Source organism: Hibiscus syriacus, unplaced genomic scaffold (genome assembly GCF_006381635.1).
Source record: "Hibiscus syriacus cultivar Baekdansim isolate YM2019G1 unplaced genomic scaffold, ASM638163v2 tig00111398_pilon, whole genome shotgun sequence".
In the NCBI taxonomy this organism is placed as follows: domain Eukaryota; kingdom Viridiplantae; phylum Streptophyta; class Magnoliopsida; order Malvales; family Malvaceae; genus Hibiscus; species Hibiscus syriacus.
In genome coordinates, this window is record NW_024063081.1 from 1,592,501 (window position 1) to 1,703,179 (window position 110,679).

General features: G+C 33.6%; 6 protein-coding genes and 5 pseudogenes across 10 annotated transcripts; 8 read left to right on the top strand and 3 right to left on the bottom strand.

Moving 5' to 3' along the window:
- Positions 1–40,527: 40,527 nt before the first annotated feature.
- LOC120161291 (diacylglycerol lipase-beta-like) lies at positions 40,528–44,163 on the bottom strand. 2 transcript variants are annotated; one of them, XM_039171567.1, is made up of 8 exons: positions 44,024–44,163; positions 43,460–43,780; positions 43,058–43,257; positions 42,612–42,962; positions 42,262–42,462; positions 42,037–42,107; positions 41,294–41,433; positions 40,528–40,954 (listed from the first exon to the last, which is right to left on the bottom strand). In XM_039171567.1, the coding sequence occupies exons 1-8, from the start codon at positions 44,061–44,063 to the stop codon at positions 40,614–40,616; spliced, it is 1,665 nt and encodes a 554-aa protein (XP_039027498.1). In that variant the 5' UTR covers positions 44,064–44,163; the 3' UTR covers positions 40,528–40,613. The 2 variants fall into 2 exon arrangements, with proteins under 2 accessions (XP_039027498.1, XP_039027497.1); XM_039171566.1 differs by having other exon boundaries at positions 40,528–40,957.
- Positions 44,164–46,587: 2,424 nt separating this feature from the next.
- LOC120161096 lies at positions 46,588–50,307 on the top strand (annotated as a pseudogene).
- An 8,628-nt stretch (positions 50,308–58,935) lies between these two features.
- On the top strand, positions 58,936–59,641 carry LOC120161296 (ethylene-response factor C3-like). The gene has a single exon (XM_039171574.1). The coding sequence runs from the start codon at positions 58,955–58,957 to the stop codon at positions 59,603–59,605; it is 651 nt and encodes a 216-aa protein (XP_039027505.1). The 5' UTR covers positions 58,936–58,954; the 3' UTR covers positions 59,606–59,641.
- A 1,212-nt stretch (positions 59,642–60,853) lies between these two features.
- LOC120161294 (chromatin modification-related protein MEAF6-like) lies at positions 60,854–63,390 on the top strand. Of its 4 annotated transcripts, none has more exons than XM_039171572.1 (7): positions 60,856–61,078; positions 61,178–61,275; positions 61,348–61,454; positions 61,843–61,912; positions 62,757–62,784; positions 62,865–62,928; positions 63,055–63,255. In XM_039171572.1, the coding sequence occupies exons 1-7, from the start codon at positions 61,066–61,068 to the stop codon at positions 63,152–63,154; spliced, it is 480 nt and encodes a 159-aa protein (XP_039027503.1). In that variant the 5' UTR covers positions 60,856–61,065; the 3' UTR covers positions 63,155–63,255. The 4 variants fall into 4 exon arrangements, with proteins under 4 accessions (XP_039027501.1, XP_039027503.1, XP_039027502.1 ...); XM_039171573.1 differs by having other exon boundaries at positions 60,860–61,078; positions 61,354–61,454; XM_039171570.1 differs by having other exon boundaries at positions 60,854–61,078; positions 62,757–62,928; positions 63,055–63,390.
- A 336-nt stretch (positions 63,391–63,726) lies between these two features.
- Positions 63,727–67,401, bottom strand: LOC120161292 (mitochondrial import inner membrane translocase subunit TIM44-2-like). Its single transcript, XM_039171568.1, has 14 exons — positions 67,179–67,401; positions 66,964–67,070; positions 66,804–66,866; positions 66,599–66,674; positions 66,095–66,139; positions 65,585–66,001; positions 65,410–65,478; positions 65,232–65,296; positions 65,038–65,106; positions 64,875–64,947; positions 64,667–64,771; positions 64,333–64,404; positions 64,166–64,228; positions 63,727–63,909 (listed from the first exon to the last, which is right to left on the bottom strand). Exons 1-14 carry the CDS (start codon positions 67,251–67,253, stop codon positions 63,778–63,780), a joined length of 1,431 nt encoding a protein of 476 aa, XP_039027499.1. The 5' UTR covers positions 67,254–67,401; the 3' UTR covers positions 63,727–63,777.
- Positions 67,402–69,366: 1,965 nt separating this feature from the next.
- Positions 69,367–71,724, top strand: LOC120161293 (rho-N domain-containing protein 1, chloroplastic-like). The gene is made up of 2 exons (XM_039171569.1): positions 69,367–69,506; positions 70,404–71,724. The coding sequence occupies exons 1-2, from the start codon at positions 69,467–69,469 to the stop codon at positions 71,513–71,515; spliced, it is 1,152 nt and encodes a 383-aa protein (XP_039027500.1). The 5' UTR covers positions 69,367–69,466; the 3' UTR covers positions 71,516–71,724.
- Positions 71,725–74,198: 2,474 nt separating this feature from the next.
- Positions 74,199–79,185, top strand: LOC120161297 (annotated as a pseudogene).
- A 2,860-nt stretch (positions 79,186–82,045) lies between these two features.
- On the top strand, positions 82,046–83,413 carry LOC120161097 (annotated as a pseudogene).
- A 1,901-nt stretch (positions 83,414–85,314) lies between these two features.
- On the top strand, positions 85,315–90,212 carry LOC120161044 (annotated as a pseudogene).
- A 1,027-nt stretch (positions 90,213–91,239) lies between these two features.
- LOC120161098 lies at positions 91,240–92,618 on the top strand (annotated as a pseudogene).
- A 3,156-nt stretch (positions 92,619–95,774) lies between these two features.
- Positions 95,775–96,668, bottom strand: LOC120160990. The gene has a single exon (XM_039171301.1). It carries the CDS (start codon positions 96,524–96,526, stop codon positions 96,059–96,061), a length of 468 nt encoding a protein of 155 aa, XP_039027232.1. The 5' UTR covers positions 96,527–96,668; the 3' UTR covers positions 95,775–96,058.
- Between the last annotated feature and the right edge of the window lie 14,011 nt (positions 96,669–110,679).

The following is a 110,679-nucleotide window of genomic DNA, read 5'->3' on the forward strand; positions in this document are numbered from 1 at the left end:
GTTGGTGAAATAAAGGCTAGGGTTAGGAGCTTAACACTTGTAATCTAAGCGACCAAATGTAGTATGCATCACTTTCCACCATATCTCCTGTTTACTAATTTAATGTTAATTTTTATTATAATAACGGCTCTCGCACTTGCTTTTTTGATTTCTTCTGATATTATGATAATGTTAGTTATTAATCTTTCATTTAATCATTGCTGATGCTCAGTGTACTTTACCATTAGTCATTAGGAAACGATTTATTAGTAAATTTAAATAAAATGGTAAAGAAGTTATGCAAACGCCTGTGATCGACAAAGACTTGAGTACTGTTGTTTTTCGTATGTTGCGGAAGACGGCTATCGGATAGAGAAAAATTACAAATGTTAATTTGAGAAAATAAAAATGAAGAAAAAGAAGACACAAAATTTACGTGAAAAACCCTAAATAATATAGAGTAAGAACCACGGGCAACGGTAGAAGAATTTCACTATGAGAAAATAGAAATTACAACTTCTCTCGATCGACCAAGTAGAAAACAATGATAATTCTCTCTTGATAAAAAGGAGAAAACAACTATCAAGAAACTCTATAATATTCTCTCTAGTATTGGAAGAAAGCTAGAATGCTTTCTGAGGGAATTGGAATCTGTGAAGGAATTGAAATCTGTCAGGAATTGGAATCTAATTCCACATTCTGTTTGGTTTGCAGACATGTCAGATGAATTTGATTTTAGTAATGTAAAATGATAGAATTACCCTTCTTATTTTTTTGCTTTATTTTAATTTGTTTTACAACTTACATGTAGTAATATATTATAAAAAATTTAAAAATTTAAAAATATTAAATTTTCATTTTATTGATTGATTATTCATTTCAATAAATTATAAAAATCATGTTAATAAACATCATAAGTTAAAATCATCGCAATCAAAATATGTTAATAAGTTACCAAAAGATAGAGTAATATTTATTTACATTCCAATCGGAGTATGTTAATTAGTTACCAAAAAATATACCAAAAACTATTTTTATTCAATATATGAATTAGAAACCCGACCCGACACGACACGAAATAATAATAAAAATATTTTTATTCAATAAAAATATTGACTTAATTGAAAAAAAATTATATATAGAGGGGTATTATTGTAATTATTCTTAAATATATAAGGTAAAATTATATATTTTTTTCGGGTCGGGTCCCTTTTTTTCACCCTAAAGAGGGTAAAGAACAAAGGGAAAATATTTTAGAAAAATTTATATTACTTTAAGGGGGCGTTTGGATGGGATTCCCCATGGGAATGGAATCCGCATTCCCCCGTTTGGTTAGACCGGGAATCTCATTATTGGTAATGTAAGATTATCAATAGTGGATTTTTTTGGGTATATTACCGAGAATTGTTGGATTACCGGCGTTTTGGATTAAAATGCCCTTAATTTTTTTTCAAAAATACAATTCTTTTGTCATTGAATAATAAAAATTCTATGAATGTTAAATTACAAATTTATCCTTAAACTATTTTAGATTTACAAAAAAAAATTATAATTAAAATTTTATATGAAGTTCAGGGGTTAAAATAAGATTTTACCCTTTCATTAAACATTTTTATATTTTCAAGTTGGTAAAAAAATTATATAAATTTTATGAATTTAATTTTTTTAAAGAAAATATATAAATATTTTCTAACTATTAAAAAATAAATATATAATAAGGACAATTTGGTCAAATATACATTCTAATAAACCTTTATTCCTTTAACCAAACACGATAATCTTACATTTCTGCTAAGCCAACCAAACAAAAAATACAACATTCCTAGTAATCATATTCCCTGGTAATCTTACATTCTCACTGGTAATCTTACATTCCGTGAACCAAACGCACCCTAAAGGTATTTCAATTCAAACTCATAGGAATATATAAATACCTATGTAATATGTAGGAATAACATTCCCGATAAAACACTCTTAAAAATGGGAATGAATTATTACTCCCAATTGGGAATCTTTCCCATCTAAACATAGATATAAATTCTATAAAAAAAAACTCTCTCCAATAATCATCATCTCCTCCATCCAAACACCCCCTTAGTTCATTTTGTATAATATACCATCGAAGAAAGATCCACAAACAGCTACCCAATACAAGAAAGTAAATCGTATTAATTCCAAAACAGATGCACAATGCCTCCATCTTCATTTTCCTTTTTCATTGGCAACTATTAATATTACTTTAGGGTACTAGATTATATAAATGCTCATTATTCTTTTTCATTTATGTTTTCAAAATAAGAATTTGATCAATTTATAGTAAATTGATAATTTATCGTTAACAATCATTATTAAAATAATAGAATATTGATCTGGCGTATTAAATCGGCCACTGCTTCTACTCGAATGCATCATCGTTATCATAAGGAAGGGGCTGGCTGACTCCGCTGTTGTGCAGCCAAGTCGATGAGATTCAAGAAAGTGAAAATTAGGATGTCATCAAATTATCGTGTAACCCGGCAATAAATTAAATATCTGTCGTGCAAGTATATGCAGTTCGTGATGTATATGTTAGTTTAACAACACATAGATGACTCGGTTCAAGGGAGCAGTAAGAGAGTAAATGGAAGGTTTTTTTTCAGGAGGCTGTCTAAATGGATGGATTTTGGGGTGGTCGGGTAGTTAATCTTCTGAAAATTTCAAATTAATATATATTTTAGATATTTTTTTATTAAAATTTTATTTTAGTCCTCTTATAATTTTATAAGTTTATTTTATTTTAAAATTTTAAAAGTCTGTTTCCTAACGTAATATCACGAGTCTATCCTTACTGACGAAGGAGGTGATTTAGAAACAAGAGCAGCTTCAAAACAAGTTCCTGCAATCCATAGAGAGATGCGAACGTGAAAGATTGGTTAGTGAAAAAGAATGGAGAATTCAAAAAATGACGTAAATCAATAGGGAACGCGAGATTTTAGTTCAACGATCAACAACTGTAAAAAATAGAGAAGGGTCAAACGGCCAGTTGAAAGGATTGTCTCACACGACCAAACAGTTCCAAATCAATCGGTTTAACGCACTATTTTAATATTTTGTTATCACAGTAACGACGATCAATGACGAGTAACCAATTGGAGGCGCTACGTAGGATTGTTGCTTTTATAACACCCCACTTGGGAATGGGGAATGATATCTCGTGATGGAAATAGGAAGACAAGCATATGTTTACTACTATATTTGCAAACACAAGCTCTAGTAGGTTTGGACGATGATTCTAGGGAAGTGTGTCCGAGGACCACTTGGAAGTTACAAGTGCCACGTCACATAAGGTTTTTTTTAAATGGCTGGTAAGTTGGGTGTGGTCATTTTGAGGGTCTTTCGTTCTTAGTATTATTGATAACACGGGGGCATGGCTCCATAGAGAGGCGTTTATTCGGCAATCGTATTTTTATTTCAACTATCTTAGGTCATTGGAAGGATCATTCTTCGAGAATCTTCTATGACTGTTAGTTCTGGAGCTATTGGAATCTGGCTTTTGCTGTCTCTGTTCGCGTAGTCGACGAAGCTTCTACGGTTGGAATTGATATGTGCTTTTAGTTGGTTGCAGTGTTCGCTTTGTTTGGTCGGTTGGATTGTTTTTTGAAATTTTTTCTGTTCGCTTTTGTTGTCTTTGTTGGTTTGGCTTTCACTTTTAGTATGTTTGCTTGTTTTGTTCTTTTGCACTCTTTTCCTCCAATAAGTTTAGGGAGGTTTTTAATTAGGCTCATAAGATGTTCTTTGATTTTAATAAATCATCATTCCTATCAAAAAAAAAAAAAGTTGTAACTCAGCAATGATGCTTTGGGGAATGGTGATTAAACTTGAAAAAACTCATTGAATTTGCTTCATTGGATTTAAAGGAGTGGATGGTCGTGAACTTGAAAAATCTCATTGAATTTGGCACTTGTTGTCCCTAATTATATGTTGGAAATTATGGTATAAGACAAATAAAAGGCTCTTTGATGAGAATTTTGTGAAAAGAGAGAGCATTCTTGAGAGCAACTGACGATTTTTAAAAGTGATCCTAATGAAAAATACTTCGACTAAATAGAAAAGATAATAGGTTGGGTGGATTAAATGTGATGAGAATAGAATCATTAGATGTTGCGATTATGTTATCCTAACAAAAAGAGATTTGCGTAAAGATCATGATGACTGGTTATTAAGTTTTTCAAGAATTCCGAGTAATTGTTTTGTTCTAATTGTTGAAACTTAAACGATTCACAAAGGAGTCGTTCCCATATTTCGAATTCAATTTCAGAAATTCTCCCACAACAGTTCCCACGTCAGCTTGATGATGGGATGCCTTAATGTGTTATAAAATTTGGCCTTAGAAGCAGTATTGGATGAAAGAGATTGAGGTTTAGGAGAGTTGTTGAATCATTAAAAAAACCATAATTCAACTTAACAAAATTCCATCAATTTGGATCAGATAGAATTAGATTACCTTTGGTTAATTGTCATGTGAATCAGAAATTGAGCCAAGCTAAATGTTTTTAAAGGACAATCAAAACGAAACAAATCAATTTTAATAAAATAAAAAAGTCGAACCAATTTCTTGTTCTAAAGGGTTTTCCCCCCTCTCAGTACGTTGAGGCTTACCGTTTATGAGGTGCAATAGAAAAATGGGGAAATATCTAGCCCCATGCAAGACTGGTTACGCTTCTTCCTTCTTTTTCATTGTTTCTTCTTCAAAACCTTGTGATTTGGTTTAAAAACAGGGATTAAACGGTCAAGTCACCAAAGTTTTGGGATCAAAGTTATTAATTCAAAATGACCCAACCTTAGTTTCCTTATCACTTTCCATAAATTCACACGTCAAAATAATCACACCACTTTCTCTCTATATAAACCCTCCCTCCTCCAGTTTTCGACCCACTCAACCCTAGCAAACCCAAAATACTAATACCATCATCGTTTTTAATTTGTGTTGCTCCATTCTCTTCTTATCAGCAACACCAATGGCGACCAACCTCTCTGCAATAATCCACTTTATTATCAAAGTGTTTGCTGTGGCTTTGCTATTGATTTTTGCTGGTCAATTAGCTGCTGCGGCTCGTGTTGTTCCTCAAGGTCATTCCCAGAAACCAGTCATTGGTTGTAATTCGAAAGGATACACCCCCGTATTTGGAAAATGCCCACCTCCAAATTAAATCAACTTTTCTGCCTCCGATCTCCAATAAATTTGATGTATGTATGCATGCATGCAAGTATGTATCTCCATGCGTTCATCCGGTAGTGGTGTGGTAATTGTTTATGATATTCTGTCTATCCATCTATATATGGTATAAGTAGGGTTTATCAGCTTGCTTTGAACTAACGTTGAACTTTGTTTTCTGTTTTTCTTACTTTTGCAAAATTGTAACCTCTTCGTTACTTAAAAAAATTTCCAGACGTAGCAAATACATATGTTTATTCACATGTTCGTATACATACATATGTATCACACATATAAAGAAAAACAATTACAGATAAAGGATTTTTCGTAAGTTAAAACTTAAAACCTTAGAAGATGTGTTGAAAGAGAACTATAAATTATAAAAATAATTAATTAATTTTGTTAATGGTTGAAATCATATCGTTGTGATTGTGAACTTTAAAGTCTGCATAAAACAAAATAATAATAACAATATCTGTATCTACGCTGGATTTGCTACTTCATCAGATTTGCTTAACTCATTAATCATCCAAATATCTTAGATTTACCCGCATGATCTTCTTGCACTCTGTGCAATGAAATAATGAAATTACTGTTACTTAATTTATTAATTAATTGATTCGATAGAATATTATAAAAATGTATTATAAAAATAAATTCATGTACCTCATTTGTTCCTTTAGCAATACCACACAACTGAGAGAAGCAGAATCACACAAAGCGAATTTGTGACCAACAAGCGCCGCCTTCAACACACTGACAATGTTTTACTCTTTAATTATTAATAATTTTCTTTCCACGTAACTTTCATATTCCACCTGAGAAAAGCCTTCTCCTTCTGTTCGTCAATAAATTAAACAAGCGAGACTAAGTCCAGGTGCACAATTTAGAGTTCGAAAGCAACTAAAAAACATCATGTTCTTTCTGTATGTTAATATATACGATCTTCATTCCATCAGAGCTTTGCGGCGTATTGATATCTGCATATTAGGGTTCATTGATTAATTGTTTTCCTTTTGCATTAAAAGAGGCTGTTCATGATCACCTCCTTTCCATTTCTTGGTGGGAATTCTAAGAAAATTATTCGAAAACCCTAATCCCAGAAAAGGCCTAAGGTCAATTTTGTGATCTGCGCTTCATTACAACAAAATATGAAAGAAAAAAAAAACAAACTTTATGTTATATACTCGTTTGAATTCCACTAAGAGTGAGTTCCGCATATTTTAATGGAGTGAAGGACTATATGTTTTGCTAATTGCAGTTGGTTTTTAACTCTCTTGAGAACATCAATGCAAATGAAATCACAAGCAGGTGTGTGCATGTAGAAGAATTGAAAAAAAAGATACATGTGGTGTTTTAGATGCTTCGTTCTCGCTTTCCAGTTCGATCATGTTAATGGTTAATATTCATAAAGCAGACGGACTTTCCAGTTTCTTTCAATATTCCAAATTCCAAAGAATTTTTTGCATCAGATTTGCTTACTTTATTCAAATTTCAAAGATCGTTAAGCAGTTTGCTATCGCATCACGGCAAGTCAACAATCTTTGATGGTAGGTAAAGGCACCCAAATGCTTGGAAAACAATGATTTAATAAGAGACAAAAGCCTTAATTACAGCCGGCAGACACCATTGGTGAAATAAAGGCTAAGGGTAGGAGCTTAACACAATTTTAGTCTAACCAACCAAATGTAGTAAGGATCACTGTCCACCGTTAAACACTAATTGTTGTCTGCTAATTTAATATTGATTTTTATTATAATCACGGCGCATGCACTTGCTTTTCCGGTTTCTTCGATATAAGGTCAGTTGCTATCTTTCACTTATTCATTTCTATGCTCAGTGTCTTTTAGCATTAGCCATTCGGGAAAGAAGTTATGCAAACACTTGTCATTGACAAAGACTTAAGTGCTACTTTTGTACATCTTTGAGCTAAACTATCTTCACCTTTTCTTATATGCACAATAGTTTTTTCATACCATGATTATAAAACTTCAAAATTGTTACTCTTTAATTATTAGTAATTTTCTTTTCACGTAACTTTAACAGTTCATGTGAGACACTAATCAAACAATCTTAGTGGTTGAAGGCCGATTGTTATTATCTCTTGAAGTTTCAGGTTTAAACATCGTGTATAACCGTTCGTTGTTAAGTAATTAAGAATCTTTACGCATATATTATCATATTCATCCTAGATTTATAAAAAAAAAAGTATTCCACGTGAGAAAAGCTGGGAGACTAAGTCCAAGTGCATAACTTAGGGTTCAAAAGCAACTAAAAAAATGTTATCATATTTCTTATGTTTGTTAATATATACGATCTTCATTCCATTATAGCTTTGCGGCGTATTGATATCTGCATATTAGAGTTCCTTGATTAATTGTTTTCCTTTTTCATTAAAAGAGGCTGTTTATGATCACCTTCTTTCCGTTTCTTGGTTGGATTTCTAAGAAAACCCTAATCCCAGCAAAGATCAAAGGTCAATTGTTTGATCTCGCTTCCTTATAACAAAATATGAAGAAGAAAACTGATGAGTGTTCAGAATCGTTAATATATGTTCGTTATTTCTTCGATTTTGTGAAGTTATTGCTGCTGATTTGGTTGTGTTATGTCTATTTTCGTGCAGGTCCTTACTTTCCAGAATTGGTGATAAAACGGGCGAATTCTGCATTTTTTTTATTATTTGGTCACGGCTGGAGACATGGGCACGACTCTGGGCACGACGCGGTCTGACATGGCAGTTTCTAGAAGGTCCAGTCAGCGACGGTTTCTAGGAGACTTCGTCTGCACGCCTTCTGGAAGATTGACGAGCAGAGTTGCATTAGGAGACTAGTTTAAGTTTGAATTTAAATTTAAAAACTATTATCTTTTGTATTATTTTATTATTTTCTTTGTTTATCCTTTAGGCTTTGAGAGGCTATAAATACCCACTTAGGGTAAGCCTAAACTAATCATTCATAATACATTCTTCTTTTCTCTCTAGTTTTTATAAAAGTTTTCTCTTTTCCTTTTCAAGTTCTTTTTATTTTTCTTTATTTTCAAGTTTTATTTTTATGCTAAGTATGACTTTTGTCATGCTTAGCTAAACTTTTCATAAGCCGAGAGCTGTCGCGATGATTCAATTCCAACGGGAGAATTGAAACGGTCCCTTAATATCTTCGGAATATCTCTCTCTATCTCTGCGCTTATTTTTCAAAATCAAAACAGTTTTCAAAATCAAAGATTGACTTTGGTCAAGAGGTTGTTGCGATTAAACGTGTGGGAGGAAGATTCGGCTTATAGAAAGCAATTCGACTTCCTGGGAACACACTTGGCGAGATAGCTTCGCCAAGAAGGAATTGAGATCGGAATTGGCGGTTATAGAAACAACAATCCGAGTCGGTCGCCACGAACTTAAACGGTATTTGATCTACGATAATAGATGTTGTTAGAATCAACTACCGAAGCCGGAAACAAAGATTGCCTTGGGTATTCGGTATACAAGATAGAGTCACAAGGATAGCCATTGTAGACAAAGTAACCGACGTGAATCCCGAAGAGAAAATCTTATTCGATGATCTAAAGGAAATTGAATCAAAGCGAAGCTTGAGGCTACTTTTACCGTATTTATTCACAATCTTCATCTTCTTATTTTTACTTTAATTACTTTTATTTAATCACTTTATTATCTTTTTACTAAAATCCCCCCATTTTTACTGTTTCACGCCTGGCATAAATAATTCAGACAGAAATTTATAATTTTCTAAGTCCCTGTGGAATCGACCCTCACTTCTCTTTGCTACGCATTTCCTTAATTTATTGATTGAGAATAAGGAATTATTTTGACATCCGAAACGACAGTTGTCAAATTGGCGCCGTTGCCGGGGACTTCACCAAAGTTACTAATTTTTGTTTGTTTTTGATTTATGACCAGGACTAATCCGGGCACATTAGTGGAGTACAACCCGGAGATCGAAGCTGAAGCTAGGAGACTCCACGCACAGACACTTCGGGAAAGAAGGAGACAACAATTAGATCCAGAAGAAAGATCAAATTCAGGTAATACAAATCCGATGGCCGAACCTACTATTCGGGAGTTAGCCGCGGCACCCACTGAACAAGGACCTATGTGCATTGATCTTCCCCAAGGCGAAACTCCATACCAGTTAAAACTGGCCTTATTCATCTCCTTCCTATATTCTGCGGATTGCCAAACGAGGATCCACACAAACATCTCAAAGAATTTCACATAGTCTGCTCTAGCATGACACAACAGGGAGTAACCGAGGACCAAATAAAACTTAGAGCTTTCCCTTTTTCCTTAGCCGACTCGGCTAAGGAGTGGTTATTTTATCTTCCTCCTAATTCTGTTACTACATGGGCTAATATGACTCGTCTTTTTCTTGACAGGTTTTTTCCTGCAGCAAAAGTAAGTGAACTACGAAGGAGAATACTTGGAATCAAGCAACTTTATGGAGAGTCGCTCTACGACTACTGGGAGCGGTTTAAGAAGTTGTGTTCTAGTTGCCCACAATATGGGCTAACCGAACAAACACTCATTCAATACTTCTATGAATGATTATCTCCCCTGGAAATGAAGATGATCGATGCTGCTAGCGGTGGAGCCTTGGTGAATATGACTCCTACCGAGGCTAGAGACTTAATATCGACAATGGCTGCAAATTCCCAACAGTTCCGCGCAAATAATGAACCTTCTCGAAGGGTTCATGAGATAAGTTCATCTTCATTGGAAAGTAAAATAGATAAGTTAACTGAAGTCGTAAATTCTCTTGTTGCAGGAAAGACATGACAAAACCGATTATGTGGAATATGTGCACTACCTGATCATCCAACAGACGGTTGTCCACTAATTCAAGACGATGCAACAGCTCAAGTCAACGTAGTCGAAAACTTCCCGGGACCTCCCCAAAAAGCTTATAATCCTTACGGTAATACATACAACCCAGCATGGAGGGATCACCCGAACTTCAGTTATACGCAGAACCCGAGACCGAATCAAGGCTATCAAGCGAGACCTTCACCACAACAACAGCCGTAGAAGACATCACTAGAATCGATTGTCGAAAGGTTAGCACTATCCCAGGAGAAATTCCAGACCTGAACTGAAGCCCACTTCCAAGAGATGGACAAGCAATCGAGCCAACTGGCTCAAACCGTGGGGAGATTAGAGTCACAAGGTAAACTTCCGTCTCAAACTGAAGTGAATTCGAGGGAAAACGTTAGCGCCATCACCCTTCGGAGTGGTACAGTAGTAGCGCCACCTATCCCATCGGACCAAGCAGTCCAAAAAGAAAAGAAGACCAATGACGCAGGATCTCAGAATAAGAATGAAGAAGAACAATTGGACGATCCGAAGCCATCTCCCTACGACGTGCCACCACCTTTTCCATCAAGGTTAGTTAAAAAGGATAAAAAAGCTGAGAAAAAGGAAATATTAGACGTACTTCGGAAGGTGGAAGTTAACATACCTCTCCTCGAAGTTATCCGGAAAGTTCCAAGGTATTGCCGGTTTCTGAAAGATCTCTGTATGACTAAAAGGAAGCTTACCGGGGTCGAGAAAGTGGATTTAGGAGCGAACGTCTCATCAGTTTTCCAACGACCGCTTCCACCGAAATATAAAGACCAAGGTATGTTTTCAATACCTTGTAAAATTGGTGAGGTTAAGATCAAACAAGCTATGTGCGATCTAGGTGCCTCTATCAATGTAATGCCCCTCTCCGTCTATAATTTAATTTCCACCAAGCCTTTGAAAGAGATGAGAGTTACACTTCAGCTAGCCGACAAATCAATTATTTATCCTGAAAGACTCATAGAAAATGTTCTAGTGGAGGTAGAAAACTTAATTTTCCCTGTTGATTTTTATGTGATTGATATGAAAAATGATCGTAGCAACATTGGTTCTGAAATCCTCCTCGGTCGTCCTTTTCTGAGCACGGCAAATGCAAAAATTGATGTTCGAAGCGGTATTCTTACTTTGGAGTTTGACGGTGAGATCTTAAAATTTGATGTTTATAAAGCAATGAGATATCCGGATAACATTCATAGTATTAATTTTGTTGGCATTTTTGAACTTGTTGATGATGAATCTAACTTTGTTGATGATTTATGCAAGGAATCAGATGATAAAAAAGACGACATAAGGGAGTTGAAAAATATTTCAGTTGTTGATTCAAATTTGATCCCAACTCCTTTAAAAACTAAAGATTTACATTCCTTTTTGCAGACATCAAAAATTAAGTCGAAATCATCAAGGAGTCGTTTGAAGAAATCATTTTTTTGGTAAAAAAGATGTTTTGACGGCCATTCTTCTGGACAAGATTTTAAAATTGGGAAATATCCGAAGAAATATTTGTGAGAATTTTCAAATTTCTCATAAGGAATTTCTTAGTTGGAAAAAGCGAATGAAGTGGAAGTGTTTGTCACGGAACCTGTAGACTAAATCAGGTCGTCGAGCTAATGACGTTAAACAATAGCGCTTCATGGGAGGCAACTCATTGTTTTCAATTCCGCTATATTTTTACTTTTTATTTTTATTCATTCAAGCATGTTTAATTTAATTTTTATTTTTTTGCAGGAACCGAATATTTTTTCAAACTTAAACGGCGAAAAATTACGGAATTATGATTCGAACAGTGTTAATTTCAGAGTCCATTGAGCAGTACACGATCGAATTGAGCAGAAAAAAAGAGCCTCAAGTCGTGCGCACCGTTTAACTAAACGGCGCACGTTAGCAAAACCCATAGAGGGGTCGACGCACGTTAGCAAACCTCATTTTTTTCTTTCCCCCTTTTTGTTATCTTCTGCCCCCCACCTTATCGTTTTCAATCACCTTTTCAATTTTTAAGTATACCTTTCTCTAAATTACAGAAAAACCAAAAGTCCTCATTTACTCCCAACTCTACAACCCACTGCAAGAACCAATTTTAAACCAAATTAAACCAAAATTCCAACCATCTTCATCTTCTCAAACTCGATCGCTCATTCCCCAAAAAGCACGCGACCATCATCCTTTCTTCCTCTCCTCACCGTCGCCCTTGCTAACGTGTTTTCAACCTCTCCACTCACAATGGTACGCACAATCGGGGGATGTAGATGCTGGTTTTCCACCGACAACATGATGTTTCCAGTACCTCCCACCATGGTCGCGGTCGGAAATTTCATTGATTGTCTTTGTCTTGGTGAAAAGTTTTGGAATGCTATGCTTGTTTGGGAACACATGATTATTTAGGTTATGATATTCTTGATAATGGATAGCATGGATTGTGATAAGTTGGTATTTTTGTGATATTCCATGATTTTTTTGGTTGAAATGTGATTAGCTCAATGCATGAAAACAATTTGGTGAGATTTGAGCCTTTACGAGCATATCATTTTCGCTCTCATTTTGTTTGATTGAGTGTGTCGAATTTGACATTGGCATTCTAGAACCTGCATGTTAAATACTGTCGAGATTACACATGAACATGATGCTTAAAAATGATTTGGGCACCTTAGGATTAACCATTCCGTTTCCCCACTAAATAGCCTACCCATGCATATTTTCCCTTAGTTAACCACTTTTGAGCCTATTTCCATTTCTTTGTTTCCACCATATTCATAAGCCCGAGCCTTTTTATTTTATCCCTCTTTTCTACCTTTTTCAGGGCAAGTGAATAATTTTACCATTGTATTCTCCATCACAAAAAATGTTGAAAAAAAATAGCAGTTCGAAAAAGAAAAAAAACTGTTCGAAAGAAAAAAAAACATGAAAGAAAAAAATGGAAAACAAAACAACAAAAGTGTGAAAAAGAAAAAAATGCATTTCGACGAGAAAATTGTTGTTTGATATGTCATCTTTTTATCTTGTTGTGCTTAATGTTTTGATGGAGTTGATATTATTATTTGTTAGTTCCTTGCCTTAAATTTTAGCCATATATTTAGCCTTTTCCCCACCTTTACCTAAGCCACGTTACAACCAATAAAAGACCCTTTGATTTATGCATCTTGTTCTTATTAGTAGTGGAGATTTGATTTACTTGCAGGCTTATGGTAATATCGTATCGATTCTGACATTGAGCGTTTCTTTACCCCAAACACATTGAGTGATTTGAGTGAATCCCGGTAAGGTATTGAGTTATGAGCATTGAGATTTATGAATGAATGGATATTACAATTGCACTTGACTTGTTTCAATTGGTGATGTTCAGTTGATTGATTTCTTGACTTCAATAGTTATTGTGGTATCTACCTTGCTTCCTTGAATATGAAACTTGACAAAGAACGTTTAATGAAGTTTTTGACTGATTTGGTTAATCATACTTGAGGACAAGCATGAGATAAGTGAGGGAGAATTTGATGAGTGTTCAGAATCGTTAATATATGTTCGTTATTTCTTCGATTTTGTGAAGTTATTGCTGCTGATTTGGTTGTGTTATGTCTATTTTCGTGCAGGTCCTTACTTTCCAGAATTGGTGATAAAACGGGCGAATTCTGCATTTTTTTATTATTTGGTCACGGCTAGAGACATGGGCACGACTCTGGGCACGACGTGGTCTGACATGGCAGTTTCTAGAAGGTCCAGTCAGCGGCGGTTTCTAGGAGACTTCGTCTGCACGCCTTCTGGAAGATTGACGAGCAGAGTTGCATTAGGAGACTAGTTTAAGTTTGAATTTAAATTTAAAAACAATTATCTTTTGTATTATTTTATTATTTTCTTTGTTTATCCTTTAGGCTTTGAGAGGCTATAAATACCCACTTGGGGTAAGCCTAAACTAATCATTCAGAATAGATTCTTCTTTTCTCTCTAGTTTTTATAAAAGTTTTCTCTTTTCCTTTTCAAGTTCTTTTTATTTTTCTTTATTTTCAAGTTTTATTTTTATGCTAAGTATGACTTTTGTCATGCTTAGCTAAACTTTTCATAAGCCGAGAGCTGTCGCGATGATTCAATTCCAACAGGAGAATTGAAACGGTCCCTTAATATCTTCGGAATATCTCTCTCAATCTCTGCGCTTATTTTTCAAAATCAAAACAGTTTTCAAAATCAAAGATTGACTTTGGTCAAGAGGTTGTTGCGATTAAACGTGTGGGAGGAAGATTCGGCTTATAGAAAGCAATTCGACTTCCTGGGAACACACTTGGCGAGATAGCTTCGCCAAGAAGGAATTGAGATCGGAATTGGCGGTTATAGAAACAACAATCCGAGTCGGTCGCCATGAACTTAAACGGTATTTGATCTACGACAATAGATGTTGTTAGAATCAACTACCGAAGCCGGAAACAAAGATTGCCTTGGGTATTCGGTATACAAGATAGAGTCACAATGATAGCCCTTGTAGACAAAGTAATCGACGTGAATCCCGAAGAGAAAATCTTATTCGATGATCTAAAGGAAATTGAATTAAAGCGAAGCTTGAGGCTACTTTTACCGTATTTATTTACAATCTTCATCTTCTTATTTTTACTTTAATTACTTTTATTTAATCACTTTATTATCTTTTTACTAAAATCCTTCCATTTTTACTGTTTCACGCCTGGCATAAATAATTCAGACAAAAATTTATAATTTTCTAAGTCCCTGTGGAATCGACGCTTACTTCTCTTTGCTACGCATTTCCTTAATTTATTGATTGAGAATAAGGAATTATTTTGACATCCGAAACGACAGTTGTCAAAAACAAACTTTATGTTATATACTTGTTTGAATTCCACTTAGAGTGAGTTCTGCATATTTTAATGGATATGGAGTATGGAAAATAACTCTACCAAAAGAGGGTGTGTAGTCAAGGACTATATGTTTTCCTAATTGCAGTTGGTTTCACTTTCTCTTGAGAGCCAACTTTATTTTTCATGAGAACATGTAAAAGAAATGAAAAAAAAGATACAAGTAGTATTTGAAATGCTTCGTTCTTGCTTTCCAGTTTGATCTTCATTAGTAAAACGATGCTTCATCATGTTAATATTCTTAAAGCAGACGGCACTTTCCAGTTTCTTTCATTCCAAATTCCAAAGAGTTTTCTTCCTCAGATTTGCTTACTTTATTCAAATTTCAAAGATTGTTATCCAGTTTGCTATCTCATCACGGCAAGTCAACAATCTTTGATGGTAAAGGCACCCAAATGATTGGAAAACAAAGATTAAATAAGGGGCAAAAGCCTTAATTACAGCCGGCAGACACCATAGGTGAAATAAAGGCTAAAGCTCAACACAATTTTAGTCTAACCAACCAAATGCAGTAAGCATCACTTTACACCATTAAAACCAACTCTTGTCTTTATTATAATCACGGAGCATGCACTTGCTTTCTGCTATTTTTATATTGATTTTTATTATAATCACGTCTTCATCACATTAAAACTATGTTATCGCTCTTTTTAAAGATGGTCAGAACTCTTCATCACGTATGAACTGTGTCATCTCCAACCACACCTCTCATCATATAAGAATCGTGTCACCTCTGATAACCAGCCGTCCTAGGAACACGCACTTGCTTTTTTTATTTATTCGAGATAATGTCAGCTATTGATCTTTCACTTACGCATTGCTGATGCTCAGTGTACTTTATCATTAGTCATTCGAAAATATTTATTAGTAAAATAAAATGGTAATGAAGTTGTGCAAACACTTGTCGTTGACAAAGACTTGAGTGCTACTCTTGTACATCTTTGAGCTAACCTCTCTTTACCTTTTCTTATATGCACCATTTTTTTATATCATGATTCCAAAACTTTCGAATCGAATAATATTACACGCTTTGTCAACAGTCTTTAAAATAAATGATTAAAAGTTCTCAATTAATATTTTTTATCTCCCTTAAATAAGAATTGTTTTAAAAAAATATTATACGTTTTAACTCACATATGTTTAAATATTACATTAATAATTACTATATTAATTAAGATCAATCAACATATATATTATCATTTTGTTACTTTCTTCCTTAACTTTTTCGTATATCTTATCATACAATATAAACAGGAACAAAGTTATGATCAAACATTTGAAGGGATAATAATCTATTAAGTATTTAAAACTAAAATCTAAGAGGATAAAAAGATCTTATTTGATTAATATTCAAATTAATAATGATTTAACATGATGTTCGATCACAATCCGTTTCACCTAATAAATGACTATCTCTGAATATAAACATATACATCATAAAAAATGACAAAAACAAATTGTATTTTAATAATACGAAAGGATGATAAAACAACAAAATCTAAATTTAAAGTTCATCTAAAGTCGGATTGGCCATGCTTTCTTGTGGTTGGTATAATAAATATAGTATATGATGTGTGTGTTTTTCCACAAAAATAAGATACTTAAACCCTCCTTTTCATCCCATTCCCAAGTCACTGAAGAGACAAAAGTAAGATCGAAAGTCGAATGAGTGGGTACATAGTGCATAAGCTTTAAAATGAACATATCAAACCTTTTTGAAAAGGGATGAATCCAGTGGATTTGATTTTTTATTTTGTAGAAAGTAAATATATTTACAGGTATTGATTTTATTTTTAACAATTTCTATCTAGGTGAGGGTAGGAGAATTTTGCTCCTGATAGTTATTGAACACACAACCTAAGAGAGACGACAGGAATTATCTGAGAACTTTAACAATATATTTTGGAGATCGTTGACACATGTATTAGAATTTTTAATTTTGGATTATTAACATATCTGCAGTCAATAACGTTATCTATGTCTATGATACTTGTATAGATAAACAAATACATATGCCTGGCAAAATCAACGAGATAATGTTGTTGGAAAAAAAAATTCACGAGATAATGTGTTCCAACAATTAATTGCTGAGATAGAGTGAAATCTACAGTTCGAACGTATGTCGTCAGGCGCTCTTGGCGACCAAGTAGGTCGCCATGCCGTCCCTGCGAGCTGTGGTGAGCTGCTGCACTTTGCATGCTTGAAGATCGCCATGCACGCCCTGCTGAAATGGAGGTCGTCATGTTTCAGATAAAAGCCTAATTACTGATATATGAAATCATTGTTACTTCGAGAAATTTAGGTGATCGCCATGCGTGAAGGTCGCTATGCACGCCCTGTTGAAATGGAAGTCGCCATATATGTCGGGCGACCTTATAGGTCGCCATGTGATCCCGGTGACCAAACTGACGAGATTGTTAGTTAGTTTAGGGTTTTGGGTAAAATCCTAATTACCGATATAGGTAATTCAACAACTCACCACAACTCGCAGGGACGGCATGCCGACCTCCTTGGTCGCCTGGCGACATACGTTCGAACTGTAGATTTCATCTTATCTCAGCAATTAATTGTTAGAACGCATTATCTCGTGAAATTTTTTTTCCAACAACATTATCTCGTTGATTTTGCCCATATGCCTCAATTACGTTAGGGACTTTCGAAGAATTTTCAAAAAAGTTTATGACCAAAACAACGATTAGGAGGGTGATTTTACCCCACTGACACCGTTTGTTTTTATTTTTACTTTTCTAACACCGTTCGGCCAATATTTCCAAAACTAGCACCCTTTCTGCTGAGTTGGCAAAGGCGCGTCCCCGGGGGCGCGCTTTACCCGGTTTTTCGCTGAGTTGGATGCCACGTATGAAAGGCGCGTCCCCGGGGACGCGCCTTTGCCAACTCAGCAGACACGTATTTTGTTTTATAATAAATAGTTTATTTTTATTATTATAAATTAATAATATATTATGTAAAATGTTTCGATTATATTATGTAAAATGTTTCGATTATAATGTAAAAATTATAACTAATAATATTAAATATTATATTAAATAAATATATTAAATATATTTATGTATTTAAAAGTTAAAAAAAATTATTTAGGTGTACATACATTGACAAATTATAAATGCAATAACATTAAATTATTAGAAATAAAAACATTCATTTAAAAACTTTAATTACATAAGAGTTAACGGTTATATGATGATAACAGAGCTGGACATTTTTTTCTATTGTGCCCGATGTTTCTACAATGCCCACATCGTTTTTGTTCTGTTGACTTCTCCCGAATATCCATATCACAATGTATTCTAGTAGATTTTGGACGACCTGAGTCCCTCAATAGCAATGGATCTGGGACAATTGTAAGCCAAGTTTGAATCTCATTTGGGTCTCTTTCGTTTCCTATGGGCGGAAACTCAAATTCATATACCTTGAAAACTTGTGAAAGTTGGTATACGGGATCAACATAATTTTTGTAGTCCAAATGCGAATGTGAGCAAGCAGCAATGACATGAGAGCATGGATATTTGAGTGCTTGAAAGAAACCACAATCGCACCACCTCTCTTGCAGATTAACTCTGAAAGAGTTAGCTTCAATCCCTTGCAGCGGACGTGGCATTTCGGTTACACGAAACAATTCACGGGTGCGAGAAAAATTTGTAACTAACATCCCATTTGATGTAGCCATTTTTTTCTGTAAATCGGCTACTAGTCTTGGGTGGTAAATATGTCCGTTTTGCATCCAAGTAAGAGCTTGTCCACCGAGTTTTGCAAAGAGTTGACCCAAACGAAAATAAGTCGTTTTGACCAACGCCGTGACTGGTAAATGACGCGCCCCCTTTAAGGTTGAATTTATTGCTTCAGCCAAGTTTGTTGTCATATGACCATAGCGATACCCCCCGTCATATGCATTTGTCCACATTTCTTTGCTGATGTCCATAATGTACTCGCACCCCTTCTTATTTTTGCCAAACAGCTCTTGTAGCATCGACTCAAACCTTTGAGGTAAGAGTTCGTAACCTAAGTCATTAGGAATATGTAATAGTTAATATGAAGTATAAATAAGTAATAAGAAATTGATAGAAAAATTGGGAAAAAGTAACATACCCATCCGCACGACTAACTGACGTTCATCGTTCTTCTTGTATTTTCCGTAATAGTTTGCAGCAATATGACGGACACAATAACGATGTTGAACATGTGGAGGTCTATACATTGTACCCAAAGAGTCCATTGCTGCTTTTATCCCGGCTCCTCGGTCTGAAATAATGCATACTCGTTCCCTGGTGACAACATGTAAACGTAAATTTTTAAGGAAAAAAGCCCAAGACTCAGTGTCTTCTCCTTGAACGAGGGCAAACGCAACAGGAAGAATATTGCGGTTTCCATCTTGGACCACAGCCAATAATAAAACTTGCTTGTATTTCCCATACAAGAAAGTACCATCAATTTGGACAATTGGTTTACAGTACTTGACTGCATTAATACACTGAGGGTAAGTCCAAAAGACTCGGTAAAATTGGCAGCGATCGCGAACCATTCGATCATTCACGTAATGATGTTGAGTTTCGAACTCAACAATTGTCCCGGGATTAAGTCTTTGCACAACATGAAACCAACTGGGCAGCTCGTTGTAAGAGGAATCCCATTCGCCATGAAGTTTGCAAATGGCATTCTGTTTTGCCAACCACGCTTTTTATATGAGACAGTGTACCCATATTGGGACTGTATAGCAGAAATCAACACTGCAACAGCTATATGAGAGCTTTGCTTCACAATGGGCATGATTGCTTGACAAATAATGTTGGAGTCCAAGTTGGGATGATCCTGGTTTATACCTGTTGCACAACATGTATGAGGACCGTTGTATCTGGTTAGTTCCCATAAGTTGTTCTTCCTCTTCCTCTTTGATACACGGACCATCCATTGACATCCGTTGTGACGTTGGATGCAGTAGCAGACATATTTCTCCGTGTTAGATCGATCAACTCGGGACTGAACTGAGTTACGAATATTGTAACTCTTTATTGCCATCATTGCTTCCTCCTTCGATGCGAACTCCATTCCAATATGTAAATTACCGTCATTGACTGATGATTGAAGTCCATAGTTTCCAACATCAGGAAGATCTGGAAATTCAGGCTCATACATTGCATCATAATCAGCCTCATACATATGTGCAGGAAGTTCGGCTGGTGTTGTATTTATCGGAACGTCATCCTCGTCATCATCAGAATGTACGTTAAACTGTGGTGAGTCAGGTTCAACGAATAATCCCGTTTCAGCACCATCTGCACCTGGCTCCCGAAGAGGTTCTTCTGGTGGAGATGAGGGTTCCTCCGATAATCCAATGTTGAGGTCAAATAAGTTCCCGCTTGCGTGTCCTCCCCTTGAACTTGAGGCCATTGTATCATGTGGGATGTGAATAGACTGTCGTCTCGTTGGCATTTCCATATGTAAGTCGAAAACATTGGCAGATGAATGTCTGCCCCTTGAAGTAGAAGAGATGTTGCCATATGGATTATTGGTGAAGCCACGTGGGTTGAGATCATAAGCAGTTGCAGATGAATGCCTTCCTATTGAACTTGATGGCATGGTATATGGCGTTGGATCCGCCATTAATGATGTGAAATCATTACAGATAAGTTGTGTCGGGCTATCAACTTGATCAGTTTGATATGCAATGCCAAAGTGAGAGGAATATGAGAGACCACGAGTTACACGAACCTCAATAAAAGTGGCATACATTTCAATAAGAGATTGTGAACTCCCCATATGAGCATCAACCATCATAGAAACATCATCATCGTTTGAAAGCTGAAATGATGTATACGTGAGCGGAAAAAGTTCAGTAGGAAATCTGTATTGAAGTGAAGATAGTCTTCTCTGGCCTGCTACACGAATCTTTAACGAAATTTTTGTGATTAACTCCTCAATTGTGATGTTTCTCTTCAAGGTTAAGGGGATATAATGATCTGACTCAAAAACAACCCCCTCTTCAGCTTCCTTAATTTCTCCATCATACAAAACAACAGCAGAAAGACGACTCATTTTCAGAGAATTTGAGAATTTAGAGTTTGGGAATTTGAGAATTTGAAAGATTGTGAACTGAAGTTTGTTTTGAAAGTTTATAATACGTTGCATATAATAGTTTCTATAATCGGTTCACTATTCACGTGAAGGCGCGTTCCCGGGGGCGCGCCTTCCATTATTTCGTCAGAGAATATTATCATTGCCCTATTATGTCATTCATGTCCCTCGGGGACACTAGATATATCAATACCTATTATTTCACTATTCACGTGAAGGCGCGTTCCCGGGGGCGCGCCTTCCATTATTTCGTCAGAGAATATTATCATTGCCCTATTATGTCATTCATGTCCCTCGGGGACACTAGATATATCAGTACCTACTATTTCACTATTCACGTGAAGGCGCGTTCCCGGGGGCGCGCCTTCCATTATTTCGTCAGAGAATATTATCATTGCCCTATTATGTCATTCATGTCCCTCGGGGACACTAGATATATCAGTACCTACTATTTCACTATTCACGTGAAGGCGCGTTCCCGGGGGCGCGCCTTCCATTATTTCGTCAGAGAATATTATCATTGCCCTATTATGTCATTCATGTCCCTCGGGGACACTAGATATATCAGTACCTACTATTTCACTATTCACGTGAAGGCGCGTTCCCGGGGCGCGCCTTCCATTATTTCGTCAGAGAATATTATCATTGCCCTATTATGTCATTCATGTCCCTCGGGGACACTAGATATATCAGTACATACTATTTCACTATTCACGTGAAGGCGCGTTCCCGGGGGCGCGCCTTCCATTATTTCGTCAGAGAATATTATCATTGCCCTATTATGTCACTCATGTCCCTCGGGGAATAACTTAAATTTAACTTCTTTTGAATGTTCAACAAGTTAAGAATAACTTAAATTAAAACGTTATGTGAAGTTTGAATAAATTAGATAAAATGTTATTGATAAATTGAATAAATGTGAAGTGATAAGTTGATTGTGACATTGAAATTGTATGGAATGAGCATTGAAATGTGACATTGAATAAATTGCCAATTCACCCCCCTCTTGGTTGATTACGTCGATCGATGAACTCAACATAAGTTGATTTTAATGTATACGTTTTAATATATATGTTAATGATAAAATCATATGTATGAAGTCCTTTAATTTCAATTTAAGTATTGTGAACTATAATTGGAATATAACTTTTAATTTCGAATACAATTGGAATATTAAGTTTAAATTTAATGTTAAATTTCGAATACTATAATTTATATTTTAAATTTAAATTTGAATAATATTATTTTTATTTTTATTTTAAATTTCGAATAATATAATTTGTATTTTAAAAACATTTATCAAACATTTAATGTTAAATGTGAATAAAAAATAACATAAAAAAATATGTATGTAACAACCATGAAACATTTAAATAACATAACCAAATTACATAAAATTCTGAAATTTAATTATTTAAATAACATTAAATATAACTGGATCACCGATGTCGTCGTCTCGAATGAGTTCCACATGGCGGTGGTTGCCTATTTCGTGGAGGATTTCTTCGTGGAACTTGTTCTTCAGTCTCCTCATCTTCACTATCATCATCAGCAGCATTTTCTTCATTTGGTGCAGATGACGCTGAAGGGGCTGAAGGGCCTGTATAAAATAACGACCCTGGAGGAGTGCTAGTAACAATCCCACCGCTCCCCGGGAACTGTGGAAACTGTGGAAACATTGGCATCGATGTATGTGATCCAGATGAAGATTGAGGTGTCTGCGGAGAAGCACCACCAGCCAAATAAGATGCATATGAAGCATATGCTGGATCATTAAACATAGTCGTATATGCACCTCCATATGGTATAAAACCCTGCGGGCTAGGCATGTAACCTGGCGGGCTAGGCATGTAACCTGGCGGGCTAGGAATGTAACCTGGCGGGCTAGGAATGTAACCCTGCGGGCTCGGAATGTAATCCTGCGGAGATGGCATATAAACTGGTGGGCTTGGCATATGAAGTGGAGGGCTGGGCATGTACCCCTGCGGCATCGACGAATAAGGATGTTGTGGTGGGACTGATGCAGAACCGGTAGCGCCTTCTCTCCGTCCACGCGTCGGGGGACGATGATATTGAGACGGTTGACGTCTTTCTCGGCGCCTAGGAATGTTAACCCCTCGTGCTTCCGCCGAAAGTAGAAACGGCTTCCCATTTTCATTAAACCAGTCCATATAGTTATCCGTAACCATATGACCAGTTTCAGCGTAATATTGTCGAGGGGCCAACAGTGTATATCGGTTCTCCCAAAGCGCAATCCAATCTCTGTGTCTCACCACCCAGTTAACATCTTTCTTTCCCGTCTATCTATGTTATGCACGTCGTCTAAATTTCTAGGAGCTCCAGGAATATATTGCGTACAACCATACTGACGGAGCACGCGATCAACTGGATGCCACTCAATAATAGCATAACATATAAGAGGTATAACCGATATCCATACCTCTAATGACCCTCTAAGGTGAGGTGGGATGCAAGCTTTCACTTCATCGCTCGCATAAGGTATCCACTGAAACTGAAATATAAATATACAATTCAAATAAATAAAATTCTAATTATATCTAACATTTTAAATTAAAATATTAATAATTAAACAAATTTAAAAACATACCTCAGACCCAGCTTTCGTATCAATAAGTAAACGAATTTCCTCTAAAACAGTAGGTATACTTTTATGGTCCTTTCTTTTCATCGACCACCTATGAAATATAATATAAACTAAATATCACCCTATTTAATTGAAAATATTTAAATCAAAATTTAGTTCGAAAATTACCTCAACAATAAGGGGAATACGTATGGTTCATTCACGATCGGGCATAAGAAAGGCATGCGGAACCACGCCCATGATTGTAGAAGTAGAAGACATCCACCGATAGCAGTTTTTATAATTCGTCGCCCGACACATTTCTCTAAAGAGAAATGCCAAAACTGCAGCACCCCAACTATATCTTCCAGCTTCATCAAAATCAATCAGATGCCGCAACCACATACAATGCACCTGGTTGCGAGATTTGTCGGGCATCAATATTCCTCCAATTATTCGTAGAATATATGCCCGAGCACATGCCTTTGCTTGATCCTCTGAAGCATTTTCATTTAAAACCTCAAAATTAGCTTTCAACCAAGATAAAGCTATTCTACCTCCATTAAACTCTGGCGGAGCAGCTCCAAGATAATCAATGCACATTGATTGCCAATCACCATCCGCCATACCACACATCATATTTCCGTCGACGGGAAGCCCCAGATGCATAGAGACATCCTCCAACGTAATTGTTGCCTCTCCACATGGAAGGTGAAAAGTGTGTGTCTCGGGCCTCCACCTCTCAATCAGTGCAGAAATTAGGACAGGTTCGAGTTTGCAACCGCCTATAATTGTTGCAATATACCCGAACCCAGCAGAAGCCAAATATGGCAAAATACGTTCCGGTGTCGGTATACGTGGATTTTTAATAAAAGTTTCTAAAATACGATCAGCATCCTAAATAATATATTATAAAAAGTAAAAATTAATATAAATTCATAATAACTTTAAAATAAAAATAAATTTAAATATTAACATTAATTATAAAAAATATTACCATATCGCTAAAATGTCTAGAGATATGATCATTATCCAATCGCAACAGCATTTCGTTTTCCATTATAACTGTAGACAAAACAATATAATTAGCAAAAAAATTAATAATTCTAAATAAATAATAATTATATAAATATTATTTTAATAATAAAATAATATTTACATAAATATATTAATATAAAAAATAATAACTATTTAAAAAATACTAACATAAAAATAAATTTCTTACCACTAATAATAAATTTAAAACTCAAATAGTTGGAGAATTTGAGTTATATAAGAGAGGAGAAGATGATTTTGGTGTGAAGAATGAGTGAGGGTTGAGGGGGTTTATATAGGGGAGGAGGAGGGGTAGTTAGGAAAAACGGATGGGGGCATTAATGACATTTAATGGAAGGCGCGTCCCCGGGGATGCGCCTTCCACACGTGTCTGCTGATATGGCAAAGGCGCGTCCCCGGGGACGCGCCTTTCACACGTGGCATCCAAATCAGCGAAAACACGGGTAAAGCGCGCCCCCGGGGACGTGCCTTTGCCAACTCAGCAGAAAGGGTGCTAGTTTTGGAAATATTGGTCGAACGGTGTTAGAAAAGTAAAAATAAAAATAAACGGTGTCAGTGGGGTAAAAAAGCCCGATTAGGAGTGTATTTGGTTTGATTCAGTTTCAAAAAGTCAGAGTAGCCATGCTTTCAGATGGTTGGTACAAGGAATATAGTAAATGGTGTGTGAGTTTTTCCGCAAAAATAATATACTTAAACCCTACTTTCCATCCCATTCCTAGGTCATTGAAGAGAAAAAAGTAGGATCGAAAGTTGAATGAGTGGGTACAAATGCATAAGATTTAAAATGAATATATCAAATCATGATAACATTTTATTCAATTCGTACGAGAAATATGATAACATTTTCCCTTTCATTTTCATTGTTTTTTTTACCTAAAAAATATTGTTAAACCCATTGAATGGTTTTAACTGTGGTTAAAAGAAATATTGTTCTCCTTTGAGATCATGAGTTTTAAGCAATTGCATTTAACGTGTGCATTTTCATATTAGGATTCCTTGATTAATTGTTTTCCTTATAAACTTTGACCATTTTATATAGGCAGAAAGATATATATATATATATATATATATATATATATATATATTATTTTAAAAATGATATTAACTTTTAAACCATGTATTATAATTATAGCAAATGATGTGTGTGCTTTTCCACAAAAATAATATACTTAAACCCTCCTTTTCATTTCATTTAGCATTGTCTTAGGATGACATAGACTTAAAGTAAAGTTAAGGGCAAAGTTCTAATGAAGAAAAGGTTTACGATGGATACCTAAAGCACCCATAGACGAGGAAGGGCGTAGTAAACGACAAAAAGCTTCCGAGAGTTAAAAATAAGTGTAGATACAGTGAATCCCAAATAGATCAACCTTTGTTGAAAACATTTTGATATTTCGATATAACAAATTAAGTTAAATGAATTTTAAGATTTTCCAAAATGATTTTCTAAGTATATTCGATATAATTATTCGAATATCAAAACATTACTCAAAATATTTCAAAAATCATTTTTAATCCTTACTTAAGTGTAAAATTAAGTTTTAATCTTAAAACAATTTCAAAATAATCTTTCAAAGTATTTCGAATCATTTCAAAGCCAAAATTTCCAGATTGCTCAGAGGGAACCGATTCCCCCCTGAATGGTTTGACTCCGAGATTTCCAGAATGCTCGGAGGGAACCGATTCCCCCATAGGGGGTACCGATTCCCCCTGTTCAACGGTCGAAATATTTGAATTTTACACTTAGGGAACCGATTCCCTATGAGGAGGAACCGATTCCCCCCACGCTCCAAGCTGTTTTATTAATTGTTTTCACACTAAAACGGCTATATTATCTTCATTAATTATCCCCAACGTTCAGAAGTGATTGAAGGTGTATTTAAACAAGTTCTGAAGCCCTTGATCAACAAGAAATTATAGAGAAACAAGAGAGAAAGCATCAAACACAAAGTTTGTGCAATTCAAGCCAATTTTCATTCAATATTCATTTTGCTTTCAAAGAACACTTATTGTGCTCATTTGTAATTTTCTTTGAGTGTTCTTTTCTTGTTCTAGAATTGTGCAAACATCTTACCTTGTGAGGTTTTCTTGTAAGTTTGCAAATTTGTAATCTTCTCTTTGGGAAAAAGAGTGTTCTCAAGAGTTGGGGTATACTCTTGAGGGAATTGTAAGGTTATCTCTTTGGCCTCAAAAGAAAGAAAAAATTAGTGAATTTGTTGGAAAATCCTTAGTGTGGATAGCTAAGGTAGTGGACGTAGACTTTGTTTGAGAAAGTCGAACCACTGTAAATCGTTGTGCAATTACTTTCAATTTTCTGCCAAAGCTTCCACAAAAATTTTAATTACCAATTCACCCCCTCTTGGCCGATTCCGTCAATCGATTAACTCAATAATTGGCATCAGAGCCTAACTCATTTGAAGGTTTAATCGCCTCTTGAGTCGATTCGGGAAGAGTTACATCGATTATTAAAGTCATCAATGGCCTCCGCTTCAAACTTCGACTCCGGTCTCGATTCGATGCCCGTCAACAAGCCTCCTTTCTTCAATGGAGCTAACTATGCCTATTGGAAGAATAGAATGATGTACTTCATTCAAGCAAGTGACATGGGAGCATGGAATGCTGTAGAAGAAGGATACATCAAACCTCTCACTCATCCAAGGTTGTGGAGTGAATGAGAGACAAGAATGTTTCAGCTCAACTCCAAAGCCATCCATATTATTTTTTGTGCTCTTGGACCAAATGAATACGGAAGAGTTTCATCGTGTACAACCGCCAAAGAAATATGGGACAAACTTCAAGTCACACATGAAGGTACAGATGAGGTAAAGAAATCAAAAATTAGTATTCTAACGCATAGCTATGAAAATTTCAGGATGAAACCAAATGAAGACATCAAAGCTATGACGGATAGATTTTCAACGATTGTCAATGGTCTCAAATCATATGGAGAGATCATCTCAAATGAAAAGCTTGTGAGGAAGTTAGTCTACTCCCTCCCAAAATCATGCCAATCAAAGAAGACGGCAATCATCGAGTCTAAGGACCTATCGTCCTTAACTCTTGAAGAACTTATCGGTTCACTCCTCACTCATGAGATGATGCTTGAAGATGAGGTGGACCTTGATAAAGTTGAAGAGACACCAAAGGAAAAGGAGAAGAAGAAAAATATTGGAGTTGCTCTCAAATCCACAAAAGATGAGAGTGATTCTAATAATGATGATGATGATGAGGAAATGGCATTGTTTGCCAAACGGTTCAGAAAAATGATGAGACCTTACCAAGGAAGAAAATTCAAACGAAACGAAGGCCTCAAAAATGAACCAAAAGAGAAGGACCCAATCATTTGCTATGAATGCAAAAAGCCGGGGCATGTCAAATATGATTGCCCACAATTGAAGAAAAAGGGTCAATCAAAGAATAAGCACAAGGCTCATGTGGCTACATGGAGCGATGAAGAAAGTTCCGATGAAGAGGAACAAGAAGTAGCAAACTTGTGCTTGATGGCATTCGGGGAAGATTCTAAGGTAACCTCTAACTCATCCGATTTTGATGATTTATCTTATGATGAGTTATTTGAGGAGTACAATGAGTTGGCTTCGGATTATGAGAAATTGTTTTTAAAAATATAAAAATGATGTTTCAAAATTGAAAAATGAAAACAAACTCATATCCAAAACCAACAACGATCTTGAAAGTAAAATCAAAGATTTGCAAATCAAACTAGAAGAGTTTGAAAAGAAAATTTTAGATTTGCAAAATTTACTTTCAAAGATCAATGATGATCATCAAAAGAAAATTGATGATCTTAAAACTTCTTTTGATAAAGTTGGAACAAAACATTTTGAAAGAGGTCGAAATTCAAAATCCAACTTTGTTAGAAAAAGTTTTAGAAACTACAATCATAGAGGTCCCCAAAGAACCTCTAATGGAAAAATCATTAGAAGTATGTGGGTTCCTAAAGAACTCATTACTACTAAAGATAAAAAATATCCTACACAAATGGATACCTAAGGGGACTAGGATTTTGGAAACTAATGAATATGGACCCAAAAGAATTTGGGTACCAAAAATCAAAAATTAATCTATGTTTGTAGGGAAAGGAGCATTGCTACAAGGCACGAGAAACAAATTCAAACTCATGGTACCTTGATAGTGGATGCTCAAGACATATGACCGGAGACAAAAGCCGGTTCATTGAGCTTAACGCCAAAAATGGAGGAGAAGTGACTTTTGGAGACAATTCAAAAGGTCACATTGAAGGTATTGGTACAATAGGTAATACCTCTTCCATACAAATTAAGAATGTTTTATATGTGAATGGATTAAAGCATAATCTTTTGAGTATTAGTTAATTATGCGATAAAGGATTCAATGTCTTGTTTGAAATTAATGGTTGTAAAGTTATTGACATTGCATCTAATCGGATTATGCTTATTGGTCATAGAATAGGAAACATTTACATTGTGCATTTAGATTCTATTGATATGACTAATTTATGCCTAGTTGCTAAGGATGAGCATGATAGTTGGTTATGGCATAGGAGACTAGGTCATGCTAGTATGAGTGTTTTGCAACGGTTAATTCAAGGAGACTTAGTAAGAGGGTTGCCTAAGCTTAAATTTGATAATGATAAAATATGTGATGCTTGTGCTAAAGGAAAACAAAAACGAGTTTCTTTTAAATCTATTAATGATGTATCAACTAGTAGAGTATTACAATTGATCCATTTAGATCTTTTTGGGCCAACTAGAACTACTAGCTTGGGAGGAAAACAATATGCATTTGTCTTGGTAGATGACTATTCTAGATACACTTGGGTTCTATTCTTAAGTACTAAAGATGAAGCATTAGAAAATTTCATCACATTTTCAAAAATAATCCAAAATGAAAAAGGTTACTCTATCACTAGTGTTAGAAGTGATCATGGAACTGAATTTGAAAATCTTGGATTCATTGAGTTTTGTAATTCTAATGGTATTAGCCATAATTTTTCAGCACCTAGAACCCCTCAACAAAATGGAGTTGTTGAGAGGAAAAATCGAACTTTAGAAGAAATGGCTAGAACCATGCTTTGTGAAAATAATTTGCCAAAATATTTTTGGGCGGAAGCCACAAATACCGCTTGTTATGTTGTAAATCGAGTAATGATTAGGCCAATTTTAAAGAAAACTCCATATGAAATTCTCAAAAATAAAAAGCCTAACATTAGCTATTTTCATCCTTTTGGATGTAAATGTTTTGTTTTAAACAACGGTAAAGAAAATCTTGGAAAATTTGATGCTAAAAGTGATGAAGGAATTTTTCTGGGTTATTCCTTAAATTCTAAAGCTTATCGTGTATTTAATAAAAGAACTTTAGTTGTAAAAGAGTCTATACATGTTGTTTTCGATGATAATCCCCTTCCGAGGAAGGATTCTTCTGTTAATGATGATATAGGTATTGTACAAGCAAATGACGTTAGACATGACGTTGGAGAATCATCATCAAAGGAAGAAACAAAAGATGAGGAAACTCATGATCCCCTCGAGAATCCAACCATTGAAGAAAGGGAAGTATCTTTTCCAAGAGAGTACAACTATGTCAAGGATGGTGAAATTATAGGTGATCCATCAAAAGGGGTAACTACTCGATCTTCTCTTAGAAATATCTGTAATTATGTTGCATTTATTTCATGCATAGAGCCTAAGAACATCAAAGAAGCATTAAAAGATGAACATTGGATTATGGCTATGCAAGAAGAATTAAATCAATTTGAGAGAAGTAAAGTATGCACATTAGTTGAAAGGCCTAGTAATAAATCTACTGTAGGTACTAGATGGGTTTTTAGAAATAAACTTGATGAAAGTGGTAATATAGTGAGGAACAAGGCTAGACTTGTTGCTCAAGGCTATACTCAAGAAGAAGGCATAGACTATGATGAAACATACGCTCCCGTAGCTAGGATGGAAGCAATTAGAATGTTATTAGCATTTGCATGTTTCAATGAATTTAAATTATATCAAATGGATGTTAAAAGTGCATTTTTAAATGGTTTTATAAAAGAAGAAGTGTACGTGGAACAACCTCCAGGTTTTGAAGATTCAAATTTTCGGATCATGTTTTAAAATTGACAAAAGCTCTTTATGGTTTAAAACAAGCTCCTAGAGCTTGGTATGAAAGATTGTCAAATTTTTTAATTGAAAAAGGTTTTTTAAAAGGAAAGGTTGACACTACATTGTTTTTAAAGAGAAAAGGTAAAGATTTATTAGTAGTTCAAATTTATGTTGATGATATAATATTTGGTTCTACTAATGATGTTCTTTGCCAAGAATTTTCTAAGCTAATGCAAAGTGAGTTTGAGATGAGCATGATGGGGGAGCTCTCATTTTTCTTGGGACTCCAAATCAAGCAAAGAAAAGATGGCATCTTCATTAATCAAGCTAAGTACGTCAAAGATATGCTCAAGAAGTTTGGACTGGAAAATGGGAAACCTCATAACACTCCAATGAGCTCTTCAACAAAGCTTGACTTAGATGAAGGAGGTAAATGTGTAGATGTTAAATTATATAGGTCAATGATTGGCTCTTTGCTTTATCTAACCGCAAGTAGACCGGATATTATGTTTAGTGTTTGCTTGTGTGCTAGGTTTCAATCATGTCCTAAAGAATCACATTTACTAGCTGTTAAGAGAATATTTAGATACCTTAAGGACACTCCTAGTTTAGGACTTTGGTATCCTAGAGACTCTAGCTTTAGCTTGCATGCTTTTTCTGATGCGGGTTATGGAGGATGCAAATTAGATAGGAAAAGCACCTCCGGTACTTGCCAATTCCTTGGAAATATGTTGATTTCTTGGTTTTCAAAGAAACAAAATTGTGTTGCATTATCTACCACTGAAGCCGAATACATTTCAGCTGGTAGTTGTTGTGCACAAGTTTTATGGATGAAACAACAACTTTTTGATTATGGAATTGAAGTAGGTACTATTCCTATCAAGTGTGACAATACTAGTGCTATTTGTCTCACTAAAAATCCCATCCAACACTCTAGAACTAAACACATTAAAATAAGACATCACTTCATTAGAGACCATGTCACTAAGGAAGATGTAGTTCTAGAATTTGTTGATACTTTGCACCAATTAGCGGATATCTTTGCAAAACCCTTAGATAAGGAAAGATTTTGGACACTTAGGAGAGAATTAGGTTTAACTGACCTATCTTCACTTAGTGTTTAAAATAATTTTAGCATTTTTAATAAATCTTGAAAAATGCTTATAATAATATTTTTTGATTGCATTCTTGCTATTAGTTAGGGGGAGTTTATGATTCTTAGTGAAAATTAATTTTATGTTCAAAAAACGATTAAAGATTAATTTAATTGTTTGAACATAATTATTTTTCAATATATGAGTTGCCAATACCACTAAAGAAGATTAATTTAGCATTTTGGATGTTTAAAATCGGATTTTAGCATTTTTGTGCAGAGGGAATCGATCCCCCCATGAGGGAACCGATTCCCCCTTTGAAAGGGAACCGATTCCCCCCACAGGGGAATCGATACCCCATGGGGTTCTGTTAAATCGAGCAGAACACCCCCAAAAACCCCAAAACCCTCATTTTTCTTCTTCTTCCACCGTTCTTCACCTCTAAATCTCTCAAATCTCCATTTTTGCCTCAAATCAACGATATTAATTGGAATTCATCTTCTAAACCTGTTGGAATCATTAAAAACGTGCAAACAACATCTAAATCTCCTCAATCTTCATCTTTCAAGGTAAATTTTTCTAAACTCTCTATTTCATTTTTTTGAACATAAGATTAGTTTTAATTAGTTCTAGGTTGAAATAGTGATCGGACATTGATTATTTAGTGATTAGAAACTAGACGTTACAACTAATTTCATCAAAAACATAAGAATTTTTCAAATTTTTAAATTTTCGAAATAAAAAAAATGTGTTAATTTTCAAATTATTGTGTTTTGATTAAATTATGTTGTTGTTATGAAAACTATACATATATTGTTTCTCAAAACCATATTTTTCAAAAGTTTTTCAAAAACTTTGCCCATTAGGATTGATTTAGAGAACCTTGAAATATTGAGGACTCAATTGAGTTTTGGGATTAATTGAATTGCATACATTTGTTTTTAAAATTGCAGGTTATCAATTCTATTCCGATTTCCTAAACCATGTCCAATCCTAAACGTGCTAGGTCTTCATCTAGTCGTTCTAGTCGTCAACCAAATCCTCCTCCTATTCCTCAAAATCCTATTCCAAATCTTGATCCTAACTTGACAATCCAAAATTCTTGTTTCAATCAACCGGGTCCTAAAGATTATCGTTATTGGTTTTACCAATATTTTGACTCGTATAAGATTAGGGAAGAACGTATCCCATCTCTTCAAACTATGGTTGATATTAACTTTAAATATCTCCCTATCTTGCACGAATGGAAATTTGATAAACTTTTCGAACTTGAACCCATTATCTATCATCAACTTGTTCGTATCTTCTACTGTAATGCCGTTTGTATCAAAAATCGTGACAAAACCAAAACCATAGGAGTGCGTTCCTACCTCCTAGGTCAATATTTCCATCTTGATCCGGATTACATAGCCAATGCCTTAGGCTTGGATAATGAAGGTTTATCAAACGAAAAACAAGTTTTAGGCTCACGATATAAACGGAATGATAGTGCAAGTGTTTTAGATCTCCATGAGCGTTTTCTTCATCTTATGATCACTTGGTGGTTTCGACCATCTGGGGGTCGTTATTATACTCTTAGAGCTTTAGACCTTTGGTGGTTGCATTGTTTTGAAAACAATATAAAAATAAACCTTTCCGAAATTATCTTTGCTGAGATCGTTGAAACCGTTAACTTAGTGCCAAATAAGAAACTCTATTCTTCACTAGTTTACAGTTGTATCCTTAGTAATCTCTTTTCTAAAGCCGAGCTTCGAGTTGGTCTAGATGCCGCTTTTCCTCTTAAGAAACAAATCAATCTACTTTCTTTAACAAGAGCGGGATGGGTCAAAAATAAGGAAACCGGTGCATGGGTTCGATCTTCTGCAAATACTCCGGGAGCAAGTTCTTCACAAGCTCCACCCGAAGCTGACGAAGATCCCGAGTTTCAACAATTAATGAGGGATATTGATGAAGCTGAAGAAGAATCTGAACAACCCGAGGAGCACGCACAACAATCGACTCAAATGCCTCCATATTTTCAATCCTTTATGGAGACATTTGATTTCCGTTATGCAACAATGGATTCGCGCTTTTCCTCTATAGAGTCTCATTTATCCACAATGGGAGCTCAACAACTACAGATTCTTCAGGAGATGCGTGCAAACAATGAAGCAACCAATGCTCGTATTAATGAACTAACTCATGAAATGGCTGCTATGCGAGCCCGTTTTCCTCCTACCGATCCGGATGCTTGATTTTGTGTTTAGCTTGAAAACTTTGACCAAAATGAATATTGTTTCAACATTTTGAATTGTTTGATTTTGTGGATTGTTGGATTTTGGATTTATGGATGGTGTGAACTTATATGTTTGGTGTGTTTTATTCGTTATTGCATCATTTACATCATTATTAGCAATATGACCAATTTTGCCATATCACATTATTTATGAATATTGATTACGGAACTAATGGCTAACGTTTCTCTTAATTGTGATCTTAGCAGCTTATGCATACATAAACCTAATCAAATGGCTTAATATTTTTCACGTTTATTTGAATCTTTTTGATTTGACAAAAAAGGGGGAGAAGGTGTTTTTAAGTGTGTGTTTTTAAAATGATAAATATGGGAGAAGTGTTAAAGTAAGGGGGAGTAATTTCAAAACTTGATTTCAAAATCTTAAAATTACTAAAATGTTTTGTTATATCAAAAAGGGGGAGATTGTTGAAAACATTTTGATATTTCGATATAACAAATTAAGTTAAATGAATTTTAAGATTTTTCAAAATGATTTTCTAAGTATATTCGATATAATTATTCGAATATCAAAACATTACTCAAAATATTTCAAAAATCATTTTTAATCATTACTTAAGTGTAAAATTAAGTTTTAATCTTAAAACAATTTCAAAATAATCTTTAAAAGTATTTCGAACCATTTCAAAGCCAAAATTTCCAGATTGCTCAGAGGGAACCGATTCCCCCCCATAGGGGGTACCGATTCCCCCCTGAATGGTTTGACTCCGAGATTTCCAGAATGCTCGGAGGGAACCGATTCCCCCATAGGGGGTACCGATTCCCCCCTGCTCAACGGTCGAAATATTTGAATTTTACACTTAGGGAACCGATTCCCTATGAGGAGGAACCGATTCCCCCCACGCTCTAAGCTGTTTTATTAATTGTTTTCACACTAAAACGGCTATATTATCTTCATTAATTATCCCCAACGTTCAGAAGTGATTGAAGGTGTATTTAAACAAGTTCTGAAGCCCTTGATCAACAAGAAATTATAGAGAAACAAGAGAGAAAGCATCAAACACAAAGTTTGTGCAATTCAAGCCAATTTTCATTCAATATTCATTTTGCTTTCAAAGAACACTTATTGTGCTCATTTGTAATTTTCTTTGAGTGTTCTTTTCTTGTTCTAGAATTGTGCAAACGTCTTACCTTGTGAGGTTTTCTTGTAAGTTTGCAAATTTGTAATCTTCTCTTTGGGAAAAAGAGTGTTCTCAAGAGTTGGGGTATACTCTTGAGGGAATTGTAAGGTTATCTCTTTGGCCTCAAAAGAAAGAACAAATTAGTGAATTTGTTGGAAAATCCTTAGTGTGGATAGCTAAGGTAGTGGACGTAGACTTTGTTTGAGAAAGTCGAACCACTGTAAATCGCTGTGCAATTACTTTCAATTTTCTGCAAAAGCTTCCACAAAAAATTTAATTGCCAATTCACCCCCCTCTTGGCCGATTCCGTCAATCGATTAACTCAACAACCTTTCAAACTACTATTAAATCCATGGCCAAACAATGTTGAATGTGTTGGATTCCTTCAAATTATAATGATGTTACAATCAATATTTATAAATGAGCTAAGAGAGAAGAGTCTTATAGTACAATAGAATCTTAGGATACAAAGAAGTCTATCAATAGTTTGAAGGAATATTAAGATAAATAAGGCTATTTATCTCTAACATTATTTCTTATCTCTACATGTCTCCACAAGATCAGGACCTATTAGAGACGTCAATCTTGGATTGAAAATAGAGAAACATAGCCGGTCCGAGTAGTTTTGTGAGAACAACTATAAGTTGTGCCTTTGATGAGACACGATGAACCAATAAAGACCCAACAACAATAACCATTTTTAATTTGAAGAAGGTTGATCTAAAACCAAAAACTTGAATTTAGAGATTCAAATGATTTAAGGGCACAAAAACCTAAATCGAGCATACCATCATAAAGATTATGGAATTCCCTATTAAATGGTGTGTTTAATTTCATCAATATCCAAAGTATAAGTGAAATCCTAAATTGAATCATAATTAGGGGTTTCTGTCAAATTGAGAGTTATGATAGAATTGATTTAAGATGATGAAATTGTTGGTAAATGTGTGTTTCTCTATTTCTAGAGAAAATTCATTTATTGGAGAATCGGGTTCAAAAAGGAGAGACTAAAATATCGAGGAGTACAAAGTCTGAGACAAAATCATCAATTTCGATTAGGTGAGTGTAGTTACTTGTGTCTTTGTATTGTTTTGATTATGTTGATCATTATTACGTATACAACATTGTGTCCGTTATTATTGGCTCAAATAGAGTGAATGAGTTGTAAGTTGCTGTTAAAGAATGCTTTGGTAAGCTTCTATTATTTACTCCTTGGGATATGCTTTGTGATCATTGTGATTGCATTGGAATCATTGACGTATGTATTATCGTTTTAGGTGAACTATATCGAGCCTTTGTGGTTATACAATGAGAATTGATCCAAGTGCTCAAACATGATATATTGGTAAGCGGTGCAATGCCAAAAAAAAAAAAAAAAATTTGGCAACATGGTATGTTCATTGATCATAGTTATCTTATTGAGTCACGAATATAGTTAACATGTCACAGAGTCAATAGAGCTTGTACGAGTATTAAATGAATTTCGGTTTTGGAAGTGACAAAGGGATGTTGATACTTGGTTGAACTTATTTTATTATTTAGAAGTGAAGAATGAAATCGATTGTTACAAATGAAGTGGAGAATACCTCTATTTATAATTGAACCCCTTTACATCCAACAATTTAAATCACTTACATTGATGACTAAGATTTAGGCATATCTAGACAATCTTACTATCTAAAAAAATTTAGATCAGTCCTACTAATATATTTCATAGATATGCATGAGATTAAAAGAGAATATTATGATCGACATTAAACCTATGATCTTCTTGTCATAACAAACATTGATGGGCTCTTCAGCTTTCTTCAGCTCGAATGAGTTTGAATTTTTTTGGGAGAGTTTTCAATTTGAAATTGAGCTTGGCATTAAGGCCCAAACAAAAATGGACAATTACAAACAATTTAAAATGAAGTTTTATCTGAGGGATGACCCAAGCTATGATGCAACTAACAACTAAGAAACTTGTAGCATGACTTGAGGGAAAGAAGATTGTGCAGCATAATAGACACCATCAACACTATTACCTCGTTTGAGAGAGGTCTTCGTATGTTAGTCCCCGAAAACAAAACAGGAAGCAAGGAATTCAACATAATATACTTTTGAAGTGAAAGGAAACAAATGATGTGGAAATAATGATGTAACCAATACGAGACATATAAGTATTCAAGTAAATTTCATCAGGGTCATCACAGATAAAGAAATTCTTGAGAGATGAAATACTCACAGATAAAAATGCCATTGGCATGTAGATCTTAATTAATTTCATTTACCTTTTAAAAAAAGCTTTGAAAAAAATTAATTAATTTCATTTATATCTTCACTAACAGTCAAATAGGACTTCAATGTCACTAACAAGGCTCGTATTTCTGGACTAGGGCTTCTTTGTCAACATCAGTAATCTTTTTTCCTTTCTTTTTGTACCAAAAAATGGGGGGAAATCCAGGGAGGAGGTTGCAAAAATTGAACCAAAGAAGCAGCAGACGGGAACTATATATAACTTAAGTTGACAAATTTATAGTGGCATGTTGTAATAAGTATGCACGTATATAGCCATTGATGCACTCTTTTTTCAAAAAATATTCTAGGATGGTGTGATGGACCCCCTATGTAGAAAGCAGAAACAAAAACTTAAGTGTTGCAAGTGCAAGTTTTACGCATTCTTTTTACAATAATAAAGACTTGAAATTATCTATGGATAAATAGTTTTTTATGATTCTTTTCTTCTTTTAATTTTCAAAACAAACGGGAACTAACGAGCTAGCAAAAACCTTATTAATTACTTAACAAAGAAGGGAGGTTACCTAATGTCTATGGATAAAAATATTGGTCCTTTGTCAATAACTGTGTAGATATATAAATGTTACTCAAAGTCTCCAGAGCAAGCACTAGTGGTCTAGTGGTACAATAGTACCTTGCCATCCCGGCTGGTGCAGATTTCCCTTGTTGCCTTAAAATCCTGCATTAACACTCCTTATAAGAATATTCCACTGCCCTTAAACCCCATTTCTTTTAGGCAGATCATTTCCCATAGAACTTTTTTTATCCTGTAGTCTCTTCCCATGGCATCATCTTCCAGTACTAACACCGGCACCCCTGGCCCTTGTGGTGCGCGCATGCAAGTTTCTGAGACGAAAATGCACCTTCGACTGCATTTTCGCTCCTTATTTTTGCTCGGAACAAGGCCCTGAAAAGTTTGCAGCTATCCATATTTCCATAAAGTGTTTGGTGTTAACAATGTAATTATGTATCAGATTTTTTTATTATAAATAGAGATGTAATCTAAACCTATGATACATTGAATAAAAACTTCTAGCGCCGCCTAAGTACCGAGAAAGTAAGCACATTGCCGAACCTCGTTAAAATTCTTGTTTTCTTTCGTTATCTTTGCCCTATTTTCCAACACAATGTCTCCAAATTATTGCTGCGTAACCCGGCTCATCATCGTTCCGAATCCGTTATCACCATTACTTACGAAGCACAAGCAAGGTTTCAAGATCCCGTTATGGCTACGTTGCTCCTATTTTCACCTTACAACAACTAGGTCAATTGCAACGCATTTTCTCTTTAACAAAGTATATTGACATATAAAGATTTATTTTCTTGATTTCATATATAGGTGGCATCCCAGCTGCAAGCTCAGTTAGCTCCAAATGCTATGAATTGGAAAATCAATGCCACTTGAAGTACCCATGAATATGCTAGAAAGTGCGTCTGATTTTTTATATTAGGGGATAAACTTTTAAAATTTTAAGGAACGAAAATAGATTATCAATTGAAAATAAAAAAAAATCAAAATTTATATACTAATTTAACATTTTTAGGGGACAATTACCCTACCCGTCCCCTTCGATCCATCCCTGCAAGAAAAGGTCATGTAATATTTTTTATTTTTCCCCTACATTGTGCAAAGAAATGTTCACGAGAGAACTTGTTAATATAACTTTATGACCAGCTTATTTTATGTTGGCATCTTTTTCTCTTTGTATAGTCATTTGTTTTCTCTATTACAATTTGGGATTCAGTTTTGTTTTAAAACTCTTCACTCACATTATTATTGAGGGTAAATTACACCCTAAATCGCTCAATAATTAGTCAGGTTACAAATGAGCACTTCTTTTATAAAAGTTATAATTTAATCACTCAATTAAAATATTATTATAAATATGAAATCTATCGTTAAAGTTAAAATGAAAGTCTATTGTGGTATGGTATAATATCAATTTATTCTTTGTTCTCCTCCCATAAATGTTATATTACTCTCTCGTTACTTAGAATTGCTCTCAATATCTTATATGATGTTGTATTTTGTCAGTGGGTCAATTTATTTATTGTTCTATATGAGACATCAACTAGCAGGACGACATATTTTCTGTGGAATCCTTTTTTTCATTGTACACTCATAGATATCCTCATTCACGTTGTGTTAATGATAGTGTACTCAGGAGGAATTAAGTATTTAAGTGGTTTAGGAGATTGTGACGACGTAAAGCGCAACGTTTGGTCACTAGGTGGACATCGAAGAGTGAGTGACCGTTCAACGATAATAAAGGTAATAAAACGCCAAGCTTGAGCTTCACATCATTTATATTTTTTATTCAGATAATAAAGGTAATGTAACTCACATTATGATGAAAATCTAGATGATTACGTAGTTCATGAAATGACTAAGTTTAAGATTTAGAACTTAATTACAAGAATTAGGGGTTTTGCTGTATCATGAGTTTGATAGTTAAAAGATATAGATAAAAAAAAACACTATTTAAGTATTGAAGATTAAGGTTAGTTTGACAAAATATGATTAAATAACCAATTTAAGGTTTGAGGTCTTTTATTATATAATTTTTAATTTTTGTCCCATTTATAGACTTTGAGTTATGTAAAATCTCATTTTATTATAAATATAAGTATAAAAGATATAGATTTTAATGATTAAAAAATTGTTGTTATCCCTTAAAATCATGGGTTCAAACACCACGTATACAAGTATGTATAAGCGTTAATTTGTCAAATGATTAGAAACGTTTGAACAAACACTACTTTACTTTATATCCACTCATACTAAAAATAGAAAAGACTCGTATGCAAACAAATTAGCCAGCTCATCTATCTTGTATGATTAAAAAAACTTAAAATGAAAATATTGAGGGCCAATTTACTCTAGAAATAAAGATTAAGGACCAAAATTACTACTTGATTTAATGTTAAACTTTTTATCTTAAAATAAAATATTGAAAACAAAATAACTAAAATAATCATTTTAATAAATGTTAAGACCTAATTTTGATATTATTTATACCTATTATATTTAATGCAAAAAAGTAAATAAGAAAAGCCTGGATTATATTACAGCATGCATTTATTTGATGACAATTTATAGGATATAAAAGACGTTTGATATCTAAGGCTGTTCCTTATCTGAAAATTTCTTCTTCATGGGACATAGGCAAACCTTTTAGCACGTCTCGTAAAGCGTACAAATGGCTATCGCATCTGTGATCCGATATTAAGTTGCTCGACAGTACTATCCTCTGGAAATGTTCACCTGGATGTCTCCTCCAAAGAGTGAAGTATTCTTGGCCCCGGTTATCACCGCTTTCGGCCTCACTTTCAATGTTTCTCTTCAGGTAGTAAACGGTCCCCGGAACAAGTAACGGCACTTTATAGCCACCTTCCTCCTTTTGAAGTACAACAACGTTCTTCGTTTCAAGCTTAGAGGCCTGAGGAACAGATGTTGCTTCTGTTTCTATGGCACCTTCTGTGTTCAAATAAAGCATTTGTTCAAGGAAGACACAAATATTCAAAATTAGTAAATGAAGGATAAAAGCAAATTCGATTCAGAAACTTTTCGACCTAAAAGTTGCAAAGATACTGCATGTTAACTTCATTGATGTAAATAACCCGGCACTCGCATCTTCTCCTAAAACCTATTAGAGCTTGCTTTCAAGCGTTATAGTCAAGGTATAGATTAGGTAACATGGGAAAGATAACATAACCAGATAGACAGAAGACATCAAGGAAGGTTTTTCCAAGTAATGTGGTATCCATTTTACTTGGATGCTACAACAACTGGATTATAGTTTGCAACACTTACCAAAAGATTCTTTTCTGCTTTTAAAATGTGCATAATCAGAAAGCTTCCGAGCTACGTCTTGTACAGACGACACAACCAGTTTTGCATTCGTAACAAAATCTACTACAGTTTTCCAGTCTGCCTTTTCCACTACACTCATCCTGTTGGGACAGAAGAATGGAATTAAATTCTCATTGTGACTAAATTGAAGTCTGCATATCAATCTCAGCCCGAAAAACCAGAATACCTTAACCTGACAAACAATCGTCACTTCTATACAAGATATGTAATAAAAATCAAAACAAGAAAGATCAGTTTCCTGCTGTGGGTTATTCTACTCTAGCTACACTGTTACATTCAAACACATTCTTTCCTCCAACAACACTAACGTTACTTAATAGCGCGGTTATTTGTCGGATCACATTACCCGATTGAGTGTTTAGGGATGGGATGTCGATTTTAAAAACTAATACCCTTGAATTGAATTAGCATAAAACTAGAGGAATTTGGTGGGACTAACCCCAAAATGTGAAGAGTTTGCTAATTCCAACAATTTGAATTCAAGCCAATACGTAAATGCAAACACTTATTATGAAAACTTTCCCCTCGACATCAATGCTAAATTGGGTTGGCACCATTTCGGATACTCTAAAAGCTTTTTTCCTCCAAGTATCTTATTCACATGTTTAGTTTGTTCCGAATCTCATTAACGAAGCTTCAAGAAGAAACATTGCATGTTCATCAAAAAACGTTTGCATATTTACCAGTCTGTTTGAAGAATTTCCTTCCTCAGCCGTGCTAGAGATGTTGCACTTAGTCTAGGCACAATGTCATCCTTTACGGAACGAGAAACAAAGGGCATCGGGAAACAGAAGTCGTAAGATATACAGCACGAAAAACTAATGAACTGGGAAACCAAATTAATAGAAGTAAATGTTCCAATGCTAGAGAAGCTTGTTCAATGTACAAGTAGAGGAGTTGGCCGTTACCTGCATTACAATGGTTGTGACAAAATCAGAGCAGGTCTCAGCTAGTTCTTTGGAGACACAAGGAGGAATCGCAAATCCGACAGCAGAGACGATGTCAGGGCTAAACCCAAGCTCCTTTTTTGACTTCTTACGAAGCATAATTGCCAATAAAGAAGCCGTCGCAGCTCCAAGTGAATGCCCCACCAGCCTTAACCTATATCCCTGTAAATGAAGTAGGTTCACTACAAGAACGAAAATAGAACTTGGGTTTAAAATTAGCAAGTATATCGAAAGGGGAAGCAAAGGACAGGAACGCTTAGAGAGGCCTAAAATGGATTAAATCCAAAAAAATGATATAGTAAGTTAATTACCTCATATTTCTCCAAGCACTTCCTAATTGTCCCTATTTCATGGTGAAGAAACCATCGAGCAGCTTCAGCCGTGCCAAAGTGAGTTGAGTAGCCTTCAAATGTAACATCTCCATCACTTGATGTAACAATATCAGTAATAAGGTCGTAGACAGTATGAGTTCCACGGATTCCAAATATTACAAGTTTCTTTCGAGGATCAATTCCTATATAATATCCAGGCCTCATTACGCTAGAGTCCTTAACAAATTTCAAAACATTGCTTTCTCTAAGCATGCTGGTCCTTGCAAGGATGGCAGCATTGCTCTTATAACATCCTCTTGCTAGTTCCATATGGTATATCAGATCTTGGACCTACATCACAAAACCATCTTAATAAGACCCTTTATCATATCTACCAAGATAAAATAAAACCTTTTGCAGATGCATTTAGTGCGTTCAGCAATTACAATGGAATCTGATGTGATCTTCACACCCTTAACATCCTCGAACGGATTCAAAGATGCCTGACGGAGGTAAATAAGATATAGGCCTATAGTAAGATCACTCAAGCTCCAACCTTCAATGACAGTCTTACTCTTCTGAATGCTAGATATGATTTCCGAGACTGATCGAGTGCTGGACGGGGGCTTATCCCCTACTTCATTTCCTGCATAGACAAATTCGATATAATAGACCCTTTTAGCCACTAAACCAAAAACCAATTGCTACTCAAGATGCAATGAAACTTCATAGCTACCTAATATATAGTTCGAGTCTTGATCTTGAGTTTCGAAAAAACTACTAATAACAATGCAGTGACTAACTTTGCTAAAACAAGATTCTGGGACGAGAATTGACATAAAACAGACCTATTGGCAGAGCCCACCTACACAATTGTAGAGCTGGTTCAAGAGCCTTTGTGAGCCAAGCAAGCTCTAACTTCCACTTGGTAGTATCAACATTATCTTCATCACCGGAACTAAACTTGAAAAACCTGGTATCAACATCGGATTCGGCTTTCTTATCAACTTCAGCCTTCAAAGAAACTCGAGCCACGTTTTTTGCCTCTGTCTCCTTATTCAGTTCTTTTATCCCATCTGAGTTTGACCACTGTGACTGACAGCGGTTAAGTATACCATTCACAAATCTACCATAAAGTTTCTGCCTTCTAATCAAAATGTTGGTATTATCTACACCCACAAATACAAAACCAAGAAATACAGTATCAAAATAAGAACAAAAAGATTGAATTTTTCCTTGTAAAGCTTCAAGAAATTTCACTCTGTTTGCATCACAACTGCAGAGAAAGCTAAGCGTTTTACTAAAGGTCTGGTTTTTTAATAAAAAACACAGATAGAAAATGCATTAGACAAAAGTGTGAAAGGTTTAAGTTTTAAATGATTGATAAAGAAGAGCTGAAGCAAAATACTTACAAAGCTGGCGTAAGAAGCGTTTGCAATATTGATTAGCCATTAACGAAGATACAGGTAAAGAGAGAAATGGGTTGTTCTTGGAAATGAATAAAAACGGTGGTTCTGGACGAACTTCAGAGGCGGCGCTTGGCCATGCTCCATGGCGGCGAGTACGTATTTCTGAGACTGGTTTCTGGCCCATTAGTCTTTTTTTAATCAGAGATTTTGGGCCATAAGACAGAGAATGTTTTTGGACCTAAAACTACGTCCAACACTCTTCTGAATTAAACAACAAGTTTCAATATAATAATATTAAATCAACCCCATGTAAGCAGGTTCAGGGCCCAAAAATTACTAGGACTACAAAATTTAAATATTAACCTTTTAACAATAAATGCTCAAACACTTCTATAGACGCTATGCTTGAACATGAGATCTCTAGATATAATAAATATTCTTTCAACTATTGAGATCATTTGATTCGTGTTACATCACTATATTTAAAAGATGGCAAATGATAGGACTGAATGAGCTAGAATCGTACTGCATTCGAATTTAAGTCATTTTGATTCTACATCCGTTTGTGTTCAAATTAATTAGGATTCAAATTTTTTCGAGCTTGGTTTTTTCAGGTACATCATTCCCTTAACTTTGGGCCCTTTCAGATTATTTTTTGAAGATTCGTATTTTAATCAATTCTGATAGAGCAAATTTAGACAATTTTTAAATAATTATCAAGTTTTATAATTTGTAGATATGCTATAAACCTTTTATAGTCCTCTAAAAATCCTAAATTTAAAATTAGTATAATTGAAAATTTACAATTTGATATCCTCTAGAATTTTAGGGCATCTCCAACGCTGCGCTACAATTGAAGAATATCTCCACTTTGGAGAAAAAACAGCCTCCAACCCATCGCCAAAAACATCTCCACTTTGGAGAATTGCTACAGTGCGCACTACATCTGGCGCGGCATTATAGCTGCGCTACAATTCCTTTTCTTTTTTTTAATTTTTTGATTTTTTTAAATTCAAGTAGATTAAATTGCAAGATAGATAAAAAAACATTGAAATTAGATAAATAAACATACTAATTTTTTTATTTTCTGATTTTTGTAATTTTTCTGATTTTTTTTTAAATTCAAGTAGATTAATGCACTAATTGAGCATTTGTGGAATGAATATTTTAATTCCGAGAATTAAAATATATAATTATATAACTTATGTTTTTTTGAATTGTTATTATGAATTGTAATTTTCATATTTATTTGTATTTTCGTAATGTTATTTATGAATGTTTTATTTATGCTTTTTATCTTGATATTTATTAGAAATATATATGTTTTATTTTATATTTGCAAAATTAATATTATAATAGTTAAATATTGTGAATAAAGTAGAGTTGATGGTAATGTAGAGATAGTGCTGGAGATAAATTACTGTTTCATCTTTAGAGTAGAGATAGAGATGCTGTAGAGTAGAGATGAAGACTGGAGATTGCCTTATGCTTTCGTTTTAGCTATTTCTAAGAAAACTTAAATGCATCCCTAATTAAACCTTTTACATTTATCGTAAAAATTGATAATCTCAACCTACTCTATATTTCTGTTATCATTTATATGGATAGAATTTAGTTAACATTTGCTTTTTAAACGGTTTGTTTTTATTTTAGTTGATATTAAAATCTTTGGTTGACTCAAATTGGCCAGGAATTACATTCCTGGATTTGTTAAGTAAATTTGAACAACTTATAGGTATTTTTTTTATTTGAAATTCATGTGTCCTTACCTTAAAAATACATTGTAATATTGACTCTTAACTAACTTTATACCTAACATATGCATTCCATTAACAAAATTTATATAGCAATGAAATCTGGATTCAGAAATTCAAATTCACATTACAACATAGAAGAGTTGAAGAAAGGACACCAATATGAATGTGGAACCGATTGCTGATTTGGACTTGTTTTTCGAGCAGCTCTACTGCTACTATAGCCAGAAAGGTCCTTTGGTGCAAACAGTTCTTGTCAAGCATTAGAATTTTCGGGGAGCAAAAGTTGCAAGGACAAGGAGCTAGACCATGCTTGTTCTCCAAGTAAATTGTGGCTACAGAATATTCCGGGAACCGGCTACAATTTGGGGTCTTCATGGCTAATCCATGTTGTTCAAAAGCGTCACCTGTATCTTCTAGATTGGTATTATACCTGTCCACCTCACCAATATGACAAGTCGCAGTGGAGACACTGCAACGAGAGCATTCGAACCAGTTGAGCAACAGCATGGTGATTATCGGGTGTCGACCAGCGTAGCACATAATGAAACGAGAGATGAAGAATACTGGCTACACCATTATGAGGATCGGCCGCGGTCACATCTTGAAGCTTCAACTTCAGGTCCCTGAGATTCATTTGATCAAATAAGCATTAGTAATTAGTGTTGAAAAGGGCTTCTTTTGCAGGCTACATATCTAAACAAGGGTTTACACCAAATAGGAAGACTAGAAACTAAACGACGACGTGTCAATGCTGTTCCTGTTAAGCAGGTTTTAAGGGGTTTACAAAAAAAAACCATGAAATACGAAACCTTGCCAAAATATACAGAAAGCTTCACAATTTCAAGATGAAGAAGGCGTCAATTTTACTCTTTTCAAATTTCAATCGTCAAAGAATCATGAAGGCTGCTCCTACACTCTTGACAAATCACATTTCTTATCATTCTCCATCATCGTCGTTTTTTTCTTCTTCTTCTTCATCGCTTCACTCAACCGGTCGTCGCCTTCAATCCTGTGGGAAAACCCCTGGCTTAATCTTCGGACTCCACCATTTCCAAACAAACCCATCTCGTAATCTCGATATCCCTGTGCAAAAATCAACCCAATTGTCCTCTAGGCAGAGGAACCTGAGGGAAAAATCCGATCTTGAGGAAGCTTTTGAGTCTGCTAAAACCTCTGAAGAAATTATCAGAGCGTATAAAGATATGGAAGCCTGTTTTGATGAGAGAGAGCTGGGGATAGCTTCTTTGAAAGTTGGACTCAAAATTGACCGAGAAGGTGAAGACCCTGAAAAGGCTCTATCTTTTGCTGACAGAGCACTGAAAGCATTGGACCAAGATGGTAAACCTTCTTTACTTGTTGCAATGTGTTTACAATTGTGGGTTCAATTAATTATAGTTTGAAAAGGTTTAATGATAGTTAGGGATGGCAAAAAAATCTCGAATTCGACGGGGAAAATCGAAAATCAAATTTAACGGGTTGGGTTTGGGATGATAAACGGGGACGGGGACGGAAAAAATCCGTTTATGTTAAACGGGTACGGGGACGGATTTGGTAATCCCCGCCCCGATTACCTGATTACCCGGCCCGATATCCGACCCGATAAATATTAAAAATAATTATTTTTTTATATATAATATTAATAACATATTTTAAATTAACCCTTAAATATTTTTTATTATTTTTTTCACCCCATACTGCCCCACTTTAAAACATCGTCCCCGCTTCAATTTCTAGAATTTACCTCAATTTTCGTTGTCTCATAATATTCTTTTTTTCTTTTAATCGTGAAAATAGTGCTTACACTTCTTGTTTGCAATCACGTGTGAACCTTTAATATCTTTTAATAGACAAACATTGTCTAGTTAAATGGGAAAAGTCTGGTTGGTTTGGTGGTATTGTGCCACTTCCAACGAACGTGTACTTGCTGCAGGGTCCTCGTCCAGTACACCATTACACACCTGAAGCCCACCACTAGCATTGACAAGCTGGAAATTATGTCCAGCATAATTTAAAATCAATGCAACTTGCATATTGTCTTCGTCTCTTCGACAACAACCCTCATTTTCACATCGCATTCCAATAACCTCATACAAGCTGTCTTTATTACCCAAGCTTTAACGTTCCTCTGACAAAACGAAGCATGTGAATTAGCCATATTAAAATCAGCCTCGGGACCTATACCAACATCACGTTCTTCCCTGGTAAATGAAACAACAGCTGCTCTCTAGTATTAAATTCGAAAATTCTAAAAAATTTCGGTTAATTCAAAAATTAACCGAAATTTATTCAGTTCGGTTAATATTTTCGAAAAAAAATTTAGTTCGATTAATGGTTAAAGAATTTTTTTTTTGGTTAATTCGGTTAATGATAGTTCGGTCGGTTCGGCCACCAAATTAACCGAATGAACAACCCTACCGATACCCATTTAAATAAACGTTTATGTTAAACGGAGATACCCGTTTCCCCGCGATTTTTCTCGATTACCCGATGGGGATTCCCGTTTAAATCCCCGTAGTTTTTTAAACGGGGACGGGGACCAATACTCGGCCCGAACCCGGCCCGTTGCCATCCCTAAATTGATAGTCTAGGACTCTAGGCTATCTTAATAAGGCTAATAAGTTGCTTGGTAGATTAGAGGGAGGAGATGTTGTTAGTATTGAGGATATCAGACCGGTGCTGCATGCCGTGCAGCTTGAGTGGGGGAATGTGAAGACAGCTATGGGGAGGAGAGAGGAGGCACTTTTTCATCTTAAGAAGGCTGTGGAAATTAAGGAGGTGACTCTGGAGAAGGATTGTAAGGAATTGGGAGTGGCGTATAGGGATTTGGACGAAGCTTATGTTTCGGTTTTGAACTTTAAGGAGGCCTTACCTTTAGGTTTGAAGGCGTTGGAGATTCATATGGAGGATTTGGGCCATAATTCGGTGGAGGTTGCACATGATAGGAGGATTCTTGGGGTTATTTATACTGGTATGGAGGAGCACGAGAAAGCGTTGGAACTGAACGAATTGTCGCGAAAGGTTTTGAAGAATTGGGGTCTGAGTTCTGTGTTGTTTCGTGCGGAAATTGATGTTGCTAATATGCAGATCGCATTGGGAAAATACAATGAGGCGATTAATACTTTGAAAGGTATAGTTCAGCAGACGGAGAAAGACAGTGAGAATCGAGCTCTGGTGTTTATTTCGATGGGAAAGGCTCTGTCATCAGGAAAAAATTACAGACTCGAAGAAGTATTTGGAGATTGCTTATGGAGTTCTCGACAAGAAAAAGGCAGCTTCTCCGATTGAAGTTGCAGAGGCATACTCTGAGATATCAATGCTATATGAGACTATGAATGAGGTTGAGGCTGCAATTTCATTGTTGAAGAGAACATCGGCTTTACTTGAGAAGCAACCTCAAGAGCAGCATTCTGAGGGAAGTGTTTCCGCTAGGATAGGGTGGTTACTCTTGTTGAAAGGCGAGGTTTCACAGGCAATCCCTTACTTGGAGAGTGCAGCTGAGAGATTAAAGGAGTGCTTTGGCTCCAAGCATTTCGGGGTCGGGTATATTTACAACAATTTAGGGGCAGCATATTTGGAATTAGAGAGGCCTCAGTCAGCAGCACAGATGTTTGCAGTTGCAAAGGACATCATGGACGTCTCTCTTGGTCCTCCCCATGCCGATTCGATTGAAACTTGCCAGAATCTTTCCAAAGCATATAGTGCAATGGGAAGGTAAGGTGTTCGTTTTTTCTCAATGCATCATGCTTTTACTGGTTCAATATTGTTGCAGTTGCATCACAAATATGCTTCTGTTATATTTACCTAAACTTGCAAAAAAAAGGTTTACCTTATCATTAATTGTTTATTTACATTTTAATCATTTTTCTATTGGCATTTGAGTTAAAGAATGGATAAAATGGTTTTCCAAGGTAAATAATTAGAAATGATTGTGAGTCACGTTTAGGGGTACCTGGCCGTGAGATATATCCTAGGGCTGTGCTGAAGCGAAACCTGTTCATGGCCATACAAGAAAAGGGAGAGAAACCGAATTTTCAAGGCGTTGTAGGTGAAAAGTTCGAGTTTCAATAATGGACTTATAACTCGGTTTTAGAAGAATCTAGATTTTAATGTTGCTATAGGAAACTTCCATGCATGTTACACTGATACATGTTCAAAAGTTTCACAATGATGCACGTATAGATGTACAAGCATATGCCTCGCCTTCTTTGGCAACATCAACTGAAATGAATCTGTTCTCTAAATGTATATTGGCTTTTGGATCTGAAAATTCGTTTTCTCGGATGTTGCAGCTATACCCTTGCAGTTGAATTCCAGCTGCAAGTAACCGATGCGTGGGAAGGCCACGGACCAAGTGCAAAAGATGAATTCCGAGCTCAATGTATTCTCGAAGAGTTAAAGATGAAATTTCATGGTACATCCAGTAACCAGGTTCCCGCGAAGCTCTTTCCTTCGCCACAAAATAGTCTTGCATTAAGAAATTCGGAACCATGTGCTCCTGTTACCCAGAATTTAGCCAGCTTTATACTATAGACGTGTGGTATTAGTAGCTTGTGCTCCATTATCACAAAGCGGGATTATGGGACCACGACGTTGATCCAAGGGTATCAAAGATGGAGGTGCTGGCGTGCGTGTGAGGGAATTCGATGAGATTTACGTATCGAATGTTAATAGCGACGATTGTTTTGAGTAAGTGGTAACTTTGAGGTAGTGAGATGGTGAAGGTGGAGTTTCATGGTTAGGTAATTGAGTGAAATGATGGGATATTATATTAACAGTGAGATTGAAGGTAAATTGAGGATTGTGGGTTTACGTGTTTCGTGAATCGGTTTTCTTGATTATTCTTGATATTGATAAAGCTCCGTTAAAAGTCATAGAAATGGTTGCGCAAGACAATGAGGATATGAGAATTGTTGATGCCTTTTGGGTTTAAGATGACAAGTATATAAAAAATAGGATAAATTACTTTAAATACCACTCACCTTTAGATTCGGGCTCGTTTATGACACCAACATTTTAATTTTGTCAATTTTAACACTAACATTTAAGTTTAACTACAATTATGCCACTCCCTCCTTTAATGACTTAATGACACGATGACATGGCACCTCCGCGCCGTGACATTGCTAACGTAGCTCCCTCACCAAAACAACATCATTTTGGCATGATTGTGTTGGTGCTAAAAAACCTCAAAACGAGAGAAAATTTAATAAATAATGCATTTAAAGGGATTTGAACCGATAACCTTTTGAAATAAAGATTAATACTTAACAACTATGCTAACTTAAATTTTTTGATATAATTCTATAAACATAATATATATAATATGACTCAGTATTCTAAAAGTTACTTTCTAAAAAACCCATGAAATTATTAAAATTTAAAAAAAAAAACTTAAATTTCAGAAAATCTCAAAAAACTCCTAAACTCCTAAAAATTCCAAAAGATCATAAACAAGTCTGAGCCTAAATATGGGTGGTATATGAAGTAGTTTACCATAATTTTTACGTATACTCATTATAGTTTATTTTATTATAATATATATTATATTCGAAATATGATAATTTAATCATGATGAAAACTATTAATATCAAATTGTTTACTTTTGAATGCACATAATAAATTTTATTTGACTTATTTCAAATATTTTTAACCACTTAAATATATATAATTTGATTATCAACCCAAAAAATAAACTTTTAAGATATTGATCTTAATTGCACTAATTAGAAAAATGTTCTTAACCACTTAATTATAAAGTTTACATAATAATCTGGAACTTTCAGTAAACTGATATAATTAAATTTAAAAATCATTCTGCAAATTTCCAAAATAAAAGGAGTATAAATTAGACCTCATTTTAAACAATTTTGGTTTATGGACTAAATTACACATTTTGTAAAATTGGGCAGAAAACAGATTCCAAACAGCACACTGTTTTCGACTTAAAACACAAGATTAACCCTCCTAGTGACCGGAAAATTAAACCTAATCACTTATAATATTTTACCAATAATTATAAAACATTAAAATTAAATTAGAATCATTAAAACAACATAAAAATTCAAGATTTTCATGTTATTTACTATACTTTAAACACAAACACTATTGATGTCACTTATGTTATTGACTCCAAATGAGCATTTAGAACATGCTTCATAGGGAATTAAATCAATAACTCAAGTTCAATGTATCAAACTGTTCAAATATATTATGTTATTGACTCCCTAAATGTTTTTGGGATTTTTAGGAATTTAGGAGTTTTTTTAGATTTTTTGGAATTTAAGGTGTTTTTGGGAATTTTAATAATTTCATGGGTTGTTTATAAATTAACTTTTAGAATGCTGAGTCATGTTATGTATATTATGTTTATAGAATTATATCAAAAAATTTAAGTTGGCATAGTAGTTAAGTATTAACCTTTATTTCAAAAGGTTATAGGTTCAAATCCTTCAAAATGATTTGTTTACTAAATTTTCTTAAACAAAATTACGTCATTTTGAGGTTTTTTAGTACAAACACAGACATGCCAAAACGACGTCGTTTTGGTGAGGGAGTCACGTCAGCAACGTCAGGGCGCGGAGGTGCCATGTCATTATGTCGTTAAGCCATTAACGGAGGAGTGGCATAATTGCAGTTAAACTTAAACGTTAGTGTTAAAATTGGTAAAATTTGAAATGTTGGTGTCATAAACGAGCCCGAACCTAAAGGTGAGTGGTATTTGAAGTAGTTTACCCTAAAAAAACATTATGGGTTTGCTTTTAATTTTTGAATCCATATTCATCGTTCAAGTTTAATAGCAATTTTAAGTTTGAGTTTTTAAGAAAATTTTAAGGAAAAGGGGGAAAAAATAGGATAATTAGATATGATTTTTAAATATTAAGAGTTAAATTTATGGAATTGTTTTAAATTAAGATTAAATTAATAGAACCAACTAAGTGACCTTTTTTGGTTCATAAATTGAATTTTTTCTTTGAGGTTCTGGGTTTATACGTCATAAATGTCAAAGTATAAACTTTTAATGTTAAATGATTGCTTGATATTATTTGAACATATATTATCTTATACTAATCGGGATTAATAAAAAACTAAATTAATAGAATATATAAATTTTAAAGATAAAAAATATTATTATATTTTTATAGTTGAGATTTTTAATTTTATAATTAAGATTTTTAATTCTACTTTTACATTAATATTGAGGTCCCTAATGTTTTCAATCTCACTTGCTATTTTTATAGTTGAGATTTTTAATATTTTGTTTAATTCTACTTTTTAATTTATAGTGAGGTTCTTAATTTTTCTAATCCCACTTTCTATTTTTATAATTAAGACCTCTAATTTTTTTCAATTCCGTAGAAATCTCAATTTCCCATCATTTTTTCCATCTCTCACATTAATTCATTTAATTTAGAATTAAATCTAATAGTTTTTTCAAATCTCATTCTTCAATTTATCAAATATTTATTTATTTATTTATTTTCAAAATCAAACTCCAAATCATACGTATATTTTTTTTTATTCTTTTAGTTGTATTTAAGGTATTTTCTTACCGAAACAATGAAAACAATATTTGAAAAAATTCAATCATTTTTTTATTATTTATTAATATAATATTAAATTAATTATTAAAAATAAAATAACATATATTTATTTTATAAAAAAATTGTTTTTAAATTTTCATTCAAATTTCAAAAATGTCTGGAACGAATCTGAACGACGGCTACCCAAGTCGCGAAGAAAACAAAAGATCTCCTATGCTTATCTAATTGAAGACGAAAGAAAAAATGCAAAGAAGTTGGCGGCAACTACGATTAGTTTTATAGGAAGTGTAGAAACAGATAGATAAGATTCATGCACTTACCTCACCACTGTTATAAGTCACGTGGGAAGCAATGGACTATAATTGCTTGCTTTGCCCAAATGCATGCAATATGCCAAATGCCAATGCCACCATCTATGCTACCAAAACTACTTGCATTTTTATATTCAATTTTTCAAACAAATCCCATCCATTCAACTTTCCCGTATGTTCCGTAATTTTGATGTTAGATTATAATTTATCGTCTTTTTTAATAAATCAAACTATTATTATAATTTATCGGCCGTTCCATCACTGAAACCCTAAGTGACACGTAAAAGTGAATGTGAATTTCTTATAGCATATATGTGAATTATAATCTTATTGTGCTTCTAATTGAACTTGATTCAATGCTAATAATTTAAATTTTAAAAATAATCAAAACTAAAAATAATTTGAGAATTTTTAGATCACAGGTTTAATTTTCATGATCTTAAAAATATAAAGTATTAATTTTTTAAACAATAAAGTTAAATGACATATTAGTATAAGGGTTAAATGACCATATATATATAGGTTGAGGGCTAATATAAATATCTTTAAAATATAATTTAAAGACTAATAAAAAATATTTTAAAGTTTAACAATTAATTTAAAATAAGAGTCATAATTTAATAATATTTTATATAATTATTTTTAACTAGTTAAATTAATATTGAATTCACTAATAACATCAACTCGATTAATAATTTAATAAAATATATAAATAATTAGTTTAATTACTAAGAGATTTACTCTAGTTTAATTTCTTCGACAACAATGCAATGAAGACGCCATGGATAAGGGTGAATCTAGGGATTGGCAACCATTTTAATTTATGATGATGCTGTCACATTCTCGACGAGCACCGTTAATAATTAATATCATTAAATTAAATTATAAAATATTAAACGTATAATAATAAATTAGTTAAAAAATTAAATGTAATTTAATTAAAATATAATATTTATAAAACATTAATTTTTAACATAAATTATATCATTGACCACCTAACTATTTACCCCTTTCATTTTAACTGCCGATTTTTTATTTTGTCAACCAGATCATATAACTATTTAAATCTTGTCAATCAAGTCACTTTCCATTAAATGTTAACGAAGGAGATGACATGACAGTTAATAAAATTTGTATGATTGCACATTTAGTCCGCATTACTTACACATTCTATCAATTTGGTCCTAACTTTTATTTAATTCAATAAATTCAATCTTCAATCCGATGGTGGCATGTGTCACTGTGTGATTGGATATTTTTTAAAATATTTTTTATTTAATAAATTTTTCATCTAATCAAATGGTGCAACGTGTCTCCGATTGAATGAATAAAAATTAAATTAAATCAATAACCGTTGCTGGTGGGGTTTGAACCTGAGACACAGCCAAAAAACTAAACACTCTAACCCCTAAATTTATTTAGTATACAGAACATAATCTATATAATTTATAATATAGTTAATGGTAATAAATGACCTTATAAGGACTCAACCATAAAATAATTGAATAATATGAAAAATATTATATATATATATATAACAAATATTATAATTGATTAATAAATGAATATGTTTTATTTATATTTTAAATCACATTTAATCTAAAAATTAAAATAAAAGTGAATTTAAAATGTCATAATTGAAATGTATCATTTTACATATTTTAAATTAATAAATTGTCTTCATTATTCTAATTTTTTTGAATTGAAATGTATCATTTTACATGTTTTAAATTAATAAATTGTCTTCATTATTCTAATTTTATTGAATTGAAATATATCATATCTTATATTTTAAAATATTATAACGTCGATTGGATTTTAATCTTATTTAACAATTTTATACTAAAATAGACTAACTCAGTAAAATTAAGTTTCCCCTAAAATTGTATTCAAATATCTATTGAATGAATAATCAAATATAAAATTCTTACTCTAATTGGGATATAAACAAGTCAATGCATAAATTAAAATGCTTATTATGATAAGCCCTCAACTATCAAGAAAATTCTAAGTCAATGAAGTTCTTCATTATATTTCAATTATAATATATTAAAATTATTTTTATTTTTTCATTAAAATGATTTAAAATATAAATAAAATGCATTCACATATCATTCAGTTATAATATTTGTGTATATATGTCATATTATTGTATTATTCAATTATTCCATGTTGGAGTTCTTATTAGGTCATTTTTTCCTTTTTTTGTTGCCATTAACTATATATATATATATATATATATATATATTATGTCATGATATGTTTGTCATTTAAATGGTGTAGCCCAATGGTTGGGGTGTTTGCTACAATTTATTTTCTATTCAGTCAATTGATGACAAGTGACACCATTTAATTGGATTGAAAATTTATTAAATTAAATAAAAATATTAAGAAAAAATTATAATCACATGGTGACACATGTCACTATCTGATTGAGAATTAAATTTGTTGAATTAATTAGAAGTTAGAACAAAATTAATAGAATGTGTAAGTAATGAGTACTAAATGTGTAGTTATATAAATTTTATTCACTGTTATGACATCTCCTCTGTTAATATTTAAAAGTTGATGGCTTGATTGATAATATTTAAATAGTTATGTGACCTGATTGACAAAATTGAAAAATCGACGATTAAAGTAAAATAGGTAAATAGTTAGATGGTCAATGTTATAATTTACCCTAAAAACTAATGTTTTGTAAATACTGTATTTTAATTAAGTTACATTTATATTTTTATCTAATTTATAATTATACGTTTAATACTTTATAATTTAATGTTTTATAAATTAATTTAATGTGTTCATCGTTAACAGTGCTCATCCACACTCGACGATCGTTGTAGAATTTTTTTTAGTTCATGGTAAATTAATAATGATAAATTTATGTTTTGACTTTTTCATAAAAAAGGTTAAATTTACTCTAGTTTAATTATTTCGACGTTTACAGTTAATATCTAATTAAGCATTTTAATTTTAATATTTTTTTCCTTTTTATGATAAATTTTGTTTTAAGCTCCTTCATGCCCTAATTCGCCACCAAGCATTTGTCTATAAGCAAATGTGGTGGTTCGGGATAAAATTTTATTACATCCCTACCTTTCAATATAAATTTTGAAGATAATCATATGAATTATTTAAATCTCTTCTTCTTCAATCTTCATTATCTATTTAAAATAATTGTATGTAAATAGATCTAGTTAATCATGTGAATATGTAGCTTGAAGGGTTTAGAAACGGTAAAAAAAATTATAATCATTAATATTAATCGATTATTTCATTCGAACACTACATATACATTTGTATGAGAATAATCCTCTTAATTTAATTTTTTTAACACTAAAATTTATTTTTTTATTAGTTTAGGTGAATGCAAGAAAATATTTATTCAAAAACTCTCAACTATTTTGACAATAAAAGTTTATACATCTATGCATACACAATATTCAAACCCGATATCTTAAGACTAACAACAATTTATTAATTACTAAAATAATTTGTTTGAGGGTAGAATTTAAACCTTGAATTGTTGTTTAAAGAATTTAAAATCTCGTACAATTAATTATAAGATTTAATTTAAAATATGATAATGATAGGTGAGTAGGGAGTCTGAATGTAGACAATACTGTTGGCTGAAACAGCGACGTAAAGCACGCCCCTTGTGATAAATAATTATAGTCCTTTCTTGCATGGATGATTTTTGTTCTTTCTTTCTTTGGAAAATTAACTAAACACGACAGATGAATTCAAAGAACATGATGATGGGCACTTATCCTTTTTCAAAAATGTCGTTTAGGTGGATGCTTTCCCATTTTATTCAAACACTTTGATCAATTAATTAATTCCACTTTACATTTATCTATTGATTTTTTCACTTGTTATCAGCTTAATAAAACCATAGGGTACTTCTTTACTTTTAGTAAAAAAAAAATATTGTATTCAATTCCAAAATGATAGATATGAACCATAATTTATAGTTTCACCTTTCACTTTTTGTAACTATTCTGTTCAAGCTTTGCTTCTTGTCAGATTTTTTTTATTTAATCTAATGGAATTACAAAGTAATATATATTATAATTATATTTAATTATTTGATAATGAACCTTCAATCACGCTTGCATTCGTTGGTGCTTGAATATGTGATATCTAGGAATAATAATAATTTCTTTAACCATTGAGGTAAGTTAGTTCGTGCCATAAGAGTTGCTTGTTACTTTTCTTATATTTTTGTTTGGTAAGCGAGTACATCAGTTTTGGTGTTGGCCGCCTATAGTCTATTTTTTATTTATTTTTTCTTTACTTTTTTATGTTATATATTTGCTTCTCATTTGTTTTTTAGTTTTTAATAATTATGTCTTTATGACAAGTATTTTTGTCTTTATGTCACGTTTCGTTTTTCTTTATCGATCGTTTGGTTGTTTTTTTCATTTATTTTCTCTCTCTCAGAGATAGAGATAGAATTGATGTTGCATCGACTAATCAAAATGTCACTTATTTTTTTATCATACTTATTTTTCTTGTTTTTTTACCCTCAAATTGGATTAAATACGCGATTTGCGTTCATGGATAGTATTCTTTCTAATTTGCAGTTATCAGCTGTCTTTCTATAATTTAAGCCCATTTTGTGATTAGTTTGCCGATGCAATCAAATCTTACCTATATTTTGTTAAGATTTTTGGTTGGATTTTTGACTTTTTCTTTAATCTTCATATAATATCAAGTGACTAATTTATTATGTCAATAATTATAAAAAAGTTATAATTATATTTTCAGTTTATACTTATGGTTATAAACTTTCATCGTAATTTTAGCTGTTTAATGTTTTAATTAAATTAGCAGTTTTAATTTTATCAAAAAAAAACTTTCTAAAAATATTATTAATATTTTATATTCCCTAAAATTCATTAAAGTGTTTAATTGATTTAAAAATAATAATAATACTTTGGGAATCGAAATATCTGCCTTGGGCCTGCATTAGAAAAATATTAAGCAATAACAACAATCATTGGAGATTAATTTATCTGTATTCTTCATACCTATAAATTTTACCTTAAAACTTTTCGAAATTTATCTGATGGTCGAAATCTCTTTTTACACTATTGGGACAAATGGTTGCCACGTAGGTACAAAATAAACCAATCATACCTATATATTATGCAATTTCGGGTCCAACCCGGCCGCTCTGCGTCATTTGACTCACGTGCTTAATTCCTTTTCATTCCTACCGTTAAATAGAGAGGGTTAGACAGTTGAAATGTTCTGACACCAAAACATAGTTCGTCAGCAGTTGCCACTGAGACAACAAACCGAACCGGACAACCTCTGCAAATGGCCCACAGATTTAACCCAATTATGGACGAATCTTCTTTCTTTCAATACTCAACAACTACACCGGAAATCTCCCCTGAATCGTCTTTTTGCTCGCCGGAGCCCTACAATGCTGTTTTCTTCAACTTCAATGACGCCGAGGAACTGCTTTGGATGGATTTATTGGCCGGAGGCAGACCCGAACCTGAAGAAATTACTTCGGACCCTAAACTCGAACTCGAACAGGAGCCTGAAAAGAATTACAGAGGGGTAAGGAAGAGGCCATGGGGGAAATTTGCAGCAGAAATAAGGGATTCGACTAGGAACGGTGTGAGGGTGTGGCTAGGAACATTCGACAGCGCGGAAGAAGCGGCTTTAGCTTACGACCAAGCGGCGTTTGCGATGAGAGGGTCATTGGCAACTCTCAATTTCCCAATCCAAGTGGTGAAGGAATCGCTGGAGGAAATGAAGTATGAATGCGAGGAGGGTTGCTCTCCTGTTATGTCTTTGAAGAAGACTCATTACTTGAGGAAGAGGTCCAAGAACAATAAATGTAAACGGAACGAGGTGGGTGGAAAACAGAAACACCAGAACTTGGTGGTGTTTGAGGATTTAGGACCTGATTACTTGGAACAACTTTTAACTTCTTGTGAAAGTTCGGGTCCATGGTGAAAACCCATTGACCACGATGGGTCGGTTTTTCTTTTTGCTAATCTTTCCATTGTATTTCATATTTTTGTTCATTTTCTTTATTTCATTGAATCTTGGAGCTGTCCCATTTTTTTCTTGGGGGTCGATTCTAGGGCTGTTCAATCTTTTCCATGTATTGTCAAGTGTGTATATATATATATACATGATTTGTATCTCACTACTAAAATATAAAATTTTTTAGTTTTATATCTTTTAAAATTATTAAATGAGTGAAAATAAATAATTGAAATTATCTTTTAAAATCATTGAACGAGTGAGAATAAATACTGTAACTAATTATGCAAAATGAGAATATATATAATTTTAATTTAAGTCATAAATTATTAAAACCATTATTGTTAAAGCATCATATTCATATACAAATATTTATATGTAATGAATATAAAAATAATACATATTTAATTTTTCAAACATATATAATTGAATTAAAATAAATTTTTTATGCATACAATTGAATAGGAATTAGAATTTAATTTTAAATGTATAATTACACTAAATCAAATTTTATGTATCAAATTATATATCTCATCAAACTCCATTGTAAACATGTGCTCTATACATTTTTTAAATTGTTCAAAATTACAACATATTTATTGTCGTCACTAAATTATTAAATCTAGCATATATAGTATTTTAGTAATAAAATGTTTAGTATTTGATAATCATATTAAATTCAGATTATATATAAAGTTAAATTAAACTAAAGAAAATAAATATCTTTTCTTGTTCATAAAACTTAGGTCCAAATTTTTATTAAGAGATATTATTTTTTATTACACCTAATAAATACGAATTAATTTAATAAGATATACTAATGCTTCTAGACTTCACATAAATCAGCCTAAGAATTGAAAAGGAAAGGGAGGCAATTGGATTTAAAGGGTTAAAAGATCCAATCTATTATTATTTAATAAATTAATCACTATTATGTATACATAATTCATTAATAAATTATATAAATCATATTTATAAATAATAAGGAATAATTATTAAATTTATTTTAAATAAAAATAAATGAAAAATAATGGAAAGAAACTTGATCGGAATTTAACGCTTGCAATATCCAAAAGATCAAATCTAAGCCATCCACGTACCCATTTTAAAACCCGGCCCAAAATCTGAACCCTGTCCGTTCCTTATGCCCAAATATATTCGGATTTTGGATCCATTATACCCGGCTTATAAATGGCGCAATTCTGTTGGCTGGAAAATCTTGATCGTACTGACAGTTTCGGCAACTTTTAAATGTCGCAGTTCTTTTGAAATCGGACCTTTTTATTTCGATCTTTAAATTAAGAAGAAGAAAAACCCGAAGGGGATCCGATCCGAATCTCCAAAAGGTTTCACGATCAAAAAGATTGGGGCAGCTCTACTCAGGTTTTAGGGTTCTAAATAATCTCAACGGAATTACGCGCGAAAATATGGATTATGATGGTAGCCGTTACGATTACCAATTTCTTATCAATTCATTTTGTAATTATGTTTCCGTTCTTTTTCATTGTTAGAAAATAATTGAAACCTTTGTTTTTTTAGGTCAAAGAGGATCAACAACGACACCGTCGGCGATGCTGGCTTCTCTGCTTAATAGAAGAGCCAAGCTTCAAGAAGAGCTTCGAAACATCGAAAGACAAGTTAATTTCATCCTTTTTTCCAGATCCCGATTTTACTCGGATTAGATTTATGTTTTATATTCCTGTTTCTAAATGCAGGTGTATGATATGGAAACAAGTTATTTACAGGATCCCAGCCAATGCGGCCACGTTTTGAAAGGTTTTGAGGGATTCCTCTCTTCATCCAAGAACACTGCGCTGTATGGATTGCCTTTTTTTATTCTCTGTTCTTCTTCCTATGTAAACGTAATTTATCGTTAGCAGAGCTGAAATTTCGTGTATCCTTCTCAATATTGTGTGTTTTTGTCGCATCTCAGCCGCATGGTATACATAAACACGACACAAATTACAAATACAGCTCGCATGTTAAATGTGTCGTGCTAATTGTATTCAAATGTGTAGTATTGTGTTTATTACATACTTCTTATTTTTATTAAATTGTTGAGTTCTCATATAATTTCAGAATTGCCTTGTTTGTTCAGTTCTTATGTATGGTTAAGGACATTCCTTAAGAGCAATTCAGTTCAGTGAAAACTTATCTTATGATTTTGTATCAAATATGATCCGCCTATCCAACTTGTGTCGCAGCTTAAAGAGGTCCAGGAAGTTCCAGCCTGAAGATAGGCTGTTCTCGTTGTCTTCTGTCACTTCACCTGCGGTGCGTGTTCTTAAATAAGCTTCCCTCTTCTTTTATTGTTCGCTTGCATAACTACTACTTGTCATGTCAAATGATGTGAAAGTTGAAATTGGTTTTATCAAATGCTGGCACGTAACAAACTATCATTTCTAAATGTTTTGTACCATAGGCAATATTTGAACCATCATTCTGTTATGGGGGTTGCATTTGGATTTCGAAAACGTGATCAGTAATCGAATGAGGAATTTAGAATATGGATGAGATGACTTTTGCTTCGTGTCTATCTCTGTTTTCTTAATTTGTCTTTGCTTGTGGGTTGGGTGTTGGGTTCTGTTTCTCTCTTTGCATTGAATTGCATGCTCAGAGGCGGACTGCATGACACAGCCATTCTAGTATCCGCTGAGAAGCTGATAAACTAAACGCAACTTTATGCAAGAATAGTGTTGCTATTGCTGCAAATAAAGGCACCATAATTATTTTCCCTCATAAGCCAAAGCCTTTCTCACACTCTTCAACTATGCGCATCTAAGATAATGTATTGCTTCCCCTTATACTGAATCCTGCTAAATGTTTCCAAAATGGAACTATAAATGACTACCGTCATCAAAATACCGTACCTGTTTCACTTCTAAACATGCCATCACTTGCAGTGATGGATAACATGATTATTATGACTACTACCTAAACGTGGGAATAACTCATCGTGAAAGATGAAATTCTTATTAAAAATAGTGTTTACTGCAGCTAATTTTCCTTAGAACCGGATTGATAAAAAAATGGTGTCTGCAACTTTTTTCCCCCTCAGAACCTATCACTAGCAAGTTTCTCAAACTGATTTTTCCTCTGCTAATGATTGCTTTTTCAGGCTGAAGAGGTTGCTGCTGGCAGAGATGGTGAGCCTGTAGCATGTAGGTGCATCAACAAATATCCTTTCTTGATGTTTCATTGTTTGTTGTTCCTTTGTGTTTGGCAGATGGGAAATCGTACTACGGCAGCGCAGGTCGGCCTAAGGGTGGAGGTTACTTTGCCGGTGGGCAGTAAGTGCATTAATTTGTAAAATCTACCTTGGTCTGAAATGCTTGAAAACAATAACTAAGGACACACTTACAAATGCTTCAAGATATACTAAACCCCCAACAAACTAATGTCCGTGTTCTTCACAGAGGAAAGCCAAAGAAGGGAAGAGCTAGAGAAGCTAAGCGACCGAGACACTCTAGTGAACCAGATTTCGACTATGATGATGATCCCGATGTCATATTTTGAAACGAATTTCGATAGGATGAATTACTTCTCGGCCTCCCCCCAAGCTTTAATGCCTGATTTTAGATTTGTCTCGAAACAATGTGCACCGAAAGATGTTATTTACAGGATTTTGAACATTACTTTTTCTAGATGATCAAACTGAATCAGCGGTACATTATTTACAATGTCGAATAGCAGAGTAAATGAACTTGTAAAGTTCAAAGCTGCTTCTCAGCAAGTTTCAAACAACTAGCTTCCTCTCTTTGATTTTATTAGTATTATTATATATGACACATTCATATATTAATATCATTTCATATTTTCTTTTCATATGTCATTGCTATCAAGTAAATATGTTATACATGATCACAAAATTTGTTGGTGAAGTTTAAACATTCATCGCTCAAACATTTAACAGCAATCAAGAATCTCAGGCAAAGCTGATCCTAGAAATAAATGAAAATGAACATTATTGTTGAAATTTCATTTTTTTGCTGAAAATAATTAAAAAATTATTTATCAACTTAATTTCTCCCTGGAGAAGAAACTAACAAAACCCAGGTGAGCAGTAGAAAAAATGTCGGGGGGGGGGGTCAAATCATACAATATCCATTAATAAGAGATGGTATTGACTGAAGATCAAGCTAGATAAGGGCTTGTACACCAATTTGTTGCATTTCTCTAAGCTTCCATATTGGGTAGAGGGCACCCTCTCCAAGTTCTTCTACATCCACTTGTTGCATGGCCCATGCATAATACACGGTGTGAATTGTATCCTAAAGGCACAATTTTAGAAGATTAGGATCAACATATGATTAATATTATAGAACACGAATCTCTTTAAAGGTACGAACATAAGACATCTTCCACATACAGGGATGGGCCAAAAGCCCTCACTAGCCCCCTGAAAATTTCAAGTTCTCATATATTTTTGATATATTTTTGTATTTTCTACTGATAATATGTTCAAACAGCATACGGGCATATGTCATGGCAAATAAATAACAAAAAGAAAATTAGTTTTTCATTTACCTTTCCGCCTTCCGTAATTTTACCCTCTCTATCTCGTACGCAGTGGATCTGTTGTGTTTGAAACTGTGAACATTGAAAGTACAAAGGCCACCAAGCATCAGTTTCAAAAACCTTAAAAAGGCTTAATTCAAGAAAGAACTTGAATCAAAAGAACAAAAAACTCGTACTGCCACTATGATAATGGGGGATGTCCCCATCATTTTGGTCTCTCTAACTTCTACGTCAGATATATGTAGAATCTGCAGCAAAAGTAGGTGAAATTAGTAACAACATTCCATATCAAGAATATAACTCAACATGACATTTACAACCCAATAATCCCAACTGCAATCCGCAAGCTGACGTATTTAAGGCCGTGATCATCTATAACCACACTTGGTTATTAAAGGTACATGCTTTCTTACCGATTTTTGTTACAATAAACAGCAGAAAACTTGATACATCTTATCATGTACCATATTTCATATGGCATACAACGCTACATAGAATCGTCAGTCTTACCTTGTTATCGAAAAATATACCATGGCTCTGATAAGCAGTATGTTCAGCTTCGCACCTATCGATAACTTCAGGACTACAATACTTCTTCAAAGTTTCAACATCTCCCTGTGCGTATAAAGTTATATATATTATAGAGGCAGCCACTACCTGAGACACTTTTTATTTGAAAATATAGAACACCAAAATATAAGCCAAAGAAACCCCTTACTTTTATATATGCATTAAGGACCGGTCTAATTGCATCTTGAACTTCTGCTACAAATTCTGGCAAAGAGAATGACCTACTCCATGCACCAAAGAATAGCATAGATCAAGAAATGGAACATTTAAGTGCCAAAGCAAAAATAAAGGAGAGGTGAAGGTGACCATACGGATCTCGTAGGCGTATTTCTTTGTACGATGCTGCAGCATCTGTTTCTTGAAAGATACTCTCGTTTATACTGTCAAATCAGGAATAACAAAATCAGCATCCAAAAATCACATAACTTTCTAAATCTTATGTTGAAAAGTTGCTAGCAGAGTAGCATGGAAAAAGAATAAAACACAACAAGAATGTGTCGCATACTCCTGAATTTTGTGAACGATGGGGTTATCACTGGTCTCCCATATTTCACGTACATCCTCTGCGATCTGCCAACACAGCCATGTAATAATTTTCAACCAGTTCAATCTAAAGTATGCATATTTCACAAATTGAGACACTCAAGTAGTGGGGATGAAAAATGCATAGGTTGGAAACTTACCTCTTGGCCCTTTGTCACAACAGGTTCACTCATCCCACTAACACGCTTGAATAATGGATGACCTTGCATCTATGCAGAAGAGAGCAAAATCCATTCAATAAGAAGGGGAACACGAGCAATAGGTGAAACTTTTAAGTGATATTTGAGTAAACCTCAACGCCGACAGTAAACTTACCTTCTCTTTTAATGACTCCCACTTTTTACTCCAACGGGACTGCTTAGATGGCAAAACAACAATATCAGTTCTTGTACTTCTTTCACCTGTTGATGAGGGAGGGGCTGTATACTCCAGATGCTTTCTCTTACTTGGGTTACCACTTAACTCATCTTTAACAATGTCATAACCCTTCTTCGCTAAATCAACAACCTTAGCTTCCTTTAACCTTTGGAAAGCTAAAGAAACCTTAGGAGAAGAAATGCAAGACTTTAATTTTCCAAGTACAGTTTCTGCAGTATCACCCGATCCAGATTGCTGGTAATTCTCTTCCTTGGATGTCGCCTTACCTTCATCATTCAAATTAGCACCACGCTGAGCTGAAGTATCGGTTGACTGCGAAGACTCTTCCTTTTCAACCCCAAAACTCTCCTTAACCTAAACCAACATAACCAAATAACTTGATAAAATAAAAGCAGTCATAGACATAATTTCTAGGTCAACTATCTGAATTTTAAAAAAAAAAATTACCTCCTCTTTAGCAGCTGAAATCTTCTCTTTCATGTTGGCAGAAACCTACTAACAACATAATACCAATCAAATATGAATTAGATATCATTAACATAGAAAGCAGCTCCATCAAAAGCTTCATATTCAAAACAGATAACCTTTTCCACATCTCAGTCTCATGTCCCAAGATTAAAATTACAATAAGACACTAATTTCATGGAGCAACAATAATTCCACCTTATGAACAATATAGAATCTAAATTACCAATATAAAATCCAAGGGAGGTTGCTTTTCAGCAATCATCTTTAGCTTCTTGTACAAAGCAGGTTATCCTAGCTATGGTCAAGTTCTAAAGTATAACTAGTTGATTAAGCTCGATTACATATTTATTCCACAAAATGAATTGGATACATATTATGCAACGCTACATATAACTTAATGGCTATCAAGTAATTCACATAAATATGCATTACAAGGAAAAGCAACTGAAAGAACTACAAGAGAAGATAAATTTGAACCCTAACCTTTTTAGCAGTAGCTTCAGCCTCTGTCCATGCACCATCGACCTGTTTGTAAAGCTGCTCAGTCGTCTGCTTCGCTCTGCATTGGCCATTTCACCATCTCAGGCAATCCCTTGACATACAATGGTATGTCTCAGCCTATTATACCTAACAATGCTAATATTACGACAAAACATACAACCGGTTACCCCAATACGAGAGACAATACCTAATTTTCAGATCTTCTGCTTTACCCTTTAGCTGCTCAACTGATTGCTGAAATTCCGAATTTCTACAATATTTACAAAATACCACATCAAAGGAAAGATAAGAGACTTGTCTTTTTCCCCCCTTTTTCATATTGAAAAGTACTAGTAGCTTCAAAATACCTGCCAGCTTCGCCTTTAATTTTCTTGGAGAACTCTTTGAAGACACTGAACTGTCGATTGCCCGAGTATCCATTTCCAGATAGTAATCTTAGTCTTACATTCGAACCCTGAAACATCAAAATCCCACAACCACCAAAAAATTTAAAAAATGTTTTGAAAAAAAAAACAAGAACATAACTTTACACTATTCGAGAAACAAGCTAGCAGCTTTGTACCTGTTGAGACGAAAGGCGTTGTGTAAGGGGATGTCTTGCAATGAAAAAATCTCGAACCAACTTCCTACTAGCCATAATCAATCAAATCTCTTCAGAAAAGGTCTAGTTTTCTTCTTCTTTTTACATATACATCGAGTGTGGTATTCCCCACAAAACAGTAGTAAATAAGGAGACTTTACTTTATATTATCGTGAATGAAAATTAAGGTTATTTGGTTAGTGGAATTAACCCCAAAAAAATTCTGGAAAAAACGATAGAATTCAGTGGCGCCTGTTTTTTGAGGAGCACTAAAGTTTCGACCTTTGATGTCAAGGTTGAGTCCAGGACTAGGGTTTTCGATACTAATGTTTGTTGTGAAATTACCTGAAAGACCCTCCTAGGTTTAACAAAAAGACTTGCTCGCCAATTAAGGGTCGGAATAGGCCAAGTCGATCTACAGGAGTCTACGACGTGGTCTACATAAAGTCTAGTTTGACTTGACTTATTTAATAAAAAGGTTAGGCTCGAGCTTTTTTTAAAAGCTTATTAAATTAAATAGACCAGACTTAGGCTTATTAAAAAGTCTGATAGATTGGCCTATATATATGTATATATACTTGTCATAACGGTGTTTACTTTGTAAAATGCGTCTAAGTTAGAGTGACTTAATAGGAATTTTACTCTAACTTTAATGACTAAACTGTAAATATTTGGCTAAACTGTAGGGTCTAGAAGATAATTAATCCTAAATCTAATATATAACCCTAAAACTAAACTAACCCCTCTCCCCGATTTATTTCTCTCTTCAATCGCCCCCTCCAATTATTTCTCACGAGCGGACCCCCACCACTGCTTCATTCTTTTTTAGCTATATATCCATTACAAACAAAGAGAAATAACAACAAAAGTGGAGCATGGACACAGTATGGGCGGCAGCAGCATTTGATGGTGTGCTAGTGTAGACATCGGGAACAACAAGATATGGTGTTGACCTTGGGTACTGTGCAGACATGTATTGGGGACAAAAATTGGTGTTTACAATACTTATATTATTTTTTGGGTACCAATATATATGTGTCCAGCTAAATTAACGTTAGATTAAAAATTAAGTCAAATTATATATTAAGGGCTTGTTTAGCCTATTATAGAAGGTGTGCTATTTTTTTGTGAAAACAACTATCAAAGGAATATTAAAGGTTTAATGTGAAACAATATTTTACAAAGGCCAGGCCGAGCCAAAAATAAAAGCTTTTGATAGGCTATAGGCCAGGCTCAGGCTTAAAAAAATTATCGTAGGCCAGACTCAGACCTTTTAAAGCCTGGCCTATTCCAACCCCTATAGCCAATAAAACCAGAATTTACTTTTTGATTAATTTATGAGTATAATACTCAGATTGAAGTCTTATTAATCTAATATTTGTTATTTGGTGATACAACAACCCGCTTATTTAGTAGAACGAGACATTAGAATTTTTAAAAAAAAATCAAAAGTTTAAATTCTGAAGTTTGGGAATATAACAAATTTAGTTGAGAGTTATCTTTAGAACGGACCTTTGTAAAATTTAATATGAATTAAAAGATTAATAAATCAAATACTAATGATTAATTAAAATAAATCTTAAACGATGAATAAAACCAATTAACAACCTTTTCGAAAATTTCTGTAGTTTACCCAAAATATTTTTGCTATGAATCCACAACCATAAATCAAATTTAAAATTATTAAAAGAAATTAATTTAATATGACGAGATATCAAATTATTAAATAAATAAAACCATAAATTTTAATTATATTGTAAAGAAAGAATAAAATAAATAAATTAACTTGAAAAATCATTTCATAATAGATTTCAGCCCAAAATTATATTGAGTGAATTTTTTAAGCCATATATATATATATTTATTTGTTTTAAAAGGTTTAGAGTAATTATAACATAATTTTTATTCAAAAATTATTTTAATCATTTATTATATATACATTTTAATTTTTATTAAAAACACCAATCTTTTTTATTATGAAGTGATTTAATAATTTTTTTCTAAATTTGTATATAATAAAAATAATAATATGAAAAATGGATACGAAATGGGCCGTTATCGTTTTGATACATTTGATAAGGCCAAAAGGCTTCTTAATTCTTTCACCCAGAATTGCCCATAAACAAATTGACAAATTACCAAGGGGCTGCCTTACCAGCCAGTGTTCTCGGCTCGGCTTATATCATTTTGTCAAACAAAAACACAGAAACCCTGCGAAAAGAGAGTGCAAAACCGCCACAACGCTTTGTTTTGAAGCTCCACCTTAACTCATGTCGCATGCACTTCATCTCCTTTCCAATAACTTTCCTGGTGAATATTCATCTTCTTCTCTTATTTCGGGGGGTGTTGTTTCCTTTCAATTTTTTCAATTTTTGTTTGGTTTCCAAGAAAAAATGAAAATGTTTGCTCAACTCGAGGTTGAGGGTTGTAATGAGTATTTTTTACGCACATCTCATTTTTCATTAATGGGCGTTTTCCCATTTTTAACTTATTCTATTTGGTCTCTTTTTCCCCCTTTTTTTTGTAAAATATTTCTGGTCTTAATCTTATCCTTAAATTGTAATTACTGTTCATGCTGGAATCTATGAAATGCTTTGTTCAATAATTCAGGTTGGCATGTTAAATTTGTTTAGCATTAATGTTAAATTCTCTTGTTTTCTGCTATTTTTTAGTTGCTTTTTTGAAAGAGGAAATATTAGTGAATCGTACGGTTGATATTAGCATCTAGAGTAAGTAATTTTCACTTGTGATGAAAAGCCAGAGGAGAAGGTAATCGTGTGTTGTTCGGTTTTTTGGTGTTGGGGGTAAAATAAGTTAAATAGACTTGGGTTGATATGTATTTGAAAGATATTAGCTAATGTTGAAGTAAATTATACTATCTAGATAAGTAGAACTTTGTTAGGAAAGTGTTGATTACTCCCTTGATCGGGGATGGTAGTGGAGTGATGAACGTCACTCGAAGTTTAGAGGAGTTCCCTGAGAAATTTCATTTTTAATTTTTCTGATTAAAGGCATTGTAACTTTTTGAAGATTAATGTTCATTGTGCGATTTACCTAAGGTGGTTCCTGGGCTAGATTGTCAGTTTATGATACTTATTTGGATTTCCGGCAAGTGCTTTATGGGTAAAGAATTAGGCTCAAAGATAGTTCTGCTTCTTAAATGGTTGTTTTCTTAACTTTATGTCACACGATACTGATCTGTTGTAGGTTATGGACCAACAGACTGCAGACATATGTCCTACTTGGGCATTTCTGGAAGGGTGGTGATACTTTCTCCTTGCTCTTCCCATGGTGATCACAAGATTTGCACACAGGCGAAGATTAGATCTTTGAAATGTAGTTCGAGGGGAACACCTTTTTTCTGCAGAGCAGGTTCTAGTGGTCACAGGAGAAACAATGACTTCTCGAGGCAAAGACATGGGTTTCGAGGGAGGAAGCAAAATGAAGAGAGAGAGAATCTTGAAGATCTAGATGGATCTGAAATGATATCTTCAAGAAATGGACCATTACTTTCCCTTTCTGGTTCCCCAAAATTTCAAGCAACTGCAGCCCCAGGTCCTAGAGAGAAGGAGATTGTGGAGCTTTTTAGGAAGGTCCAAGCTAAACTTCGAGAAAAAGCTGCAGTTAAAGAAGACAAGAAAACTGAAGCCTCACAGGGAAAGAACAAAGAGAGTGAAAGAGTTGATTCTCTCCTTAAGCTATTGAGGAAGCACTCGGTTGAACAAGGTAAGAAAAACAACAGCAGAGACTTGAATTTAGACAATCCAGAAGTGAATGGCTCTTCTGGTGAAGATAAAAGCTCCAGTTTCTTTGGTTCAAACGATAGAGCTAGGAGTGAGACCAAAAAATCCTATGCCCCTAGTTTAAGCAGACCAGCATCAAATTTCCGACGAAAGTCACCTGTTCCGCAAATGAAATTTCAAACAATTTCTTCTGGCGAGGATATTGTCAATTCTGTGGTACATGTCAATTCAGATAGGAAGAGAAATTTGAGTTCGGAGTTACACCCTGCAGCCGATCATGTACATGAAATAGATGAGGAACTAGATTCTGAATCTGAGCCAGAGCTTGAGCTTGAGCCCGAGTCAGTCTATCAAGAATCTGATGTATTGGATGATTTGTTAGAGGATGAATCTTCTGATGTTGATGAGGAAGACAGAGAACAGCATACTGAACATGAGGATTTAAGTGCATTGAAGCTGCCAGAACTTAGGGTGCTTGCAAAATCTCGTGGGTTAAAGGGGTTTTCCAAAATGAAAAAGGGTGATTTGGTGTCGCTACTTAGTAGCTCAGGGCTAATTGATGAAGCCAAAAACTAATGATCACTTTCATTTTGATAGTGATTTGTGAGATTCTCATTTTGGTTTTCATAGTACTTATTTTCTGTTTATTATTAAATGTATAATTGACTAACCCAAAAATCCTTCCAAGGGGCGGGAAAATATGGATGTTTTGATATAGTTCTGTGAAGTTACCCATGTTACAGTTCTTACATTCATTAGAGGAATATATCTTCTTTTGTTCTGTACTCAACATGCTTCAGCAGTCGGGTGTCACTAAATTTAGTTGTAGACTCATTATGATGTACTTAAATTCTATCTTTCCCCTCGGGATCCTTATGTTTTTCCTGCAATCAAGTGTAGCACATTTCATAAGATGAATAAAGAAGTTGCAGCTATCCTAAATGGTATGATGCTATTACCAAGTTCCGTACCCTGGTTTTGCCTGTGCCGCCCTTGCCGGTGTCTCAGCCCACTGCACCAAGAGCAAAGGAAAAGGTATGGAGCTTATTTTTTTCATATTCTTCTGTCATAGTATTACTGTCACTGCTTTGTCCTCACCTGTATCTGGAATCTCTTAGTACTCGAACATGTGATTATATGATTTTTTGTCTTTTCACCGGAAAAGTTGAATTGTGATTGTATTGCTTAGATATTGTGTGAGGAACACTGCTGAGGGATTCTAGGATTTGTCCAATTATTTATCTGAAATTGGACCTTGTATTAGTTATTCTTATTGTAACCAATAAGAATGATTGGAAAAATATGTTATGTTTCCAAAACCTGTTGTGGAAGGCCTGACAAAGGTTATCCCTTCAATCTTCCTGGGTATATGCCGGACAAACATCGTTATAAGTTGTCCAGAAATAGTTCCTTTGCATGAGTAAGAAACCGATAAATTTCCACAGGTTGCCCTTGTTCTGTAAACAGATCACATGTGAAGAAAGACACCAACTTTAGACCAAAATCATTAAACTTCGGTTCAGGATGACCTTGGGTGGTATATATTAGATTTATTTGATTAGATTTGAAAATGTTAAGATCTTGACGGTTAAAAAATATATATCCATTATTTAAGCATTTGCTGTTATATATAATTACTTACTAGAAAGCTCGTGGACTGAATAGCAAAGTGTTTAGTTTAGATTCTTGAAGGAAGGTTATGACTTATGAGTTATAATTTGGTCATATTAACAATAGAAATTTTACATGATGTATTGATAAATTTATATAAAATTATTAAATCAGATCACGTTACCTCACAAAAATAATATAAAAATAAAACAACTTCATTTTGATTTATAAGTGTAATTCTCAAATTCTTGTTGCTAGAACAAGTTTCTGCAATCTCTGATGGTGACGAACCAGTCAACATTTGTCTACAGTGGAAGCATATATGATGATTGTTAGAAAATCAAACTCAACTTTTAAGGCAATATGAACTCATCTAGCAGTCTTAGAGAATGTTGTTCTTAGAGGTTTTGGGTTGAGGTAATTGCATCTATAAGGTATATATACCTTGTTAACGACTAAAAGGGATTAAAAAAATAGAAACCGGTGGTAAACTTTTAGAAGGCAACAGGTAGCAACATGGTGTTGGAAGCTTTGTCCGTGAAGCTGAAACTCCTAGTATAGCGGTAAACTTGATGAACGGCAACCTGTGTTAAAAGATCGGAATGGCAGCACAATTTTTTTTTTTTTGGGGGGGGGGGGGCGTGTTGAAAGTCAATTAATTGAATGAGGGATGCTTACCAATTAATAAGAATTTGAGGGACAAAATTACTAGAAATGTATATACATTTCAAGGCGAAAAAAAAAATTAAATTAGGCCATTAGTAATGCGTATATACATGGGTAAGTTGTATTTTGTGGGTGTTTAGTAGTAAAATGAAATTAAGAGAGAAATAGTTACAAACTAGAAGTGAGTCTTGTTTGTGAACTAGCAACATGTAGTGTTGTATCAAAGTTTGGTTTGATTTCACGCAACAAAGAATATGACTAATATTATTAAATCATAAATTTTGAGATTAACAAAGACGAATTATGATAATTAGAGTATTCAAATGAAGATTTTATTTGGTTCACAAGGTTGCTGAGACATCATCGAGGAAGGATATGTTGAGTATAAAAATACAGTTGCAGAAGCAACTTTAACTAACGAATAAAAAAGGACACCGAATGAATCTCGTAAGAAAGACAAGAGGCTGATATTATTTATTTGTCAAGGAATAGACGAATATGCCTTCGAAAACAATCAAAAGTAAATAATGCAAAGCAAATATGAAAGATTTTGCAAATACCTCTTCAAGGTACTGAAAAGTTAAAATGTATGTTTATAATCATTTCGAGTTAAATTTGAAATGTTAAAATGTGACACAGAAAGCATCAATGACTACGGTAGTCGTGTAAAAGCCGTAATAAATGATAAAGATAAATGATGAAACTCTTTATGAGATTAGAGTGATGAAACTCAATCACTTTCGTTAACTTTTTAACCGGATATGAAGAATATGTTAGTCTCTGATTATATTGGTTGAATATTAAAATTAATAAAATGTTAATTTTATTAACTTTCATATCATATCCAGTTAAAAAAATTAACGGAAAAAGGCTAACCTATTATTATTAAGTTAGATGGCTATTTTGTAAATTTTCATGATCGGAGACTTAACAAAACGCACCCTATAATGATAAATGGCTACTTTTGTATTTTACCCAAAATATTTGAAAAAAAAACGATTCGAAATTGCCGGGAGAGCTTTTCGCGGATCGTATTGTCCAACGAAAACCACGCAGTATCATGAATTTCTTTTGCTGGCTTTACTTTTCCATTTTCTCATCATTTCAAAAAGTTCAGATATCTGTTTATTTTTTCCCTTCAATTTTTTCAATTGCATTTAGTTTTTCCTTTTTTGTCAATTTCTTATTTAGTATTGAAATGCAGACTGCGGGGGGAATTTGATTTGGGGTTTGAAATTTTATTTTTTATTAGATAAAATGGAAAAGGAAAATACGTCGAGGAGTTGGCTTTCGAAGTTACAGCCGAGGGATAAGAATAGGTCTTCGTCTAAGAAGAATCAAGCATCGACCGGCAGTGGAGGCGGCGGAGGAGGAGGAGGAGGAGAAGGGAATCAAAATGCCGAGTTGGACGAAGAAGCTCTCTCCAATATCACCAAACAAAAAGTCGCCGCTGCCAAGCAGTACATTGAGAATCATTACAAGGAGCAAATGAAGAATCTCCAAGACAGAAAAGAGCGGTACGGCTTCCTAACCTTATGCTTAATTTTGCCTAAAGTATCTTCCGTTTTCTTACATTAGTTGCAAATATATTGTGAAATTCGAGTACATTATTGTTATTAGTAGAGACTAGAGATTTAAACGGTGCTTGAGTAAATTATTGTTATTAGTAGAGACAAGAAATTTAAATTCATTCGTGGTTACATTATCACCATCTCATTCGGCTATAAACATATTATGACGTCTTATTTCACCATTTAATAATTTATTCACAAAATTCTTATGGTATTTGAAATAATTTATTCAATTTTGCACTTGGAAAACTAAAATTTTAAACCCTCCACCCCCAAAAAAATATAAAAATAAAAATTGATAAGCAGTGCCGAGCTGGTTTCAGGGCAGATTAAAATTTATAGCAGATTTTATAATGATATTATGACATTGGACATTTTTTTATAATATTTTTCAAATTTTAGTAGATTATTATCTTCTATATTAAAGAAACTCGTATTCTAATTAATAGACGAATGGTCCTGGAAAAGAAGTTGGCTGATGCTGATGTCTCCGAGGAAGATCAAAACAACTTACTGAAGTTCTTGGAGAAAAAGGAAACTGAGTACATGCGCCTTCAGAGGCATAAAATGGGTGTTGATGACTTTGAATTATTAACTATAATTGGCAAGGGTGCTTTTGGAGAGGTATACTTCTATGTAATGTTAACTCTAATAGATCATCATCTGTTTTGTCCTTGTGCAAGGAGTACTAATGCTATAGACTACTCAATTTCCTTGTTATCCGATGAAAACTAACCTTTTGATTTCTTCTATGTCGTCTTCTTATTTTTTTTTAATTTTTTTATGGTGCAGGTTAGAATTTGTAGGGAAAAGACATCAGGCCAAGTATATGCTATGAAGAAGCTTACGAAATCAGAAATGCTTCGAAGAGGCCAGGTATTTATTTATTCTGGCCAAATGGTGGTGTCGTGGTTATGTATACTACTCATTCGGATGGTTTCAATCTTATTTTAGGTTGAACATGTGAAAGCTGAAAGGAATCTGCTCGCTGAAGTTGACAGCAATTGTATTGTCAAACTCTACTTTTCTTTCCAGGATGATGAGTTCCTTTATCTTATAATGGAATATCTACCTGGTGGAGATATGATGACGTTACTTATGAGAAAGGATATATTGACTGATGATGAGGCTAGATTCTATGTTGCAGAAACAGTTTTGGCTATCGAGTCTATACATGTGCACAATTATATTCATAGGTTAGTATATAGATAAATCGAACAGTCAAGGTGATTTCTCTAGCGAAAGGTTAACCTTTGGAGTCTAAATGTTGCAGGGATATCAAGCCTGACAACTTGCTTCTGGATAGATATGGACACTTGAGATTGTCAGATTTTGGACTATGTAAACCTTTGGATTGCAGTACTCTCCAGGAACAGGATTTTTCAGGAAGCAGCGCTAATGAGATTTCTGAATCTGAAGAACGTTCAGGAGCTTCAAAACGAACACAGCAAGAGCAACTAGAGCATTGGCAAAAGAATCGAAGAATGCTTGTAAGTTAAATACATTGGCCATTCTGAGCTATGTTGCTTTTATCTGGTGAATTAAACATAGTCTCATCTATGCATCTTTTCACTCATGGAATCATTGAATGAAGACCCTGACCCTGTATTTCTTTTGTATTTTTGTAAATAGAATTGTTTCTGTTTGTATATGTTTGTGTGTTTTAGAATTAAAAGTAATGGTTACAAGCTTCTTGGAAGAAATCAGCAGTGACAGTTAGATGATTAATATTTTTTTGGGTAATTTCTTGAATTTGCAGGCCTTTTCTACTGTTGGAACTCCCGACTATATTGCTCCAGAAGTCCTCTTGAAGAAGGGTTATGGAATGGAATGTGATTGGTTAGTAGTTATCATTTCGAAATAAAATTCCATTTTGTTTCACATGCCAATATCTGTTTGGGTTTGTTTGACACTGCTATTTAAATTATGGCTGTTTAATTTAGAAACTTAATCGATTATGTTTAGTTTCAGGCTAGAATGATGTCGCCTTTCTGAAAGGTTAACATCCATCTGTCAATAACACAGTAAAATAAAGTGTGGTCTACCGATAATGTCTATAATGTCTTAGTTTCATGCTCCGACAATCTTATGGACTGTTGTGACTAATGAAAATTATTTTGCACAGGTGGTCACTTGGTGCCATTATGTTTGAAATGCTTGTGGGATACCCACCATTTTATTCAGACGATCCGATGACGACTTGTAGAAAGGTAACCTGAGTTTATCACTAATTAATGTTATTTGATTTTGATTTGTTACTTCATCTGGTTCTGACTCTGGCTCTGGCTCTGGCTCGTGTTATCTCTGTTTTCAATTTCTGCTACTTTCATTTGGGGAACATTTATTTGGTCCTGGTTATGCTGAGGCTGGAACATGAAAAGAAATTGTCATAATCCAGTGATAAAAGCATTTATTTATTTTTCATAGTTTTTTTCTATGAATTTATGAAGAAAAAGGAGGGTTTAAAAAAGTTCCATTTTCTAATGTCACATTTTTTATTCCTTTCACAGATAGTAAACTGGAAAAATCATTTGAAGTTTCCTGAAGAAGCCATGTTATCTCCAGATGCAAAAGATCTGATTAGCAAACTATTGTGTAATGTCAATCAAAGATTAGGATCAAATGGGGCAGGGGAAATTAAGGTTTTGTTTTATGTATCCTATCTATTCTAGATTCTTGAATCTGTTCCTTAAATCTTTCTTCCGAATGAAGGAGATTATCTTGCTTCATTTTACTTCTCTAGACTCATCCATGGTTTCGAGGTGTAGACTGGGATGGGATATATCAGATGGATGCTGCATTTATTCCTGAGGTCAATGATGAATTAGATACTCAAAATTTTGAAAAGTTTGATGAGGTACTTGTATCCCTTAAAGTTTGATGAGGTCTAGATTCATCCATGTTGCTGTTTGTGTTGCAAGTTTATAATGTCATCCATGATGTTTTGGCTTATTTTTCGCCATGCAGTCTGATGATACTCCAGATCGAAAACCATCATCAAAATCTGGACCATGGAGGAAAGTAAGTTTCAAGTATATTTTGTATTAGCACCTGAGTCATTTATCCGTTGCATTTCAGTCTTCTGTGAGCCAATTACAAATTTATTGCTTTCCTTTTTCTCTCCATCATTTTTCGAGACTGAGATTCTTTTAATTTGATGTGAAGCAGCCATACCACAGAATTCTGTTCACGGATGATATTACTATTATTATTGTTGTTATTGTTATTATGTCAGGATGGTTTTTGCATGTGTGTACTGTTTGAGTGTCAGAGGTATTTTCATTAAAGTTTCAGGGAGTCTTCATGAAAATTTATTTCATGATTTTGATCTCTCTAATCCTGACCTGGCTTGGCAGTTCATGACATAACCATTATTCATTGATTATCCATCTACTTTTCAGATGCTTTCCTCAAAGGACCTCAACTTTGTGGGATACACATACAAAAATTTTGAAATTGTCAATGATTGTCAAGTGCCTGGGATGGGTAATCTTCTTTCTCTGCTTTATTTATCAAATCATGTAGGTAGGCAAGCATGGTATTGGTTTCAGAATCATGTGCAATAATGCATATTTCAAGATGCTAAAGCTTCTTATGATTACGTTGTACAAACTACGGTTGTCTGAATAATGCTTCACTTGTTTAGTCCGCTGACATAGTTGTTTAGTGTTTTGAACTGAAGATTTCCCCCAGTCATTGAATTTAAGGGTTACAACATTACTGCATTAGATTCATGGTAATGTGAATGCAGTCATTTTTCTTGTCCATGTTACTAAGACTCACTCGTTTATGTCTAATGTCTATGGTTATGCGTTTGACATGAGTGTCGGATTCAAATACTTCAAGAAATATGGAATTGTCATGGAAATTAACATGACATTTGCTGTCTCTTTTTAGCTGAGTTGAAGAAGAAGAAGGGCGCCCAACCAAAGAGGCCGTCGGTGAAGACACTTTTCGGTACCCCAACAATCTTTTTCCCTAACTATAATGCAAATATTGGTGGTCATTCTTTTTCCATACACGTAAATATACCTCACTGCCACTTTATTTGACATGTTTCATAGATGGCGATGCAGAGTCGCAGGATGGTTCAGACTCGACTTCTAACGATCAGTCTGTTTAACTTAGCTTGTTTTTTTTTTCTTTCTGAATCACTTAAGCCTCTCCAACCGGAAGCCACTGAAAGGCAATGCAGATCCCGGTAAGTTGCATCATTTTTTCGAACCAAGTTGATGCAGGTGCATCACTATCCAGTAAACCAACTCAAAGGGTACTTTTTTTCTTTCATGCTGGCTTTTGCAGTTGGATTCATTGGAGGGTGGTGGCTATATCTACAGGAACTTAAGGTTTGGTTTACAGCTTAAGGTCTAAATTTGCAAGGAAAGATACTGCGAATCCATATTTTTTATGTTTTATTATTTAAATAAAGATAAAAACAAACAAGAGAATAGAAAGGGGGAAGAAAAGGAGTAAGTTGTAAGTAGTGATTCATTCATTAAAATTGTATTTTTAGTTATCTAAAATATATTTTATTGCATTTAAAATTTTTTAAAATGAAAAATAATCATTAATTTTTTTATTTAGTTACAAAATGATCATCGTGTTGTTAACTAAGGTTAAGGAATGATGTGACATTAAATTAATTTTAAAAAATCAAAACAAAAAATAATTTTGAATAATTATAACTTATTTTAAAATTATAAAAATATAATTTTTAAAAAAAAGACAGGCAGCAAAACGTTAAAAGGTTGCAGTAAAGAAATTGATGTAATTTGGAATTTCTCTGATGCTCCAGGAGGAATGGGTATTTTCAAATGTGGGTATGATGGTGAAAGCAAAAATTGGCAGTTAATAATACCAACAATAAAATGAGGACATTAAAAAAATAGAAATTAAAAAAAAATTGGGATAGAGAGCTTGGTTCTAATATAATGGTTAGAAATTTAAAAAAATTGGGATAAATTTGATATAAAATCATTACTCAAAGATTTATTTGATGTTTTTAATTTAGAGGTAAAACTAAATATTAATCTTTTTTAACGTTGTTATATCATCAATTTGATGGGATGACGGTAAAGTGATCATTTTATTACAAATTGATAACGTTAGTGATTAATTTATTATTTCTAAAATTTTAGTGGGAAAACGAAAATTTATTCAAATATTAGTGAGTATGGTATAGTTTACCCAGTATTAAACTTGGTTTGGAATTTGGTCGTTAACCTATGCGCTTGTTTGGGTGCTACAATGGCTTTGAATTCAAGGTTTTCTCGTAGATAAAAGAAAACAAATAAAAATTGGTTGGTGCTTACTGTCTCCTCAGCTTCAACGTGGACCATTATCAAACTATTCCAAAAGAAATTGTCGCTATATCGGTTATAACTTTTTTTATTCTGATTAAGATTGATCCGTATCATACAGTTAATTTTTAGTGGAGGAGTCTCTCAATGTAAATTTTTTACATATACAATAACTCAAACTGAGAATCTGCTTAAGAAATATCAATTTTATTACTACTTGAATCAGCTATTCATTTTGATAATATAATTATTGTTTATCTACACTGTTATAATCACATTGGTTGGAACGGATATTTATAGAAATATATAATTATTATTTTTAATTAAATTTTGTAAAATAATTAAATTAATTGGTATTTGAATATACTCGAACAACTCACACTATAGCAAAACAAGTTTTTAACTGCGTTTTTATTAGTCTTTTCTAAAACCGTCGAGGAAAGAAGAGCGGTCTCAGACTAGAGAAAAACGCTGCAATTTGTAACTATATACATCATATGTATGGCTTAATGCATATTTTAGCCCTAAAACTATATTATTTTTCTTATTTTAATATTTCAACTTTTTTTTATTTCAGTTTGGTATTTAAAGTATTTTGTCATTATCCAGTTCATTTAGTTATTTTAATATTGTTAACAAAATTAAATTTATATAAGATATTTTCAAAACGTATCACCTGAAATTTTCAATCAAATGATCATATAACTTTAATTATTAAATTAAAATATAAAATATTTATAAAAAACAAAATGTTTGTAAAAAATATCATTAATTGTGATTATTGTTGAGCAAATTTGACTCTAATTTTTTTTTTATGTTTTATAAAGTTTTGAAACATTTTTTAGAAATCCATTTTTTATTATCAAAGTAGAAAAGTGATATGCCCGAGGTTAAAATGTGCATTAAACCAATATATATGAATAATGTATAAGAGTAACTTGACATTATAATTAAAATTAGGTTTAAATATATATTTGGTACTTGAATTATATATTTTTCTGTAAAATATATATTATTAACACGTTTTAAAGTTAATTGTTATTATATTAGTTAACATCTTTTAATCCATCATATGTTCAACATAAATATGTGATGATTACTGTAATTTAAAAAATTAAGCATTTTAATGTCAACCGTGCGATCGCATATATATATATATATATATATATATATATAGAAAGAGTGGAAAGTGAGAGGGACAATCGTCCCTTTAAAAATTTTAAATTCTTATATTTTTATATGAATTAGCAGAGTTTAGGATTAAAGATTAATAGTTTACTCATTTTAAAAAAAAAATGATGATTGATATTAAATTTTAAATTTGATTCCAATTATTTTCATTTCCCTTTTTATTACAAAAAAAAAACATTTTTGTTTGTCTCCTTCAGACGTAGAAGAAAATCATTTGATAAACTTTATAAAACAATATTTAAAATATCTATTAACTTTTTCAAATCTTTAAGTTGATATAATTCAATAAGATTTTATTGTAGTAATTACAAAGTAGTAACTGTTTAAATTTTTCTTAACTTATTAATAATGCGCATACATACGTTCCGAAAATACTGTTGCTCGAATTTAGGACCTTAAAGAGAACAACACTCTCTTTTACCATTGAGATTACTTGATGATCGTAAATAACTATAAACTTAATAATTAATTTATAATATAAAGAATATGTCACTTATAACCCCAGTGAATTTATATTTTCTGGATCAAGCGTAGACCATTTCCTTTTGATATTTTCAAATAGATTTTAACACATTAAATAAGGATCCATTGCTCGAAAATCTAAAGAAAGCTAAGAATCACTAGCAAAATGACGCGTTATTGGCTTTTAGCTTCTTATCTTTATCTCTGTGTCTGGGCGTGCCGGCCTCGCTGTATGTTTTTGGCGAAATACGCAGAGATAAAGATGGTCTCAATTTTGCCTTCTTCTTTCTCTACTTACAGCACTGATGAAAGGAGGATTCGAAGATGTTCATTCGACTCTAGAATATCATGAACCAATATGGGAATTCCCCTCTGTTGAGTTGCCACCAACAGTCATAAACTCGGAGAGAAACGAGCTCTCCGAGTTGGTCGAACCAGCCACCGAGAAGGCCATCGACGAGGACAACTTTTCCGCGTCCCTGACAGGTGATTTCGATGGCGGCGGCGACGAACTCGGGAGCCGAACGAATAACATTGACGACGAGCAAGGTTTAAGCAACTTGATGACGCTTCTTTTGGAGTGTGGCGCAGCTATCTCGGTCGACAATCTCGGTGAAGCTCATAGAATGTTGCTTCAACTCACCCAAATGGCTTCCGCTCATGCCCTTTCGTGTGCCGAGAGAGTTATCGCGTATTTCGCCATGGCAATGTCTACTAGGGTTATTAACTCATGGTTAGGGTTCTCCTCTCCTTTGATTGACCTAAAAGCCATTCACGACGCTTTCCAAGCTTTCAACAATGTCTCTCCCTTCATCAAATTTGCTCATTTCACCTCCAACCAAGCCTTACTCGAGGCCTTTCATCGACGCCATCAGGTTCACATCATCGACCTCGATATCATGCTGGGCTTGCAACGGCCGCCCTTATTTCACATCCTAGCCACCCGCACCGAAGGGCCTCCGATCATAACCATGACCCGTTTCGGCAGTTCGATGGAGCTTCTAGTTGAGACCGGGAAACAACTTTCGAACTTCGCGAAACGACTCCGGATATCATTCGAGTTCCACCCGATTGCGAAGAAATTCGGGGAAATGACATTGTAGCGATACGACTCCGAAAGGGAGACACCCTAGCCGTTCACTGGTTACAACACTCGCTGTATGATGCCACGGGACCTGACCCCCGAACACTTTAAGACACATTGAACAATTGGCTCCAACAGTGGTCACATTGGTCGAACAAGATGTTCTCACTAACGGTTGTTCTTTCTCGGACCGATTCGTCAATTCCCTCCATTATTACTCCGCCGTCTTCGATTCACTCGGAGCATATCTTCCATCCGACGACCCAAACCGGCACTGCATCGAGCACTGCCTTTTGTATTGGGAAATCAACAATGTATTGGCCATCGGAGGTCCGGCAAGAAGTGGGGACAATAAATTCATGCAATGGAGAATCTAGCTGGCGAGGAACCGTAACTTGCAGATGGTGGCGATGAGCAGCAACTCCATGGCTCAAGCTCAACTGATATTGAAAATGTTTTCCCCTGGTTATGGCTATAGTCTTGTACGAGACGATGGGGCGCGCTTAAGCTTGGATGGAAAGATACTTGCTTGTTTACTGCTCCTGCTTGGACGACCATGTTGCATGCCTCTAGCTTATATGAGAATTGAAACAAAAAAATATCAATACAAATAAATAAATTGAACCGGTATTTCTTATTTTTCTTTTACTTTCTTATATCTTAATTTTTCTTTTTGTTTTTCGATTTTTAATAACGTCATTTTTATATCACGTTTTCATATATCTTTAGACATATTTTTAATTTTGTTTATTTGTTAATCATTCTTTTCATTTAATTTTCTCAAGATTATATTTGACATCGTCTCGACTGCTTCAGACAAATGTTTATTTGTTATCCTGCTGATCTTCTTTACTTTAGACTTTCATATTGGATTTAAATATGCAATTTGCATTCGAATATGGTTTTCTCACAACGTTTGACTATGATTTGTGATTTTCGGTGACCATTAAATAGTTTGATCATCTGTTGTTTGTTGATGTAATCAAATATGTTTGTATCTATCTTTTATTCAAATATTTTAAACAGATTTTTAACTATTTCCTTATAATTCTTGTATGATATCAAATGACTGGTTTCAACATTGAAATCTAATAAATTCGGATTACAATGATTTTGACCAGTTTCAAATCGATAATATCGGTAGGATTCAAAAAGGATAACATAACCTTACCCGATTGCAACGGAACCTTGAACGTGGAGGCATTGAGCTATACAAAAACAACGCACATCTATAAATATTTCTACAGTGGTTTCATATATATTAATAACAAAAAAACAACCGCCATGAGAAAACTATGAATCCATCACTGTATAAGAACTTATTATAATTCTACCTAAACTTATATTTAGATTGTTTCATTAAAAATTAACACGTAATCATTAAAATAAACTAGGATTCGAGAATTCTTTCTGTTTGAGCTAAACCATTTTTTATTCGAGAGAAAAAGATTTTTCACTAGAGGACAGTTCTTCCTTTTTGAAACAATTAGGGTGGTTCTTGTAGTTAATTCGGCTACCGATCGAATCAAATTATTATTAACCGAATCTTTTTTAAACTTTAAATGAACCAATTTTTGTTGTTGTTGAAAACATTAATTTGTAACTACAGTAGCGACTGAGTGACCGATTTATTACAAAATGATAATGTTAGTGATTACTTCGTTACTTTTAAAAATTAAATTCTGAAAACAAAAATTTACTCATACTTAAGTGACCACTTACGTAGTTAATCATATGTTTGTTCAGAAAAGAATAACAGATTTCTTATTTCATGTTTTTCTTTTTATTTTCAGCTCATTCGATTACAATCGGACGTTTGGCAATGCCAGTTGGTTCCTTCTCTTCTTTTTGCAGGGCAATGTAGCTGGATTTTTTCTCCCGAACTAGGTCTTCCTTTTGCAAAATGTGGGAGATTTTGCAATGGAATTATCTGTAGTTGAGGAAGCTGGAGCCTTTCTAATGGTCATAAACATTATGTTTTTACCTTTTTTCCTAAGCTTAGATTGGAATCTCCAGTTTTTGTCATTGATTTTCTGTTTCAAATTTTGGGGATTTGCTATCAAATTATGTAGTTGAGGAAGCTGGAGCCTTTCTAAGAATTATAATAATAGATAAAAATTTCCTTCCATGGGCATAGATTGAAATCTCCACGTTTTCCTTTGATTTTTAGCTTTAATTTTTTTTCCTCTCCAAAGCTAGGGATTTGGTTTCAATATTTGGGGTATTTTCTATCGAATTATGTAGTTGAGGGAGCTGGGGCCTTTCTAATATAAGTAAATAATAATTAAATTTGACCTATCATGGGCTTAGGTTGAAAACTCCAATTCTTTTATTTTATTTTTAGCTTCATTCTTCAAGGTTTTGTTCCTTATTCTTATTAAGTAAAAGGCTTAGATTCTTTTTATTTGACGCTTTTATCCCTGGTGATTATTGAAAAGCGTTCACAATTTATCTTTTCTTTCCATCAGTTGATATGCTTGGAGGTTTCCATTGGATAATTTCATTGAGTTTTAAGGGCCTATTGGATTAGGGGATATAAATGCTGAATTTTGACTCTAATCCCTGTGAAAAATAGCTTAGGTTGAGCCCCTTTGGGTTATTAAGTATTATTGGAACTTGGAAGTGGTAATTGTTTTGGTCGAGAATGGATCATGTGATTGGTGGTAAATTCAAGCTTGTAAGAAAGATTGGCAGTGGCTCTTTTGGAGAACTCTATTTAGGTATAATAATCAAAATCTCTTTGATGTCTAGTTATTTTTTGTAATGGAAAAATGTCTTTTTTTTTCTTCTTCTTCTTCTTCCTGACAGCATTGTATCTTTCTGATTTTCATTTTGTTGTTGAAGGGGTTAATGTGCAGACCGGGGAGGAAGTCGCTGTCAAAATGGTATGTGATCTTTTCTTGAGGATGTGTTTTTTGGTAGTTTCTTTTGTTGGTCGGCTGATGGACTGATGTCTATATATATATTCTTTTCCTGTTCCTAATTACAGGAATCTGTGAAGACTAAGCTTCCACAGCTCCATTACGAGTCAAAATTGTATATGCTTCTTCAAGGAGGAAGTAAGTCTCTGTTTCTGCCTCACTGTCGCTTATGTATCTATCTGGAAAAATGTTTTGTTAGTTGTTACTACATAATTTGACTTTATAGCCTTCTTGTACTTCACTATCAATATGAACCCCGCGGGGGTGGGGGGGATGCAAGCTCTGGTCAAATTTTTTTATTCATAACTTTACACTTGGTTGCTGCCAGTTTAAAATGACAATAGCAAGTCTTCTTTCCTTTCCATGATTTTTGCACTATCAAGTATCAACCTAGTTTGTAAGCAATTTTTCAATATGCAAGTATACAGCTTTCTCGGGACATGCTGCCAACTTCATGTTTTACCTTGTACATTTTAGTGCTTTCATATTGTTTTTGGATAATATTTCTAAGAGAGCTTTTCTTTTATAAATAACTTGGTGTGATTTCTTTTTGATATAGCTGGCATTCCCCACCTCAGATGGTATTTGATCTTCTTGGACCTAGCTTGGAAGATTTGTTTAACTACTGCAGCAGGAAACTCTCGTTAAAAACAGTGTTGATGCTTGCTGATCAATTGGTAAGTATATAGCTTTTTTGTTGCAAAGAATACGTTTTCAGATTGTTTTCGTATTATATTTTCCTCTTTCCAACCACTGCTTTTCTTATTCCAGATTAGTAGAGTAGAATATATGCACTCAAAAAGTTTTCTTCACCGTGACATAAAGCCTGACAACTTCTTGATGGGCTTAGGGCGCAAGGCAAATCAGGTAGTAGTTATTGTGTTACTTCTTGTATGTTATGTCTGCAAATTAACATGTGCATGCTCATTAGATTGCTAGTACAATCACCTTCAATTTTGGTTACAATAAGAATATTATTCTATTGCTGGGAATTGGACTTCGTCACACTTAAAAAGTATGATTTATATCATCAACATACTGGTATCATTTTCATTTTTTGCTTTTAATTTTTCCATCACAGGTGTATATCATTGACTATGGTCTTGCAAAGAAGTATAGGGATCTTCAGACTCATAAGCACATCCCATACAGGTAATTATTTTTCTGTTGACTGCTTAATACATAATTTCATATTTGAAGATCTCAAGATTGTGTAGTATCTTGTCATAATACACGCACCAAATTATCAAATTCTTTGCTGCAGAGAAAACAAGAATCTGACTGGCACAGCTCGATATGCAAGTGTGAATACTCACCTTGGAATCGGTGAGTGTACGTAATGACACAGTTCCAACTAGCCTCAGTAAATCATATATATAGATGCAAGTTTACTTTTTTTTTACTTTTATTAACATAAATTCTTCTACTTTACTGGCAGAGCAAAGCCGGAGAGATGATATGGAATCCATTGGTTATGTGCTCTTGTATTTCCTGAGAGGAAGGTTGAGTATATTTTCATTCAATTTTTATGCATTTCTGGATGATGTTTGATTGTTACTTGTTAATGCATCTTCATTCTTCTTAGTTTTCTTCTCATTGATTTTGATTCAATTTGCACGATTTCTCCGCTTCAGCCTTCCTTGGCAGGGGTTAAAAACGGGTACACAAAAGCAAAAATATGATAGGATTACTGAAAAGAAGGTATCAACTCCAATAGAGGTATGTATCACTTATGCAATCCTTCTACAAGTTGATTTCCTGGAGTTACTAATTTGAATGATATAGGAATTTCTACTGTTTCCTCTGTCCTATTTTGTTTGCGTGTTTGATAAATACTTTATACCTTTTTAAGCATTGAATTCTATGATGGTAAATTTTCCCCGTGAATTGCTATTTCCACTATTATTCTTGAAAGAAGAAGGTTTCCAATCTGTTTTAAGTTTAATAGAAAAAGGGGGATGAATTTGGTTATAGTGAAGTGTAATCCGATTTTACTAACAAACGTAAAGTTATGTTAGCATTTGATCCCAAAATACCTTGTTAATCTATCTTATCACATTATTATTGTTTCCTCGTTCAGTAATATTGGTTTATGTGTGTGTCTAACAGATGCTCTGTAGGTCAAATCCATCTGAGTTTGTAGCATACTTTCACTACTGCCGATCTTTGAGGTTTGAAGATAAGCCAGATTATTCATATTTGAAGAGGCTTTTCCGAGACTTGTTTATAAGAGAAGGTTAGTTATAATCAGTGTGGCTTACTTATTGATGCTCTTTCTACACATAACATTCTGTTATCTTTTTCTCGGTCTTACACATACCGACTGTTGTCCACATGGGTGTAAAGTCAAATTTTGTTTGTTTCCACCCCCTCCCCTTTTTACTTCTGAAATCGGCATTGCTGCAGGTTATCAATTTGACTATATCTTTGACTGGACTTTATTGAAGTACCCACAGGTTTCTAGCAGCTCCAAAGGGCGGGTAAGTAGTTATAAACTTCTAGTTCTCGGCTGTCTTGTTGGGAGATCATAACTCAGGTTTTCCATCCGTTTCTCAGCAATCTGGTGGAAAAGCAGGTTTAGCTGCAGGACCAGCAGTTGAAAAACTGGAAAAGCTCTCAGGTCTGCTTTCTTTAACAGTACTAGATTTCTCATTAGGATTACTTGATTGGACCTAAATATCTGTTAACTACTTCGTTTACAAATGGTCATTGTGTTTATCCAAAATAACTTTGGAAATACAAAAGATTGCCATTTATGTTGTGGGTGAGCTCTCATTACAGGGATGATGACAAATTTTTCACGTCCTCTTTGGGAAAAAATGGTATTTGATGCTTTCATTAGTAATGATATGATGTTATACTAATCTCTCTCCTTTCCCTTGTGGGTTATTCTCTTGGAAAATGACATTCAGGGGGAAGAGATGTTCGGGATAGACTTTGTACGGTTGAAGAAACTCCTAAAAGGCATATTTCAAACACTACTCCTTATCGCGGTAGTTCTAGGTACAAGGCTGCTGAGGATGTCAATTTGGCAAAGCATGCGGTTAGCTTCCATTCTTGATACAGACTTTCATTTATAACCAATGATCCGTAGTTTAATATTTTTGTTCGTTTTCCCATACTAAAGGATGCGATAAAGGAAGACATTCACGATGAAATGCATAGGTGTGTATTACTTTTAGATGATATTGTATTGGTTGATGAGACAAAAGGAGTTGATACTAAATTGGAGTTTTCAAGACAATGACTAGAAGCTTGAGGATTAGATTGAGCAGATAAAGTATTGAACATATGGAGGGTACATTTAATAAAAAGAAGGAATAGCAATCGAAATGTGATCACTTTCGATGATAACATGATACCAATATGGTACGAAATGTCAGGCCAACAAAAAGCAACATATATAAAAAGATAAGTGTAGTCTAGATGTGAATATTAAAATTGACTTGTGATAAGACTAGGAAGGATAGAGTTAGAAATGAGGATATTGGTTTGCGAATCGGGATATCTATTTTAGAGGATAAGGTGAGAGAAAATAGTTTGAACTGGTTTGGTCACCTTGGACGTGAATCGAGACATGCACTTGTTAGAAAAATAGAAGAGTGGTCGAGGCATGCAAAAGGTAAAAAGGTCGAACGGAAAACAAATACATGATGCAAGGTGATAAGTAGTTAATATGAGAACTACTAGAACTTGAAGAAATGACTGCAGAAAACAAAGATATTCATTACCCGATGTAATGTTTTTATATCTTGATTCTTGTAGCCAGTATCGAATTTATTGACATTAATGGTTATTATTTGGTCTGGTTTGGCTTGGATTTTACTTGGGATGAAGATAAAAATGATTCATTTGCCTAATTTAATGTTTTCTTAGAAAAATACCCATTTACCCTATCTTTTAATTTCTATATTCATTGTTGCATTCTTTTCGGGGGGGGGGGGGGGGCTCACGAGTCAAGTCCAACATTCTGATTGTTATTGGGTTGCACTTTCAGCATCATGATTCAGATAAAAAACGAAGTACTTCTCCATACGGCAGCACTACAAGAAGAGCTGTAATCGTAAGCAGGGCTAGTTCAGCTGGCGAAGTCGATGACATTCCGCAAAACCGACGACTACCAACAGGCGGTCGCATCCCTAACACACAAAGAGTCCAGCTTGCTGTTGAGGCCAATGCAGCCCGCAGAGGAAGCCGTTATGATACTCCTATTCGAAGTTTTGAGCTCCTTTCTCTTAGGAAATGACGGGCTCGATCTAGGCTGATGTTTTTCCATATCTTCGACTCAGACTGTGTATATGGCACATATACAGAGCCATAGTCACGACCCACAACAACAGCTCATGTGACTTTCCTTCCCCCATTACCAAGATTTTCCCTCCCCTTGGGAATATTATGGCCATTGTAACATGTTGTAGACATCATGAAAGAGAATTCATGTATCGGAATTTTATTTGTCATATGCAATAAAAGATACTGTTATTGTGTTTTCCCCTTTATCCTGAAGAAATCTACTACCATCTTTACTTGATTTCAGTCTCTTATTACAACGTTCATAATAAATAAGAAAAAAAACAAAAAGGGCATTTGAAGTTAAAATTTTTCGTTTTTCAAGTATTCATGTGAATCCGAATATTGATTTTAATGGTGCCAACTCTCTTCATAGTTAACCAGAGCCGCTCTTCGATTCTCCACTTACAAACCACAAAAGAAAAATCAAACTGATAATTAAAATATTTTACGTATGCTTATTAAGTATGAACATCATATGTTTTTTTTTTTTGATCTTCCTCTTGTTGGGTACTGGAAAAACGAGAACAGATGCAAAAAGTAGTAATGGGAGTTTTGTTCATTTTATTCATTATGACTGATTGTCGATCACATGACTATCATCTTTGGTTGTTGGACTGTGCAGTTTAATCTTAAAAAAAATTATGTTTTTGAAGAATATTATTGTTTAGCCTTTGTCCAAACATCCCCCAAAAATGGAACCACTGTAATAATCAGAAGATTTGGGATCGAAACACGTCAAAGTCCAATAACTTGTCTAGTGTCCGATAACAGTTTGTCGTTTAAAATCAAGAAGGTTTTGATGGAGGAATGCCTGCAAAACAGCTGGCCCCTTATTTTAATCCATCACCCTACCAAGTAAGCTTTAGTAATAAATAAACAACACAATGTAAAGATTCAATTTTTGTACGTATATCTTAATGATAACTTGCTTTCCTTGTTGTATTTGCATTTGGATCTTCCATGAATCCGCCATTGATAATCTGATGATGATTCAAAGGAGAAATTTCTGGGTTTTTTAGGGAATGAATCAATGAAACTGATCCGACATTCAAACGTTAAATGATGTGTTTTTTCGTTTCAGTTCTTTTCATTAACAGAAAGTGGCTTAATGGTTTCATACTCAGTTCGATTGTATTTAATTGGCAGTATATGATTAGGACACTTGTTTGGATGGTTTGTTGTGCTGCAAAAATAAGCTAAGATGTTCTTTAAGACTGCCGGAACAGAGGAGTTAGATGCATTCTATCCGATTAGACCGGAATGCGTAGCCGATGTCCCTAAGACCCGATCTCGGCCGAGGGTATGCCTAGCTTTTTTTCTAAAAAGTATACCATTTTATCGGTTATGCACTTGCAATATCTGATCTATTTTGTTCAGGCAAGGAAAACTCTCGGCACAAGACGATAGCATGCTGCATTCTCTGAAGATGGTCACCTCGATATCGCTAAAATTCTTCGACGAATCCAACTAGGGGTATGCTTCTTTCCCTTCTCGACTATATAACATTTTGGTGTGGTTTGCATATGCTCAAACGTTAAACTACTTTTTTTTTTGGGTAGGGTATTCACCCTTCAATCAAGGGGGTTGTCTGGGAGTTCCTGTTAGGTTGTTTTGATCCCGAGAGTAGCTTCGACGATCGGAATCAACTTAGACAGGAAAGGAGGTGACAATTTCTTTTAGCATCGGCAGTCTGTTAATCAAGGTCATGTTGTTTTTGAAGATGCATTTAGGCAGTTATCCATATTCTGTCATCTGTGTTTTAGTTTTCCAAATTCGGACATTGTGACAATTCATCACACTAAGCATCACAGGGAGCGTTACGGCACTTGGAAGACTGAATGCCAAAATATGGTGCCCATCATCGGGAGTGGAAAGTTCATTACGACACCAATCATCATTCATCACCTATGATGGCCAACCGATTGAAGTTGAAGGTTTCCCCATGATAACTTCTGTTTCAGACAGCGATTCAGTGGATGCTTTTCTTGCATCAAATCGGTATGTATGGTGCACCGTTTCATGCTCAGCTAATTCGATTTTCCATACACTTATGCTGGCTTTTGAGTTGCCATTTAAGATACAATTTTTATGGTCTGCATTTGAGGCTTTAGATCAACAGTTCTAAATCTATTGCAGGTTTGGATGTTGTTTGAGCCGATCGAACACTTGCCTTTTATGAGAGCAAAACGAATCAAGCAAAACTTTGGGATATTCTTGCTGCATATTCATGGATGGATGATGATATCGGTTATGTGCAGGGTGAGTCGATAGTATTATTCATTACCAAGCTGAAGTTCCATTGTTCTCCGACGATTTTTCGGTGCATTCTTTGGCAAGCAGGAATGAATGACAAGTGTTCTAGAGACCAAGAATAAGCAGATTCTAAAGGACGCCAAGGGCATAGACGACGTCCTCAGCGTACTATCTTGTTCTCTCCCCCCTCGTGTGCGTCAAATTCCGTACATTAACGCATCGTATCTTTGATTGTAAACGTCATTTCACCAGATAATCGGCGATATCATTGGAAACTTGGATGCCAAGAAAGCATGTGAAAACGCATTGAAGATTCAAAACAAGTAGTTGAAAAAGGTATGACAATAAGCTTTATCTATATCAAAATACTTCTTTAAATGGATGGACTGATTGCAAATGTATGGTGTTTTTTTTTAACGTGCAGGCCAAGAAATCATAGTTACAGACATCAAACATGTCAAATTCTATAATTTAAACCTTTGTCGCCATTTATTTTTCTTTCTTTTTGGATATTTTTCATGTATTTTTTATTTTATTTATTTTCAAGTTTCTTTGTTCATATCTACATTTATCCATGCTATTTTGACAACTTGAAATTCTTTTATGTATAAATGGAATTTTACCCTTATTTTGTTTTGGAATCTAACATGTCTAATTGAATCAAAGGGATTTATATTTAATAAATTATTATTTATTAAAAATTATTGATAAATATATAATATTATTTTTAAAATAATCAATATTTTATTATATATTATTATATTGTTTTTATTAATTACAATTTAAACTCTACAAAATATGTTGTCAATATAATTAGATTTGGCTCACTCGAATTCTTATTCATTTTTGTTGTCTTTAATTTTTCACTAATAATATAATCTTAAATAGATTTATTGTTAGATTCTAATCAAATGTTTGACTTGGATCAACGGTTGAAGCTCCCAAATATCTCTCATGTATCCTAGGTTTCATCTCTCTTGGCGCCAACTATAGTTTCACATTTTTTTACCAATAAAATGGGTGTTTACAAAATAGAATATGTTTAGAAATTTTTTAATCATTGATAACGCACACATATCCTGCAGACACAGCTGTTCAGACTTAAGATTTCTAGGAAAAATAATATTTCTCTTAATCATTAAAATCACTTGATGGGTTTAAAATAAATTAAATTAAGAGAAAAATTAAAAGAAAATATTTTAAGTGATACGATTTGATTGGATAGCTAAATTTATTGATTTAAATAAAAAATAAGAATAAAATTAAATAAAATACATAAGTAATAAGAATAAAAAATATAATTATACAAATTTACTTAACTATCGTATCATTATTTTCTTTCAATATTAATGGTTGATACTTGATTAATATCAATTTAATAATTATCCTATAGTTTAGTGACCATTAAGATACCTTACCCTTATTTTATTTAACTTCTTTATGTGGACGAGTATGGTAGGGCCACTGTTGAAACGGCTGGAGAATTAATAAAACGCTCCTTTTTTTTAAACAGTAATTTAATGACGAGTATCTAATCAAATGAGAGAATGAATTAGTTTGAATACCTCTACTCCAACTAATAATAACCTATATATTATACATAAAGATGGACGGAAAGAGAACGGGTGAGGATTATCGTCCTTTTTGAAAATTTTAAAATTTTATTAATTCATCTCCTAATATACATTTTTGTGTGTGTTAATGATTATATGAGGATTATCATTTAATATATTATCTGAGAAGTAATTCTATAATCATTAGTATAATTGAAATGAGGTCAAGTCTCTCTTTTAAGCACATATTTTGAAAAATGAAAAATACAATAATTATATATTTGTCAATATTGATTGTGAAATTAATTTCCCATAGTTGAGTATTACTATAGTGTTTTTTATTTTCCCTAAATTTCTTTTTATTTATTGGAATAAACGGGTATTGAAACTTATGTGAAATAAAATATTAAATAATGAAAAAAATCAAACTTATTTATTTGGCTATGAAAACAATGTGCATGCACCTTACCTAATATATAAGCTTACGAAGTCAATTCCAATATCAACAGCTTTAAAGGGAAACAAAACAAACTGTTAGGAGTTAGCCTTCTTCTGTCGTTTTGATCATATTTTTTTTATTAAATAGAGATCTATTATATTTTTTAAATAAATATAAAATTTTAATTTAGACTAAATATGATCATATAAATATTTTTACTATTCAATCAATTAATAGAATTTGTATATTCAATATAATTTTGGTTTAATAATATTTTGGCTAATGTAAAAATAAATATTTAAATTAAGAAATATAAGAATTTATTAAATATTTAATAAAGCAGGGGTCGAACTATGGAAGAATAACCCCATATTCTCAAATTTTTGATCTAATAATAATTCAGATCATTGTAAGTTTAAATATTACACAAATTAAGTGTTATATTGTGAATTTTAATTTTTTAATATAAACCTAAGGTGAATACAAAGTAACATCTGTACATAGGGATGGCAATGGGTCGGGTCGGGTCGGGTTTTTGGGCCACCCGACCCGACCCGAGAAGAAGGGGTTTTTCACCCGTGACCCGACCTGACCCGAAGAAATTAAGGTTTCACCCGACCCGACCCGAATATATGACTTAGAAACCCGACCCGACCCGACCCGACCCGAAATAATAATAATAATAATTTTATTCAATGAAAATAGTGACTTAATTGAAAAAAATTATATATGGAGGAACATTATTGTAATTATCCCTAAATATATAGGATAAAATTATATATATATTTTCGGGTCGGGTCGGGTCGGATTTTTTTCACCCTAAACCCGACCCGACCCGACCCGAACAGTACATTTAAAAAAACCCGACCCGACCCGACCCGAACCCGAATTTTTTTTTAAAAAATCCGACCCGATCGGGTCGGGTCAGGTCGGAACCCGTCGGATTCGGGTTGAGTTGCCATCCCTATCTGTATAAATACTCTTAATTATTTGACAATGAACGTTCATAACCTTACATGCGCAATGCTCGAACTCAAAACCTCAAAGATAACAATAATCCCTTAATCATTAAAGTCGCTTAGCTAATGTTGAATTATAAATTTAAATACCTAATAAATTTTTATATTTTTATTAAATAATCTAATATTTTATTTCCCGTCAACATTTAGTTCTACTCTTTCCCTAATTACTGATGTTCATGTTAAATATATCCAAATTTCGTTCCTTATATTCCTCTATCAGTCCTAATTAAGCCGGCCGGTTCACTGGTTTTTCTAGTTAGTTTGAAGCCAAGCTATCTCTATCTTATCCCCAACAGTTTTTTTTTTCTTTTTCTTTTCTCGATATCAACGTGTTCCCATTTTGAATTTAACCCTTATTTTCATTTATGTATCGAAGCAATTAATGGTGCCAGAACTACATTTTGGCAAGATAACAAGAAATGGAAACCATGAAGTCCAAGAATGGGAATTCACCTTTAATGATCGAAAATGAATGCAAAAATTTTCAGAAATTTATTGCATTGTTCAATCAGATCATACACTAAACAACATCAGATTTACATGCATGTATGCATGAATCTCTCGTGCATACATTCGGATTTGAAAAGGAAGAGGAAAAAAAACTAAATGTTGAGCTGAGGCTACGTACTCCACAGAGAACTTCTCCGGCAGAAAGACGGAGGGGAAAAAAAGGATAAAAATACTTCTAAAAAATTAAAAAAAGATAAAGAAAATGCTGGCCAATGAGGTGTCTCCGCGTGTTAGAAAACAACCTCACATATGTAAGAAACGAGCGAGCTGGCTCGGGTTGACGATGCCCGGTATGTGGGCCCCATCTTTCTTCAGCAAGCTCGCCACTTCAACGTACCTTCGGCGCTTCTCCTCCCTCGGCTCCGGCTTCTGTTCGACTTTTTCGGCTACGGATCTCTCGTTTAGATCCACATCTTCTCCGATTCCCCTACTGGATTCAGAGGCAGTTGGTGGCGGTCGTGCCGGGTCCCACGTTTGGCCGAACAGCGTCCCACGAGTGAGGTACTCGTGGGCCAGGTATCCAGCCAGAAGCTGGTTGGAGAGAACCGGCTTGGTGGCTTTGTCGGAGCCGGCTAAAGGGAGAGCCGGCTTGGGTAACTTTGTGAGTGGGGAGATTAGCCGTTTGAGGTCAAAATCATCTCTCTCTTTGCGCTTGTTGGAGGGCATGGAAACCCGACGTGGTGGTAACCGCATCGTTTTGGTGTTCATCATTCCACCCTTTATGGTACATGCCACGTCAGAAAAAATCTAATCTAAAATAAAAGATGGAATAATTTTCTTAAAGAAAAGAATAAGCAACCCTTATTTATTTAAAATATTTTTAAATAAGAAAAAAGAGAGTTAATTTGGTAAATAGTTAGCGAAAATGGCTAAGAGTAAAAAAGTGAAAATTACAAACAGTGACGGATAAAATTTTTAAAATAGTAAATACTTCAGAAACAGATTTCTTTTAAAAGATAAAAGAAAATTATTGAGAAAAAATTAAAAGAAAATGACAGTGGCCGGAATCTGGCTTTTAGTATAAAAGCGAAGAAAAGAAAGAGGGAGAGTGAATGAGAGAATTTCTTTAGAAGAGATACATTAAAAATGGTTTATAGGAAGGAAATGGCTGTATCATTGTATGTATTTATAGGAAAGGGGTTGAGAATTGGCCCTTGGGGTTAATGAAATTACAATATTACTATAATGATATTAAAATTACGAGATTATCCTCCAATCATATCACATGACCTTTTTATGCTGTTATTTTTATATACACATTTGATCATTTATGTTTTTCTATTATAAATTACTTTTTTTTTAATTTTATTAACATGGTGATTAAACATTTATTGTTAAATAGTTGAGAATATTTAGAATGTATATTATTTTGTGATCACTATTAAATTAATAAAAAATTTAACATAATAAATTAGTTTTATGAAAAAAATACATTGTAATATATATATATATATATATATATATATATATATATAACTTATTTAAGAAAAATAATTTAATAGAATTATGATTTTTAATTTAGCCGCGTGTAAAGGGAGAGTTAGGGCACAATTGAAGGGAGAAAGATTAAAGATTCTTGTTTAGCCACATAGGATTGGTGGGCAGTTTCTAGTTGTACAAGAATAGCAATATAATTAAGCGGTTCTTCTAAATATTTATTAGCAGAACGAATGGTTTTATTTTAAGATATATATTTCTAAAATTAAAAAAAATTATAAATTTTAAGAAACGGAAATATATTATCAATAGAAAATATATAAAAATTTAAAATTTATGCGGAGGACAATCGTCCCACCCACTCTCCTTTTAAGTCTATTCAGTATCTCCACTATATATTTTTATTAAATTCCTTAATGTTTTGAGTTCGAACAGCCTGTATACAAAGATGTAAACATTCATTGTTAAAAAATTAAAAATCTTTGTATATATATTATCTTATACTCACTTTAGAATTAACAAAAAATACATTCATTATATTATTGACATTTCACAAATATATTACATCAACATTTTAATTTTTATATATGATAATATATTCTCTCAAATACAACGATTCATCGATGATGAAGTAATTTATTTTCACATTATCCATTTCACTAGTTATTTTTCTAACATTCAATATCTAAACATACACAAAAACACCCAATCTTAATAGTTTGTAATATTCTTTTTAATATAATATCGATAAGAATGTATTTGAGGTATTTATACTCTCTTTTTTAAAATCATCAACGTGACTCTCGAATTATTTTTTCACTCAATGTGACTTTTAAATTTAGTAAACAAACGTAATATCACCATTTGACCAACGGTTTTTGTCATTGACTGTGATTGATGATATGACATGTGAGCTAAATTGATTTTTTTATTGAGTTTGAGGGTCCAATTAATTTTTTTTAAGTTCAATGCTTTATTTAGTTTTTTAGGAAAAAATATAAATATAAAATATAAAAATGTTTAAAAAATAAATTATTAAAAAATAAAAATATATTATTATTTTTACCTGGAATTTAAATTAAGTTTTATTTATATAAATATGAACTTGTTCATCTTGTACAAATTTTATTTTATATATTTGTTTCTAATAATCCTAAACTCTAAATGTCTTTCTAATTCGATTTCACTAATTTTTTATAAAATTAAATAAAATAAATATTATAAAGTTTTATAAGAAATAAAATTTAAAAGTTATAAATTAAATTTATGTATAAATTATAATGAAAATATATAATTAAAAAATATAAAAAATAGTATACAATTAAGAAAATTATTTTAGTGAATATAACATGATAGAGATAAGTAAACTTCACCTAAACTTGATCTAAAAAAATTAATAGGAAACTAGGTCATGGCGAAAATCGTTGGTCAAATGGTTACATTGGATTTATTTCTTAAGTTTGAGGGTCATATTGAATGCAAACATAATTCGAAAGTCACATTGATTTTTTTCAAAAGTACAAGGACCTCGTGTAACTTTTTGCCTATAATATGTAAATTTATTTTCTGGAGACAATTATTAACTAAAATATTTATAACATTAGAAAAATACAAATCATAATTTAATCAATATGTAGTACTCTTTGTCTCACCAAAATTATCTTTTATTAAATTTTTTGATCAATTTTGTTATTTTAATTTCTTATTAATAAAAATATAAAAATATTTTTAAAAAATAAATTAAATAATTTTTAAATATATATAATTTTTTCTATTTAAAATATTTATAATCAAAATTTAAAGGTAAATAAAAATAACTCTAATATGACGAAGAAAAATACATCTCTGAAAAATTAATCAGACTCGATCTACTTCTAATACCCCAAACAAACAAAAATTCCAGAAATGGGTGAAGCATTTACTAATTTGAATCCTGGACGTAATAACAATAGATTTTAAATCCACACAAAATTATTTGTTGATTATAGTTGTATGACTTTGATATAAATATGACATCTAAATACAACCAATTTCTTTACACATATAAACCCCCCGTAACGGAGAAGATTGAGTAAATCTATACTTTCTAATTGTATTAATTTGATCATCAATTCATTGAATTGTATCATTCCCGTCCTTTGATCATCATATATCATTGTTGACTGTTCCGATATTAATGTAAAAGCATGCTAATATGCTGATTTATTGTGATGACATTGATAGTCTATGGTGTTGGTGTGATTGTCCATGTGTGAATATTAAATTTACATTTAGGGTAAACTATGAGAATTGCCCCTTTTGTTTAGGGTCTGACTGACTTTGGTCACATGGCTGAGGGATTAAAATGGAACGGATCGATAACGTTAAGGATTAAAATCGAATGTATCGATAACATTAGGGATCATATACCCTTAATTTTTAAATTGGTGATCGAAGTCGGTCAGATTGAAAACAAAAAGGACTATTCGCATAGTTTACCCTTACATTTATTAGGATTTAATTATTCAATACTATTGCCAAACGTTTCAACCAATTGATATATGTTGTTAGCGCTGCATCGGCCTTCCAACACTCATGGGAAGAGGAATTTGGATGAACAGAGCGTGCATGGTTGTTCGCTTCATTTTTTGTAGATGATTTGCTCGTGCATGCAAGTTTTTCGGATCGAATCTACGATTATTTATCGGGAAGGACCAACGTTTGGGGTTAGTTTTGGGAAAATGTTTGGGGGTAAGAGTAGTGGTTTTGACTTTTGTAGGAGAATTCTTTATCCTGAGGTTTGTCCATGCTCATTGCATCAATTGTCAACGGAAACAAATTGGCCTCATCAACTGTTGGCAGTTCACCTCGTCTGAATAAAATCGAAAGTGACTAAATCTTAATTGAATAAAAACAAAGGTGACTAAATCCATTAAAGTTCTTACTTAAACACTAGTGACCATTTGTGTAATTTAATCTTTTTAATTTTCTGAATCCATTGTACCACATCATCAATCCGTTAAAGGTCTAACGACAATTAACCTTCTGTGACCACATCTTAATTAAATAAAAACGAAAGTCACAAAATATTATTTTTTAAAATACAATGAGAAAAAAAATATAAAAGTTAAACAGAAGTAATCAATCATGTAATTTCCCCTAGATATATTTACCAAATATATATCCCATAATACGCTGGCAGCAAAAAGAGCTCATGGTAGGTATGGTTCATACTTAATACAGGTTGGTATTCGGTTCTCCAAATGTTATTCGAATATTAACTTTATATTTAATAGTATCACTAAACGTTTCAATCAATTGATATGTATTATTTTAGTTTAATTAAAGTTTTGGGTTTAAGTATTTGAGAGTATAATAAAATTAAATAATCGATGGAAAAATTGCATTATTCTTATAATTTATTTGATTTGAAAAAAGCTATTTTTATTTAAATTATTGAATAGATAAATAAAAATATTTAATATTATTATCTACCGAAATTCAGTATTAGTTAATTAGATATACTAAATTTCAAGGTTTTATTTTTATTTACTCAAACTAAAGATTCCAATTCTTTTAGAAAAATAAACTTTCATAAAAACAATTGGGAAAAACACACAAATGATCCCCTAGTTATAAGACACTAGTTTATCAAGTCCCCAAAATATTGAAAGTTATAAAATAGTATCCGATCATAGGTTTGTTCTTTGTTGAGTCCCGACTATTAAATTTATAAAATGATCATCCGATTATAGGGCGTTGTTTTTTTGAGCTCTCCTGACTATTAAAAGTTACAAAATGATCACTTGACTATTTATATGTTCCAAACTCGTCATTTTTTGTTAAAATTTGACGATCCTTTGTGTTGGACGTTAACATGTTGACTGAGATACAGTGAAATTTGATCCTAGAATCTAAAATGACTATATAACTGTTATTTGATCAATTTTTATCATATCTCAGTCAACAAATTAACTTCCAGCTCAGACAACCGTTAAATTTTTTAATGAAAAAAATCAAATTTGAAATATATGAATAGTCGAGTGATAATTTTTTAACTTTTAATAGTCGATAAACTCAACAAAGTAACGCCCTATAGTTAAGGAATTATTTTATAACTTTTAATAGCCAATGGACTCAACAAAACGACACCCTATAGTTGATGGATTATTTTGTAACTTTTAATAATCAAGTGAATCAACAAAACAAGATCTTATGGTCTGGGAACCATTTGTGTACTTTACCCAAAACAAATTGAATCTATGGTTTGCTTAATAATCAAAGCTTTTTCGATGTTTTCAATACTTACAATTTAGACGATGAAGACCGACCAAGCAGGAGGCTCACATGAGCCATATTGCCATTTTCCCCCTTTCTTAAAGATCAAAACAAATTGAGTACACTTGAATAACGCATCTTTGTCCTTTAAGTGTATAATTAATTAAAAGCAAATTCGAGGTTTAATTAATATAATATTTTATGAAATTTAGAATTTTATTATTTTTATCCCCGACATGATTTTGTTTTTCTAAAAGAATAACATGGAAAGTGAAATATTTTAAATGAGAGAAAATGTTGACGAAAGTTTGATTTTGAAAATTGGAATCAAACGATATTATCAATAATAATAATAAATATCATATAAAATTATAAAATTTGGAGATAAAAATAAAAAAGAGATTAATTTAAAACAAAACAAAATTTTCAAATACTTAACTGAATAAAAGAAAATACGAAAGATTTAATATGATATTTATTATTTTTATTAAAGTCGGCGAGTTTATTAAACTGATCAAAATATCACGTTTCATAGTTATATTGATTGACTCACAGTTTTTAATAATTTTGGGTAATTTAAATAACGGAATTAAACGTTCGGGACACAAATGAAAAAAAAATTAAGTATCAAATTAAAAATAAATAAATAAACTTCTTTCAAAAAATAAAATAAAATAAACATTAATAGGATAAAAGATGTGTTTAGATATCCCCTAAAACAATTAACCTCTAAAGTTATGCTAAAAGCAAGGTCACTAAATCAAATACAATAGAATTTCTATAAATTAATACTCGATAAATTAATAATTTCTCTAAAATAATAATTTTTCTCCTTCCCGACTTGGGTCCAATGTCTAAATTAATAATTTCGATAAATTAATAAGATACTAATTTTTCGAAAGACCCTTATATAAATTTTTGGTCCCTTCTGTAACCCCCCAGAACGATGCGGGTAGCCCGATCCGATCCGGGAAGTCACATTAGGGCCACCGGAGCGACCCACTGTAAAAATAGCGGAAAATTTAAAATTTTTTATTAGAACACGTAAACTTATAAAATCAGTTTTCACTATTTAAAAATAAAACAGATTTCCAAACTCGTATATAAATAAAAATACAATTACATGCCCCCTAATCACATGTACCATACTCTGCAACAACGCCGGGAGAACTCCCTTACTGAAGTCGATAGATGCACTGGTACAATTCTTTTAACCTGAAAATGTGAGTAATAGAGTGAGCTTTGGAAAGCTCAGTAATACAAAACTACCAGATGATGCTGAAGAACATGCAGATACAAATAAACATATTTTCCTTATCGATTCAGACATTTACATATCTTTATACTGAGCAGAGATTCTACGGATATTTTAGGTAGTAACAAATAGTATTCATTCCAGATGGAAATATTTCGGATGTCTAGGTTCAATAGATCAGAATAGGTTTTCTAGTGTGTTCCCAAAAACCATGTAACTTTTCAGATCTTTTTAAAACATATATATATATATACCCCCATCCCAACACATCATAATGTGTAGGTTCCCCAGAACCATACACCCAACCCAACACATCATATAAGGCCCTGAGCACAAAGCCGAGGAACCTGCAGAACTTCTTCCTTCAACAATACCCCCATTTAAAACATTTCTCCGTTGGTAAACGGAGATATCAAAAATCAAAACATAATTCAGATCAGATATCATAACAAAATCCAGGTTAAGAATTAGAACAGATTTCAGATCAGATGTCAAAACAAAATTCAAATCAGAAATCAGATAAAATATTCATATAAGTAGGGAACACACTAGAGTTTCCAGATATTATTTAGAGATACAGGATAATCTTATCGGGCAGAGAAACGCAAATCTTCAGTTTACCAATAGAATGCCGGAAATTAGAATCACTATTAGAAGAGTTTGTTAACTGACAAAATCATCGGTTATTCAGGATATGATTCATCAGGATCATCTTATTCGTACACTTTTCTGAAGCTCTACGAAATTTGAAGGTATTCAGAATCTTTACAATCTATGACGATTAATCCGATTATCGAACAACACCAGATGAATAGCTTATAGAACCAATACTTACCAACTTGTCAATTCATTAACCTTTCAGGGTATTTACTCTTTAATACCAAATATTCTTATCCACAAATCATCATCTGAGTCATCACTGAATAGATCTTAAGGAGACAAGCAATTATTCTAATGGTCTTTATTTTATTTCCATGTTTCAACTATACCATGAAATGCTGACGTACTTGATTTGTGGTTCATAATCCATAGGGATGATACATCACATAAGTTCATCCGAGTTTCCAAACTTATTCCAATCTCTTACTTAATCCTCAGTCATTGAGGTTACTTAGTTCATTTAACATTCAAGTCCAATCCAGTTACTTCGGGATTTTCCAGAATAATTTAAACGTTCCTGAATTTCAGATACATGTTGTACTTCCATTCCATTCAATTTGGTCTTCGTGGTTGATTTGTCGAACAAACGTCCAATTCATAGTACTGAATACGATCTAGATCTGAGCTGAACTGAATACTTCCAAAATTTGTCATCGAGCCAAACTTGAGAAGACGAACACATGTTCCAGTAATATCTATGTCATTTAGGTATTGACATAGCTTTAGGGTTGATCTACTCACTTAAATTATTTTCCATTACCTTTAAAGGTAGTCCAATACCTATGCTTACTTGGATTCCTTAATTAATCCAAGACATTTACTTAATTTAGGCCATAAGGGTATTTTGGTAATTTTGATGTTCAGTTTTATTCCATTCATTTCAGAGCTCGAGGATATTCAATCATTCATGAGCTTGGTGATATTCTTGGGTCATTTCTATTACAGGGGTATTTTGGTCATTTTATAGATCCACTGTATTTCAATCTTTTTCCTTCATCCGATCTTATTATTTAATTCTAATTTATCATCTATTCCAGTTCATTCGAACAATTCTGATAAAAGAGCACCCTCCGATAAATTGTTCTTCAGGTATTTACTCATAACTCAGATATTTTCGGGTCAAGTGCCTTCTCGGATTTTACAAATGCAATATTATGAATTTTTCTTTACAAAGACAGAATATTAATAATTAAATTTGTACTTAATCGAGTTAAGTACAAATCCTCAAAGTACTTTCTCCTTCAGGGTCAACTCTGACTATTTTAACTCTCAAGGGCATTTTCGTAATTTCTTAACCATATAATTTCGATATTAGCTCTTAACGAAAATAATATAATTTAGAGATCCTATGATTAATTGCTTTCTTGAACACTCTCTGATCTTGAAATAATTCCATTAACACATTTCTAGTATCTTTCATAAACCCTCTTGGGGTTAAAAACCGGTTATCCATAATTTCTAAGTATAACTATCATTTCTTATGCTCATCAATATATTTATCGTATTAATATGTCTTTTCAGATTTATTAATCCACTTCCAGGGACAATTCTTATCATTTTCCAATATAAGGGTAATTTCGTATTTTTACCATACCGAAGTATTCTCATAATTTCCCATCCAAGTACCTTTAACATTTAACCTTTGATGATATAAAATATAATTTACAAATCCATGTCTGATTTCTTTATCACTATTCAAAAACTTGTAATTTAATCCTAAAAATCTTTCAATCTCTTATATTAGTCATTCGATCCGTATTCAGTTACAGAATTTCTACCACATTCATATCGAGTGAATAAATTATTCAACTCCACAAAAGTGACCAACATTATCTTATTCATGCATTTACCAATATCAACATGTTCCATAAAGCATAAAGAGGTAGTAAAGTATTACCTCAATTTTCGTGCAATACTGATCGACCATAAAAATTCCATTCGAACGTCTTTGATCTTCAATTCAACTTCCAATAATTCCTCATATACATATCAACATAAATTATATCAGAAACGGAGCTTAATTACGATAAGCGGATCGAATAGGGTGATAAATCAGTGAAAGACGGCTTACCAGGTTCGAATTTGGCAAAACGAACTTCGGATTCGGATTCAGGACGTCGAAAGCATAAAATATGACTTTTCGGAAATTTGGAATTTTTGGACAAATTCAAAGTCAACGGGGTTGACTGGCAATTTCGAGGCCTTCGGGTTCGAATTTTGAAAAACGAACAGCGGAATCGGATTTGGAACGTCGAAAAATGTCAAGATAGATATACTCGGTCGAAGTCAAAGGTTGTTTAATGCCCGATCAAAGCCGATCAAAGTTTTGGTCAACAGTGGTCAACGCCGGTCAACGGTCAATAGGTCAACGGGTCGGGTCAATGGGTCGGGTCAACGGGTCGGGTCGAGTTATGATCGGTCAAACCGGTCAAAACAGTTCCAAAACCGGTCAAACCGATCACTTTTTCCTTCCCCACGTGCAGTGGCGGCGCGTGAACAGTGCTAAAATCCCGGAAAAATTTCTAAAAATTATTTTGAGCGATTTCGAGATATTTACAAAGCTCGGTTCACAATTTTGAACGGCGGAGAGCTCGATTTCAACAAATCGGAAACTTTGACCGCTTAACCTCCTCACGCGCCGCCATCGACGGAGACCAAGGATGACACCGGCAAACTCGGAACGAAGCAACGAACACGATGGTGCGGGAGGTGTCGTAAACGGATGACCCGATCGTCGTGAATCGATGAAAAACCAACTAAAACTGAATTATTACCGACGATACTTCCGACTGAAATTAACGACGAACGGAGACGATTCACGACGAAAGGTTTGAGGGGTTTTGTTCCTCGATTGACAATGAACACGATGGTGGTTTCGGCTCGTCGATCGGAGGTCGGACGGCGAGTAGATCGGAGTTGAAAGGAGGGTAGTTGGAGAAGACAAAACTAGAAAATTATACTGAACTGCGCACGGGGGAAGAGTTTTATAACTCAACCTATATAAAAATTGGTAAACCAAGAGTTTAGTCACTGAACTTCCTGCACTTCTTAAAACGGTCTGCAAACTTTGAAATTTTACAATTTAATCCACTGTTTCTTTCAAAATACCAATTAAATCCACCACTTTATAATTTCTTAAAATTTAGCCCCTAAATTGGGATGTTACAATTCTCCCCTCCTTAAAAGAATTTCGTCCTCGAAATTCATTCATATCACATAATTGCAAAAATAAAACTTCCATCAGTTCTCTCATATCTTTAAGTAGCTTTTACAAAAGTACGGATCCTCCACTAATCCTTAACCAGCTGAGCATACATTCTTATCATAACGTTTCCTCATTTCAATAAAAGAATCCGAACGAAAATTTCCTAGAGTAATCAATTCAATCTTTTTCATGAGAATAGGCTCATAAAGCAGTAGCATATCCCATTTTCATTTCTAGAGTCGAGTCAGCATTTCTCAGATAAATAACTCTCACATGGCTCATGAGATACTTTACAGCGTTTAGACAGATGTTACTAGTATTCCTTTTTGTACAAGTATAGCCTTAACGGATATAAACTTCGGTTTATTCGTTACAGATAAGGACTCAGCCTTGGAGTTCCGACTCAGAGAGGTACGATTGCAGTCTAGGGGCATGTACTGATCAGACATATTTTGACATTCGACCGGCCAGTCTATCTTAAAAAATTTTGACTCAAACCATAGCTTTGATACCACTAAATGTAACCCCCCCAGAACGATGCGGGTAGCCCGATCCGATTCGGGAAGTCACATTAGGCCCACCGGAGCGACCCACTGTAAAAATAGCGGAAAATTTAAAACTTTTTATCAGAACACGTAAACTTATAAAATCAGTTTTCACTATTTAAAAATAAAAAAGATTTCCAAACTCGTATATAAATAAAAATACAATTACATGCCCCCTAATCACATGTACCATACTCTGCAACAACGCCGGAAGAACTCCCTTACTGAAGTCGATAGATGCACTGGTACAATTCTTTTAACCTGAAAATGTGAGTAATAGAGTGAGCTTTGAAAAGCTCAGTAATACAGAACTACCAGATGATGCTGAAGAACGTGCAGATACAAATAAACATATTTTTCCTTATCGATTCAGACGTTTACAGATCTTTATACTGAGCAGAGATTCTACGGATATTTCAGGTAGTAACAAATAGTATTCATTCCAGATGGAAATATTTCGGATGTCTAGGTTCAGGAGATCAGAATAGGTTTTCTAGTGTGTTCCCAAAAACCATGTAACTTTTCAGATCTTTTTAAAACATATATATATATACCCCCATCCCAAAACATCATAATGTGTAGGTTCCCCAGAACCATACACCCAACCCAACACATCATATAAGGCCCTGAGCATAAAGCCGAGGAACCTGCGGAACTTCTTCCTTCAACAATACCCCCCCATTTAAAACATTTCTCCGTTAGTAAACGGAGATATCAAAAATCAAAACATAATTCAGATCAGATATCATAACAGAATCTAGGTTAGGAATCAGAACAGATTTCAGATCAGATGTCAAAACAGAATTCAAATCAGAAATCAGATAAAATATTCATATAAGTAGGGAACACACTAGAGTTTCTAGATATTATTTAGAGATACATGATAATCTTATCGGGCAGAGAAACGCAAATCTTCAGTTTACCAATAGAATGCCGGAAATTAGAATCACTATTAGAAGAGTTTGTTAACTGACAAAATCATCGGTTATTCAGGATATGATTCATCGGGATCATCTTATTCGTACACTTTTCTGAAGCTCTACGAAATTTGAAGGTATTCAGAATCTTTACAATCTATGATGATTAATCCGATTATCGAACAACTCCATATGAATAGCTTATAGAACCAATACTTACCAACTTGTCAATTCATTAATCTTTCAGGGTATTTACTCTTTAATACCAAATATTCTTATCCACAAATCATCATCTGAGTCATCACTGAATAGATCTTAAGGAGACAAGCAAATATTCTAATGGTCTTTATTTTATTTCCATGTTTCAACTATACCATGAAATGCTGACGTACTTGATTTATGGTTCATAATCCATAGGGATGATACATCACATAAGTTCATCCGAGTTTCCAAACTTATTCCAATCTCTTACTTAATCCTCAGTCATTGAGGTTACTTAGTTCATTTAACATTCAAATCCAATCCAGTTACTTCGGGATTTTCCAGAATAATTTAAACGTTCCTGAATTTCAGATACATGTTGTACTTCCATTCCATTCAATTTGGTCTTCGTGGTTGATTTGTCGAACAAACGTCCAATTCCTAGTACTGAATACGATCTAGATCTGAGCTGAACTGAATACTTCCAAAATTTGTCATCGAGCCAAACTTGAGAAGACGAACACATGTTCCAGTAATATCTATGTCATTTAGGTATTGACATAGCTTTAGGGTTGATCTACTCACTTAAATTATTTTCCATTACCTTTAAAGGTAGTCCAATACCTATGCTTACTTGGATTCCTTAATTAATCCAAGACATTTACTTAATTTAGGCCATAAGGGTATTTTGGTAATTTTGATGTTCAGTTTTATTCCATTCATTTCAGAGCTCGAGGATATTCAATCATTCCTGAGCTTGGTGATATTCTTGGGTCATTTCTATTACAGGGGTATTTTGGTCATTTTATAGATCCACGGTATTTCAATCTTTTTCCTTCATCCGGTCTTATTATTTAATTCTAATTTATCATCTATTCCAGTTCGTTCGAACAATTCTGATAAAAGAGCACCCTCCGATAAATTGTTCTTCAGGTATTTACTCATAACTTAGATATTTTCGGGTCAAGTGCCTTCTCGGATTTTACAAACGCAATATTATGAATTTTTCTTTACAAAGACAGAATATTAATAATTAAATTTGTACTTAATCGAGTTAAGTACAAATCCTCAAAGTACTTTCTCCTTCAGGGTCAACTCTGACTATTTTAACTCTCAAGGGCATTTTCGTAATTTCTTAACCATATAATTTCGATATTAGCTCTTAACGAAAATAATATAATTTAGAGATCCTATGATTAATTGCTTTCTTGAACACTCTCTGATCTTGAAATAATTCCATTAACACACTTCTAGTATCTTGCATAAACCCTCTTGGGGTTAAAAATCGGTTATCCATAATTTCTAAGTATAACTATCATTTCTTATGCTCATCAATATATTTATCGTATTAATATGTCTTTTCAGATTTATTAATCCACTTCCAGGGACAATTCTTATCATTTTCCAATATAAGGGTAATTTCGTATTTTTACCATACCGAAGTATTCTCATAATTTCACATCCAAGTACCTTTAACATTTAACCTTTGATGATATAAAATATAATTTACAAATCCATGTCTGATTTCTTTATCACTATTCAAAAACTTGTAATTTAATCCTAAAAATCTTTCAATCTCTTATATTAGTCATTCGATCCGTATTCAGTTACAGAATTTCTACCACATTCATATCGAGTGAATAAATTATTCAACTCCACAAAAGTGACCAACATTATCTTATTCATGCATTTACCAATATCAATATGTTCCATAAAGCATAAAGAGGTAGTAAAGTATTACCTCGATTTTTGTGCAATACTGATCGACCATAAAAATTCCATTCGAACGCCTTTGATCTTCAATTCAACTTCCAATAATTCCTCAGATACATATCAACATAAATTATATCAGAAACGGAGCTTAATTACGATAAACGGATCGAATCGGGTGATAAATCAGTGAAAGATGGCTTACCAGGTTCGAATTTGGCAAAACGGACTTCGGATTCGGATTCAGGACGTCGAAAGCATAAAATATGACTTTTCGGAAATTTGGAATTTTCTGTCAAAATCAAAGTCAACGGGTTTGACTGGAAATTTCGAGACCTTCGGGTTCGAATTTCGAAAATCGAACAACGGAATCGGATTTGGAACGTCGAAAAATGTCAGGATAGATATACTCGGTCGAAGTCAAAGGTCGTTTAATACCCGGTCAAAGCCGGTCAAAGTTTTGGTCAACAGTGGTCAACGCCGGTTAACGGTCAATGAGTCAACGGGTGTCAATGGGTCGGGTCAACGGATCGGGTCGGGTAAACGGGTCGGGTCGGGTCGGTTTGGGTTATGACCGGTCAAAACAGTTCCAAAACTGGTCAAACCGGTCACTTTTTCCTTCCCCACGCGCAGTGGCGGCCCGTGGGGGCGCGTGAACAGTGCTAAAATCCCTGAAA

What these genes read in the sequence shown, in the direction of transcription:
- LOC120161291 (XM_039171566.1), bottom strand. Translation starts at nt 44,063, where the DNA reads ATGGCTAATCAATATTGCAAACGCTTCTTACGCCAGCTTT. An exon ending in TAGGTGGGCTCTGCCAATAG is followed by an intron (nt 43,258 to 43,459) that starts GTCTGTTTTATG and finishes TTGTCTATGCAG; the next exon opens with GAAATGAAGTAGGGGATAAG. An exon ending in TCACAACCATTGTAATGCAG is followed by an intron (nt 42,108 to 42,261) that starts GTAACGGCCAAC and finishes CGTTCCGTAAAG; the next exon opens with GATGACATTGTGCCTAGACT.
- LOC120161296 (XM_039171574.1), top strand. Translation starts at nt 58,955, where the DNA reads ATGGCCCACAGATTTAACCCAATTATGGACGAATCTTCTTTCTTTCAA.
- LOC120161294 (XM_039171570.1), top strand. An exon ending in TCATCCAAGAACACTGCGCT is followed by an intron (nt 61,455 to 61,842) that starts GTATGGATTGCC and finishes CTTGTGTCGCAG; the next exon opens with CTTAAAGAGGTCCAGGAAGT. An exon ending in CTTCTGTCACTTCACCTGCG is followed by an intron (nt 61,913 to 62,756) that starts GTGCGTGTTCTT and finishes TTGCTTTTTCAG; the next exon opens with GCTGAAGAGGTTGCTGCTGG.
- LOC120161292 (XM_039171568.1), bottom strand. Translation starts at nt 67,253, where the DNA reads ATGGCTAGTAGGAAGTTGGTTCGAGATTTTTTCATTGCAAGACATCCC. An exon ending in GGGAGTCATTAAAAGAGAAG is followed by an intron (nt 65,479 to 65,584) that starts GTAAGTTTACTG and finishes TCTTCTGCATAG; the next exon opens with ATGCAAGGTCATCCATTATT. An exon ending in CCCCCATTATCATAGTGGCA is followed by an intron (nt 64,229 to 64,332) that starts GTACGAGTTTTT and finishes CAATGTTCACAG; the next exon opens with TTTCAAACACAACAGATCCA.
- LOC120161293 (XM_039171569.1), top strand. Translation starts at nt 69,467, where the DNA reads ATGTCGCATGCACTTCATCTCCTTTCCAATAACTTTCCTG. An exon ending in CCTTTCCAATAACTTTCCTG is followed by an intron (nt 69,507 to 70,403) that starts GTGAATATTCAT and finishes GATCTGTTGTAG; the next exon opens with GTTATGGACCAACAGACTGC.
- LOC120160990 (XM_039171301.1), bottom strand. Translation starts at nt 96,526, where the DNA reads ATGATGAACACCAAAACGATGCGGTTACCACCACGTCGGGTTTCCATG.